General features: G+C 43.3%; 1 protein-coding gene and 1 long non-coding RNA gene across 2 annotated transcripts; both read left to right on the plus strand.

Annotated features, from left to right (window-relative positions):
- Positions 1 to 11,910: 11,910 nt before the first annotated feature.
- On the plus strand, positions 11,911 to 95,156 carry LOC119372668 (gastrula zinc finger protein XlCGF8.2DB-like). The gene is made up of 3 exons (XM_049420095.1): positions 11,911 to 12,082; positions 14,583 to 14,768; positions 94,057 to 95,156. The coding sequence occupies exons 1-3, from the start codon at positions 11,911 to 11,913 to the stop codon at positions 94,608 to 94,610; spliced, it is 912 nt and encodes a 303-aa protein (XP_049276052.1). The 3' UTR covers positions 94,611 to 95,156.
- LOC119371971 (uncharacterized) lies at positions 25,740 to 30,716 on the plus strand. The gene is made up of 2 exons (XR_005179375.2): positions 25,740 to 25,954; positions 30,215 to 30,716. It is a non-coding gene; the product is annotated as an uncharacterized LOC119371971 (long non-coding RNA).
- Positions 95,157 to 144,179: the final 49,023 nt, after the last annotated feature.

Below are 144,179 nucleotides of genomic sequence, written 5' to 3' on the forward strand. Positions count from 1 at the left end.
ATTCTTTCTTACATGCTAGGCTATTTCCACTAACAATGACTTAGCTGTCTGGACACACCCTTCAGCTGGCTGATGGAAAATAATCATATCAAGTGAGCAGATATCAACCTTCGCAGATGTATTCTTTCTTACATGCTAGGCTATTTCCACTTATGCAGCTCATTTTAATCCTGAAGCAGTTTTGACAATTCTTTACAAATGCATTGCGGCATTCGTGCAAGTCGTTCAGATCAATAACAGATGAGTGCCCTGCCGTAACATGTGCAAATTCTTATAAGGCTTCAAACATGGGCATTGCCAACAGATTGCACTGTGCTGCTGAAGTGAGTTTTCAGCCGCCCAGGTTTGGAAAATTTTTTTTTCCCCTCCATGGATGTGGCATTCGAGACATTGCATCTGCGACTGATCTGGTTTTCTTCATTTAGTGGCCTGGTATGGGGATGTAATAATATCTGGGGTTTAACGTCCCAAAACCACGATATGATTATGAGAGACGCCGTAGTGGAAGGCTCCGGAAATTTCGACCACCTGGGGTTCTTTAACGTGCACCTAAATCTAAGTACACGGGCCTCAGACATTTTCGCCTCCATCGAAAATGCAGCTGCCGCGGCCGGGATTTGAGGCACGCCGAGATCGAGAAAATGGCGGAGCATGCCTTCCACAGTCTGTGGAGTGTTGGATCACGGGAGATGCAGGGAAGCCACAACCACTCGGTCAGGAACACAAAATACGCATTGCTTTGGAAGAAGGTATCCTTTAATTGCAAATAGTTGCCTTCATGCAATGGTGCTTTCTTTAATGCGAATAATTTGCACTAGTTTTAGTCAAACCACTTACATATACAACTTAAAAGGGAATTGTGCCAGGGACTCCTTGATGCATTTTTCTTTGTTTCTCGCATGTCAACAAGGACTGAAGTTAGGGGCCATGAAGACAGCTGGCCTATGTACAGAGATATTCCTTCACTGTCTTCAATGTTTACTTCTTGTCTTTCCTGCAAGAACAGTATGCAAAGGACATGTGCGGCAAAGGTTAAGCACCAACCGACACTGTCCAATGTGCATTTTGCAATGCCAGTCATGGTGAAGAAGTTGCATAGCATTTCATGTTGTTGATACTCTGTGTATAATTAACTCTTCATTCATCCAGAAAACGGATGGACCACACCAACTTTGCTATCCTCAGGAAAACACGCTTTGTCAGGATGTACAATTCTGTGAAGATCTGCTTCAGTATGACAGCACACAGATGCACTCAGTTGATCAGTTGTAGCAGTGTCCAGAGAGAGAAAGGTTGAGTGAAGCAGGGAGGTTGACCAGAAAAAATGTCTGTCTTTACGAAGCATTGGTTCAGACTAGGTAGTTGGTAATGCATACTCTTGTCTTTGCAAGTCAATTCAATAGTGCACCTGTTCATGCAACTTTAGCTTGCAAAAAAAATAATTGGTAGGTGATTTACCACAACTTTGTAGTGTTTCCATTTGGTCTGTCATCCTTTGTCTTTCAGTTTTTGTGTCATGCTCTCAGATCAGCAGCATGTCAGAAGTATCATTGACCAACTGACTCCAATTTATTTTCTTTATATTCTGACACTAGTTATCGAACAATTGTTTCGTACTGCTCCGAAATGTGCCACATTCTCTTTCATCATTAAAGACGGCACCATAATAACTTGTATCAAGTTCTTTGGTTATACCGTTTATATAACACCTATGTCACTAAGGACAGGAGAAACATAAAAAGACACCTTCGCATTCACACAGGCGATGGCCCATTCCAGTGCCACCTGTGTTCAGCTGCATTCACTTACAGCAACAATCTCACAGAGCACATTCGCACCCACACTGAAGAGTGGCCCTTTTCCTGTGTTCACTGCAACGCATCTTTTTCGCAGAAAGACTGCCTGAAGATCCACATAAACCCTAGTCTTGCAAAGAAGAACCCCTAGGTAAGATGTGTACAATGTTCAGAGGGAACAAAAGACTTAACTGATTAATCAATTTTTATTGGGGCAGGTAACATCTAAAGTGCATTAAATGGTTATTATGTGCCTCAGCAATTGAGGTTAGAGCGAAATCTGTCTGTGTTAATAAAAATTTCCTAGGTGCCTTTGAGTGATTTGCAGCTATGCCATGATGATGGTTTGGCTTCCCTTTATTGCGGATTGGCTGAAAATAAGTTCATGACTGCAACCTTCCTGAAGTTAATCAGTGAAGTCATGCTATTCTATCATTTGTCGAATTTTGTCTTCTGTGCAAGTTTATCAACACAGGAGTGGTTTGCTTTACATTTTATGTTAGTTCACACTTATACCTGTAAATCAAGCTTAAGTGTAATTACGTTCTGAGCATAACAAAGTGATTATCCTGTTGCAACCATGTCCACTGAAGGCCATGTATTCTTAACCTCAATTTAAGAAACCATGTTTATTTGCTTCTTTGATATAGCAGTTTCATTGCTTCCACAAAACAAGGCTGACACTATGCCATGAAAATTTCGCTGGTGCCAATGGTTGAATGGTTAAAAGTTTTTTCTGAGCACATTTTTAAATGTGTCCTGCAGACAGAGGAGTCATTCAGCAAAATGATTTATGGGCAGCAGCTGGAGCATGGGGGTGAAGAAGTGTTGAAGCACCTTCTTTCGATGTCTTCCTTATTGAGCTACGGTGGCAGCTGTTAGTTTTTTTCCAGCTTAATTTGTTTGATTGCACGTAATAATTACTACAGTTCAATTAAAAGCTACAATTAGTGCTTCCTATCCATGTGTATATCTACTGTTATCCGGTACAAAGGGTAAATGGCCACACATCATCATCATCATCAAAGGTCGTTGCCCTGCAAGTGTTTCGCAGGAGTTTGAATGTGTACGTCCAGCCTTTCGGGTAACGTTGCGCACGTTCGGTTTTTACTTTTGCCCTGCAGGGCTGGGTCGCCTTTGGTCGCGCGCTTGTCTCGTGAGAGGGGTAGGTTTGTATGTCTTGTGCTTTCACCGCAAAGTTTGCGTTGAAGCTACAGGTGACACGAAGGTCACGTTTGGTGCAGTGGCCATGTTTGCGAAAGGAGTGAACTGCTAGCTAAAACAGCCAAAGTACATGCTAGTTGGTTGTGCGTAGTTCACATTTGCAACGTGCTCCCGAAACACAAAGAACTAACATCTGTGACAGTTGTTAGTGTGCACTTGTCCCGTGTGTATCTGTGCATTCTTTTTGTGCACCCTTCTTTGGTGTTTGAGTACTGCAAGTGTCGAGCTGTGACAGCTTTAATTTCGCAGTCATCCTATATGTGTTCTTTCTTTTCGTGCGTCTTTTGTGCTTGACCAGTGTGCTGTAAGTTTCGAGCTGCTTGTCATTCTTCGTGTGACATTCCAATTTGTTGCTATCGCATTGATTCCTTCGCCTTTGCGGTGAAACTGACTTTTATTGTTATACACAAGAATGTGCCAGTATTTATCACCATCCAAAACTGTGAGGACATATTCACCCTTGAAAATGTCTTTCTTTTTTTAATATTTTCGCCTTTTTTTCATACAAACTTCTTTCACTGACATTGTATTTGATATGCTTCATGTGTCCAGTTATCAAGTGATGCTTTTGCCGTGATGCTTTGTATAGATAATTCTATGAAAACAAATGTAGAAAAACATTAAGACAGCTTTGCACATGTGGCACCAAGTGTGGAGGAAGTGCGGAGCTGGGCGATATTCTGATTCTCTTCATTTTTTTCTATCTTTCTACCTTTCTTTCTTTCTCACTCTTATCTCAGTTTTGTCTGTCTTTTTTGTTGTTTATTTCTATTTCTTTCTCTCTATTTCTTGCTTTTTCTTTCATTTTCTTCCCTTTCTTTCTCTTTCTCTGTATATCTTGTTTACTTCCTTATTCTTTCTATTTCTCTTTCTACTCATTTCGCTCTATTGCTCTTTCTCATTCTTTCTATGCTATGTTTTACTCTCACCTCTCCCCCTTTCTCTCCTCGTCGCCCTCACTTCCCTTTCCAACCCATTTGCTTTGCTGTACTATGCAAAGCTACGTTATGCTCTGCTAGTGTGCCTCGATAGACGAGTGCTTACGATGCTCGCCTTCTGATCGTGGGTACACGGGTTCGAATCCCTTTTCGCCAAGAATTCCTCTGTTTCTCTTTCTTTCTCTCTCTTTCTCTATACTCGCTTTCTCGCCGATCAGAGTTTTGGTGTCCCGCATTGGTCAGATTGGCGCACGTGTTCTGTGAGCAAACCAGAAGAGGACGAAGACAATGCGTGCCGGTTCATGGTGATGATCATTTCTGTTCATGCGTCACGGAGCAATTCGGCTTTACCAGCTCCACTGTTAGGAACTTACATTTCATTTAGCTAATGCTCATTATGGCACATGCGAAACCCTATGCTTTGTGCAGGCACTTAGTATATTTTTGCGGACATCCTTACTTGATTGCATTGTTACTTGATCTCTTTCATTGCCTAAATATAACTGTTGTGTCGCCACCGGATACACCGTCCGGTAGAACAAAGGGGGGCGCTTTCGCGCCGGAGCGCACGCTATGTACGTCAGACCAGGCCGAGAACGGGGTGGGGTCTGCCCTTTCTCGACAGAGAGAATATAAACATTGTTTACAGGAAATGATACAAGAGATACCCGTCGTGTGGCGCTCTGTACCATACCTTGAGAAGCCGAAACTGGGCAAAAGCATGAAATGCGCGACACTACATCATCTCCTCCTAGAAATGAAAGGAGACGTAAACTCTTGCTTATCTGTACAAGAGAATGCGATCAAATTATACAGAACTAGCACCACAGTAGCCAATTGCAGTTGTACTCTGTATAGAACATTATACAGTGGCAAGGCACTGAAAACTTGGCATGAGTAACATGTGTAAGACCCGACTAGTAACAATGCAGTAAAATGCTTTGGCGCACAACCGTTGAAAATATCATGTAGGAAAATTTGCAAATATAAGTAACATCCTTACACAATAGTTATCACATGTAGGAATGTATTCTTTATTAGGACAGTTTTATGTGACCAGAGTTGAAGTAGTTTGACTAAACTTGATGTAATGGATTTTCATTGCAGGATCCCATTTATGAACCGGTATAAGTAGTAATTAGGAACTTAGTGTCAGTCACCATTATTTGTTCCCCAAACTCGGGATTATGCAGTAGTTTGTTGTGTCGCCACCGGATACACCGTCTGGTCGAACAAGAGGAGGGCGCTTTCGCGCCGAAGCACACGCTGCGTACGTCAGACCAGGCCGAAAATGGGGAGGGGACTGCCTTTCATTGACAGAGAGCGTTTAAACATTGTTTACAGGAAATGATAAAAGAGATACCCGTCATGTGGCGCTCTGTACCATACCTTGTGAAACCGAAACTGGGCAAAAGCATGAAATGTGCGAAACCACAATAACCATTGGTTCTAAATGCTGGAACTTCATTGCCAAGATGTTGACATTTGATTCACTTTCAATTGACATTTGAATTACTTAAGTACGTTGATCATTTAGGCAAATGTGACTTCCATGTGGAGACATTGTATTCATTCATGATGAAAAGTTATACATTACACATAGTGTTAAAGTCGGAATGTTGCTCATATTTGGTCATGTAAGTAACTCAAAACATCATCTAGTGAATAAGTCGCTTTTAGTATTCCATTGTAATGCTTTCATTGACGCAATATACAAACATTAGTGGAAAGACATATAGAGAAAGAATTCTTTGCATTATGCATGCTGTATTTTTCACCACCAGGAGCTGTGATGCTATCCTTACCGTTGTAAATGCTTTTCACTTTTTAATATTTTCCACTGTGTTTCGTATTCTTTCACTCACTTTTTATGTCATATGGTTTATGCATTCAAATATCGAATTCTGTTTTTGCTGCACTGCATTTTATACTAGATGGTTCTGTGCAAAAAAAGGGAGGTACAATAAATACCGCAATGAGCTGGTGCTAAAAGTGTTATATGCTCTGTTACAACCTGAGAAGAAGATCTCAGCTCTGCGCACAGCCATCGCTGTCCCTCCCTCAGAGAGTTTCCATAAGTGCTCCGTCCAATAGCGCTTACTCAATTTTTTGATGTGAAGCACTTCTCGAGTGTTTCAGGCCACTGACTTTCCTATACAGACCAATGTTAGTGAGCTGGTTGTAGGGCAGAAACTTGAACGTCCTGGTAAATTTTGTCAGGGATTCTAGTACTTTCTTTTACAGGTTAAGGGCAGGCGCATCACGGTTCTCTGGGCGGAGTTGCCATTTCTTCTAAGGTCGTAACAGAATATAGCATATTGCAAAGAAATTTAGCTGTTTTGGTATAGTATCAGAATTAAATCTAAATCAGACCTCCATGTATACACAGCAGATGTTTGCACACAGTATTAAGTATAGTATTTATGTACAGACACGTGCACTCAAACAGGAGAGCGTTCTTTTTTCTGTAAACACTGCGATGCATTATTTTCGGAGAAAAAAAGCCTCAAAAGCCACTTGGCCATTTTTTCTGTATATACGCAATTAATGAAACATATAATACAGAAAAACAAGTCGCTTAGGCAATTCCCCTTCTTTCGTACTTAGTCCGTTGTCTTGCAAAGGAGCCTTAAAGAACAGCAGCATGAAGACATTTTTTTTATGGGGGGGATGAATGACTGAAATCAGGACGTTAATACTAAAACAGTTATTCTTCCACAGTTATAATTTAACACATGGTGACCGCTTTGGGTGACTTACCAAAGAAATGCTCGAGGTGAGTCGCGTCTATGAAGTTCATGAACATACTTAATAAGAAAAAAAAAATATGGGACAGTGATGTACAGGCTGCTAGAGAAAGGTTTGCGGGGCGTGTCTTTATGACCCCTGAGCTAGAGCACATGAATATCATCCAACTCGAACTTCTGTTTATTGGCAGCAGGCGATTGCATGCAGTAAGCATAGTTTTTATGTGTAGAATGATGGCAACTTGGTTTAGACGTCTTTTGAATCATTGCACTGTTTCTGGTTCAGCGACATGTAGCTTGAGTAGGAAGTCTTATGAACTTCACTGAGAAACGTTGCGACCCTTCTTGATTACCTGTTGTTCCAGCCTGCTTTCATGTATATTGTGACACATGGTTTGAACTGCCTTTCTGTTCTGCCTGTCGCTTTGCAGGTTCCTTGTGTTCGGTGTCTCTGGGTCAGTACCGTTCACTTGTGTCTGTAGAACACGGACTGCATTCCTTGCATCAGTGCACCTATTTGAGCAAGCAAAAGGGACACATGCAAATATACCTTAGCAGACATATGGGCGAGCGCCCCTTCCAAGTGCCATCTGTGACCAACTGCATTTTCTCAGAATTCGAATCTCACAAGGCTGCTAAGAAGGGAAGAAAGGGACGTCTCTGCTGCTAAGAAGGGTGGGAAGGCCGAGTGAAAAACCGAAACCAGCCGAAGCAGGTTGTTCTTTAACCTGTAACTTCCATATTATAGCACTTATTCCTAAAGTTCTTGCGGCAGCATGTTCTAATCCTACAAGTGCGCAGTTATTTCTCAATCAAAAGTGTTGGACTGCCAGATTGTTTACTGGCCCTAGGGCCAGTAAACAACCTCAGTCCAAAATTGTACGAATTGTAATATACGAATTAGCAAGCTTGTTTGGGGGCCATAGTCATTACAAATGGCCATAGTCGTTGATCACACCAATGCATATACATTTTACTTTGCCTTGGGGCTCTATGACCATCGTAACCTTTGCACCATTAAACCCTACTACTAATGAAAACCAGTAAAATGTAATTCATGCCTTTGCTTTATTTGTCGTCCTACCTTTACGTTCCAGTATGCAGAACGATCTGACCTGTCTTGCAGACTTGGGATAGGCCACACACACATTACACACTCATACCTTTTGTATGGCGGTGATCCACCCTTGTGTGATAAATGTGGCGAGCCTCTTACTGTGCTTCATATCCTCCTGCAATGTATTGAACTAGATGCTAACAGAAGAAAAACTTTTCCGTTATCATAGAACCTCTCTAAATGTGAATCGTATCTTGGATTTTTAAATGATGTTCATAATAATAATGTTATAGCTGGGAATCCGTAGCAGGACCTCTCAGCAGAGGTTGCCGCTACGATTGTTGTATCAACGAAGCGCCTGTCTCGCGTCCTTGGGGCAGGCAGGCCTTGAGGAGGTAGTTGTGCTAAGTACATTTTCTCACCTGCTGAAAACATGAACACCTATTTTTTACGCTTCGATATCGTGCGTGATATCAGGACCTCTTTACAGCCATATTACATCCCATCTTGCAAGCATTGCTGAGCACTAACACCACAATAAAAGACGTGCCGCTCTTTGGCCAACGCTGGCCCTTGTGGCACAAAAACTCACTAATCATCATCATGGCCAATTGCTCAGTGATCTCCTCTACAGCCCTGCATGTACTGCTTATCATCACTGTTAATTTTTTTTTTCAGAATTTATGCTGATCACTTCTTTCAGTCTGAAAAGCCCAGTAACAGCACTAGAAACTCGTTCCATGTGTCCATGACAAAGCGGGATGGCGTTGTTTTTGAAGATGTAGTGCACAAGATTCTATTTACTCACTTGCTGAAGTCTCGCATGTGCGTTCTCTTCGAAATGCAGCACTTCATTAGTGTTCCTAATACTTGAGGAAGACACCTCCTAAATGTGCTGCAAAACGTATAAGAAACTGTCTGCACATACGATTTCCTGACGTCTGTGGTTAATGCATCCTTTTATATATAGCCACAGCAGCTCCGTTTATTATAGTCTACCCATATAAGTATGCTAAAATGAGGACACAGATACTTGATGCATTGATTTGGCTCACTGGCCATTCGTATCATATATTCATGTCTCTTCTTTTTGTGCTCGCGTTGTAGTGTGCTTGAACCCTTCACTTCGGTATTCCATATGCTGCTGCATTGCACCGCTGCAAAAGTTCAATTTCGTATTTCCCTCCAAATTCAATTCCTCACATTTGTATTCCCCTATGTATAGACTTAAAAAAAATAGTTAATATCAGAGTAGTTCCTGACAAAGAGGTCACTTTTTAATGGTACTAAAGAATGTAATTGATTAAGGAACTTGAAAGCCCAGTTGATGCCAAGGGTAAAAGTATCGGTGCAATGTGTTCTTTGGGCTGGCTTTAACAGCGGTGTGTCTTCCGTTACAGATGTGTCCATGCCTTCTATGGAGGAACGAAGATGGGTGCTTTGGATATTGCCAGAAATGCATTACACCAGCCTCTTAGACATTGTTCACCATTTTATACTTATGTTGCAGCTTAATGTGCTGTGAACATGACAATGTGATGGTGATGTTACCATGTCTATGGAATGCTGCTAAGGATTGAATTATATTGAAACGAATGAAGTTGACTATTCAGTTTCAGCACTGTTAATCAATTGAAATTAGCAAGACTGTACTGTATTTCATTGCAATGTATATGTGTCAATGATCACTGTGATGAAATGGTACCTGTCATACAAAGCACTTGTTCAGGATAGGGATTCATTAACACACATCTTTACACATCTGTATGCGAGGGATTACGCTGTTTTCAGTATAAGTTACTGCAACACTTGGTAGTGGCAATTTAATTTTACACTGCAATATGTTATAAGGATCGTAATGAGCATGTCAAGATGGCCTTATAAGTGTGGATATTTGTATTGTGATAGTCTTCATTCAGTATAATTAGTTATACATTGTGATAAAGTGGAATATCTACTCGTGTGTGTGGTGGTGTAATTGTCTGAAACATTATCTTGTGAATTGATTACTTTGTATTCTATGGTATCATTATGCTTTCATTCATGCAGGATAGAGACTATAATGGGAAATGTGTAAACTGCTAGTACGCATAGAGAAATAATTTTTTGTGCAGTCCACATAACTGTGCCTGTGTTTCTGACCACCAAAAACTGAGATGCCATTCTATCCCTTGTAAATGTTTTATGTTCCTTTTTTTATATTTTTTAGCTTGTTTCATATTAAGTTCATTTGCTTATATATTATTTCATATGCTTCATTTGTTGAATTATGGGGTGGTTCAGTTGCTGTATGGAATTTTCTTGATACTTCTATGGGAAAAATGAAATAACAACAAATACTTCACTGGGCTGGTGCCTAATCTATTATAATATTAGGAAGAAATTTGGCCATTTAGGTATAGTACCAGAATTACATCTAAGGCATGTCCCTGTGCATTCACTAGAGGTTTTTGTATGTATTAGGTGAAGTATTTATGTACAGAGAGATGGGAACTTTTGTAAAACGTGTTGTGTCATTGTGTGGTCACTACCACAGTAACATGTGGTTTGCATAGGGAAAGGTAATCGTGTACTTCATTTACCAGTGCAGTAACCTTTCTTCATTGCCTGGTGCTTTAGTCCAGTTGCAGACAATGTGTGTTACTTGGTTTTCATTGCCTTTCAGTTCTCCCTGTGGCTTTGCAGGCTCCTTGTCTTTGGCATCCCATGAGCAGTACCATTCACTCGTGTCTACACAAGGTGGACTGCATTCCTGTCGTCAGTGCACCTATGTGACCAAGGACAAGTCACACATGCAAGCACACCTTTGGTAACACACGGGCGAGTGTCCCTTCCAGTGCCACCTACGTCCAGCTGCATTTTCTCAGAACTCTGATCTTACAGGGCACATTCGAACCCACACAGGAGAGCGTCCCTTTTCCTGTGACCACTGCAATGCATCCTTTTCACAGAAACACCACCTCTTGTACGATGTGTTCTGTCGTCATGCAAAAAAGAAGCCATAAAAAGTGAGTTGTCTACAGGCTTTCATTAAAGAGGAGGAGGTGTGCCAGTGAAGGGACAGCTTGTTGATTAGAGGTGACAGTGGAAGAGTAGATTGAGGTTAGGAAAGTAACTTAGTTTGGCAACTCATAAGTGGTAATGGCATGAATTCGTTGGAGGAAAGGAGAGTGGTGGAAGAGAGTGCAAAGGAGAGGCCACCTTCTTGCGATATGAATATCTACACAACCGTGTGCCACTTGGGGGTAGCAGTCACTCCGTCACAAAAGCTGGTGAACGGCCATAGGCACTGGAAATCAAATGCTGTGCCTCCGAATGTGGGTGGAAAAAAAGAACTTCCTGCCAGTAGCATTCGATACCAGGATTTTTTAATTATGTGCCCGATAATCTACATATTGAGCTATGGCAGCAATACTTTTGTTGTTTGGCCACCTTTGTTTGAGGCCCGTGTACTTGGAATTAGGTGCACCCAGGTGGTCAAAATTTCTGGAGCCTTCCACTGTGGCTTCCCTCACAATCATATCGTGGTTTTGGGACGTTAAACCCCAGATATTATTATTATGGAATCGTCTATAACTAATTATGTGGAGTTTGGGAGAGCTACTGCGAATCCCTATTTAACTTGCTAACACAGAAGTGTAGTTTTCATTGGCTAACAATTTTGTAATTTCTTCGAAAAAATATTGAGGCATCATAGTATAAGAAAACAGGCTCCAAAATCAGATATACAATATCATATTTCCTATCTATATTTAATTTATCTATGCAGCGACCAGCCCAGCAATGGAATGTATTTAATAGCACAGTGTATGCAATGTCTCTCCGAATTTTCGAATAGCTGTACACTATTATTTGAAGGATATGATTTTGCTTCATTTCCATTAGCAAATGTTAGCAGAGCTGAAGTGTTGGGCAGCTGTTGGAATAGTTCACCTGTGCATTTTCAGACACTTTCATTTAATACCAGTGCAACAGTTTTTGGCACGCATAAATCCTAACTGGACTTTTTCACTCAGGTGCAGCAGGTGCCTTTCCAGCTCCTTGAACCCCATTCAGACAGTATGGCAGCTTCAACCTTCGCCTGTGCATTCCCACAGACCGTCCACACTCTGCCTGCTCAGTTTCAGTAAAAGCTGCAGTCAAGATTAATGTGCAAGCCATATCCAGACTTTCTACAGCCTGCATGGCACATCCTGCTGGGAAAGTATGCTGCCATGTACATTCCTACCACAGTGTACCAACAAGCAGTGGCCACTGTTGAGGCCATGTTCATTTTCACGATCCCTTCTTTCAGTGTTGGCAACATTGCAGCACTTAATTGTGTGTTGTCATAGAGAGCATATCAATGGGTAGTTCGAGGGAGCATACAATATTTTCTCTTTGAACTGCATTATGAAACCTCTCTCGTGCAAGCACCATGGGACATCTTTCAATCAGTGTATCTCTGCCAAGATTCGGGTTGTTGTGTATAAAGCTATGTGGAACTTACCTGGCATATCAGAAACTTTCTGTATTCCATACTGTATTTATTTCCCTGCTTGCTTGTTTATTGATTCCCACATATATTCTTTACGTTTGCTTCATCGCTCATTAGTTTTACTGGACTATGCTCTGATCTATCAGTATGCCTTGTTTGTGCCTGCAATGCATATCAGTTGTTTCCAAGACTAGAGCATTACCTAAAACTCTAATTGTGCCTTCATTCCTGATGCAACCAGACATCACAAACACAGTGCCCTGCAGAGTCTTCTAGCTCATCATTTGACATAATGAGCTTCTTTTAAACTACCCTTTCCTTTTTCCTAATTCATGCCATCTCTCATCATTGTTGCTGTTATCAGTGCTGTGTGGAACAACTGGGTATCTGGCCAAATTGTTACCACCACACTGACACCCTGTTTGTTCAGAAAATCAATGTGCAAGAAGTATTTTTATATGCGCACCTTTTCCACTTTGAATACTAGTCATAGGATACAGTGTTGTTTCTTTATTAGCTTTCCTTGAGTTGGGCTTAGAACGTGATATTTAAGGTTGCTTTGAAAATGAGAACTTGTGTTGTTTTAACATGCTGGATGTTTTCAAGTGTACTTCTGTTTCTCAATGTCATTCAACATTCCATCTATGCATGCCAATTCCACTGGCGTGTGAGCAAAGTGTGAAATCGCGTTTTTTTTATGTTATGCTGTGCAAAGGTGTTGCAATTACTCCATGGGGCTGTAGGTACTTTGCACAGATTGAATTTTTCTGCATCCAAAAAGAAACATTTCTTTTATTAATCTTTCAATACAGTGTTTCTCTGTATTCGATATTACTTCACATTTGTTAGCTTCATTCCTTGAACTGGACATTTTACATATTTCACTTTTCTAGAATTCTTTCCATTTAGCATCTATTTATTTATGTATTTATTCACTTCACTTGTTGCTTGTTTGACAATTGCCACATATTCACACTTATGTTCTGCTCATTAGCTTCATCACTGAACAGTTTTATTGGGCTGTGTGTGTTAAAGTATCTGTGTACCTTGTTTGTGCCTTCACTCCTAATGCAACCACACGTGGCACACACTGTGCTCTGCATAATCTTCTAGCTTGTGGTTTGGCATAATGAGCTTCTATTCAAATACACTTTCACTTTCCTTAGTTCAGAGTTTTTATGATTGTTCTCTCTCATTAAGCATAACTTCACAGTTGCCTCAATGGAACAGAATTATTCCCGAGTCATCGATGCACTAGCATTCATTTTGTTCTCATGAGTGCTGAGCAGAATGTGCAAAAAATATTGAAGTACTATATACACTTTCCACTTATAATAGTCTTTAAGATGGACACTGTTTCCATTGTTGATTAGCCTCCCTTGAGTTGCTTTAAGTAGTGGGTATTTAGGGTTGCTATCAAAAAGGATATCCCGTGGTATTTTATCGTTTTAGATATAGTGTAATGTGCTGCTGCTTCACAATGCAGTTTAACATTGCAATTATGCTCACCAGTTCCACTGGCATGTCAGCAAACAATGATATTGCATTCTTTTATGTTGTGATATTGAGGTATGATGCAGTCATTTTATTCAGCAAACATGTTTTATGTGATGCGAAGCAAACTAGCGCTAAGAAATGGTCACATGAAATGGGAGGCACACAGGACAGGCCCTCAACTTTCAACTGAGGTTTATTGGAAAACAAAAATTTATTACGGCAATCAGCAAGGGCTATAACACTTGTGATGCATCCACACAATAACATGTTTCAAGACATCACCATAAACACCACATCATGGCCACGCATTAATGAGACTCAGCTGCCTGGCACCCAAAGCGATAGAAATCTTCGGGGATTATCGCACCACCTGACTCTTGAATTAAACATGCTTGGAGTGACACAGACCCAAATTCACTGTAGTCGAAACATCGATAACCCCAAAAAGAAGCACGCAGCACCAAGGCCAAACAAGCCATCAAAGCAAGCAGCCTACTGACGTAGAAAACAAACAAACCCACCAGCCAAGAAAATTGGGCTACAACATCTGTAAACGCACTGAACGAAGCACAAATGACACACTAACCAAGAAGCCGTGTAAGTAAAAAACAATTATAGAAGGACAACGCAAAAAAAACCAAAAACAAAGCTTGACCACCAAAGCACCACGTCAGTAAACAGAAATAACCAACAACAAGCCATTAACAATGCTTAAACACGAGATGGTTGTGTACTTCATTTACAAGTGCAGCAACTTTTCTTCATTGCCTGGTGCTGTAGTTCAGTTGCAGATAATGTATGTCACCTGGTTTTCATTGCCTTTCTGTTCTCCCTGTTGCATTGCAGGTTCCGTGTCTTCGGCGTCCCATGAGCAGTACCATTCATTCGTGTCTACACAAGGTGGACTGCATTCCTGTCGTCAATGCAGCTATGTGACCAAGTACAAGAAAGACATGAAAAGACACCTTTGCAAACATACGGGCGAGTATCCCTTCCAGTGCCACCTGTGTCCAGCTGCATTCTCTCAGAAAGGTCATCTTACAGTTCACATTCGCACTCACACAGGAGAGCGTCCTTTCTCCTGTGACCAATGCAGTGCATCTTTTACACAGAAGCAGCACCTCGTGGAACACAAGCGCACCCACACTGGGGAGCGTCCCTTTTCCTGTGACCGCTGCTGTGCATCATTCTCATGGAAAAAGACCCTCCTGGAACACATGCGCACCCACACAGGAGAGCGACCCTTTTCTTGTGACCACTGCCATGCGTCCTTTTCACGGAAATGCCACCTCATGAAACACATGTATTGTCGTCATTCAAAGAAGCATCGCTAAAGGGCAGGAGCATTCATCGTTACAGAGGCAAAGGAACATTGATTTATGAATTAAATATTTGTGTTTGAATGTAACATCCAAAGTGTATGAAACAGATTTTTAGTGCCTCAGCAATTTAGTTTGTTACTGCATATTGCTTAGAGAGAAATATGTCATTGTGAGTCATACTCTCTTAAGTGCCTTTGGGTGATCTAATAGCCTTGATGACAAAAGCTTGATTTGTCTTTAATGCGCATTGACTGAAATGTGTTCATGGTTTTAACCTTCTTGAAGTTACACATTACATATGTAATTAATAAGGAAAACGGAGACAGTTGTGTAATTGATCATAGGTAAAAAACAGCATAAACAAAACGAAGCACAAGGAATGGCAATATTGCATGCAATTAGGGTGTATACAATAATCAAGCAGCACGAGTCCGCAATGCTCACTCCAAAATGTCTGTTGCGAAATTAAAAAAGAATCCTAGAATGAAATTTATTGCAAATGTCTGATTGTTTTGGTCGTGGACATGTGGCAGCACAACAAAAGTGTGGGTGCGGAGTGGGGCTCACAATTATAGTGTTAAAAGTTTGGATGCGGTTTTAAGCGAATTTTAATCTCTGCATGATCCTTTCTTCGCTAAAGCAGTGCTAAAGGATATTCTTTTAATAATGAACTGATGGCCATATTGATAACATGCGCTGACACCACCGTTACAGTCGCGTTGGTGTCAGCGACATGTAGCGGTCTACCCTTGCTTTTAAGGTAGTTAGAGCTGGGAACGGGCACGGCCAGTGGTGTCGCCATGGGGGGTGTACTTGGTGTTAACCCCCCCCCCCCCCTGTAACACACTTGAATGATTACATTTTGCATGTGTATGTATACATGCATGCATGCAAACACACACAAGCTACATATAAGCAGGAGACAACCCCCCCTGAAAAAACTTACCCAACTGTGGGCATGGCATTACTTGCCCCACAGTGACACTGGCCAACCCATGACACTGTTGAGATATTGACAGGACCGACACTTTTAACTGATGTTACGTGCGATGTTTTTGCCCTGGTCACGGCCTTCAGCTGTTAAGGTGCCGTTAGACTCGCGTTAGGGTAGATTCCCTCATTGCACAAAAACTTCCTTGGGTTTTTATAGAAGTGTCCACTGCTCTTGTGGCAGTGCATTTGACCACCCTTTGTCTTGCATTGCTGTTTTAACAGCAGCGCTGTCTAAGCTTTTTGTTCGGCCATTTCGCGAGACCAGCCGCAGAATGCGAGTATGTGACAAGCAGCTCCTAGCATAGCATAGAATAGCAGGGGGGTGGGAAAGGGAAATGAGTGCGAGAAAGAGGGATGTGAGGGTGAGTAGAAGGGATAGAAGGAGAGAGGGCAATGCAGGAAGAGATAAGGAAAGAAAGAAGACTGATGTTAGGGTGAGGTGGAGAGAAAGGGGGAGGTGAGAGGGTAAACCATAGCATAATCATGTACAGTATAGCATAGCAAGGGGTGGGAAAGAGAAGTGAGGGTTGGGAGGAGGGAACAGAGGACAGAGGGTAATGTAGAAAGAGGTGAGGAGAGAAAGTGTAGAGAAAAGGTAAACAAGCATAAAAGAAAGAAGTGATGAATAAAGACAGAAGAAAGCTTTCTGCGTTCACCAGGTGGTGGTGCTTGCTTGCAAACTCCTTTGTTTACTCAGATTGTACAGATGTAGAACTGGCTTTAATTTCTTTTTTTTTTTTCATCTTTGTGTCTCTTTTGTATGCTTGCCAACTTTCACATTTTTCACATTCGATGCCATGTTTGTGCATCAGTCTTTTGAATGATTAGAACAAACTAAACAAAAATAGAATAATTAAACAACACCTCTATACGTCAGCTGGGAGACCTTTACAGAGTCCATTGCAGTTCTTTCTTTTCTTAGCTGTAGTTTTTCCCTGCACATCTTCAGCTTGGAAATGAATCGCAAATTCCTACAAGCACTTTGTTGTTCGTGCATCATTGTGACAAGCCCACCGAGGCATTGGAAGGCTAATAAAGGCAAAGCAACTCTTTAGGAAGCAGTATTTTGGCATATTTTGTAGCTAGATATGTGATACGCATGCCACAGCATGCGTTTCGTGCACAAATATAGATCACTTGTTTTGGATAGGCACCTCTGGCTTAATATTGACGGAACTGCACGGAATGTTGACTTGCTGCACGACGTAATGATCTGTCCTCACATTTTTCATCATCCATGATCAAAACGCTATTGGTTGCGCATCTTCCGTAGTCGCTGTTGGCAGATGAGTGTGGGAGAAATTTAAACTAGGGATGGGTGAATAGTAAATCAGAGGTTCAAAGCGAATAGTGCATTGGTAGAATATTTTCGTATCGAATAATTTGAATAGTAAATATCACATATTGTTAAGAACACTGAGCATTTTTGTCATGACCAAACTAACTTGCGCGATATTTTTAAGAATGAACTGGGCATGTTTGAATGTCGCTTTTTTGGATTAAAGTGGAAGCAACTTTGAATAGTAGCAAGATTTGAAGAGCAGTAGGGTGCAAGTTCTAAGCAGTGAAATATATTTCGTTTTAAAATTTACTATAATTAGCACATATACGCCCGTATGACTAGCTTTTAAACTTAAAAAAAAAAAACTTATATAATCGAGGTGATGGTAATACGTACATTTAACCGTAAAGTGCGGCTTTGGGGCAGTGCGGATTTTCCTTGGATAGGTGGTTTCACGAAATAGCATCGGCACGTTAAGGTGAAACCACCTTTACAGGGGGTTGCGATAAAATATGTCTATTCATTTCGAATAAATTAAATTCATGTTGAAGAGAGTTCAATTCAAGAGAGTTCAAATATTGTGATATTCGTTGAAATATTCGAAGTGCTCGAATATTCGCCCATGCCTAATTTTCACGCGAATAACATACAGTTGAAGCTGAATCTAACGAAACCTGGTTTTACGAAGTTCCTGATCTAACAAAGTAATTTTTATTACCCGGCAAATACCCACAAGGTTTGTTGTTGTAGTAGTAAACCAACGAGAATTATGGCATAACTTGATCACCAAATCGGATATGACAAAGGTTTTTATTGAAGCGGCGATTTCCCTATAATTTTGACAGAGACGTTTTTAGTCGAATGTGCGTGCAGACTGTATCTCGTAGACCAGACTTGTACACATTACAGAAAATAAGTAACCGATTACCATTACAATTACTTCCTTTAAAATGTAATTGGTCAATTATAGCCCCAGAAAAGTAACTTAGCAATTACAGAAATATAATCGATTACTTTTGCGTTACTTTCCTTCAAAATTTTATTGCCGTAACACAATAGCACAAGTTTGCTCAAACTACAACCAACTACTGTGGCTTGCATGATAGGAGGCTTGTCTAAAGGCGTAAAAGCTGGGAGGCTTACTGTGTCTTCTTTGATATGGTGCTACACGTTCACTTTCAGCATGAGTTGTTTTTCAAAGTTGTCATCGCTGATTCTTCCATGTTTCCTCATTAAGAGGTCAGCTGCTACACTGAACACTCTCTCAATGCATGCGCTGGAGGGAAGGGAGCTATTGATAATGTGGGAACACCTATTCAGTATACGTGTAAATCCACAATGCAGAAAAACTACAGCTTTTCTGGTGTGGATTTATACTTATAGAGAAAAATCTAAGAGCTATCAGAGAAAAGCTGATGTAGCTTTTCTGCATTGTGGATTTATACATATAGTGAATTTAACAAAGGAGTGCTACATTCTGTTTTGCAAAAGCGCCATCCACCTCATGCGTGACTGAAGTTGTCAGATAAGGTCTATGTATCCGTCACTAGGCTCCCGCTTTTCGGGCACTGGCCAATGAATGTGTGTACATGCACCTTGATCACCTCCACACATATCTATTGTGGCGACAGCAGTCAGGCCAGCCCCATGCCTTCGATGCTTTCTATAAAGTCTTGCACAGCGAAAATGAGCAAGATTGCAGTGTGACCGCAGGTCTGTATCTAACACACCAACTACATGCAGCAAGTCTGTGAAGTGGATGGAAAAAAGTTCTCATTAAAAAAATTTTGGTAATGCTTGGAAAAGGAGCCATAAACAGCCTGGCATTATCATCAAGCACAAGCTGCTGTCCAACCCGCATGCTTATGTAGAGTCATTAAGACCTGCAAGATTTATTGCAGCAGACACAGCACACTGTATTCAAACATATTTTAAAATTAAATGGTCCTTTAACCAACAAGTGGAAAATTGTTTCAGCTTCGACAGTCTTCGAATGCTAATTATAGTAAAGTTTTATATATAAAGAAAAATACTGAACAGAAGTTTGTCTTCCACAAAGTTGCCCTTGAGAACTTCGGCCTTCAGCACGGCTGTTCAATCACTGCCACTTGCTCCTAAGCATACAACAAACAAGAGAGTCAGTATAAGCTATCCAGATATAGCCAATGGAAATACTAGAAGACTCCATGCCTGAATGTACTAGGAGTACTGTTACTCAAAATTACTACGAAAAAATGCTTGGCTTAGCTTATAATGCTGAACTCCTCAACATAGCACAAGAAACGGAGAACGATTATGTAACACATATACTTCAGAAACAGCCAATGCAGATGATTAATGCATACTTCAGCAATAAAAATACTACTAATTTCAGCATACCTTGGTACGTGTCTATTCCCAGAAGCTAAAACACTGTCGAAAGAGAATCGTACGATAAAATACAAAAGCAGCATATGTTTGCTCCTATGTCTAAAAGAAGAAAAAGCGTTTATATATTTTCTGTGTGTTTTTGACCCGTGGCATATCCATGGAGGACACGCCGGGCCCGTGCACCCCCCCCCCTCCCCCCCGGAATATATTTCTGCCATAGTATACAGAGTACAAAATGACACTCGACCTCACTTACCTACCCGGACCCCTCGTCGGATCAAGCCGGGCGTGCCCCCCCAGCCCCCGGAAAAAAAGTTTCTGCCTACGCCACTGACTAGGACAGAGGCCTCTAAAAATGTACGTAAATCAGGCTTCTCCTCGGTATGATAGCACGTGAGGAGAAGCCTACGTAAGCGTAAGCCACCTTCGTGTGTGTGTGTGTGTTTGTGCATATAATTAGTCTGCGTGCAAAGTAAAGGCAAGGCCTTGTACAATTCCAGTGGTAGCCATGCATGCATCCATCTTATGGCAATTCTGAAGACAAAAAGTCGAAGTAAAACAATGACCAGCTTTAGAGATTTAATAAATCCAATGCAGTTCCTTTTTTTTTTTTTCTTCTAAGCACTACTTCGTCGGTAACTCGATGCACACCTTCAGCATTGCAATAATAAACAATTGTGAATCATTCTGACGAACCTACAGAAGCCTAGGGAGGCTAGCAAGGAGGAAACAAAACATTTCGAAGCAGTGTTTTCACATCTTTTGCCATTAAACAACGCGGTGCACACGTCAGAACGCGCGTTCAGATAAGGCGGATCTACGGAAACGCAGATGAACACAACTAGCTTACGGACAGTTCAATAATCAAAACGAATGCCGGAAATTTTCAAACATCGTAGAATTCATTGCACACGAAACACTTACCGTACACGTCCGATAAATATACATGCTCACTCTTTTAAAAAAAGGAACGCATAAAAAAAAAATTGCATGTGAGGCATATTCGAAACTGAAACTAAAGTACGTAACAGCTTGCCACAAGGCTGCGTTGTACGAAAGCGCCACTTTCATTTTTGCGTACTCGTTCGTGAAGTCGCATTTGGCGTCATTCAAACGACAACGTGTCTTTGAAGTTCCGGAGATTCGCATACGTCGCTGAACAAACTCGCGAAGGTGTCATTTGATGCGTCAGTGACGAGTGCGGTCGTGACAGTCGCGGGGAACGTCAAACGCACACAATGGACGGCATATACGAACGACGGCATGTGTGCATGGACCGTCCAGTCGCTAACCTTCGTAGGTGACGTACGGCCCTTTGTTTTCCCTTGTCACAATTCCAAACATAGTGAGGCATGTTACTTATTTCTGTCAGAAACGGTGTGCGCATCGTTAGATTAAGGTGCACTATTGTGCCTTATTTCGAGCGCGATATATCGTGTGCGTGTAATCTTGAAAATGCGGTATGTTATTGAAATGTAGGAGTATGTAATGAATGCACTGTTGCAGCACTTACGTATGAAGCTAACTTAGAGATGGTGGAATGTTATTTTGCATAGTGGCCGTAGCGTTAAAATGCTCGCGGACAAATTGACTCCCTCATAGTGCGTGTGGGCCGTGTGCCTTTGCGCTACAACCAGCACCCAGCATTGCTTACACTTGTTGGCTTTATTTATGCAGTAACGATTACGTTTCTGTGTGTGCGTGATCCCGGTCGAAACGCAGCGCTTTGTCGCTCTCCGGTTCTTTTTTTTGACCGTGTGCCGTCCAAGCGTTGGAAGCAGTATCCAAGACACGTAATGCCAGCAAGGCTCTTTTCCTGTCTTGCGAAGGATAATTATAACTCGAGAAGCATAATTATGTTACATGCCGGAGATGCCTGTTAAAAACCGTGACAACTTACAGAGCACCCAACATTGGTGTATACTTGTCAGCCTTACAACAGCTCAGTCAATGCCTTATTTCATAATTAAACGATTTTTTGTGAACGCTAAACTTTCAGCAGGGCTTCTTTATATGCCTTTCAATTTCTCAGTATTGGTACTTCCAACAATGACTTGGTTGTCTGGACACACCGTTCTGCTGGCTGATGGAAAATAATCATTAAGTGAGCAGTTATACAAAAAAGTCACAGTTTCGCTGCAAGGGCGAAGCAATGAATGCGATAGCAAGAAATTAATGCTATACGAAGTGAGGCTCGCCAATGGATACTCTCAGTTTGAACAGCGCTCCTGTTGCAAAGGCGGCCGAAGCAGCGAAGGAAACGTGTGCTTCAAGTGTCGAGCTGTGACACTTGATAGTTCGCGCTCATCTTCAGTTTGTTCGTTTAGCGGCGTCCCTTCAGCTCGGGTGACTTTGGTACGCTCCGTAACATGAGCGTGGACATCACGGTGAAAGCTTGAAACATTCCTCTTCCCCTCACCACGAGACAATGCCTCCTTGACTAGATGCCCGCCGCGTCGCTTGCTTTCCCATTGCGGCGGCGGTTCCCTCAGTTCCCCACAAAATCCGCGAGGCAGCGCTCATAGCCTGACCGACACAGTGGTGCGCCCGTGTGCAAACCAAGGAGGTTAAAAAAAATTGCTGGAGTGGCGATTATTGCGCAATAGTGAAGCCGTGCCCACCAAAAGATGGCGGCTGCGCGCGCCATCTTACTAGGGGCACGATAAACCATCGGCGCTTACCGATAGAAAGCGAGCGTTTTCTACGCACGCCAGAGAAGTTTAATACGGCAACTTTTATGGGTCAGATACTGCTGCAAGTGTCTCTTTGTGCTACTAGTTTTCGAAAATAAGCCTCAAAGTCATGGTAAATTTTCTTGGACATCAATCGACAATACTCCTCTCGACGGGTTACTTTTGTCTGCAACAACGATCTTTTATTTTATAATTAACGTAGCATTTACATTAACAGATCAAAGCCATTTGATCTCTAAGTAGGCACCACCAAAAAAGAGCATGTTTCCGAGCTCTTTGGTGGGCAAAAGCTGGCTTCACTTTCGCTGGCAAGGCATTTCGAGAGCTTCCACTCCAGAATTTTTTTTAAACCTCCTTGGTGCAAACCCTGCGCCGAAAATACGGCTTCCTGGCACGCACTGAGGATGAGGCCGCCGAGCGCAAGACTGCCATACGGACCTTGGTACGCCAAGCGGAAAACGCCCAGTGGAGTGCGAATGCACAGAAAAAGACCACGATGGCACTGTACTGCGAGCACAAGGGCGAAATCTCCGCGGAGCCACTATACGATAATAGTGTCGGCAGTACGCTGCTCTGGGCGGGAGCGCTTCGCACACTGTCCTACCGGCGACACTTTGACGCCGATCCATGTACAGATGGCACTTTGCAGCAACGTTACTAGAACAAACTCAGTTTAAAAGCTCCGCCGGAGAGGCGGTCCGCGTGGCGGTCGTGAGAACTAGTGGCGCTGCAGTCACGTCTAGCTCCCGCGGCTGGCGCTTGTGATCGGCGCCGCCGGTGTACGAGCGCACGTCGGTTACAGCGACGTCTGCGTTTTGTTCGCTCGTCATTTTTGCGACTGTTCTTGACCAGGCTTAGCGTCTTGTACGAAGACACGTGCATGATGTACGAAGCGTAACGAGGGCGAACAGATTCACGGTGCGGTATGCCGACTTGCTTTGCGCCGGGCTGCAAGAGCGGCTACCGTAACGACGACTCCGCTTCACGATACTTCTTCGGACCTCCAAAAGACCCTACGCCATTCAAGCTTTGCATCGCAAAGATAGGAAGGTGACTGCGAAATGCAAGGTCTGTGGCGTTCATTTTGAGAGTAACGACATTGTAAAGCACTATCGTCGTGTCATTGCGGGACAAGAAGTTTTGATCCCACGTGGAAAGTGGGAACTCGCGCCCGGTGCCGTGCCGCGCTTGTTCCCAGCATTTCCACCCCACATTTCAAAGCCAAAATGTTCGGGTTTAGGCGCAAATCCCCCCCTCCCCCCCAAAACGCACTGCGTCCCACGAAAGCCCAGTGCCTAATTTGGAGGAGCCGACAGAAATAGAACAGCAAAACGAAAGGCAGGCGATTACCTATATACGCTACCGAGACTGAGAGTTGCATCACACTGACATTCGATCAGTTGTCAGCTGTCGCTATGCCTTCAAAGCATAGATTTTCGAGAGATATTACGACGAAGAATCCAACAAGATGTGCGGAATATTTTACACTCGCGGGCTCGGGAACGGGCTGCTCAGCGCAAAAAATTTGACACGGTACACATAGAAAAGACGAGGACCAGCGCTGGTCCTCGTCTTTTGTGTACCGTGTCAAATTTTTTGCGCTGAGCAGTATAATAATGGAATACCAACTAGCCCAATCCCACACTTTGCTTCGGGAACGGAGACTTACTTGTGCAAAAGATAATTGTAGTTGACGAGCAGTTTAACTGAGTAGTGAACGGCTACAGCACGAAACGCAAGCGGCTGTCGTACAGTGTAAGAAGTGCTGCGGGCATGGAACATCTGCTCGGTGAAGTTGAAAAACTGAAGTTGAATACTGACGACTCTTCTGACTGACTGACTGACTGCTCGGTGCTCACATCACGGCCGATCTGTTCGAATTGTTTAAGGCACCGTATAAGGATGCGACCGTAGAAAGATGAGACACCGAAAATACAACTATCCGCTGAAAAAATTGCTCAGAGACGACATATATTCGATGTAATCGCACACTGAGATTTCATTTACAATTCTCGTATAATTTTCCGATTTTGGGTCAGTACCCCTTTAACCGTCGCGAAAACGTGTCTTGTAAACATTGCAAAGCATTGGTGATGTTTTTCGAGAAAGTTTTTTTTCAATAATTGTAGACAACATGAGTACAGTTTTTCTAGAACGTTTTTGTATCTCGAGTAAGTACGCTTCTTCGTGCACTATAAAGGCTTTTACAAACGTGTTGGGTGTTCTTGGTCTAGATAAGACGGCAGCGGCTAAAGTTGTAGTGGTAGTTATAAAAATTACGCTGAAAACCCTCATTCGCTTAGAAACTCCTATGCTTGGAAGTTAGGCGCAATGTAGACAGCTCAAATAGTGTCACGGGGTCGTGACGTCGACGAAGGCAGCAGTCAGCAGGTCCGAGATGAAACTCTTCATTTGGCCGAACTAGTGGCCGGGAAACTGAAAGTCAAACTACAGCAATACACTGATAGCGGCGAACAGAGCGCCGACCGTCGATCAACTGACCAGCGGTCTTGCGCGTCGGATTTATACAGGCGCTATCGAACTTTCCAGCGATATCCCTGGAGGCGGCGTTATCTCGACAAAGCTGGAAACATACGCATGCGGCGCGCAATCTTACCAAAACGATCTACTACAATCGCGAAGCTTCTCGAACACTGCTTCGCGGACAGCGTCGAGCGTTGATAACCGTCCCTGCTGGTCAGGGGCGTAGGCAGAAATTTTTTCGGGGGGGGGGGGGGGGGGGGGGCACCTCCTTGATCTGTAGTGGGGACGAGCAGGCAGATGTGGTCGAGTGTCATTTTCTGCTCTGTAGGCTATGGCAAAAAAAAATTTCGGGGGGGGGCACGGGCCCGGTGTGCCCTAACGTGGCTACGCCCCTGCTGCTGGTCAAACCCGAATACATCAAAATAAACAAGAAGTGGGCGTGGCAATATAGACCGAACATCGATTCTTAGCCAATCAATGAAGAACGTACGCGGGCCAATGCATACAGACGACCTTATGCATATCCACCTAAGTATCCACCTAACTAGTACAATAAGAAAGTTGCCGCACAATTGCCGCGAGCAACTGCGCGACGGACCGCAGCGTTATGCCGTGGCAGCAGACGACGCGCCCATAGTGGCGCAAGACGGAACTGCAGCGCCGCTAGTTCTCGCGACCGCCGTTCGGACCACCCTCCTCCGCTGGCGGAGATACGGAGCTTTGAAACTGAGTTTGTTCTAGTAACGTTGCTTTGCAGGGTCTGCGGGAGCGAGGAGGAGACGACAGAACACATACTTCTCAAGTGTACGCAACTGACGCCACGACCAACAGAGGGCACCACGCTCCCACTGGGGCGACATTTGTTTTCGTGGCCGCTACAGGGAGCGACCGCAGCGCCGCCATTCGGTAGAGCCTGAAACGCCCTTTTTAGGCACTTTTTCTCCCTGAAGACGGCCGCTGGCCTAGGTACTGAGGAAGAGAACGCCCCTAGCTCCACTTGTCCCTAGCCGGATCGGCAGCCAAGCCATGGCTCATGAGCCAGCAGAGAACGCGCCGGTGTGACCTTATGCCAAGGTAAGTTTTTGCATTCGCTATCCTGTGTTTCTACCGCGCGACAGAGCAAATGAGTTAAGCGGGCCAGGCCTTCTGCCTCAGTCCCGAAACTTGATTTGGTGCAATTATGTTACTGCAGCTTCTGATCGGTGCAGCTATTTTGCTGTAGGGAGGCTCCAAGGTATAGAACTGTTTTGTACATGTCCGTGTTGTTCTCTGCCATTTGATATGTCATGATACGCTTCACGTGTCCAATACATTACACGGGGCTCAGTGCAACTGTCTAGCGCCAATTGTGCCATTTTTATTACGTACCTCTCTTCGCTGCAAGTGTGCCTTCTTCACAGCCCTGTGATTCTTCGCAGCACGGGGCACAGGCATAATTGCAGCACGTTTGGTGTAATGCAGTCCTACCATCAATTTGTATAGGCAAGACAACACACAGGACAGTGCACATTGGAACTTTGTGCAAAGTTTAGTTATTCCCCGTGACCTTGGGCGCTGCTGACAAGTGTCCCATTTGTCTGGTTTGTGTAGAATGCTAATATCATTTGCTGCATCAGCCAAGGCAAAGCAGAACATTAAGCTGGAAGTGACCACTTCTCTGCGTTACAGGCTCTGAGGAGTGGTACTGTAAATTCTGCATTGCCAGATATTCTTGCGTTAGAATCTGACTACCTGCAAAATTTTGACTGGCGCAAGCACCCAGTTGCTGTACTTCTGGTAGACCAGCTGCACTATTATTACAGCTGTCGTTTCCCTTGGTTTTGTCCTAGCAAAGACACCACCTGGTTCAAACAGCCCACGTACAACTGTGATTAAAACTGTGCTCACTGGTAATAGCATGCACACATACACACTTTAATCACAATGGTTTACCTATAGATGCAACAGATTTCAAAGAACACTGACTGTAATGGTGGATATCACTTCCTTAGAAACTTGCTCAAAGCACATATCATTCTAGTGTAAAGCAGCTTGCACAGTTGCAAGAAAGCGGGCAGTTACCATTACAATTTGCAGTGTTCCACTACTTCATTCTTTAAGGGGCTCCTGAACCACTTTTCCAAGTAATCATCGAATCACCTCAGTATCGGGCCTCACGAGTCGATTGCCGCAAACATTTTTTGGAATTTGTCAAGAACGAATAGAGTGACAGGGATTTGTCACACGCTTTCAGTGCTTCCCCTCTTCTCTCAGCTTGCTCGAATGTACACATGGAGGGATGGCATAGAGGAAAGAATTCACGTCATGAGCTTGAGCATGCGTGATGAAACACGATTGCTCTCTGCTGTCATTATTCCTGTGCATGAGTGTGGCTACTATAGAGCACAGAGCCAGCGTGTGGCAGCACCCGGTGGCAAGAAACGCATCTTATCCAAATGCCGCTCTTTATTTATGTGGGATATTGACCTGCTATGTGTTGTTCAACGTCAAACAGCAGGTGCCGACAGCTGCGAAGAGAGTGAGCACAGCCCCCTGTATGAAAAGAGGGTGCCTGTGAAAATGGCAACTTCACGCTTCACTTTTAATCTCTTTGTTGCGCATGACCGCAAGGCTTGGCTGAGCTTTTCATAGCGGTGTCTGCTTTCCGCAGGATGTGTTTTCTGAACGAAGTAACAGCGCGAACTCAACATAAGGACAAAAGAAGACGCAGCGCTTGTTCATGCCTTCTTTTGTTTTTGTGTCAAGTTCACGCTGCAACCAGTTGTTTCTAACGATCTACCAACTTTCCAACTCTCGTTGACTATGTTTTCTCACCAAGACTACATTTTTTTACTAAGCCTGACGGGTGGTTCATGACCTCTTATAACAACTTTTTCACGAGCAGAGTATCCTTAAAGCTTCATGCAACATTTAAAAAAAGAAACGTAGAATCAGCCCACATTAGTAAGCACAAAAAAGTGAAAAATTACATTTATTTAAATTCTACACATCTTTCCACTACTTTCTTTTCCCATGTGCGATTTTCAACTTTAGAAGGCATCTGATTATGGTTGTATACACGCTCTACATTTCAGAATAGACCCTTTTCATAATCCGCAAGTGCGCTTTCCTACGCTGCATATTTGCCCAACTAATGGCGGCACCTGTCTTGCTTAGAGTGGAGACGAGGTCCTAGTTGCACGTGCTGGGGTTTGTCTATTATGCGTGTTTATGTCAAGAGAGCCGAGTCTACATTTTCCATGTCATAGCGTAAGCAAAATGCGCTTGAACACGCTGTTTGCAGTTATTGACTAGCCGCCATTAGTTGGGCAAACTGCATAGCAGGAAAGCTAGCTTTACAATTGTGAAAAGGATGGCTGCACTATAACATGCATAAAATATACAGCTGTAACCTTACCGGGAAATGGCTATATTTTCACATTAAGCTGAGGCATCTGCATATTTAATTAAGTGTTGCAATACTTATTGGATGGCTGTGCATTTCGGCACATGTGGCTGGCGGTTATCACAATCTTTGTATACAGGGAAAACTTGAGTGGTCATGCTTTATATCCTATAGATCTTCGACTAAGACTTTCTTGCTTGTCAATTTTATCAGTGTCGAAACTTTGCAGTATTCATGCACCTTACAGTAGCTTTTTTTTGGCGAAACCGACCCGTTACTACAAAATGTACTAATATGATAAAGGTCTTCAAACTTAGGTTACCTCCTGGTGATTTGTTGCCAGAAGAAATAATTTACTCCAGTAATCAGAGTGGAGTATCTGGCAATCCTACGCAATCTTTACTGCTCGGGTGGTACTTTGTAAGTGTACACAATAATCTGCAGTGATGTTTTCAGGCTTACTAACATGAAAGCAGTAAAACAAGCTGGCCACTTTTACAGCAGTATACAACTCATCCCGAAACAAGCAAATCACAGTGGTACCACTACCTGCAGCACTGACACTTAGGTTGTATCACAGCCTGTGCCCTATACTGGTACATCATTGAAATACTCATCTAGCCTGCACAGACGTCACTACTGTCATTGTACCTCGAGGTGGCTAACTTCTTTTTAGTACCGTGTAATCTGTAACTCCGCTCATTCTCATTCTTTATTGGTTTGAAAAAATTTTGCGGCAATAGATTCATGAGGCAATAAACTGATAAGCCATTATATGATTACATGGAAAAGTGTTTCAGGAACACTTTAACACCACTGTGTGTTCTAGCATGCTGCTGTTACCAAGGCTGATGCACAACATGGTTTTCACTCTAAAAGACAGGGCATGCAAACACGGACGCAAGAAAGAAGTCAAGACACCACAAACGCCAACTAACAACTGCAAAGGCACACAATGGCGGAAAAAAAAGAAGGCATGAAAACTTATCTGCGCATGCTGATGCAATAGACAAACTTGTCAATCCGGCACATGTGGGGGTATACGTGAAAGATAACTGTTAAGGCACTTGATTTATTCTTTATGCAAGTTTATAGACGGTTAGACGGCATGCGCTACCACTATTATCGATATGCCATGCCTCGATCATTAGATGAGTTTCTTCATTCATATGCCTGTACAAAACTGCGTATTTATCGAATTCTGGCATGAACTTACACTCTCGACACTGTAAAGATAGATTAGAAGGTGAGCCTCCACTTAACAATATTTTATGTTCTATTAATCTCTGGTTAATACAGCGGCCCTTCTGTCCTACATAGAAGCAGCTGTAGCTAAAGGGAACCTTATAAACCACACCTGTACAGCAATCGGTGAATTTGTTGGTGTGTTTTGCGAAACAAATGTTATTCCGCATCTTGTCTATTACTCGCTCATTCTTTCTCTGCACAGTGCACAAATCTTACCTAGCTTATTGGCAGTCGTAAAAACAACATTAACGCTGTATCTGCTTCCCACTTTCTTTAGCCTGTAAGAAACGCAATGAATGTAAGGAATGCCTACGACAGGTTTTTTTTCCTCATTGCTTTCTGCAACCATGCTCGGACTTAACATAACGGACTTCTTTAAACATTCAGCGACAGTGGCCGTCCAGCCTTTGCACGCCCTGTCTTTTAGAATGCTTACCAACTAGCTCAGCTCTCTTGTTATTCTAAACATGGTTTTATTTCACAGCCCTGGGGAATGTCTTGGAATGCTTGTTCTGATTACAGACTGAAATTTTGCTAATCTTGTGGGTCCTTATTTCTTCTTGGGCACCTTGTGCACTTGTTTCAGCACATGTGCTATGTCAATACAAATTTAAGTGAGTCAGGATATTCACTTTGAATGATGTCTTCAAATAAACAACAAAAGCGTGTTTTCCACATTGTAACTTTTACTGGCATTTCAGAAGCAACACAGCAAGATGACCAGAGGATGTACCACTTCAAGATGGAAATGGCTATGTTCAAAGATATTTTAGAGATGTACAAGGAAGATTTTGGGATTCTCGTTGCATCAATATATGCGATCTGCAGTAGCAATGTCCAAAACTTAACGGGCACTTTCATGTAGAGAGAGCCTTCCTTATTACAGCACTTATTCGCAAGATTTCAGCGTACTGAAATCTTTGATGAACATGAACATTGCCCTAATTAATTATGTATGACATTACTATACAGTATTATGTACTTATAAGCTTTGTTTATCAATGTCTTGTATTAATGTAATTTTTTTTTGTTTTCGGTACAATTAACTTATGTACCTATTTGTGATTTGTACCCAATAATCATGTGCAAGGGGTCATGGTATGGTCTCGTAACCGAGGGACCCTCTTCTGTGTATCCCTTTTTGTTGTAATCATGCTTTGCAATATAAATGTTTGAATAAAAAGGGGCATCAAGAAATTGAAAGATTACAAGCTGATCAGCTTACTCATGACTGCCAACAAGGCATTTACAAAAGTAATAGCTAATAGAATTAGGACCACCTTAGAATCCAATCAACCAAATGAGTCAGCAGGATTTCATACAGGCTACTCAACAATATACCATATTAGCACTGTCGAAGATGTTATGGATAAATGCATGGAACATAGCCAACCCCTATATATAACCTTCACAAATAATGAGAAAGCATTTGAGTCACTTGAAACCTCACCAGTTGTGCAGGCATTGCAGAATTGGTGTGTACACAAACTGTATACAAAAATACTGGCTAAACTATAGCTTGCTGAGCCATAGGAGTACATATGTGAAGTTTATTACATTGTTACAAAGCGGACAGTCAACACTACCACGTCAACTGTTGTTAGACAACCGTTGATGTAAAACATTCATTCACGATCTATACGGCGTGGCTGCAGCATGGTGGTCATTGCAGCACATTTGCTACAATAAAATCAACTATAAACGGTATGTCTTTCTCTTGTCTAACCCACACAAGATGTCTTGTAAAACTTCCAGTGTCTATTTTCCATGTTCCTGGGATGATATAGACCAGGGGTCTCCAAACACGCGGGCTGGACCTTTCGCTAGCGGCATACCCACGAATGACTGTCTTTGTCCCAAACTTTTTTTTTTCTTAATAGTCTTTTAAAGCTACGGTAAGGCAGTATGGTAGCGCTCCTCCTTTCCTGCTTTTAAGCCGCTCCCAGTTCAGGTGACAGTGCGTCCTCCAAACGACAGGTTCCTCGTTAACAATGCGTAGCCTGACAGGCAACAATGAGGCGTGACAACCGCACAGTAATTTTTGAAAAAGCTTTTGTGGTGTTGGGGTGCCTTCACCGGCAAAAGCACAACGAGCGGGAAAGGAGGAGCGCTTCTATACAGCCTTACCGTATTTTCGTAACTTGCTAAAAGACTCTACTAAGTATGTATGTTTAAAGGCCAACTCCGGCGATTTTTTGGCCATGTCAAAGTAATGGTGCTTTTATGTTGCTGAGACGCTCCTGTTACGGGCCCGATAGCAGAAATACTCGGCAAATTGGAGAATAATTTTAAATAAGCAAAAAAGCGCAACACCGAAACCGAAACCCAACCGAGTGTACTGTCAACGTGTGACGTAGACGTTGTTACGAACGAACCGGAAGTCGTGCAAGGCATGCCGGTCACACCGGCGCGGAGTGTGAGAACTGTGACAGCCGGCACGACCAGCGAAGCGCCGGCCAAACCAACGCTGTCTGTCACCTTGTGCACAGCAGACGCTCGCTGTAGCGGCCTAAGCGCCGAAGTTAGCGGTGCCCTCGGCTACGTCACTTCCGCCGCCTTGGCAATACTGACGTCACAGACGCAATGTTGCCAATAATTGTGGGAAGCCAGGAAGGCGTTTGCAGACAATCTTTAAAATTCATTTGCAAACAATCTGCGCATGTCTCAAGCCTGTAATTTGGCATAAATGACGGAAACGTGCAAAAGAACGTACCCAGCGAATTTCACTGAGATCCATCGACCTCGAATAATCGCCGGAGTTGGCCCTTAAGAGCTACAGAGACGCGACTGGTTTTAAGCATTTTTTTCATGAGGCACCCCCATATGAGGTTGCAGTGCGCTAAAACATAACCATGGAACAAAAACTGTATATTTCAGTCATTATGGAGACCTCTCGAATCCTGCCGTCAAATCCCTCAAGAAATGACCCACATAATGACATTTTGTTCAAGCTAATGTTCAAACTAACTAAATGGCACATACAAGAATGAAGCATCAAGTTGGTGACTGCACGTACGCAGCATACACAATAAACTGTCAGTGCGTGGATGTTATCAAAGCTTTTAAAAAATAACTTAAACTTTAGGCAAATTGACATCCATGGTGACTTGTGTGTGCTGTCGGGAAGAGCCTTTTTTTTTTCTTATAATTATTATCAATCAAGTGGTGTATCTACAGTTATCAATCTCGTCGGTGAGCAATTTCCAGCTGCTTCTTTTTAATAATTCAAAACATTCATTAGATCGGACTAAAACAAACAAGAGCCTTTTTTAAAATGATTCCTATTGCTCCCTTTCCATTACAGTATCTATAGGAGGCCTGCACTGAGCTCACTGCACTGAGCACACTGAGCCTGCACCGAGCACACTGAGCTCGGCCTGCCAGGCGGCGCTAGCAAGTGCCTACATCTGGCCATTATAGCCGTAGGTGTTCAGCGATCAGGCAGACAAGTCTGATGTCACGAGAAAAAATATCGAAACAATATGCACGGCCAACAACCTTGGTTGTAGTCCTAGAATGAGGACCACGTGGACGACCACGGCTATGGTGGCTGCCGCACTAGTGCTCCTTGCTCATGACATCTTGTGATTACCTCCTATAGCATCAGAGCTTTCATACGCCAAAGCTTAAGACGGCAGACTACGTAACTGCTGTTAGAAGCAGAAGCAGTCTACGAGGCAAAACGTGTGGTATTGTGCAACGTGGAGGTGAACAAGTATCACATAGCAACGTTCGCTGGACTAGTTCTCCAAACAACGCCGGCAGACAAAGACATGCATGGGCTAGGAATTGCAGAAACTGAGAAGTTACTGCAGCAACGAGATTGCAGCTACAAAGCAGGGCAAAAACAAGGTGTAGAGAGTGCAATAGAAATTTTTAATGTGCAAAAGTCTATGGCAAATTCTCCAGCAATTTCGGTGCCAATATTGTGTCTATAATGCAAAAGGTGTGGCACTTTTCCAACAATAGTACATATGGCTTTGTAGAAAACAAATGGATTTGGGACAGGTCAACTTAATTGAAATTAGCTTGAGTGCATCAACCTAATTTTGGGGGCGATATGGAGGTAAGGAACGTATGGGCCACCTTGAGGAAGAAAAGCATCATTAGCTGGGCAGCGTTCACAGGCGAGTCTCGGTGAGTGCTTCCTGCTACTCACCGAACATCGCAGCCCCACGTCAAAGCAGAAATCTTCCTTGAGGAAGTGCTAGCCAATAGCTGTTTACAATTTCTAAGTTCTGCATTCGCAGATTCACGCACCTTCTTACCCTGCGGACACATGTGGAAGCTGGCAGCAGGCTCCATAGCGTACGCCCTGCATTGAGCACTGGCCTACCACACAAAACTCCTCCAAAGACAGTGGCTACATAATGTAGTGATTTCTTCCAAGTGTTGTCGAGCGCACAGCAACAGCAGGAAAACCTCCCCAGTCACTCAGAATTACAGCGCAGATGGCATTCTAAAGTTTTGTTTTCAGCTCGCTCTGGTGCTCCCAAAGCAGACTAAGCAGCCACTATGACCACATGAGCCTGCCTAGCACGTTGCACCAAAGGTGGCGTCTGCTCTTCCAGTGGTATGCCTTACGCCCAATACCAGTTACGGAAGTGGCCATGAGAGCACCCGGATAAGGGCAGCTAGAAGATAGATGGAGTAGATAATAAGATGAGGAAATAATTTTAAATGCCTCAAGTTAAAAGCATAGACAGCTCTGTACAAATGCACAATGTTGGTAGGTCCTTATGGTAACAGGTTGTCTAAACCATGTCACTTAGTAGGCTTTAAATAGTGTAATATATGAAGACTGCACTTACACCTATGTCTTCGGTCACCTTCGCTTGGCGGGGAATGCCATTCATGCAAACAGTGCGATTGGTTCCCAATGTGGTGATGTTGTAAACAGATGAGCCATGCCGCCCTACTTAACGCCTTGTTTGTTTGCATGCACGAATCGTATTTTATGCACGTGTAAAAATAAAACAATTTCAATGTACGCAGCTTGCAGCATTCAATGTAAGCATCGTAGACAGTCTGCCACAGCTGTATCGGCGCACTCGCGCTGGGAGTGGAACGGATTTAAAGGCTGGGATAGTAGCCGCAGCAGCCCGTGGAGGGTCCCCTGTAGCGCCAAACACGTGACTGGCTTCTTGCGATGCAGAAAATAACCTAGCCCTTTCAGACTTCAGGAAGCATGTCAATTTCTTTTTGACGAATTTTATGCATTCACAGGCCCCTTCGATGGCGTGGTATTGACTATCTTCTTTTGCGAACAAGGCAAAGGCAACATTCTGCACGTTGCGTCAGTTGACGAACAAATGCGACCTCGTTTCAAAGTCCGGTGAAAAGGGCAGAATATAAACACAAAGAACGAGAGAAAGTTTCTAGAGGTAGGAATCAGTCTTTAATGGGACGAAAAGCGTCAAAAGCCGACACATGAGAAGACACGATGTCTGGTTCTCTAGTGTCCGTATTGGCGCGGCTCACTTTCTTCTACGATAAACATGGGAGGAGTCGATCCCGCCTACGTCGTGCCGAGATGCAAGGACAGCGGTCGCCGTAAAGACGATACATATTTGCTTCACTGCGCAGACAGCAGGAACGTCGTGCAGCATGCAGTGGTGTTTTGCTTACCTTCTAGTGGCAAAGCGCAAGTGTCGCACATCAGATTTCGATGCTTGATATCCCGGATGGTGCCTAATATAACCATAACGTACACAGGCGCATATATATTTCACAATATCAAGTACAACAGTGCAAGGAAAGGTTGCAATCGCTTGGAGTTTCAAAAAGTTAAACAGGAAGTCTCCATGACACCAGTTGCAGGAAGCAGGTGGCGCTTCGCGCAGTCAAAAACCGAAACCGAAAGCTATCCTTGAGCGCCTCCCGTCATTTACGGCCGCCGACCCACTCACTTCGATGAAAAGAAATCGAGAGAACTTTGCTCCACGGGAGATATAGGGATTTTTGCTGTATTTTAAAACACTTATGCGCCAATAAAAAAAAGGTTAAAATAAAAAGGTTAAAAAGGTTAAAAAAAGGCTAAAATAAAGGTGTCGAATAGTGGTTTCTGCATCGAATTCTTTCTTTCAGCAGCAATTTTTACCCTTGAAGAAGACAAGACTGCTTGTCGAAACGCTGACTCCAGCAACACTTTGTTAGGGTATAGCCACAGGGATGTCTGCTCTGCTGTGTTCGATTACATCACTGAAACAAAAAGATTACCGTGTTAGTCTATTTATCTCTGTACATAATCTTGATTCGAAATCTGTTATTATTTATCTTAGAAACTACCGAAACGATAGTCTGTCCGCTTGCTCCTTCAACAATTACATTTTTTAACCTAAAAAAAAAAAAAAAGATTTGTTTAGTATAATTGGTGATTACCTTAAGCATCCTGCCGCCCGGTTCTTGGCCCATCCCCCTTTGTGGGTGAGCGCCATCAAGTCGAGGACATCATCATCATCATCATCACTCCGTGTCCAAGAATTTTTCACCTTTTCAAGCCTCCATCTTCCCCTGAACTTCTGCCGTTTTTGGATTATCATACTGGCAGTGTTTTGCAGCGCGTGAACATAGGAAAAAAGGACAGAGTAGACAGAAAGAGTTCTCAATTTGCTGGCTAGAGAAGCTCCAGAAATTAATCCGATGCCATATTATGCAGACTTCCCTTTAGTTATCACTTTTGATAGAAGTTATGTTGAGGCATAAAGAAAGACAAAATAAATGCCTCAGCTTGCACCACCAGGGTGTAACAGGCTAACAGTGAACAGCTAAAACTTTTGATTGTGAAATGCTGGCATGGTACAACGCTTTGACTAGGGTGTCACTGGAGCCAACATTTCGACAAGACTTGTCTCCAAGTTGCAGCCACGAAGACGACAAGTACGCTTGTCAAAACAGCTCCAGCATCACCCCGTGAACAAGAATTTTTCATATCAGCAAAATCGGTGTTCTTTTGTCCAAAGAATTAGTTAATGCTGTTTATTCCTACATGGCACTCGCTTAATCCATTGCGCTCCAGACAACATAAGCATTTTAAGTCGACCCATTTTCATTAGTAATGTTGCATGGAATGCGTTATACTGCTCTTCCAAAAGTAAATGCAAAATTTCAACAAATGTTGTTGATCATAACCTTTATTGTAGCAATTTCAACCATTATCCTGGCCACTTGGCATAGGAAGAGCAATGGAATTGATGACTTTGTCCAAAAACCTGCACGCAAAAGGCACAATAAATACAAGGTGTCTCCATCGAGCAGGCATGTATCACCACAACAAAAATCGGAAGGCTGACTTGGCAAACGCACAAGCACAGCAGCAATACTTTGTCGAATTGTCGAACATTTGTATATGCCAAAAGCATGGGCGGTTCAACAGCTGATTTTGTCTCACTTAATGAAGTAAATCTAGATATGCTAAAGAATCTAGGGTAGGCAAAATTAGCGAGCTCCTCCACAGCACTGTGTGTGACAATCATATTGTGGTTTTGGGAATATCTGGAATTCTAATTTCATCTTGCACACAAAAGGCATATTAAATTAAAAAAATGTTTCAGTCAAGCATGCACATACACCTGCATACCAAAAAAAAAACAAGAGGCTATAGTTTGGTCAAAAGACAACAGACGATGCAGCACAGGGTGACAGAGGTTTAGGGAAAAATTCAGCCTAGTTGGCAACATACTAAGAATTTTTTGCACATAAGCAACACAAGGAGAAAAATGGAGAGACACAACGCATGCGCTAACTTTAAACAAAATCGTTTATTGCACACGAGGCAAACATTTATATAGTGTTGGTGCCCTCACACTGCACCAAGAAGCCATGCACAGAGATTTGTATTTTTCTGCTTCATTTTTACAAGACGTACGTAACACTAATCAACTAACGAACTATTGCACAATCAAGAAAGCAGATTCTTTATCCGACAAGGACAGGGACAGAGTGCTAACACGATTGGTACCCAATTTGTGCAATTCCTGCAGCTAATAGTATTATAAATCTCGTTAGTTCAGCTCTGTTGGTTGACAAACCTTTGTGTTCTGCCAGAAAGGTTCACACATTACAATGCTATCTTAACCTATCATTCATGCAGCTGCTTGTTTGCCCAGCATACTGCTTACTGCAGAAAAGAGGTATCTGATAAGCAACAGCTTGTCTACATTCCGCAAACCACATCCTATATCGTTTTCTTACAACCAGTTTTCTTTCGTGCTTGACTGCAAATTCTGCAAATTGATTTCAGCTTTCATAGAGCTGGAAAACTATTTGCACATTTGTATGTAATACCAACCTTATTATGTAATGCTAAATTTTGTGCAAGTATGGCACATCAGCTATTCTTTTTTGAGCGACATCACTGTTGGAACAGCCAACTAGAGCAATGGAGCGGTACTTCCTAATTTAAGCCTTTTACGACTTACACTTCTGTTTGTGCGACGCGTTGTGTGTGAACCTTTCCCATGTGTTGTGTGTCCTGTTGAGTTGTTACGCTATCCAACTACAGTTATGGAAAGGATGGCATCACGTGCTAATGTACAAGTAGTTTTTCAGCTCCATGCAAGCTGAAATCGATTTGCAGAATTAGTAGTCAAGCACCAAAGAAGACAATTGCTTGCACAAAACGACATAGGACATATGCTGAGAAGCTGCCGTTTATCAGATACCTCTTTCATGTGGTAAGCGGTATGTCAGGAAATGGGCCACTGCATGAATGATAGGTTAAGAGAGCACTGTAATCTTGTGAACAAATGCAACGATGGATGGCTGGCGTCACAGTGTAGGGCATGAGAGTATGAACCTTTCTTTCAGGACACAAAGGTTTCATCAGCTAATAGAGTTGAACTAACGAGACTGATAATAGAAGCTGCAAAAATTGTAAAAGTGGGTACCAATTGTGTTAGCACTCCGCAACTATCCTTCTCGAATAAAGAATTGACTGTATTGAATGTGTAGTAGTTCACGAAGTGATTATAGTGTGCCATATATTTTGTCAAAATAAAACAGAAAAAGACATATCTCTCTGCATGGCATCTTGGTGAAGTGCTAGGGCACCACCACTGTGTCTATTAGTGCCTTGTGTGCAATAAACCATTTCGTTGAAAGTTAGTGCAGACGTTGTCCCTCCCTTTTCGTCCTTGTGTCGCTTATGTGCTAAAGATTCTTACCAAGTGAGTTGAGGTTACTTATGAGTACAGACAGGAAAAAAGATATGTTAAAAGAGTACTGACACGATTAAAAATTTTCGGATTGATGCTCTAAATAAAAATACTGGTGTTGAGAAACCTAAAACGAGTACTGTGGTGCCTGGGAATGCATCGTATATATTTTATATATCGCTACCTTAAAAAGACACTTTTGGTTTCGATATTGAGGGGGCGGCTTTTCGGTGACGTTTCATAGCAGTGTGATGTCACGGGGATACAGAAACTCGCGACGTACTAGCGGCAAATCCATCATCTGTCCGTGGTTCACATAAACAACGATAAGTTAATTGTGGTCCAGTGACCCTGACAGTGATTTCTACGATATAGGCTGCATGCAGGATGCAGAATTTGCAAACTCGGGGGAACTGTCTTGACTCATCAGGATAATGTCCATTCAACTGTGGCTGGCTTGCAGATGCTCAGCGACAAAAACTTCAAAGTCAAATTAAAATATTTGATATGTGCTCTCCGACTACGGTGTGTGGACATAGTTGACACTGCATACCAAGGAAACCAAAAATGTCCCTTTTGCGATGTCTCAAAATCGTGTCAGCACTCCTTTAAAATTAAAGCAATTTCAACCACAAAATACACATAAGCGCAGCAGCGAAACATTGGTAAACAGCACTAAACTTGTAACAGCCAAAAGCAGGTGCAACTGAACAGTTGATATTGTCCCACACAGTGCAATTAAATTTAGGTGTTTTATGGAATCCCGGGTAGGCAAAATCAACTAGTTCCTCCACAACAGTATGTCTCACAATTGTGACCTGGTTATGGAATTACCAGAATGCTAATTTCGTCCTGCATGCAAAACGCACAATGAGGTCAGTCAAACATATGCATGCAGCAGCTTACCCTATGTTTCAGAAATTACGACAAATCGGAACATTTTCCAAGCATGTTTTTGACACTTTCTGCGATGCCACAATGGTTATTTATACCACCTGCACAAATCCTTATAAGTGAAACGCACGGTGCCTTTAGAAATGTTCACGCATCCGAGGGCAAGCTTGTGAAGCATTTGCGCGTTTTCAAAACCTTTAGTACCGATGAAAGTGCCATCTGCATTATACGTTTCGTAGCAAGTCCACTTTTGTAGCTGCCGAGCCATTTGTTCTAGAAAGTCTACATCGTTATCAGTGCCATGGTGCAATTAATAGGTCCCCAACTGCTGCAAGTTCATAGGTAGAAGGGTATGGCACACCAGCAGGCGTTTCTTGTGTGAGGCGGTACCGGACATAATACACCTATGCTATTTAAAACTCGGCATGCCTTAGTTGGTTACTTGTTTTGTACTGAGCGCACTATGACAGTATGTACTTACAAATGCACATTATCATTTTCATAACCACTGCTATGTTTGTTAGAGCAAGCTTACTCTCTCTTTGCACTTTGAAAGCTCGACACCTTGGCAGACATCGCTTGGTGTTTAGTCAATGAACTTTTTTCCAGACATGCAGCACTGCACATTCCCCTGATGTTGGACTTTGGCAAGAGGATGCGCCAGCCAGCAAATGTCCACTGGAATGTGAATGCACTGTGCAGAATTTGCACATTTTCTCCAAACTTGTTGACTATCTTCTGTCCTGATCGGTTGGGACATGCTAGTGTGCACACCGTTGAACCTCCGGCAAACATTTCACAAGGATTTAATTGGCTTCAGCCCGTGGCAGGAGCACCAGAAAGATGGTAGACAAGTCTGCTATCTGAAAGGCTATGCCTTACCACCCTGCAACTGCCAAATTAAGCATAGCACACAAACTCAGTGCACCGATTCCAGACAAGGTAATTGAGCAGCCTTTCCCTATACAAATAAACTAGTTGACAACATGAAAAGTAATACCGAAGGATTCCAACAAAAATATGCAGATCTTATGCGAATTTGTAATTTTTTTTTTTTTTCGAACGTCGATGAATTTGCATGGAGGTAAAGCATCACCTTTGAGATTGGAGTCCAGGAACTCATTTTCCAGTTTTTTTCTTCCTTCAGAAATTAGGCAACTAACAACGCCAAATGCTACTTTGAAAGATGGTGACGATAATACTGAAACTTTCTGCAGTATTTGAGCACATATGGTTCTGCGGTATGTGCAAAATCTATCTCATACGGAAACTTACCCATCCCTACAACATGCTTTCAATAACAAACAACGGAAGAAACTGTTGATGTACTTGATGTCTTGAGCCTCTAATTCATGATAAGAACATAGCATGCAATGGAAGAATTTAGGAAGCTTGTACATTAACTGCTGACCTAAAACAGCCAGAAAATATTCCGGGATGTCAGTGTTTGTCAAAAGAGCCATGCTAATACATGGCAATAGCAGATGGTAATGAAACTGGCATGCTTTCATCCGGGCTCTTTGGCTCGCTCTTGCTAGTAATCTTAGCACTGTAACGATTACAAGAATCTAAAAAGGAAATTTCCTTTTCCTGGAGGGCTATTGAAGACTTAATGACACAGTTATGCCCTGCCTTCTGTATTTTGCGGGCCTTGAAGATTTCGCGTGTCAACTGGTCGTGGTGGCGGAAAAGAATCCTCATCATAGAAAATTCTGTGGTGTACCTGCAATCTTGGCAGTGCATTGCCATGTGCTTCGAGCAAACATTACCTCTCGGGGAATTTTGATGCTCCCTCAGTTGCGAGTTTACGCGTCGCCCCGATTGCCCAATGTAAACACTTCCACACGTGAAGGGTATGCTGTACACAATGTCAATGGCACAAAAACATTCGTGTGCTTAATGGAATATGAATCCTTCACCACTGGGCCTTTTTCCGCACTGCTGTGCAGATATCACCAACTTTATTCTTGGCTGCGAACACCACTACAATGCCATGATGTCGTCAAGAGTTTCTTGCCTTGTAAGAGCATGCACAGTAAGAGTATATTATGATGTTGCTTCAATAAACTTTTCAGTTGAAAGTCAGCACTCGTGTCGTGTCTACTCGTCCTTGGTCTCTGTTATTTCGCAATGTTTTGCCTCTACCAGCTATGAGTTGTTACCAACTCGCCCAATTTTCAATCATACTAACCTGTAAACCTTCGGCCTAGATTTCTTTTGAGCGGTAGTCCTGCCCACGGTTTTTGAACCACGAGAGCCCTATTGTATGTGTTAGCCTCCTGTAAAGCTTCGAACAACGGCTTGAAAATAAAATTTTGAATCACAGCGCAAGTTGCCCTCATTAAAGCCAGACCGATGCAAAAGCTGTGTCCCCTTGAACTTCATGTCTGGCTTCTTGGCAGAGCATGCAGTGGCTGTGCCCATTAAGCTAATGGAAGAAAGCCCATGAGCAGTGAAGTGGGGACACTACGGCTCATTAGTTTTATTAAATGCTTTTTGTTTAACGTTGGCAGATCAATTTTTGTGCACTGATTAGTACACCACTTCTGAAATATTTCGCAATGGTCAAACGAAGAATATGCACGCACAAAGTTTACTTACATACAGCTCTACAGCTCCAACTTTCTCCATGGGCTCGGATCCAACGCCAAAGCGTTATGACTGCACTGGCAGCATGGGCACCTGCGCAAATAAAAGCTTTTTTGCACACTAATGTACTACAAGCGAAGACCTAGCTAATTGCATTCGTTCTCATAAGTGTGTGTCGCGAACATTTTACTAGTTCAACTCTAGGGCAAGAAAGTAACAAGCGATATTCAATTGTTTGCGCGAGACGGAAGCTGCATAAGTTTCTGTCGCACAAATTGAACGGTGTTCCCAGGCTACAAGAAAATACAAAAACTGTCACGCTGAAAATAGTTCTAAATAGAGACGCGTACTGCGTGGAGAAATTTCATCGTCGCGCGTAGAAAACATCGCAGAACAAGGAATGCAAGAACTTGCCTCGACGTGAGTTGACACCGGCGCGAAGCGCGTTTAGGGACAAGTTGAGCTGGGGCGTTCTCCTCCTCAGTACCTAGGCCAGCAGCCGTCTTCAGGGAGAAAAAGTGCCCAGAAGCGCGTTTCAGGCGCTATCGGATGGCGGCGCGGCGGTCGCTCCCTGTAGTGGCCACGAAAACAAATGTCGCCCCACTGGGACTGGGATTTGAGTCATCTGAGGACCGACGCTACAATGCAGTATTGGTTGCGAAGGCCCGTCTACGAATGTGGTGGACATTAGTGAGACGATGACTGCAATCTCCGCCCCGTTCTGTCTTAGCTTTCCTGCCTTTCCTTCTTTTTTCCTTTTTTTTTCTCTTTCTTCTCCGGCTAGGACGCGATCATGCGTCCACCCGATCTAAAGGGTACGGCCACAACTCATCATCATCATCATCAACTTTCGGCGGCAGCGGAAATACGCTTACACCTTCGAGACTGTATCAGGCCTGATGGCAATCTCGGAGGCAGCAACACGTGACCTTTGTTAGTAAATAAGTAAAAGTAAGTAAGTAAGGTGTTCCTATTCCCTGTTAACACAGGAAAGGCGTTTTAAGTGCCACAAAAGCAAAACCCGTTGCATCCGTTGCAGGCGTGCGCTATAGTGGGCGCTCATGGCCTGACCGCGGAGAAAAAAAGAGGGAGAGGGTACGGAACCGGGTTACCGGACCACGCGGCGGGCATCTAGTCAAGGAGGCATTGCACGAGAAAACCGCGCGAGCAGACAGCGGAAGGGCAAGGTTCTCGCTGCGCAAATATAAGAAGAAGCGAGCGAGCTCGCCGACGACTTTTAAATGCGCCCGTCGCGTTCCTAGCGCCATCTCGCTGGTAATGAAGAAACGCTTATTATCGCCTGCCGTCTCTGAGTCCGTCCAGCGGTAAAGGGTGTGTATATACAATGCCTCCTCTAGAAAGATGCCTGCGACGTGAGCCGAAGAGCTGGTTCCCGGCCCTCTCCTGTTCTCTCCTCCTCCGCTCCCCCAAACAGTGTCGGCTGCGAGCGCTCGCTGCGGTGGCCGCTTTAAACCTTGCAGCCTCTGAGATTAAAGCACTGCCTATGGTTATCCCGGAGGCAATGCTTGCCGAAGCGGCTGTGTTGCCGGCTGCGATGGCGTCACTTCCGAATCCAGCGGAAATAGTAGTGTCAGCTGTGAGCGCTCCTTGCGGAGAAAGCACTGAACTACGAGGAACCTCTCATCCCCATGGGAAAGCGTGCGACGTCGCAGGCATCTTTCTAGAGGAGGCGCTGGTATATAACGCTCGCCGTTAGCTACGTGGAAGATCTGCGTTTCGTGGCGTAGTGGATAGCACCACTCGCTGCGGAGCAAGAGGTCCCTGGTTCGACTCCGCGCTTCGGAAGCATTTTTCTGAATTATTTTTCTTTGGGGCTTTTATATATATATACATACTTATACATATACGGTGCATGACGGCGGCGACGACAAAATCCAGCCGAGACTGTCCATATAATTGCTGTCGCAATAAAATGTTTGCACCTTCGCAGATGTATTGTTTCTTACCTGCTAGGCTATTTCCACTTATGCAGCTCATTTTAACCCTGAAACGGTGAAACGTATTGCGGCATTCGTGGAAGTCGTTCAGATCAATAACAGATTAAGTGCCCTGCATAACATGTGTAAATTGTTATAAGGCTTCAAACATGTGCATTGCAACAGATTGCACTGTGCCGCTGAAGCGAGTTTTCAGCTGCCCAGGTCTTGGAAAATTTTTTTTCCCCTCCATGGATGTGACATTCGAGACATCGCATCTGCGACTGATCTGGTTTTCTTCATTTAGTGGCCGGGTATGTGGAGGCACGCCGAGATCGAGAAAATGGCGGAGCATGCCTTCCACAGTCTGTGGAGTGTTGGCTGAGGATCACAGAAGATGCGGGTTAGCCATGACCACTCATTCAGGAAGTTAAAAACAAAAAACGCATTGCTTTGGAAGAAGGTATCCTTCAGTTGCGAATAGTTGCCTTCATACAATGGTGCTTTCTTTAATTGTTCGAATAATTTGCACTAGTTTTAGTCAAACCACTTACGTATATAACTTAAAAAGGAATTGTACCCGGGACTCCTTGATGCATTTTTCTTTTTTTCTCGCATGTCAACAAAAACTGAAGTTAGGGGCCATGAAGACAGCTGGTCGATGTACAGAGATATTCCTTCGCTGTCTTCAATGTTTACTTCTTGTCTTTCCTGCAAGAACAGTATGCAAAGGGCATGTGCGGCAAAGGTTAAGGACAAACCGACACTGTCCAATGTGCATTTTGCAATGCCAGTCATGGTGAAGAAGTTGCATAGCATTTCATGTTGTTGATACTCTGTGTATAATTAATTCTTCATTCATCAAGAAAACGGATGACCATACCAACTTTGCCATCCTGAGGAAAACATGCTTTGTCAGGATGTACAATTATTCTGTGAAGATCTGCTTCAGTGTGACAGCACACGTACAGATGCACTCAGGTGGTGAGTTGTAGCAATGTCGAGAGAAAGAAAGGTTGAGTGAAAGACAGGGTGGTTGTCCAGAAATATATTATCTGGTTTGCTACCCTGCACTGAGGAAGGGCAAAGGGGTGACGAAAAGGTTAGGGAAAAAAAAGAGAAAGGGCTAAAAATTGGTTGTATGAAGCAAGTAAAATCAGGTATAAAGTTTTGGGCATGTTCACTGAAAATGTAAAGAGAAGAATGGACTTTTTGGCAGTGTATAAGTTATCAACCTAAAGGAATTATGCCCGTCTTTACAAAGCATTGGTTCAGGCTAGGCAGTTGGTAATGCATACTCTTGACTTTGCAAGTCTGTGCAATAATGCACCTGTTCACGCAAGTTTAGCTCAGCAAAAGAAAGATTGGTAGGTGATTGACCATAACTTTGCAGTGTTTCCATTTGGCCTTGTCATCCTTTGTCTTTCAGTTTTTGTGTCAGGCTCTCACATCAGCAGGATGTAAGGAGTATCATTGACCAACTGACTCCATTTATTTTCTTTATATTCTGACACTAACCATGGAACAATTGTTTCGTAAGTGCTCCGAAATGTGCCACATTCTCTTTCATCATTAAAAGGCCCCTGACAGCCGATTTTTTGTTTGTGACATTTATGTTGTAATAAGTTGGTCTATGTCTTGTAATCACGGAATGACACCGTAAGTGCTCCAACGTGATGTCTAATTAATCCTAGCAGCATTAATTATGGTCATTTTTAGTGTGGGTTCAAAACACGCGCTGAAAGAGGTTAAGAAACTAGCGCCGCGCCGCGGTGGTCGCGCCTCGAGGCACGCTTGATGACGTGCGCTCAGTATTGGGTGACGTCAGCCACGCGCTTCTTGAACTGCCAGTTGGGGAACACACACACGGAGAGCGCACGCTGCCTGCCGACACATACCGAAGAAGGAGAAGGTGGGAGGAGCAAAGAGCAAACATGCTTCGCAATATACCACTGTGCACCGCGCATATTAGATGTGAAGCACGTTATAGCGGAGTTCAATCCGGTGGTGGTGGTGTGCGGCGGGACCACCCTTACTGCGCATGCGCAAGCCCTCTCCACACACCTCACCCTCTCCACTTACCCTATCAACGTTCCCCTCTTCTTCTCCACTTCCCCTCTCCACTCCCCCTCTGAAATGCGGGCTCTACATGCCGAAACACTGCTTCGCATCGCCTCAGGTTCCCTTTAGCGGGAGATGGTGTGATTTTTTTCTCTCTGTGATGTCGACAACACTTTCCCTCTGCAACGTCACAAGAAGCGTGCGTCTACATCATACTAGTGGTTATGTTGATAGGAGTTCGAAATTCAGATGAGCACTCAGGCTTACTTTAAAAGCAAATAAAAATATCTTAAAGGCAACGCTCGTCACTCATAATCGGTCAGAAGTGCCCCCGCATATAGGACTATCAAACAACACAAGCATCTCGAGTTTCCAAATTCGGTGTCAGGGGTCCTTTAAACATGGTACCATATTAACGGATGTATCAAGTTCTTTGGTTATACCGTTCATAATTTGTGGGGTTCATTGCGTTCATGGTTTAAAAGCGAAGCTGTTCTAGTTCGGAGTAAAATGTCACGACCCAAAACTATCATCATTATAAACCAATACACACTCTCTTTGTCCTCTTCATCTTCTGCGTTGCTCCCAGAACTTGTGCGCCGATTTATCCAACATACATATGGCAATGGGCGTCGGCAGGGTGGCTGCAAAAAGGGCACTTGCCCCTACCCAAGCTGCATCAGCACTATAATACCCCTTCCCCAGCTGTGACACAACACGGGTTTGCAACCCCCAAGACAAAATCTTTGGAATCCCATGTGCCTGTTCACTCATGTCCGTACAAGGCGGACTGCATTCCTGCCGGCAGTGCACCTATGTGACTAAGGACAGGAGAAACATAAAAAGACACCTTCGCATTCACACAGGCGAGCGCCCGTTCCAGTGCCACCTGTGTTCAGCTGTATTCACTTACAGCAACAATCTCACAGAGCACATTCGCACCCACACAGAAGAGTGGCCCTTTTCCTGTGTTCACTGCAACGCATCTTTTTTGCAGAAAGACAAACTCATGCAGCACACGTTCACCCACACAGGCAAGCGCCCCTTTTCCTCTGTTAACTGCAATGCATCATTTCCTCGGAAAGACGGCCTGGAGATCCACGTAAACCCTTGTCTTGCAAAGAAGGACCCCTAGGTAGGATGTGTACAAGACTTAACTGATTAATCAAATTTTTGTTGGGGGCCAGTGACATCTTAAGTGCATTAAATGGTTATTATGTGCCTCAGCAATTTAGGTTGGAGAGAAATCCGTCTATGTTAATAAAAATTTCCTAGGTGCCTTTGAGTGATTTGGAGCTATTTCATGATGATGGTTTGGCTTCCCTTTATTGTGTATTGGCTGAAAATAATTTCATGACTGAAATCTTCCTGAAGTTAATCAGTGAAGTCATGCTATTCTATCATTTGTCAAATTTTTGTCTTCTGTGCAAGTTTATCAACACAGGAGAGGTTTGCTTTACATTTTATGTTAGTTCACACTTATACCTGTAAATCAAGCTTAAGTGTAATTACGTTCTGAGCATAACAAAGTGATTATCCTGTTGCAACCATGTCCATTTAAGGCCATGTATTTTTAACCTCAAATTAAGAAACCGTGTTTATTTGCTTCTTTGATATAGCAGTTTTACTGCTTCCACAAAACGAGGCCGAGACTATACCAGGAAAATTTCGCTGGTGCCAGTGGTTGAATGGTTACAAGTTTTTTCTGAGCACGTTTTTTAATGTGTCCTGCAGACAGAGAAGTCATTCAGCAAAATGTGTTTCTTGGCAGCGGCTGGGGCATCGGGGCGATGAAGTGTAGAAGCTCCCGCTTTTGATGTCTTCCTTGTCGAGCTATGGTGGCAGCTGTTACTTTTTGTCCAGCTTAATTTGTTAGATTGCATGTCATAAGTACCACACTTCAGTTAAAAGCTACCTGTCCATCTGTATATCCACCGTCATCCATGTGTATATTTATTTTTTAGGCTAGGACACCAATAGCGAGTCCACCCGGTACAAAGTATAATTGGCCACACATGTCATCATCATCATCATCAATGGTTGTTGCCTCGCTAGTGTTTCGCTGGAGCTCGAATGTGCACGTCCAGCGTTTCTAGTAACATTGCACGCTTTCGACCTTTACCTTGCCCTACATGGCGTGGTCGCCCGTACTCACGCTCTTGTCTCGTGAGAGGGTGAGGTTTGCATTTCTTGTGCTTTCACCGCAATGTTTGTGTTGAAGCTATAGGTCACACGAAGGTCACGTTCGCTGCAGTGGCCGCGCTTGCAGAAGGAGTGAACTGCTAGCTGGAAGAGCCAAAGTAGGAGCTAGTTGACTGTGCATAGTTGACATTACCAGCGCTCTCCTAAAACACAAAGTAACAACTGTGACAGTTATTAGTACGCGCTTATCCCGTGTGTACCTGTGTGTTCTTTATATAGAGAAAGAACTCTTTGCGTTATACATGCTGCATTTTTCACCACCAGGAGCTGTAATGCTATCCTTACCATTGTAAATGCTTTTCACTTTTTAGTATTTTCCACTGTGCTTCATATTATTTCACTCACATTCTATGTCATATGGTTCATGCGTTCAAATATCGAATTCTGTTCTTGCTGGACTGCATTTTATGGATGCTTTTGTGCAAAAAAAAGGAGGTACAATAAATACTGCAATGAGCTGGTGCTTAAAGTGTTATATACTCTGTTACAACCTGAGAAAAAGATCTCAGCTCTGCGCACAGCCATCGCTGTCGCTCCCACAGAGAATTTCCATAAGTGCTCCGTCCAATAGCGCTTACTCATTTTTGTGATGTCAAGCACCTCTCGAGTGTTTCAGGTTGCTGACTTTCCTATACAGACCAACGTTTGTGAGCTGGTTGTAGGGCAGAAGCTTGAACGTCCTGGTAAATTTTGTCAGGGATTCTGATATTGGGTCTCCGCCAAACATAAATTTTTAGGTAGGAACGATGAACCTTTAACACTTAATATGCATATTATTTACATTAGCGAAGGAAAAGTTCTTACAGCTCAAGCAGAAACCAGCTAGCAGGACTGTCTCTTACAATTTAAGGGCAGGCGCATCGCAGTTCTGTGGGCAGAGCTGCCATTTCTTCTGAGGTCGTAACCGAATATAGCATATTGCAAAGAAATTTAGCTGCTTTGGTATAGCATCAAAATTGAATCTAAATCAGACCTCTTTGTATACGCAGTAGATGTTTGCATGCAGTATTAAGTGTGGTGTTTATGTACAGACATGTGCACTCGCACAGGGGAGCGTGCATTTTCCTCTGTCCACTGCACTGCGTCGTTTTCGGAAAAGGAACTCCTCATTCGGCACATGTGCAGTCACACAGGAGAGCGTAATTCTTTTTCTGTAAACACTGCGATGCATTATTTTCGCAGAAAAGAAGCCTGAAAAGCCACTTGGCCGGTTTTTCTGTATTATACGCAATTAATGAAACATATAATACAGAAAAAACGAGCCGCTCAGACACTTCCCCTTCTTTCGTACTTGGTCCATTGTCTTGCAAAGGAGCCTTAAAGAACAGCAGCATGAAGACATTTTTTTTATGAGGGCATGAATGACTGAAATCAGGACGTTAATACTAAAATAGAGCTTTTCTTCCACGGTTATATTTTAACACATGGTGACCGCTTTGGGTGCCTTACGAAAGAAATGATTGAGATGAGTCTCGTCTATCTATCTCATGAATATACTTATTAATTCATATATGCCCACTGTCCTACATATAGGACGCTTCTTTGATGCACTCAACATCGCTATTTCTTTAGGTGATGACTAGCGCCACCTACAGCACATCAAGCGGGCCTCAATCTCAACGTGTGCAAGCCTAGACATTGCTTCCTTTTCATGCTGCCACATGCCGTCCGCTTTCTCCGGGCAAACGCGTGCTTTGTGTGAAAGACGTCATGGAGAGGAAGAGAGTGCAATGTGGGTGTGCACGTGAAATGTTTCAAGGCTTACCACACCCGCACAGAGCACCCCTAATGCCCAGAGTATGTGTAGGATGGCTTAAACAACAGTGTTGCGTTTACCTGGCAGTAAATAAAAAACTTGTGCTCTCTTTTGAGGGTAGAGGTACACTTTTTGTGAAAAAAAATATTTTTGTCATTTTTTTTCAGAGTTTGGGCCTGTATGGGTTAAGAAAAAATATATGGGACAGTGATGTACGGGCCGCCAGAGAAAGGTTTGGGGGCTGTGTCTTTATGACCCCTGAGCTAGAGTACTTGACTATCATCGAAATCGAACTTCTTTGTATTGGAAGCAGGCGTTTGCATGCAGTAAGCATAGTATTTATGTGCAGAATTATGGGAACATGGGTTAGACTTCTTTTGGATCACAGCATGTTTCTGGTTCAGTGACATGTAGCTTGGGAAGGAAATGTCATGAACTTCACTTAGAAACGTTGCGACCCTTCTTGATTACCTGGTGTTCCAGCCTGATTTCATGTATATTGTGACACATGGTTTGCACTGCCTTTCTGTTCTTCCTGTTGCTTTGCAGGTTGCTTGTGTTCGGCGTCTCTGGGTCAAATACAGTTAACTTCTGTCTATAGAACACCGACTGCATTGCTGCCATCAGTGCCCCTATGGGAGCAAGCAAAAGGGACACATGTGAATCTACCTTAGCAGACACATGGGTGAGCGCCCCTTCCAAGTGCCATCTGTGTCCAACTGCATTCTCTCAGAACTTGGATCTCACAAGGTGGCTCAGAAGGGAAGAAAGGGACCTCTCCAATGCTAAGAAGGGTGGGAAGGCCGAGCAAAAAAGCGAAACATCTCCTAAAAGACATCTAATTGTGCTGCAAAATGTATAAGAAACTGTCTACACATACGATTTCCTGGCATCTGTGGTTAATGAATCCATTTTTATATAGCCACAGCAGCTCCATTTATTATAGTCTGCCCATATAGGTATGCTAAAATGAGGACACCGATACTTGATGCATTGATTTGACTCACTGGCCATTCGTATCATATATTCTTTCATCTCTCGTGCTCGTATTCTAGCATGCTGGAACCCTTCACTTCGGTATCTCATATGCTGCTGCATTGCACTGCCGCAAAAGTTCAGTTCCATATTTCCCTCGAAATTCAATTCCTCAAATTTGTATTTCCCTATGTATAGACTTAAAAAAATATAGTTAATATCGAAGTAGTTACTGAAAAAGTGGTCACTTCATAACGGTACTGAAAAATGTAATTGATTATGGAACTTGAAAGCCCAGTTGATGACAAGGGTAAAAGTATCAGTGTACTGTGTTCTTTGTGCTGGCTTTAACAGCGGTGTGTCTTCTGTTGCAGATGTGTCCGTGCCTTCTATGGAGGACGAAAATGGATGCTTTGGATATTACCAGAAATGCATTACACCAGCCTCTTAGAAATTGTTCACGATTTTATGCTTATGTTGCAGCTTAATGTGCTGTGAACATGACAATGTGATTGGGATGTGACCATGTCTATGGAATGCTGCTAAGGATTGAATTATACTGAAACGAATGAAGTTGACTATTCAGTTTCTGAACTGTTAGTCAATTGAAGTTAGCAAGAATGTACTGGATTTCATTGCAATGTATATGTTTCAATGATCACTGTGAAGATATAGTACCTGACGTACAGGCACTGGTTCAGGATAGGTATTTATTAACACACGTCTTTACGCATCTGTATGCGATGAGGGAAACTGTTTTCAGTATAAGTTACCGCAACACTTGGTAGTGGCACTTTAATTTTACACATTTTACACTGTAATATGTTTATAAGATCCTAATATAATGGTACAACAGCATCTAGTGTTACTTCGTTACGCATTTTGCCCTCTAAAACAGGTCTTTATGTGTCTGTGTAGTGCTCAACAAAATCTTTAAATAATACGGACAAACAACTTAATTAATGTTTTCGCAGTGCTATTTACTGAGTTCGCTTAAATCTTTCTCTTCTATCATCAAATGTCGCACCACTCTTAGTTTGAACATTTGTTTTTTCCTTTACCTTTCCTCTTGGGTGATGCTTAAAATGCAATTACTGCATTGAGTTGAGTCCATTGTTTTATAAATATCCAATGTACTTTGACCATTCTGGCATGTCAAGACTGCTTTATAGTGTGGATCATTGTATTGTGTAGTCTTCATTCGGTATAATTAGTTATACATCGTGATAAAGTGGAATATCTACTCGTGTGTGTGTTCCTATAAGTGTCTGAAACATTATATGTAATCAAGTTAATTTGTGTTCTATGGTATCATTATGCTTTCATTCATGCAGGATAGAGACATTAATGGGAAATGTGTAAACTGTGCTAGTATGCATAGAGAAATAATTTTTTTGTGCAGTCCACATAAATGTTGCCTGCGTTCTGACCACCAAAAACTCAGATGCCATTCTATTCCTTGTAAATGATGTTCCTTTATTTATAATTTTCAGGCTTGTTTCATATTAACTTCATTTGCTTATATATTTATTTCATATGCTTCATTTGTTGAATTATGAGGTGGTTCAGTTGCTGTGGGGCGTTTTATTGATACTTCTATGGGAAAATTGAAAAGAACAACAAATAATTCACTGGCTGGTGCCTAATCTATTATAATAATAATAAGAAATTTGGCCGTTTAGGTGTAGTGCCAGAATTACTCTAAGTCACATTCCTATGCATTTAACTAGAGGCTTTTGCATGTATTAGGTAGAGTATTTACGTACATAGAAGAACTGAGCGTTGGCGAGATGTTTTATATTCCGATTGCTATGCGCAAAAAAACACGAAGACGAAGAGAAGAACCACGAGACGAGCGCAGACTAACAACTGAAGGTTTATTGTCAGAAACCACACATATAAGAAAATGAAAAAGGAAAGACACATGGTTATGATTACAGGTTGGCAGTTAGATAGTCAATCTCGAGTTTATGCAAGTTCACTGAAGGCTTTGCCACACATACGTGGGTGATTTGTGAATGTAGAAATGCCTTCACAATCTTTCGTGCGGTACTATTTTTGAGCCTTGACTGCACTTTTGTTTCCTTAATCGATGACATTCACATTCCTTACTGGACCACAAGTACTCGTTCAAAGGGCAGCCTTCGTCTAATCTTTGCCTGCATTGTAAGGAATGTGAATGTCATCCATTACTAAAGGAAATAAAAGTGCTTTCGAGGCACAAAGATAGGACCGCACGAGAGATTGGGGAGGCATTCTACATTCACAAATCACCTGACGTATGTGTGGCAAGGCCTTCGGTGAACTTGCATAAACTCAAGATTGACTGTCTAACCGCCAACCTATAATCAAAACCACGTGTCTTTCCTTTTTCTTTTTCTTTATTATGTGTGGTTTCTGAAAAGAAAACTTCAGTTGTTAGTCTGCGCTCATCTCGTGGTTCTTCCCTTTGTATTCGTGTTTTTCGCGCAAAAAGCAATCCGGAGCATTTATGTACAGAGAGATGGGAACTTTTGTAAAACATGTTGTGTCATTGCATGGTTACTACTACAGTAACACGGTGGTTTGCTTAGGGAAAGGTAATCGTGTACTCCACTTACAAGTGCAGTAACCTTTCTTCATTGCCTGATGCTTTAGTCCAGTTGCAGACAATGTGTGTTACTTGGTTTTCATTGCCTTTCTGTTCTCCCCTGTGGCTTTGCAGGTTCCTTGTCTTTGGCATCCCATGAGCAGTACCATTCACTCGCGTCTACACAAGGTTGGACTGCATTCCTCTCGTCAGTGCACCTATGTGACCAAGGACAAGAGTAACATGCAAAGGCACCTCTGGAAACATACGGGCATGCGTCCCTTCCAATGCCACCTGTGTCCAGCTGCATTCTCTCGGAAAACAAATCTTACACGGCACATGCGCACCCACACAGGAGAGCGTCCCTTTTCCTGTGACTCCTGCAGTGCATCTTTTTCGGCAAAAAAGTAACCTCGTGGACCATATGCGCACCCACACTGGGGAGCGTCCTTTCTCCTGTGACCAATGCAGTGCATCGTCTCTCGCAGAAAAGTAACCTCATGGCCACATGCGCACCCACACTGGGGAGTGTCCCTTTTCCTGTGACCAATGCAATGCATCCTTTTCACAGAAACGCCACCTCTTGTACCATGTGTCCTGTCGTCATGCAAAAAAGAAGCCATAAAAAGTGAGTTGTCTACAGGCTTTCCTTAAAGGGACACTAAGGCAAATAACAATTTATGTTGGAGTGAAAGCCCAATGTATGACAACTTCTAAAACGGCAATATTATCAACAGCAGTGCCCTACTTACCGAGAAATTAAGCTAAATGTATCACATGACGAGCGCCACGAGTGGGACATTTTCGAAGTGATCCGATGACGTAGGGAAGTCGGCCTACAATAAATCACTAGTAATCAAACTAGCAGCAGTAAAAAAGAACATTCCGAGCATCAAAAGACGTAATAAAATGCTGTTTGTTCGTTTCCGCTTGATTCATGGAAACAAAACCTCCGTGGCGTTGCCATGGGGAACGGCGCGCGTCGTTCAAAGGTTCCGTTTTCGCCGAGCTGTGCCTCGCCCGTCTCAGTGGTAGTTTCGGGATCGCGTACTGCCGTGCGTGTTTTGCGCGCTCGTGAAGGTCGCTCTGACAGAAAGTTCGACAAAATGCCGCATGCGTGTGATATTGCCGGATGCCCGAATGGTGCACAACGCCAGTGCTGCAGCAAGGAAACCGGTGTGTCTTTTCACTGGGTGCCGCGGAATGAACCCTTACGCTCGAAGTGGCTTAGTGTCATGCCATTGCGCCAGTGTGCTAAACAGTCAAAACCTCTGCGTGTGTGCTCGCTGCACTTTCGTACTGAGGATTACGAGACCAACCGCAACTTGGTGACGGCTTTGAATGTGCCCATCCGAGCAAGTCTTTGCCGCAGCGCCCGTTGTTGCTACTGTGGGTCCCGCTACTTCCGCTCGGCTGCTACTAGTGTCGGCGGCCGCGCAGTAAAAGCGGGCAACGTTGGGCATGGCAGCAGTGACGTATGAGAGTCGTATTTTCAGGCGGGATGATTTGAAGCGCGCTAACGCGATGCGGACCACTAAAAACGTGATTTTTATTTCAAAATAAGCACTTCCTTGGCACAAAAGCAGCGCTACGAGGTTTCTGGACCGCTATTTCAACAATCAACGTCGACTTAATATTTGCCTTTAGTGTCCCTTTAAAGAGGAGGAGGGTGTGCCACTGAAGGGACAGCTTAATGATTAGAGGTGACAGTGGAAGTGTAGATTGTGGTTACGAAAGTAACTCAGTTTGGCAACTCATAAGTGGTAATGGCATGAATTCATTGAGGAAAGGAGAATGGTGGAAGAGAGTGCAAGGGAGAGGCCACCTTCTTGCGATTGAATATCTACACAACCGTGTGCACTTTGGGGGTAACAGTACTCCATCAGAAAAAGCTGGTGAGCTGCCATATTCACTGGAAATCAAATGCTGGGCCTCCCAAAGTGGTTAGAAAAAGAGAACTTCTGCCCGTAGCGTTCGAAACTAGGATTTTTATTTATGTGCCTGATAATCTACATATTGAGCTATGGCAGCAATACTTTTGTAGTTTGGCCACATAAATTTGATTGTCTTTATGTCATGATGATGCACATCAATTAAAAACTAAACTTGAATACTGAGGCATTTTATTCATGTGCCCACTCGCACTTCCTCTTGCGAACCATTCAAATTTCACATTGCTTGAATGAACCCGTAGACAAGTATATTTATGTATTCTTATATATTTACGACATACTGCCAATACTCATTTTGGATTCTTGCAGCAAGGGACAACGATAAATGTCAAAATTGTAAAAACGATAAATGTGAAAAGTTTACACGTCCTAATAAAAGTATTTTGTAAAACCTAGGTAGATTTATTTTTTGTCCTGAGCATGGCACAAAACTGGAATCGCCTTCTCACCCCGCCACAGTGGTCTAGTGGTGATGGCACTCGACTGCTGACCCGAAGATCGCGGGACCAAATCCCAGCCGTGGTCGCTGCATTTTCAATGGAGGCGAAAATGTTTGAGGCCCGTGTACTTTGATTTAGGTGCACCCAGGGGATCGAAATTTCTGGAGCCCTCCACTACAGCTTCCCTCATGATCATGTCGTCGTTTTGGGACGTTAAACCCCAGATGATATTATTATTATGGAATCGTCTATAACTAATTATGCGGAGTTTGGGAGAGCTACTGCGAATCCCTATTTAACTTGCTAACACAGAAGTGTAGTTTTCATTGGCTAACAATTTTGTAATTTCTTCGAAAAAATATTGAGGCATCATAGTATAAGAAAACAGGCTCCAAAATCGGATATACAATATCATATTTCCTACACATATTTAATTTATTCATGCACCGAGTAGCCCAGCAATGGAATGTATTTAATGGCGCAATGTATGCAATGTCTCTCCGAATTTTCGAATAGCTGTACACTATTATTTGAAGGGAATGATTTTGCTTCACTTCCATTAGCAATGTTAGCAGAGATGAAATGTTGTTCAGCTGTTGAAATAGTTCACTTGTGCATTTCAGAGACTTTCATTTAATACCAGTGCAACAGTTTTTGGCACGCATGAATCCTAACTGGAACTTTTTCACGCAGGTGCAGCGGGTGCCTTATCCATCTACTTGAATCCCGTTCAGACAGTTTTGGCAGCTTCAAACCGCCTATGCATTCCCACAGACAGTTCCACACTCCTGCCTGCTCAGTTTCAGTAAAAGATGCAGTCAAGATTAAGTGCAAGCCAATATCCAGACTTTCTACAGCCTGCATGGCACATCCTGCTGGGAAAGTATGCTGCCATGTACATTCTACCACAGTGTACCAACAAGCAGTGGCCACTGTTGAGGCCATGTTCATTTTCACGATCCCTTCTTCCAGTGTTGGCAACATTGCAAGCACCTAATTTGTGTTGTCATAGAGAGCATATCGACGGGTAGTTCGATGGAGTGTACAATATTTATCTTTGAACTGCATTACGAAAACTCTCTCATGCAAGTGCCGTATAGGGGACATCTTTAAATCGGTGTATCTCTGCCAAGATTCGTGTAAAATCTAGTCAGCTGGGGAAGTCGGGCAAGTTTGTTGTTTGTTGTGTATGAAGCCATGTGGAACTTAACAGGCATATAAAAAACTTTCTGTATTCCATACCGTATTTATTCCCTGCTTGGTTGTTTATTGATTCCCACATATATTTTGTATGTTGCTTCATCGCTCATTAGTTTTATTGGACTATGCGCCGATCAGTCAGTATGCCTTGTTTGTGCCTGCAATGCATATCGTTGTTTCCAAGACTAGGGCAATTACCTAAAACTAATGTGCCTTCATTCCTGATGCAACAGACATCACAAACACAGTGCCCTGCAGTCTTCTAGCTCATCATTGACATATGAGCTTCTTGAACCTACACTTTCTTTTTATTGCGATAGCAATTATATGGACAATCTCGGCTGAATTTTGCCGTCGCGCCGTCATGCACCGTGTATGTATAAGTATGTATATATAGATCAAAGTCCCAAAGAAAAATAATTCAGAAAAATGGTTCCGAAGCGCGGGATCGATCCAGCGGCCTCTCGTTCTGCAGCGCGTGGCGCTAACCACTACCGCCAGATAGCGCAGATTCTTCAGGTAGCTAACGGCGAGCGTTATATACACACCCTTTACGCTGGCAGGACTCGGAGACTGCGGGGGCTTATAAGCGTTTCTTCATTACCAGCGGAGGTGGTGCGAGGAGCGCGACGGGTGCATTTAAAAAATCGCGGCGAGCTCGCTCGCTTCTTCTTAATTTGCACGGGGAGAAACCTTGCCCTTCCGCTGTCTGCTCGCGGCGGCTTTCTCGTGATGAGGGGAAGTGGGATGTTTTCAAGCTTAACCGTGATGTCCGCGCTCATGTTACGGAGCCGTACGAAGGTCACTCGAGGCTCAAGGGACACCGCTAAACGAACAACAGAAGGATGAAGCGCGAACTATCAAGTGTCACAGCTCGACACTTGAAGCACACTAGTTTCCTTCGCTGCTTCGGGCCGCCTTTGCAACAGGAGCGCTGTTCAAAACTGAGAGTATCCATTGGCGAGGCTCACTTCGATAGCATTAGTTTCGTGCTATCGCATTCATTGCTTCGCCCTTAGCGGCGAAACTGAATTTTTTCCTGGTTCATGCCATCTCTCATCATTTTTGCTGTTATCAGTGCTGTGTGGAACAACTGGGTATCTGGCCAAATTGTTGTTACCCCACTGATGCCTTATTTGTTAAAAAAAATCAATGTGCAAGAAGTATTTTTATATGCACACACCCGTTTCCACTTTAAATACTAGTCATAGGATACGGTGTTGTTTTTTATTAGCTTGCCTTGAGTTGCTTTCAATGTGATATTTAAGGTTGCTGTGAAAAAAGAGAACTTGTGTTGTTTTAATATGCTGGATATGATCAGTGTAGTTCGCTTCTCAGTGTCTTTAGCATTCCATATATCATTGCCAATATCCACTGGCATGTGAGCAAAGTGTAAAATTGCTTTTTTTTAATGTTATGCCCGTGCAAAGGTGTTGCAAATTATTCTATGCGGCTGTAGGTATTGTACAAAGATTGAATTACCTGCATCCAAAAAGAAACATTTGTTTTAACAACCTTTAAATACAGTGTCTCTCTGTATTGCATATTACTTCACATTTGTTAGCTTCATTCCTTGAACTGGACATTTTACATATTTCAGTTTCTAGCATTCGTTCCATTTAGCGTCTATTTATTTAGTATTTATTCACATCACTTGTTGCTTTTTATTATTTGCCGCACATTCACACACATTTTGTGCTCATTGCTTCATCACTCAACAATTTTATTAGGCTGTGTGTGTTAAGCATCTGTGTACCTTGTTTGTGCCTTCCTCCTAATGCAACCACACGTGGCACACACTGTGCTCTGCATATCTTCTGGCTTGTGGTTTGGCATAATGAGCCTCTATTCAAATACGCTTTCACTTTCCTTAGTTCAGAGTTTTTATGATTGTTCTTTCTCATTAAGCATAACTTCACAGTTGCCTCAATGGAACAGAGTTATTCTTAGTCATTGACGCACTAGCATTCTTTTTGTTCTCATGAGTGCTGAGCAGAATGTGCAAAAAGTATTGAAATATATACACTGTTTCCACTTATAATTGTCTTAAGATGGAGACTGTTTTCATTGTTGATTAGCCTCCTTGAGTTGCTTTAAGTAGTAGTATTTAGGGTTGCTATGAAAAAGGATATCCCGTGGTATTTTATCGTTTTAGATATAATCTAGTGTGCTGCTGCTTCACAATGCAATTTACATTGCAATTATGCTTACCAGTTCCACTGGCGTGTCAGCAAAGGATGACATTGCATTCTTTTATGTTGCGATATTCAGGTATGATACAATCATTTAATTCCAGCAAACATGTTTTATGGTGATGCGAAACAACGAGCGCTAAGGAATGGGGACATGAAACGGAGGCCACAGGACAGGCGCTCATCTTTCAACAGAAGTTTACTGAAAAACATATAAATTTATCACGGCAGTCAGCAAGGGCTATAACATTTGTGATGCATCCCACACAAAGAAGTGTCAAAACCTCACTATTAAAACACCACATCATGGCCACACATTAATGCAGACTCAGCTGCCTGGCACCCAAAGCGTAGAAATCTAGGATTATCGCACCACCTGACTCTGAAATAAACACGCTTGGAGTGACACAGACCCAAATTCACTGTAGTCGAAACATCGATAACCCCAAAAAGAAGCACGCGGCACCAAGGCAAACAAGCCATCAAAGAAAACAGCCTACTGACGTAGAAAACAAACAAACCCACCAGCCAAGAAAATTGGGCTACAACATCTGTAAAGGCACTGAACGAAACACAAATGACATACTAACCAAGAAGCCATGTAAGTTAAAAAATAATTGCAGAAGGACAGCACAAAAAAAAAACAACAAAGCTTGACCACCAAGCGCCACGTCCGTAAACATAAATTAGCAACAACAAGCCTTCACTGCTTAAACAACAGATAGTTGTGTAGTTCATTCACAACCTTTCTTCATTGCCTGGTGCTGTAGTTCAGTTGCAGATCATGTGTGTCACTAGTTTTCATTGCCTTCCTGTTCTCCCTGTGGCTTTGCAGGTTCCTTGTCTTTGGCATCCCATGAGCAGTACCATTCATTCGTGTCTGTACAAGACGGACTGCATTCCTGTCGTCAGTGCACCTATTGACCAAGGACAGGGGAAACATGAAAAGGCACCTTTGCAAACACACGGGCGTGCGTCCCTTCCAGTGCCGCCTGTGTCCAGCTGCATTCTCTCGAACTCTGATCTTACAGCGCACATTCGAACCCACACAGGAGAGCGTCCCTTTTCCTGTGAATGCTGCAGTGCATCTTTTCGCAGAAGGCGCACCTCATTAGCCACATGCGTACCCACACAGGAGAGCGACCCTTTTCTTGTGACCACTGCAATAAGTCCTTTTCACAGAACAGCACCTCTTGTACCACGTGTACTGTCGTCATGGAAAAAAGAAGCCATAAAGGTGAGTGGTCTACAGGCTTTCTTTAAAGAGAAGGAGGTGTGGCCAGGGTGGGGAGAGCTTGTTGATTAGAGGTGACAGTGAAAGAGTAGATATATATTTGGAAAGTAGCTTAGTTTGGCTACTCACAAGGGGAGAATGGCATAAATTCGTTTAAGGAAAGGAGATTTTTAAAGCAAAGTGCATGGAGAGGCCACCTTCTTGAGATATGAGTATCCACGAAACCGTGCACCACTATGCAGTAACACTCGCTCCACCAGAAAAAAAAAAGGTCACAGTTTCATCGCAACGGTGAAGCAATGAATGCGACAGCAAGATATTGGAATGTCACACGAAGAACAGCAAGAAGCTTGAAATTTGCAGCACACTGTTCAAGCACAAAGGAGGACGCACAAAAAGAACACGCACAAGATGAGCGTGAACTAATAACTGTCACAGTTGTTACTTAGTGTTTGAGCAGTGTGCTAGAATATCAACTATTCATAACCAACTAGCCCCTTCCTTGGTTTTTCTGGCCAGCAGCTCACGTCCTTTCGCAAACACGACTGCTGCCGCAACTAAGTGTCCTTCATATGGCCTTTAGCTTCAACGCAATTTTGCGGTGAAAGCACAGGACGTACAACCTTCCCCCTCACGAGATAAGTGCGCGAGCACGGGTCACCAGACCCTGCGGGGCAAAGTACGAGTCGGACGCGCGCATCCCAGCTCCTCCGAAAGACGAGCGGAACAACGACACTTAAAACCGCGCCCATTACACCATCTTACAGGTGATCGTAAACACGGTGAAGCACCTCTGAGCGCTGCCTACCGCCGGCGGCATAGTTTCATAGAATTCCCTAGAGGGGAATCTGGCGTTGCGATCGTTCAACCACTAAGGGAAGGATGGGAAGCGCAGGCTTCGGATTGCATTGCGTTGGCTAGCGGACTGTCAAAAGGTGTTTCAGTTTCATTTCGCATGCAGCAGCTGTATCCTGCCGCACAGCGTGGGTAGTGGGGTGCAGCGCAAAACACTCAAGCAGTGCATTTCTTGTTGAAAGTGGCCTGAAGACTTCTAGGTCCCTAGCTTTTGGCTACTTTGCAGCTTTACAGGTTGTATTTGACATTCGTAACTAAACGTCGTTCATGCGCCACTCCACACAGATGTAGCATCCTATGCCAATGCAAGAAACTGTATCAAATTCGTGCTTTGTTATTAGCGCACCTTGCCAAGACACGGTCAACTTGGCTGCAAAATGTCTGCGAAGCATAGTAGATGCGCCATCACGCTCCTTAAGCTCGGATTTACAGCGAACGAGAAATGCATTGGGGCAAACACGCCTGGCATCCCAGCAGATATGTTAAGTGTTTGTCACTCTATGCAGTATTTTTATTTTCATAGATAGATTATATGTGTAATTTCAAGGGATAGCATGCGTGTTCGTTTTCAAAGTGTTGTTAAAATAATTCGTTATTTGGTAGTGCCTAATCTGGAATACAATTGCAGAGCAATGCATGCCCTGGTGGTTGAACGTGTTCCAGGCATCACTTCAATCTCACGGTCACGCAAACTTCCTGCAGTAGGTTTTGCATTCGGAAGAGTGAAGTAAGGTTTGATTTAAGATATAACTTCATATGATTTTGTTCAAAGCTCGATAAACAAGCATCGTGAATCTCAAGAACGTAATCCATCCAAAGAAAATCCGAAGCCTGTACTTCCTATCATTCTCATGGTGGTTGAAGCACCGCTTAAGGAGCCCCGCATAGACACTAGCGCCAGATTCTCCTCTAGGTTTTTTTTGCAATGAAACTCTATGGCCAGCAGTAAAGGGTGTATATAAATAGCTCGCATTTAGTATGCTGGAGGACGCGAGGAGTGTGCCGAGATGTCTGTGGCGGCATGCCGCGGCGCAAGGGGGTGCAGGTTTGAATCCCAGGTCGCGTGCTTGAAATTGTTTTCTTTGCGTCTTTTATAGATATATATGTATACGCAATCTGACGGTCAGGGCAAAATCCCGCTGAGAGTGCTGTCGCAATAAAACTGGTAAGCGGCCATAGGCACTGGGAATGGAATTCTGTGCCTCCCGAAGTGGATGGAAAAAGAACTCTCCACAGGCTGGGATCGAAACCGCGATTTTCGAATTAAGTGTCCGGTGTTCTACGTATTGAGCTATGCTGGCATTGCTTTTTGTCCACCTTAATTTGTTTGCCTTTATGTCATAATATTGCACATCAATTAAAAACTACAATTGATTATAATGATTTTATTGTTAAGCCCACTCCCACATTCGTCTTGCAAACCATTCAAATGTCTCATAGCTTGAATGAACCCAAAGACGTATATTTATTTATTTTGGTTTTTTTATTTGTTAGGACATACCGCCAATCTCATTTTCGATTTTTGCAGGAAAGACAAGCAATAAATATCTTGAAGCCAAAATGAAAGAAAGAACTCTTGTACAGATTTCTTGAGTAGCAATGTAAAATTCTAGTATAGACTTATTGAGTAGCAATGTAACGGTAAAGATGTACAGGTCGGTCCACTGTTAAAGGGAACACTCGAATGAGCCCCCTTCATTTTGCTGGCCCCCTCATTCCAAGTGGATGTGGAAACGTTGTTCGTTCAAGGTACTGGTCTGTCAAAGGGAGTCGGAACTGTCAACCACCAGTAGTCTTATGTAAATCTAAGCCACTGTACTGTTGCAAGAGAGCGATATCCTGACATGCCCTGAACGCAATTGTTCCCTTTAACAGTGGACCGACCTGTACATCCATACATGTGAAACATATATCCATACATGTGAACACATAAGTATACATCACTCATACAGTCAGTAATGCCAAGTAAAGTCCCAATACCGTACATACTCGTGCAATGGCCGCACCCATGTAAAATCCGCACCCATAACTTTGTTTAAAAAGTCCTCCAAAATGCAATTAAAAATTACCCGTGTACACGGCCCGTGTATAGGCCGCACCCCTGATTTTTGAGTAGATTGGCTGCGTTATCCTTTGTGTGCTGTGTTATCCTTTGTGTTGTGTGGCTGTGTTGTCCTTTGTCCTGGAAAAAGAAAACTCACTTCTGCAGCACGCAACATTTCGACGGAGGTGCTGCACGCGAAAGCGCTCGGCATCGGACGACGTAAAGGCGTTCCAGTTGCAGCGTCTAAAGTAATCAAGGAATGGATCCGGCGCTTCATAAAGTGAAAGAACCTTTCTATCCGCTGTCGGATAGAAAGGTTCCGCTGAAAGGTAACCTTCAGCGGAAAGGTATAGGATAGAAAGGTAACCTTTCTATCCGCTGTCGGATAGAAAGGATATATCCGTACATGTGAACACATAAGTATACATCACTCATACAGTCAGTAATGCCAAGGAAAGTCCCAATAATGCTTGAATGCCCCTTACTTTCCTTGGCATTATTGTGTGTTAGTTCTCATTAATGTTGTATCTAACAAAGAAAAACGAGCCTTTAAAGTTATCTTTTCTTCTGAAAAAAAAAAAAAAGGTTACACATTCTAAAAGTATTTTGTTTTCTTTTTTCTTTTTCTGAAGTGGCAGAAAACTGCAATGGCCTTCTCGACCAAATTGCTATGGTAACAAATTGTGGCCTATGTAGGACGGCTACTGTGAATCCCCATTTAAATTGCGAGTTGAGAAGCGTAGTTTTCATTGCCTAACACTTATATAGTTTCCTCAAAGAAACCTTGTGGTGTCAGTGTATGGGAAAACAAGCTCCAAAATCAGATATATATTTCATTCATCGATGCACCAACTAGCCCAGCAATGCATTGTATTTATTAGCACAATGCATGCAATTTTTCTTCGAAGTTTCAAATAGTTGTACAAGCGACGGTTTTGCTTCTTTTCCAGGAGCAAGTGTGTTTTAGTGACAGCTATTTTGACACAGCAGAGATGAAATGTTGGCATCTGTTGGATTAGTTTGCTTGTGTGTTTTCAGGCACTTTCATTTTATAGCAGTGCATCCGTTTTTTGCCATGCATAAAAACTAGAGCTGTGCGAATAGCAAAATTTTGGGTGCGAAGCGAATTCGAATAATAAAGATTGAGTGCGAATCGAATCGAATAATTTCGAATAATTTTCGAATATTTCTCAAACATTTTTCGAATAATTCGAAGTGAAATTACAGAAAAAGTTGCAGAGAATCCCTAAGTATGTTCTTGGGAGATAGCAACATGAAAGTGTTTCTTTTCGCTAGGTTGATGAAGCGCTGGTGGGGTCATATTTTGTCTTTCTTATCAAGAATGAGGCAATGTAGAGGCCGAATTGTATTTATGTACATAATTTGGTGCAACCAAAGTGTTGCCGACAACACTTTACACGTGATAGGCAAAGATGCCATTTCCTCAGCGTCTCCTCCTCTTTCAACTTGTGTGGAAGCCCAACTGATGTGGCGGACAAGGGTGTGCTCCCTTCAAGTCCGGAGTTCCAAATCTGCCTCGTAGACGTCGATATATAAGAACATCTGAAATTTTGGATGCTAAAAAGCTTTGGCGTCCGATTTTTCGGACTTCCTGCCCAAATTTCAAGTCCAAAACAGCAGTAATTGAGCCCCCAATTCTGCCAAATCTTTCATCTCCATATTGGAACCAGCGTTTTCTTGAGTTAATACATTTGCGACCGTAGCGGAGTTTGAAAGGCAGCTTTGCCGCAATACGGGGGTGTGATGAGGTGAAGCATATTGAAAATCTAGGGATCACTTCCAAACGGACGTTGACTGTCTCTTGGCCAAGTTCGACCGTAACGGACCTTGAAAGGCAGCTTTGCCGCAATACGGGGGTGTGATGAGGTGAAGCATATTATAAATCTAGGGACCACTTCCAATCAGACGTTGAATGTCTCTTGCCTAAGTTCAACCGTAACGGAGCTTGAAAGGCAGTTTTGCCGCAATACGGGGGTGTAATGAGGTGAAGCATATTGAAAATCTAGGGACCACTTCCAACCGGACTTTGTCTCTTGGCTAAGTTCGACCGTAACGGAGCTTGAACGGCAGCTTTGCCGCAATACGAGAGTGTAATGAGGTGAAGCATATTGAAAATCTGAAGGGGTCACTTTCAATCGGACATTGACTGCATTTGTCTTTGGGAAGTTCGAATAGTTCGAATAGTAAAATTTCAGTGCGAATCGAATCGAATAGCAAACACTATTCGAAAAATATTCGAAATTTCGAATATTCGCACACCCCTAATAAAAACTCCTTACTGGACTATTGCACGCAGGTGCAGCTGGTGCCTTTGCAGCTCCTTAAACTCCATCCCGACTGTTCAGCAGCCTCAAACATCGCCAGTGCCTTCCCTCTGATCCTCACTCCCTGCCTGCGCAAGTTCAGTGAGAGCTGCAGTCAAGATTAGAGCCAAGGCCATATCCAGAGTCCACAGCCTACATGGCACATGCTGCTTGAAAGCATACTGCAACGAACATTTGTGCCACAGCATACCAATCAGCAGTTGCCACAGTTGCGGCCATGTTCACTCTTACAGTTGCCTCCTTCAGTGTTTAAACATGGTTCCACTTAAATTTTAGGTTGTCATAGAGAGTATATTGATGGGTAGTCTAAGGGAGCATGGAATATTTTCTCTTTGAAGTGCATTATGAAATCTCTCACGCAAGCATTGTACAGGGACTACTTTAATCACTTTATCATTGCCAGTTCCAGACTAATTATTGTAATATTGGGAACTTGTCTGTTTTATCTTGTAGGAGAAAGGGCAATGAACTTTTAAATCTTCTGCATTCAATTTAAATCTCTTTCTGCATCCTATTTGACGTCATTAATTAATAAATTCGTTTTTATTAATGTCCTTATTTGCTCATCTAATTATTCTCGCACATACAATCACATGTTCTGTATATTTGTGTCATCACCCAACAGTTTTGTTGGGCTCTCTGCTTAAGGCATCTTTGTACCTTGTTTGTGCCTGCAATGCCTATATTAGTTTTTGCCGTGACTGGAATGCTGCCTTGGACTCTGACTGTGGCTTCACTCCCAATGCAACTCTACGTGACACACGCAGTACCCTGCATAGTCTTCTAGCTCATCATTTTGTATAATGAGCTTCTGTTTACCTACACTTTCTTTACTTAGCTCAGAGTGTCACTATAGTTTCTTTATTAATGGGAACTAACACACAGTGATGCCAAGGAAAGTATAGGGGGTGTTATTAGTAGTAATTGTAATGTAAATTTGAAGAAAGAAAAGTGGATGAAAAGATAATATTGTGTCTGGTAAAGAAAAACAAGCCTTTAAATTTCCACTTCTTCCCTTCATTATAGTTTCTTGAAAAGTATAACTTGGGAATTCTTTCAGTAAAAGCAGAATGATTTTTATTCATAGTACACATGCAGCAAATGGCACTTGATAAATGCTGGCATGCTTTTTTCTTCTTAAGTACTTAGCAGAACAACTGGGTATCTTGCCAAAATTGTGGTGACAACATTGTCGTCTAGTTTTTTTTTTTTTTCGAGACAGTGAATGCGCAAAAAATATTGGAATATCTGTGCCACTTCCACTTAGAACATTCATAGCGTAGAGGGCATTTTCTCTGTTTATTAACTTAGACGAAGTTCGTTAAAACAGCTGATATTTAGGGATACAATTAAAAAGAGGTCATAGTACTTTGCACTGCACCTTCTCAGTTTTGTTTAACGTCGCATTTATTCTTATAATTCCACTGGCATGTGAGCATTGTGGGATATTGCATCTTTTTACATTATGCTCTTCAGAGAAGATGCAGTCATTCTAAAAGGGGCCGAGTGCTTCAAAAAGATTGAATTTTTCTGCATCCAAAGAAAGATTTTTCTTATGTGGCTATGAGTATCTTGAATCTTTTGCTTTGTATGTTACTTAACGTTTGTTGACTTCATTCTTTGAACTAGACATGTTTTCACATTGCACACTTTTCTCGTATTCGTTAATCATTATCGAAGCAGTCGGCAGAGTGCCTGAAAGCATTTTTTTTTAGGCCCGGATTCAGAAACCAACCTTGCAGGGATGCAACAGCTGCACCAATTGTGCCAATTTGAAACAATTCCTTATTTTTGTGCCAAGCTGAGCCAAAACCGTGAAATTTGTTAAAATTGCGCCACGCTGCGCCAAAATGTCCGACCAGCTTAAAATTTTCTCAGTTGCGCAAATTTGAGCGAGAAATGGAGGCCGCGTTGGTCATCTGCAGTGTGGGCATCGCCATCCAATACAGACGTGCAGACCCTGACCCAAACCCCCTGCGAAAGAAACAAAAAAAGTAAGCGACCGGAAGGACGAAGCAATGAATGCGATAGCAACAAATTGTAATGCCATACAAAGTGAAGCTGGCAGCAAGCTCTTTCATATCTGATCTCGTGTAACTCTACAAAACGTTGGTGTAAGAGAATACGGCGTTTCCAGGTAAAGATGCCCTTTGTGCGCAGTGTTTTCGCATTGAGGGCGCAGCACATAGCATGATATACGAGCCGCCCGCTAATGGCTGCCGAGATAGCGCGCACGCCAGCGATCGCGACCGCGCCCTTAGAATCAAAGTTCAAAACTTGCTGCTCGAGCGACAGCCCCCCCCCCCGCCCCCTCGAGTCTTTTCATGCTCGTTCAAGACGGGCAAGGCGTTTCCTCTATGCTTCGATGGCAGGCTTCCCGAGTGGAGTGGTGTTATCGCATGCGCCCTCTGAGCGACGGAGATGGGCTGGCTCGTTTGATAGCTGCTTCAGCTGGGTTTGTTGCACGCACTCGTGCGCTTTCACCCACGGTAGAACATACTATGCCCAAGGATATGTTATCAATTTGGACTTTATACGGGAGATGACGGCAATAACTCGTCGAGCGTGTCCATATAGTTGCTATCGCAGTGGAAAAGGACAGTAGTTCTCAAATTTCCTGATGCTTGTATTATTGCGTGCAGAACACTTTTTAAGCCACTTTTGCCGTATTACACTGGTGTCCTGTGGCAAACCATACTGAGATATAGAAGGGGCTATTAGTACCAGCTGTCAGGGACACAGCACATTTCGTTCCTTAATAACCCCTTTGTGCACATGCCGTGTAATCACGAGTACTAGTATGATCGCTGACGCCTAAAAAATTATTGGCAATCATTTAGAGCTGCTGTGTACGGCGTTTCTGCGGTCTTGAGAAACAATAGACAAAGGCATATGCCAGTTTTCTTGCTACCCCCACTTGCTCCTGCTTTACGAATCTCCCAAATTTCCAGGTTTCCAGGTTCGCAGGTTCACATTAGCACTTGCAGTGCCTGTCGAATTATTTGACAGGTCCTGCAAATGCTAATGTGGACTTGCTCATTGTTAGCACTGTGGGGTGGCTCAACACACTGCTTTAATTGAAATAGCAGTGAAAGAATTAGCTCATGTTGAATGGTTTATACGCATTTTTGTTTTTCTTTACTAAAAGTAAGCCTTCTTTGTTATACTGCTCCGAATTTGGGATTTTGGGCTAAAAAATTCAGTTTTTTTTCACCAACTTGCTCCAAATTTGGATTTTTGTGCTCCAAAAGCAACATTTTGCTGCTCCAAAAATTGCTCCAAATCCTATTTCGGCTGTTGCACCCCTCACCTTGTCCTTTTCCGTATCAATCTTGTGTCCTGAGAGGGCTTCATAAACAAATATGAAGCCAGTACTCACAAACCAACCTCAGTTATCTTTTGCCCAGCTTACTGGTTTAATGCACTTACCGATACACGAGGGCACATAATTGATAAGGAAAAGAAGAGATAAGAATAAGGTTGCTTTGTAAATACGGGCCTTAATTTTTGAAAAGCCAGCGTCTTTTTTTAGCAAGCATGTTTTATAGACTTATGTTCTAGAAGGATGTCCTGAATTTGTTTTTTGGTTTTTGTGCTGTTTTTCAAGGAACCATCATTTGCCTCGTTCCTACATCTGTATCAGAATATTGAAACGATTTTATAATTGAGCTCTTCTCGTTGCTTTCCTTCACCATACTCGGAATGTGCTGTCTTTTAATCTTTTATTGAGCTTACAGCATTCATTACCAGCGGATGAACTGTAACATCAAATGAGTAATAAACCCCCTGGCTTTGCAATTGTACGTGTATTACATATATTGAACTGTATGTACACTCACGGAATGGCCACACTAAGGCCTCAGTACGGCGAAGCTTAAGATTCAAATAAAAGTTCCTGCACTTACAGTTCTATGGTACATCTGCTTCGGACAGCAATTTATTTTTTGTGCAACAATCACCTCGTTAGTTAGAAGACAAAGAAAGTAAACTATAAGGCAACTCCTTGGCTAACGTTAGCTGAGGCAAATTAACCTGTTCTTTTTTTTCCTTCTTAGAGATACTTGCTGCACTGCTTCAGCTTGCAACTGAATAACAAATTTCTATGCAGTTTGTTCACGAGTCATTAAGAATTTTACAGCATCTATCGAATTATTGTAGTCTGTGCGAACGTACGAAGGTTAATAATGTCTCTATGCAGGAATATGAAAAGGAAGCTTTTCATTCTTTATCGAATAACTTGTCTGAGTGATTCTAGGTAATTGTATAAATCTTCTCCAGACAAATAAGATTCCAGTGCATAAAACTTGAAATCAGACAATATGCTTCGACTGTACTTCTGTACTCCTGCAATAGCACTACATACTTGCTGATTTCTGAAAAAAGAATGCCCCTCTAGCATGCATGTGTATCCAAATATCATATGAAACTGAATCTTCATTAGCGACATTGTCAACAGCTTGCCATCACTAGTCACCAAACAACATACAAGGCACATGGTTATGTTTGTTCACACAGATGTTCCGCATTCAGTTTTCTGACCCACTCCAAAAAATCATTTAGACTGAAATCTAGTGAGGTCGTTCTGATGTTTCAGAGGTTTGCATGTACGTATCACTGGAAAAACTGCGAAGGGGTTCTGTAAGGAGTGAAGAACTATTGTGGCCCTGATAGTTGCGAAAATTCAAGTGTGTGTGTGTACATTCGATGACGTATAAGGTTTAGTAACAGCATAGTCCCGGGACTATGGTAACAGTGTATCTGGTGGACATTATTATAGTAAATTTCTGTTCTTAGAAGGTGAAGCCCGTTTCAATCTTCTTTGTCATGAATGCAAAACATAAAAACAGGCATGTTGTAAAAGATGGTGTGGATGTGATTACATGCTTGTGCACATTATTTTCTTTGTTCTTTTGCAGCCGTGGAAATGTCACGATATCTTGCGCAAGCACATGACGAGAACTTCATCTCGTGTCGTGACGTCAGTGTATAGTAGGAACTGAACCTGCCTTTGAAAGACACACTCTAAATAATATTTTAGCATGCACTCTCACTTGCCTGTGCATTTTCTAGGCGTGGCCTTTCATTTGACACAAAAGAACTGAAAATTTTTGTTTCGGTACTCCTTTACGATAAGAAAGGAAATACTGAGCACCCCAATTTGCTTGTGTGAAGATTGAAATCACACGTACTGTTGTATCGCACGAGTGCAGATGTTCTGTGTAGTTTCCGCCAATTAAAAGTGCTCAAATTTTTATTGGCCATTAGAGCACCTCATTTCAAATAATATAAGTAGGTACATGTAATTAGTTGCTGAATATGTAATACCTAAAATACAAAACTACTCAGATAAGTTGCCTGCTTCCGACATTGCCATATATGGATCCCACCAGCCTTTCCATAGAAATCATTTGGACGTTAGGCCTAATATGTTGCAGTGTGATTTATGAATTTGTGACTGTGACAGCACTGCACACGTTTACTGGCTGCTGCCTCTACTTAGTTGTATTGAAACTAGTGAAATCAGGTATACAGTTTTTGGCATGTTAGCCCACTGAAAATGTAAAGAAAAGAATCGACTTGTTGGCAATGTACAAGTTTCAATTATCAGCTACGTGGGACTAGCCGGGTGGTGTGGGGTCTCCCCTAGCTGCGTCTTCTCTGGACCCAAATAAAGTTTGCATCATCATCATCAGCATAAAGGAATTATGCCCGTCTTTACAAGTGTCCATTAGAAGTGTCCATTGCTGGTTTGGCAGTGTATTTCACCACCCTTTGTCTTCCGCTGCTGTTTTAACACCAGTGCCGTTTAAGCTTGCCATTTTGCGAGACCAGCCGCAGAAAGCGAGTATGTGCCAAGCAGCTCCTAGCATAGCGTAGAATAGCAAGGGGGTGGGAAAGGGAACTGAGGGCGAGGAAGAGGGATGTGAGGGTGAGTAGAAGGGATAGAAGGAGAGAGGGCAATACAGGAAGAGATAAGGAAAGAAAAATGAAAGAAAGAAAGACTGATGTTAGGGTGAGGTGGAGAGAAGGGGTGAGGTGAGAGGGTAAACCATAGCACAATCATGTACTGTATAGCATAGCAAGGGGTGGGAAAGAGAAGTGAGGGTTGGGAGGAGGGAACAGAGGACAGAGGGTAATGTAGAAAGAGGTAAGGAGAGAAAGTGTAGAGAAAAGGTAAACAAGCATAAAAGAAAGAAGTGATGAATAAACACAGAAGAAAGCTATCTGCGTTCACCAGGTGCTGGTGCTTGCTTGCCAACTCCTTTGTTTACTCAGATTGTACAGATGTAAAACTCGCTTTAATTTCTTTTTTTTTTTCTTTTCATTTTTGTGTCTCTTTTGCATGCTTGCCAACTTTCACATTTTTCACATTCGATGCCATGTTTGTGCATCAGTCTTTTGGATGATTAGAACAAATTAAACAAAAATGGAATAATTAAACACCTCCATATGTCAGCCGGGCCAGAGACCTTTACAGAGTCCATTGCACTTCCTTCTTAGCAGTACTTTTTCTCTGCACATCTTCAGCTTGAAAATGAATAACAAGTTCCTACAAGCACTGAGTTGTTCGTGCATCATTGCGCCCCGCCACGGTGGTCTAGTGGTTATGGCGCTTTACTGCTGACCCGAAGGTCGCGGGATCGAATCCCGGCCGCGGCGGCTGCATTTTCGATGGAGGCGAAAATGTTTGAGGCCCGTGTACTTAGATTTAGGTGCACGTTAAAGAACCCCAGGTGGTCGAAATTTCCGGAGTCCTCCGCTACGGCGTCTCTCGTAATCATATCGTGGTTTTGGGACGTTAAACCCCAGATATTATTATTATTGTTATTATCGTGCATCATTGCGACAAGCCCACCGAGGCATTGGAAGGCTAATAAAGGCCAAGCAACGCGTTGGGAAGCAGTATTTTGGCATATTTTGTAGCTTGATATGTGATACGCATGGCACATCATGCGTTTAGTGCACAAATATAGATCACTTGTTTTGGATCGACACCTCTGGCTTAATATTCACGGAACTGCATGGAATGTTCACTTGCTGCACTACGTAATGATCTGACCTCACATTTTTCATCATCCATGATCAAAACGCCATTGGTTGCGCAACTTCCATTGTCGCTGTTGGCAGATGAGTGTGAGAGAAATTTAAACTAGGGATGGGTGAATAGTAAATCAGAGGTTGAAAGCGAATAGTGCGATGAAAGCGAATAGAAGCGGTGATTTCCCTCTAATTTCGACAGAGATGGTTTTTCGTCAGTGTGCATGCAGACTGTATCTCGTAGGCCAGACTTGTACACATTACAGAAAATAAGTAACCGATTACCATTACAATTACTTCATTTAAAATGTAATTGGTCAATTACAGCCCCATAAAAGTAACTGAGCAATTACAGAAATGTAATCGATTACTTTTGCGTTACTTTCCTTCAAAATTTTATTGCCGTAACACAATAGCACAAGTTTGCTCAAACTACAACCAAATACTGTGGCTTGCATGATAGAAGGCTGGAGGCTTGTCTAAAGGTGCAAAGGCTGGGAGGCTTACTGTGGCTTCTTTGATATGGTGCTACATGTTCACCTTCAGCACGAGTTGTTTTTCAAAGTTGTCATCGCTGATTCTTCCGTGTTTCCTTGTTAAGAGGTCAGCTGCTACACTGAACACTCTCTCAATGCATGCGCTGGAGGGAAGGGAGGTATGATGATGTGGGAACACCTATTCAGTATACGTGTAAATCCACAATGCAGAAAAACTACATCAGCTTTTCTGGTGTGGATTTATACTTGTAGAGGGAAATCTGAGAGCCATCAGAGAAAAGCTGATGTAGCTTTTCTGCATTGTGGATTTATACATATACTGAATTTAACAAAGGAATGCTACATTCTGTTTTGCAAATGTGCCATCCACCTCATGCGTGACTGAATTGTCAGATAAGGCCTATGTATCCCTCACTGGGCTCGGCTTGTTGGGCACTGGTCAATGGAGGTGTGTACATGCGCCTTGATCACCTCCACACATATCTATTATGACGACAGCAATCAGGCCAGCCTCATGCCTTGGATGCTTTGTATAAAGTCTTGCACAGTGAAAATGAGCATGACAGTGTGACCGCAGGTCTGTATCTAACACACCAGCTACATGCAGCAAGTCTGTGATGTGGATGGGAAAATGTTCTCATTAAAAAATTTTAGTAATGCTTGGAAAAGGAGCCATATACAGCCTGGCATTATCATCAAGCACAAGCTGCTGTCCAACCTGCATGCTTATGCAGAGTCATTAAGACCTGCAAGATTTATTGCAGCAGACACAGCACACTGTATTCAAACATATTTTAAAATTTAATTTGAACTTAAACTTAAAATTGAACTTAAAAATATGTTTAACATATTTTTAAGTTCAATGGTCCTTTAACAAACAAGTGGAAAATTGTTTCAGCTTCGACAGTCTTCGAATATGCTAATTATACTAAAGTTTTATGTATAAAAAAATGCTGAACAGAAGTTGGTCTTCCACAAAGTTGCCCTTGAAAACTTCGGTCTTCAGCACGGCTATTCATTGCAGCCACTTGCTCCTAAGCATACAACAAACAAGAGAGTCAGTATAAGCTATCCAGAAACGGGCAATGGAAATACTAAAAGACTTTCCGAGCCTGACTCAAGTTTACTATAAAAATATGCTTGGCTTTAGTTAAAATACTGCACTCCTCGACATAGCAAACAACTTGAGAAAGATGATGTAACACACATACTTTAGAAAAAGCAAATGCAAATCACTAATACATACATCAGCAATAAAAATACTACTAATTTCACCATACCTATAAGTGTGTCTATTCCCAGAAACTAAAGCGCTGTAGGAAGAGAATCATACGATAAAATACAAAAGCAGCAATGTTTACACTTGTGTCTAAAAGAAGAAAATGCGCTTATAGATTTCTCTATGTGTTTTGACTGGGACAGAAGTCACTGAAAATGTACGTAAATCAGGCTTCTCCACGGTATGATAGCACATGAGGAGAAGCCTACGTAAGCGTAAGCCACCTTCGTGTGTTTGTGTGTGTGTGTGTGTGTGTGTGTGTGTGTGTGTGTGTGTGTGTGTGTGTGTGTGTGTGTGTGTGTGTGTGCACATAATTAGGTCTGCGTAAAAGCAAGACCTTGTACAATTCCAGTGGTAGCCATGCATGCATAAATCTTATGACTATTTTGAAGACAAATTTAAAGGTCGAAGTAAGACAATGGCCGGCTTGGCTCAGAGATTTATTAAATCCAATGCAGTTCCTTTTTTTTTTCTGAGCTCTACTTCGTCGATGACTCGGTGCACACCTTCAGCATTGCAATAAAAAACAATTGTGAATCATTCTGACGAACCTACATTAGCCTTGGAAGGCTAGCAAGGACGAAACAAAACATTTAGAAGCAGTGTTTTGACATCGTTTGCCAATAAACAACGCGGTGCACATGTCAGAACGCGGGTTTAGATAAGGCGGATCTACGGAAAAACAGATGAACACAACTAGCTTCACGGACAGTTCAATGATCGAAGCGAATGCCGGGAATTTTCAAACAAATAACGTAGAATTAATTGCAAAGGAAACACTAACCGTATACGTCGGATAATTATACATGCTGACTCGGCAGTTTTTACAGATTGCATTACCAACTCGCCCAACAGTCTGTTCTTCTCGTTTTGAAGAAGGAACGCGTAGAAAAATTTGCATGCGCGGCAAATTCAAAACCGAAACTAAACGCCGTTGTCAACAGATTGCCACAAGACGGCGCAGAAAGCGTGCAGTCACACAAACAGGTCGGAGCGATGGTTGAGCAGAAGCTTCCAGGTCTATTTTATGCTGATGATATTGTCTTATTTGCGGACAGTCAAGATGATATACAGCGACTGGCAGATATATGCGGAAGGGAGTGTGAGGCTCTAGGACTAGGATTTAGTGCAACAAAATGTGGATTGATGGTATTCAATGATCACGGAGACCATACGGTATTAATACAGGGCCAAAAAATACCGAGGGTAAGCGAGTACAAGTACCTCGGAGTATGGGTAAATGAGGGGGATAGATATATGGAGGTACAAGAGAAAGCATCGGTAGCAAAGGGAAAGAGGAATGCTGCAATTATGAAGCACAGAGCTTTATGGGGATACAATAGGTACGAGGTGCTTCGAGGGCTGTGGAAGGGTGTGATGGTTCCGGGGCTTACATTTGGGAACTCAGTGGTGTGCATGAAGTCAGAGGTGCAATCAGGAATGGATGTAAATCGAAGGACGGTGGGCCGCCTCGCGTTGGGCGCTCACGGGAAGACGACAAATGAGGCGGTAAAGGGTGATATGGGATGGACAGGCTTTGAAGTGAGGGAAGCGCAGAGCAAAATGAGATTCGAAGAGAGGCTGAGGAAAATGAAGGAGAGTAGATGGGCAGAGAAGGTTTTCAGGTATTTGTATAGAAAAAGCGTTGACACGCAGTGGAGAAAAAGAACTAGGAGGCTCACCAGTAAATATACGGCTGGCAGTGCGGGCGATATGGCAACAAGGAGCATTAAGCGGAAGGTCAGAGAGGCGGAGAGGACTTATTGGATGACAGCGATGGAAAAGAAGCCGGCTCTGAGTAACTACCGAATAGGAAAAAACGAAATAAGGAGGGAAAGGTTTTATGATAATTCAAGGGGAAGCGCTTTACTGTTTGAAGCAAGGTCGGGCTGCCTTAGAACGCGTAGTTATAAAGCGAGATTTAGTAACGAAGAAGAACAATGTACATGCTGCGGGGGAACTAAGGAAACGATGGAACATGTACTGATTGAATGTGGCGATATTCACCCAGGTATACGTGTGGGCACGAGTCTACATGAAGCCTTGGGTTTTAGGGACAACAATGGAAAGCTGAACACGTCCGCGATAGAAATAAGTAAGAGACGGTTAGAGTATTGGTGGCAGAAAAGTAGAGATAAAGAACAAAAATAAATAATAGGGGAAAAATAAGGTCATTCTGCCTTAAGAGGCAGAGAGATGGACCGTGAATTTATATTTTTTGGTATAATAACATAGATTTAATCAATGTAGATAAGGTATTAGGCCAACATGAAACAAGGAAGTCTTTTTTTTTTTTTTTTTTTCTTCTTCGAGCCTGGTGGCAGACATGTCACCGCCCCGTTTTAAAGGGGACGCTCATAGCATCCATCCATCCATCCGTGCCGTTGTGTTTATTTTTTGTTCTTGCGGAGCGGTGGTGGACGAACGCGCCATTTTCATTTTACGTATTCGTTCGTGAAGTCGCATTTGGCGTCATTCAAACGACAACGTGTCTTTGAAGTTCCGGAGGTTCGTATACGTCGCTGAACAAACTCGCGAAGGTGTCATTTGAGCCCTCAGTGACGAGTGCGGTCGTGACAGCCGCGGGGAACGTCGAACGCACTCAATGGACACGAAGGGGGACATGTGTGCATGGACCGTCGAGTAGCTAACCTTCCCAGGTGACGTACGGCCTTTGTTTTCTTTGTCACGATTCCAAACAAACAGACATGTTACTTATTTCTTGTTGTCAGAAACGGTGTGCCCGTCGTTAGATTAAGGTGCACTATTGTTCCTTATTTCGAGCGCCGATATATCGTGTGCGTGTAATCTTGAAAATGCGGTATGTCGTTGAAATATAGGAAAGTATGTAATGAATGCATTGTTGCAGCACTTACGTATGAAGCTAACTTAGAGATTGTGGAATGTTATTTGCACAGTGACCGTAGCGCTAAAAATGCTCGCCGACAAATTGACACCCTCACAGTGAGTGTGTGGCGTGTGCCTTTGCGCTACAACCAGCACCCAGCATTGCTTACACTTGTTGGCTTTATTTCTAGAGTAACGATTACGTTTCTGTGTGTGCAAGATCCCGGTCGAACCGCAGCGCTTTGTCGCTCCCCGGTTCTTCTTTTGACCGTGTGCCGTCCTAGCGTTGGAACCAGTATCCAAGACACGCAATGTCAGCGAGCCTCTTTTCCAGTCTTGCGAAGGATAATTCTAACTCCAGAAGCATAATTATGTTACGTGCTGGTGATGCCTGTTAAAAACCGTGATAACTTAATTACAAAGCACCCAACATATGGGTATACTAGTCAGCCTTACAACAGCTCAATCAGTGCCATTAGGCGATTTTTCGTGAAAGCTAAACTTTCAGCAGGGCTTCTTTATATGCCTTTTGATTTCTCAGTATTATTACTTCCAACAATGACTTAGCTGTCTGGACACACCCTTCAGCTGGCTGAGGGAAAATAATTGTATCAAGTGAGCAGTTAATACAAAAAGATGTTTGCACGTTCGCACATGTATTCTTTCTTACCTGCTAGTCTATTTCCACTTATGCAGGTCATTCTAACCCTGAAGCAGTTTTGAAAATTCTTTACAAATGCATTGCGGAATTTGTGCGAGTCGTTCAGATCAATAACAGATTGGGTGCCCTGCATAACATGTGTAAATACTTATAAGGCTTCAAACATGTGCATTGCAACAGATTGCACTGTACCGCTGAAGCGAGTTTTCAGCCGCCCAGGTTTTGGAAATTTTTTTTTTCCCCTCCATGGATGTGGCATTCGAGACGTCACATCTGCGACTGATCTGGTTTTCTTCATTTAGTCGCCGGGTATGGGGAGGCATGCAGAGATCGAGAAAATGGCGGAGCATGCCCTCCAAAGTCTGTGGAGTGTTGGCCAAGGATCACGGAAGATGCAGGTTAGCCATGACCACTCAGTCAGGAAGTTGAAAACAAAAAACTCATTGCTTTGGAAGAATGTGCCCTTTAATTGTGAATAGTTGCCTTCATACAATGGTGCTTTCCTTAATTGTTCGAATAATTTGCACTAGTTTTGTGAAACCACTTACCTATATAACTTAAAAAGGAATTGTACCAGGGACTCCTTGATGCATTTTTCTTTGTTTCTGGCATGTCAAGAAGGACTGAAGTTAAGGGCCATGAAGACAGCTGGCCCATGTACAGAGATATTCCTTCACTGTCTTCAATGTTTACTTGTCTTTCCTGCAAGAACAGTATACAAAGGGCATGTGCGGCAAAGGGTAAGCACAAACTGACACTGTCCAATGTGCATTTTTAATGCCGGTCATGGTGAAGAAGTTGCATAGCGTTTCATGTTGTTGACACTGTGTGTATAATTCTTCAAACATCAAGAAAACTGATGCCCACACCAACTTTGCCATCCTGAGGAAAACACTCTTTGCCAGGATGTACAATTCTGTGAATATCTGCTTCAGTATGACAGCACACCTACAGATGCACTCAGGTGATGAGTTGTAGCAATGTCGAGAGAAAGAAAGGTTGAGTGAAAGACAGGGTGGTTGACCAGAAAAATATTATCTGGTTTGCTACCTTGCACTGAGGAAGGGCAAAGGGAGGACGGAAAGGGAAGGGAAAAAAGAGAAAGGGCTAAAGATTGGTTGTATGAAGCAAGTAAAATCAGGTATTGAGTTTTGGGCATGTTAGTCCACTGAAAATGTAAAGAAAAGAATGGACTTTTTGGCAGTGTATAAGTTTATCATCAGCCTAAAGGAATTATGCCTGTCTTTACAAAGCACTGGTTCAGGCTAGGTAGTTGGTAATGTATACTCTTGACTTTGCAGGTGTATTAAATAGTGCACCTGTTCATGCAAGTTTAGCTTAGCAAAAAAATAATTGGTAGGTGATTTACCATAACTTTGTAGTGTTTCCATTTGGCCTTGTCATCCTTTGTCTTTCAGTTTTTGTGTCATGCTCTCAGATCAGCAGGATGTCAGAAGTATCACTGACCAACTGACTCCATTTATTACTGGTCATCGAACAATTGTTTCGTAAGTGCTCCGAAATATGCCACATTCTCTTTCGTCATAAGACATGGTACCATATTAACTTGATGTATCAAGTTCTTTGGTTATACCATTCCTAGTGTCATGGTCTCATAGGTGGAAAACACGACACAGGAACGTTGCGGACCACGAAAAATCTTTATAACTGAAAAGCGTAAAAATGAAGAACCCCAGTATCTAACAAGACATGCAAAACAGCTATAAAACTACCTTAAGCAACCATGTACAAAAAAAACTAATAGTCATATTTACAGTTCGTCACAAGCGCGTTGCCTTGACGTAGCTGCTGCTGCGGGGTCACGTCGTATGGCTCGTCGCGTCAGCGACGTTCGCAACGTCGCTGGTCTGCGTCCGTCAGCTGTACCGCCAATGTAGCTCAGGAACGACGTCGAAGTCAGCTCTCTGCAGCGGCTGTACCGCTCGTCCACTCTGGTGCGAGGCCTACGGGGCGTAGCCGTAGGAAGCCTGGCATGTCCTCACGGGGATGACATCGATGTGCCCGAGCTCTGCTCCTGGCCGTGCTCCCACAGCTCACAGGACGCTGCTGCGAAGGCTGGGGTACGTCCTTGCCAGGTGCACTGCTAGCCGTCTCGGGTCGCACGTCATGCCACCGCTGCCGCTCGCCCATGCCACTTCTCGTTCCAAGCGCGCTCTGTCCTGTCCCGGCCACGTCGCCTCTCGTGCCCCTCGCTTGCTTCTTCTTCCTCCGGTTCTTTTCTTAATTCCATCTTCAATATGTATTCTTCTTTTTCTTTCTTTCTCTTATATTTCTTCATCTGGCACACGTCCTTTTATCTTACTTCTTCCTCTTTTTCTCTTTGTTTTCTACCCATGTCAATATAATCATGACAATGCGCCTCCTTTCAAGAGTTTTTCATCCTGAAAAACTGCTCATGACGTCCCTTGGTGATTTCATTTCCTTTCGTCGTCAATATGTATCATAAACACGTACGCGTCCTACCGATGCACTTCACTTCACTCCACGCACATACTCACACCACATCACTAATCACTTGTCACATCACGTGCGTCGTTGAACACTTCAAAGTTCGCATAAAGATACCAAGTCACTGTGTTTACTATCACATTTTCAGCAAATGTTCCTAATAACAGTGATGTGAGGTCATAAACACACTTAGAGTAAAGAAGTCATTACCCTGAATACTCAACATTTTCGCCAGTTCATTGTCTCGAGAACTTTCGTATTACAAAACTGCATGAACAAATTACTCAAACATACAAAAGAGGATACATTCTTCTCACCCTCTGCATGTTTCCGCAGTCTTTCTTTTTAGCTTGCCTGTCTACTTGCAGCATCCCTCCATAAACCTTTTCACATCTCTACGCAACCCAGGCCAGAACACTACTTTAGTTAATGCCATTACCATTCGCTTCACTCCCTTATGTCCCTTGGCATGGCACTTTTCCAATACAGATAGTCTATACCTTGCCGGCACCATCAATTGCATACACTCTCTACCTTTGTGCACGAACTTTCTGTACACTACGCCATTTTCCGTACGTACGTTACATCTGTTCTTGTTCCTTCACTCATTGGCCTATCTCCAATCCTACGTACGGCATACTTGAGTGTCTGATCATTTCTCTGCTCCTTATTCAGTACAGATGCGGGTATGCCTAACTCATCCAGTACTGCAGTCGTTTTAACTTCCCGTCCGTCCTCTCTTTTACCTAAAATCTGCTTCCTTGTCGCTGCGTCCCTTTCTGTATCTGTCGTCTTTCCTACGCGACTCCGTATGCGTGGACTAGGCATTTTCCATTGTGCCACTGGGTCGTCAACTGCTCTTACGCCTTTCACATTGCCTAACACCACGTCATACAAGGGCTCTTCTACACACAGTGCAGTTACACGCCCTGTGAAATATGGGGTGTCTAACTTAATTATTCTGGCCTCCGGCAAATATCTCGTTGATCCATCTACCAGCACTACTCGTGACGTTTTTCCTGTCAGCTCCCTGTCGTTGACAAAACTTGTCTAACCAGCACCGTACTAGCACCGTACTAGCACCGGAGTCTCGCGACACATGTTGGTCGTTCACTGTCCCTTTGACAACTGGCATATTATGTTTAAGGCCAGCTGCGGCCACCGCTGCACTCACTATATTCGTTATCTCAGTTTCTTTTCTGTCATCTTTCTGTCCTTCTCTATGAGCTATCCCCGCTGATACTTCATCTCGCGGTTTCCTCCGACATTCCTCAGTCTTATGGCCTCTCATATTGCACACCTGGCAATAGCTTCTTTCCCGTTGAACACCGCATTCCACTAGACCGTTACGGGCTTGATGACCAAGGCGATTACAGAGGAAGCACCGTTGCTGCATCTGCTGCTTTCTATGCTCATTATTTTGGGGCTCAAAATTCGTCTCTTCTTCTCCTCTGATCCTCTCTTTATTCATATGTCCTAAATTTCCTATCGCCTGAGCTTCCATGTATTGGTCGGAATAATCAGCGATCTCATCAAGCGATCCTAGCTTCCTTTCCTTTAGAAACACACATAGCTTCGGGTGACAACAAGCAAGAAACTGCTCCCTAACCATGCTGTCACGCACACCCTCATACGTTTTGGGAGTACAGTAGAACCCCGCTGTTACGTTCCTCACTGCTGCGTTTTCCCGGCTGTTACGTCGTTTTCCGCCGGTCCCGGCATAGCTCCCATAGGATACAATGTATTGGGAACCCCGCTGTTACGTCGTAACTGTCGGACCGTTCCCGTATGATACGTCGCGAAGTGCGCTCGGAGCCGACCGAGTGACTACCAAAGAGAGCGGCCATGGTGCATTTTCACGCAGTTTGGCCTCGTTTGACCGTAATATTAGCCGCATGAGAGGCGCAAGCAACAGAATCTTTCAATTGATGCAAACAAAAGCATGGCCTTCGAGATTCAAATTGCAAAGATGGCGTCTATGACGTAACTGCTCGCGAAAGCAAGGCCTTCGAGATTGGCATTTACTATTGACAAAAGCATAGCCTTTGAGATTTGTATTGCACAAACATGGCGTGTATGACGTAATTGCTTGCGAAAGCAAGGCCTTCGAGATTGGCATTCACTTCTGCCATCGCGTTGGCGTAGACTCATCATCATCGTTATGTGTCGGAGAACGGGAGGAGTTCGAGCTGGTTGGAGCTCGCGTGGTCGTGCGTGCGGTTCGCGGTCGGACTCGCCGCGCCGGTCGTGATTGCGTGTGCTTAGTTCTTTCATGTCTACAGCTGTTGGTGTTAAAAAAAAATCACATACGTTGATTACATTTCTGTGGATGAGGCCGTCCTAAGCTCCGCGTTTCTATCCATCGACTAGATCGCGGCTGAGCGCGCCAATTTTCGTGCTGCTCGTAAGAATTGAAATAAAATTCTGTACCACTAAATATTTTGCCGTTTTTCCTGTTTTTCGGCTCTTACGTTTCCCGTCTCTTACGTTTATTTCCTACGGTCCCTTCAAAAACGTATCAGCGGGGTTCTACTGTATCAGCCATCTCCATCCATCTGTCAAAGTAGTTAGACAAGCGTCCCACAAACTGCTTTCCCGTTTCACCGTCTTCGGGCTTACAATTACGAAATCTTTCACGGAAGCCTTCAGCAGTCAGCCTGAACCGCTGAAGCAGTGCTTTCTTCACTTTCTCATAGTCCATTGACTCGGAGGCGGACATTCTCCCAAATACACTCAAGGCTTCGCCTACTAAACACAGACTAAGTGCCGTCGCCCACTCGCTTCTATCCCAGCCTTGTCCCATAGCAATTCTTTCGAACCGGTGTAAATAGGCATCTAGATCATCTCTATTCTCATCAAATGGAGCCATTAACTTCCGCGGACAAATGCTCTTAGCTCTCAGCAACTCCCTTTCGCTATAAACCGACGATCTACTGTCATCATCTCTGGGAATAGAGGCATCTGCCAACCGCAACTTTAAAATCAGAATCTCCTTCTCAGCTTCACGCGCCTCGCGAGCTTCCTCTTCCGCGCGTTCAAACAAGGTAAGTGACTCCTCTCGGCTGAGTCCCAGCGCAGTCGCGATGCCCAACAATTTCTCGTAATCCATGTTCCTGTGAAGTGAGAGACCAATTGGGTAGGTTAATCAATCCTGGCAGGCTCGCCAATATTTTGTCATGGTCTCATAGGTGGAAAACACGACACAGGAACGTTGCGGACCACGAAAAATCTTTATAACTGAAAAGCGTAAAAATGAAGAACCCCAGTATCTAACAAGACATGCAAAACAGCTATAAAACTACCTTAAGCAACCATGTACAAAAAAAACTAATAGTCATATTTACAGTTCGTCACAAGCGCGTTGCCTTGACGTAGCTGCTGCTGCGGGGTCACGTCGTATGGCTCGTCGCGTCAGCGACGTTCGCAACGTCGCTGGTCTGCGTCCGTCAGCTGTACCGCCGATGTAGCTCAGGAACGACGTCGAAGTCAGCTCTCCGCAGTGGCTGTACCGCTCGTCCACTCTGGTGCGAGGCCTACGGGGCGTAGCCGTAGGAAGCCTGGCGTGTCCTCACGGGGATGACATCGTTGTGCCCGAGCTCTGCTCCTGGCCATGCTCCCGCAGCTCACAGGACGCTGCTGCGACGGCTGGGGTACGTCCTCGCCAGGTGCACTGCTAGCCGTCTCGGGTCGCACGTCATGCCGCCGCTGCCGCTCGCCCACGCCACTTCTCGTTCCAAGCGTGCTCTGTCCTGTCCCGGCCACGTCGCCTCTTGTGCCCCTCGCTTGCTTCTTCTTCCTCCGGTTCTTTTCTTAATTCCGTCTTCAATATGTATTCTTCTTTTTCTTTCTTTCTCTTATATTTATTTCTTCATCTGGCACACGTCCTTTTATCTTACTTCTTCCTCTTTTTCTCTTTGTTTTCTACCCATGTCAATATAATCATGACACCTAGTTTGTGGGGTTCATTGCGTTCATGTTTTAAGAGTGAAGTTGTTCTAGCTCGGAGTAAAATGTCACGACCCAAAACTATCATCATCATGAACCGACACACACACTCTCTTTGACCTCTTCATCTTCTGCTTCACTGCAAGAACGTGTGCGCCGATTTATCCAGTGTATGTGGCAATGGGCGTCGGCAGGGTGGGTGCAAAAAGGGCACTTGCCCCTACCCAAGCTGCACCAGCACTACAGTATTCGCAACTTTCACGGCCTATAGGTGGCGCGACTGTACATCCAACATTAGGGTGCCTTGATGCGCGTTTTGTTGCGCACACATCGAGGCACACTATCCAACATGGCGGTCGTTGAGATTATCGGCCCGCTGCAGACGATTTAGGAACGTACATGTTTGGCGAAGAGTTCAGTTCTTTGCGCTTCGGCTGCACTCCGATTTATGTTTTTGTGAAAGCAGGGTTGCGGTGACATATTATAATAAGTAAACGAATGTCGGGTACGTGATTGGAACCTCATTAGGAAGATAAATATGCACACAATTGTAAATAAAGCAAACACACTGGTCGCGTTGCTTGCGGCGCTTAATCGCGCGTTGCAAACCCCGCTGTGTTGTTAGCACGGTATGGTAGTAGGAGACTCAGTAAAGATGTCTCAGTAATATCAGAGACATTCTCGGAGACATGCTTTATCTCATTTTTGCTTGCATTGCATTCTGCCGCGTAGCTAGCTCAGCTCCCTTCAAAGCACGAAGTAATGTAAGTAAACGAAAAAAAAAAATGTGTTGCCCTTCGAGACCGAAGCACAAGAACCACTTGAGGCATGTGCGATTATCGGAAATACGATTTTATTGCGCTTTCTTGGTAAAAAAGAGAAAAAAAAAAACCAGCGGAATGCCACAATGGGTCGACAAGCAGCGAATGAAACCAGCGCAAGACTCAATTTTCACGTTTAAGAAGGGACGTTTCTGTTATCATCCTACGCTTTCGGTGTTTATGAGAAGTGCAATAAGTAACATCGTACGGGACAGGAACGAAAAAACAGCGCCATCACCAAGTAATACAGAACAAAAAGAGCTGGAGATGTGAAGGTCACGGAGGCACTTCACAGCAACTTCAGACGTGGAATGGTGCAATGGACGCTTTGAAAGCGGACTTTTCATTAAATTCTAGAGGCGGAACGCATTCCTTATCAGTTCTGGTACTGTCTGCACAGCGACTGTGTCGAGCAGAGGAACGAAGCGCGAGAAAGGTGATATGAGGTAGTAGACATATACTCAAACACAAGATGGGATTCTGCATACATTCGTGGGTCTTGGTTATTTGCTTGCGAAGTTTAACCCGCTTAACCACTCACGGCTTTTCGAGGCGCTAACCTGAAGGGGAGGCTTTTGATTTGCCTCCCGCTGTACGCTGTGAGCACCGAGGCCCGCAGTAAAATCAGTTGCCTTTTTCTTTTATTTTCCGTTCACAATGAGGAACCGAAAGTGTCACGTATCGAGACCGAGCACACCGTCGCAAAATGACCCCAAACGAGACAAAACAAGTGACAACATTCGCTGACTCAAGCGGGTCCAACATTTCAATAATCTCAACAGAGCTTCCGGCGGCCACCGCTCCGCAACGCCACGGTACCTGGAAGTTGCGAATAACCTCATTACAACAGACTTTCATAGTGAAGAGGATTTTGGTCTGTTGTAAAGGGAGTATGTAAAATCCAAGTACTGTTACAACATACTTTTATGTAAACGCTGAATGGATCTGTCATAACCAGAGAGAATTACGAGTCACAAACATGGTCTTATTTTTAACGGGGGACCAAAAAAAAAGCGATTTTTGGAAAATCGCATTTTCAGCTTTTATAGCCCATTTTCTATCTGATTTCAAAATATCTTCACTGAAGACTACGTAGAAGTGCTATAAAAAATTTTTTTGCGTCTGCCGACTTGGATAAAATTGCGGAAATAGCAAAAAAAGAAAGTGTTTTTTCAAAATCATAGCTTGGCAACGGCGCAACCAGTCGCCACCATTCTGGGCTCGTCATGAAGAGCCTTTCTCCTTGTTCAAGTTCTCAGTTTCAGCTAGCTCCTCCATTCAGTAACAAGCGTACAAAAAGCACATGTTTGACGTTCAATTCAAGGCCCCGATTGGCTGCTTCTGCTGTGATGCTCGCTGCGGGATCGTCGTCTGCTGCTTGTGCGTCGCGAGGTCGCGGCTGTCGAAAATTGCGCAACTTAGTGATGCGATCGCACTCTTTCTGTGTTCCGTTATTCATTGTTTCATGTTCATGTTCATGTATGCATAGACTTTAAAAAAAATAGTTAATATCAGAGTAGTTCTTGACAAAGTGGTCATTTTTTAACGGTACTAAAAAATGTAACTGATTAAGGAACTTGAGAGCCCAGTTATGCCAAGGGTAAAAGTATCGGTGCAATGTGTTCTTTGGGCTGGCTTTAACAGCGGTGTGTCTTCCGTTTCAGATGTGACCATGCCTTCTATGGAGGAACGAAGATGGATGCTTTGGATATTGCCAGAAATGCATTACACCAGCCTCTTGACATTGTTCACCATTTTATACTTACCGTATTTACTCGAATCTAACGCGCACCTTTTTTCCGGAAAAACGAGTCCAAAAATCGCATGCGCTTTAGAATCGAGTACCGAAAAAAAAAAGAAACTCGGTTATCGTATTGCCATCGACATTTCAAAATGGCCGCCTCCTACGATTTCTGTCATGTTTTCAGTTCGTACGTATGCTGAGGAGAATTGTCATCCCGTTCTGCGTTCGCATCGACGGCATGGAAGTACCGACTCTAAATACTCGACGAGTGTACCACGATGCCGCATTTAAAAGAATGGTTATTACATGTGCAGAGAGACGGACGGAAATCGGGCCGCATCGCGGTCGTTCGGATATAGTTCGGATATAGTTCGGAGTTCCCGAAACGTGCGTGCGAGACTGGCGCAAACAGAAGCAGAAGATTTTTTACAGCAAAGCTTCACGAAAAGGTTTCAGTGGACCAAAGCAGGGCCGGTTTCCCGAAATCGAAGAGCGTTGACAGCGACGAGGACTGATCCATTACGCGACTCGTATCGCCGCCGTAGTGGTGACAGTTTTAGCGGCAAGGCCCGCTTTTTGACCTTGTGTTTTACTTTTTTGAAACTTTAGTTTTCTAAAACCCTAATACATGTTCTTCTGAATGTGCGAAGTTTGACTCCTACGGACTTTTTTGTTCTTTTCTCTCACGCAAAATGGGTGCGCGTTACAATCGATGTATTACTTTTTTTTTTTTTTTTTGGTCGCGGAAAACGGGTGCGCGTTACAATCGAGGGCGCGGTAGAATCGAGTAAATACGGTATGTGCTGGGAACATGACAATGTGGTGGTGGTGTGACGATGTCTATGGAATGCTGCTAAGGATTGAATTATACTGAAACGAATGAAGTTGACTATACAGTTTCAGTAGTGTTAGTCAATTGAAATTAGCAAGAATGTACTGTATTTCACTGCAATGTATATGTGTCAATGATCACTGTGAAGAAGTTGTACCTGTCATACAAAGCACTTGTTCAGGATAGGTATTTATTAACACACATCTTTACGCATCTGTATGCGATGAGGGAAACTGTTTTCAGTATAAGTTACCCCAGCACTTGGTAGTGGCAATTTAATTTTACACTGCAATATGTTATAAGGATCGTAATGAGCATGTCAATACGGCCTTATAAGTGTGGATATTTGTATTGTGATAGTCTTCATTCAATATAACTAGTTATACATTCATTGTGTTTAAGTGGAATATCTACTTGTGTGTGTGGTCGTGTAAGTGTCTGAAACATTATATTGTGAATAGATTACTTTGTAATTTATGGTATCATTATGCTTTCATTCATGCAGGATAGAGACATTAATGGGAAATGTGTAAACTGTGCTAGTACGCATAGAGAAATAATTTTTTGTGCAGTCCCCATAAATTTGCCTGTGTCTCTGAGCACCAAAAACTGAGATGCCACTCTATCCCTTGTAAATGTTTTATGTTCCTTTCTTTATATCTTTTAGCTTGTTTCATAATAACTTCATTTGCTTATATATTATTTCATATGCTTCATTTGAGGAATTATGGGGTGGTTCTATTGCTGTGTGGCATTTTATTGATACTTCTATGGGAAAAATGAAATAACAACAAATACTGCACTGGGTTGCTGCCTAATCTATTATAATATTAGGAAGAAATTTGCCCATTTAGGTATAGTACCAGAATTACATCTAAGTCACATCCCTATGCATTCACTTGAGGTTTTTGCATGTATTAGGCGGAGTATTTACGTACAGAGAGATGGGAACTTATGTAAAATGTGTTGTGTCATTGCGTGGTTACCACTACAGTAACGTGGTTTGCATAGGGAAAGGTAATCGTCTACTTCATTTACAAGTGCAGTAACCTTTCTTCATTGCCTGGTGCTTTAGTCCACTTGCAGACAATGTGTGTTACTTGGTTTTCATTGCCTTTCTGTTATCCCTGTGGCTTTGCAGGTTCCTTGTCTTTGGTATCCCATGAGCAGTACTATTCACTGATGTCTACACAAGGTGGACTGCATTCCTGTCGTCAGTGCACCTATGTGACCAAGGACAGGAGAAACATGAAAAGACACCTTCGCAAGCACACGGGCGAGCGTCCCCTCCAGTGCCACCTTTGTCCAGCTGCATTCTCTCAGAACTCTGATCTCACAGGGCACATTCGAACCCACACAGGAGAGCGTCCCTTTTCCTGTGACTGCTGCAGTGCATCTTTTTCGCATAAATGTAACCTCGTGCAACACATACGCAACCACACAGGAGAGCGTCCCTTCTCCTGTGACCACTGCAATGCATCCTTTTCACAGAAACACCACCTCTTTTGCCATGTGTTCTGTAGTCATGCAAAAACGAAGCCATAAAAAGTGAGTTGTCTACAGGCTTTCTTCAAAGAGGAGGAGGTGTGCCACTGAAGGGACAGCTTCTTCATTAGAGGTGACAGTGGAAGAGTAGATTGAGGTTAGGAAAGTAACGTAGTTTGGCAGCTCATAAGTGGTAATGGCATGAATTCATTGGAGGAAAAGAGAGTGGTGGAAGAGAGTGCAAAAGAGAGGCCACATTCTTGTCATATGAGTATCTACACAACCATGCGCCACTTTGGGGTAGCAGTCACTCCGTCGCAAAAGCTGGTGAGCGCCCATAGGCACTAGAAATCGAACCCTGTGCCTCCCAAAGTGGCTAGAAAAAAGAACTCCCAGCCAGTAGAGTTCGAAACCATGATTTTCTAATTATGTGCCCGATGATCTGCATATTGAGCTATGGCAGCAATATTTTTGTTGTTTGGCCACCTTAATTTGATTGCCTTTACGTCATGATGATGCACATCAATTAAAAACTAAACTTAATGAATACTAGTCATTTTATTCATGCGCCCACTCCCACATTCCTCTTGCGAACCATTCAAATATCACATAGCTTCAATGAACCCGTAGACAAGTATATTTATGTATTCTTTATATATTTACGACATACTGCCAATACTCATTTTGGATTTTTGCAGGAAGGACAAACGATAAATGTCAGAATTGCAAAAACAATAAATGTCAAAAGTTTGCACATTCTAATAAAAGTATTTTGCAAAACCTAAATAGACTTATTATTCGTTCTGAACATGGCAGCAAACTGGAATGACCTTCTCGCCCCGCTACGGTGGTCTAGTGGTTATGGCGCTCGACTGCTGATCCAAAGGTCGCGGGATCGAATCCCGGCCGTTGTCGCTGCATTTTCGATGGAGGCAAAAATGTTTGAGGCCCGTGTACTTTGACGTAGGTGCACCGAGGTGGTCAAAATTTCTGGAGCCTTCCACTGTGGCTTTCCTCACAATCATATCGTGGTTTTCGGACGTTAAACCCCAGATATTATTATTATGGAATGGCGTTCTAATTAATTATGCTCAGTTTAGGAGAGCTACTGCGAATCTCTATTTAACTTGCTAACAAAGAAGTGTAGTTTTCATTGGCTAACAATTATGTAATTTCTTCGAGGAAATATTGAGGCATCATAGTATAAGAAAACAGGCTCCAAAATCTGATATACAATATCATATTTCCTACACATATTTAATTTATTCATGCACCGACTAGCCCAGCAATGGAATGTATTTAATGGCGCAATGTATGCAATGTCTCTCCGAATTTTCGAATAGCTGTACACTATTATTTGAAGGGAATGATTTTGCTTCATTTCCATTAGCAAATGTTAGCAGAGATAAAATGTTGGGCAGCTGTTGAAATAGTTCACTTGTGCATTTTCAGACACTTTCATTTAATACCAGTGCAACAGTTTTTGGCACGCATGAATCCTAACTGGACTTTTTCACGCAGGTGCAGCGAGTGCCTTTCCAGCTCCTTGAACCCCATTCAGACAGTTTAACAGCTTCAACCTCCGCCTGTGCATTCCCACAGACCGTCCACACTCTGCCTGCTCACTTTCAGTAAAAGCTGCAGTCAAGATTAAAGTGCAAGCCATATCCAGACTTTCTACAGCCTGCATGGCACATCCTGCTGGGAAAGTATGCTTCCATGTACATTCCTACCACAGTGTACCAACAAGCAGTGGCCACTGTTGAGGCCATGTTCATTTTTACGATCCCTTCTTTCAGTGTTGGCAACATTGCAGCACCTAATTTTGTGTTGTCATAGAGAGTATATCGACGGGTAGTTCGAGGGAGTGTACAATATTTTCTCTTTGAACTGCATTACGAAAACTCTCTCATGCAAGCGCCGTATATTGACATCTTTAAATCGGTCTATCTCTGCCAAGATTCGGGTAAATCTAGTCAGCTTGGGAAGTCGGGCAAGTTTGTTGTTTGTTGTGTATGAAGCCTTGTGGAACTTAACAGGCATATAAAAAGCTTTCTGTATTCCATACCGTATTTATTTCCCTGCTTGCTTGTTTATTGATTCCCACATATATTCTTTACGTTTGCTTCATCGCTCATCAGTTTTACTGGACTATGCTCTGATCTGTCGGTATGCCTTGTTTGTGCCTGCAATGCATATCAGTTGTTTCCAAGACTAGAGCATTACCTAAAACTCTAATTGTGCCTTCATTCCTGATGGAACCAGACATCACAAACACAGTGCCCTGCAGAGTCTTCTAGCTCATCATTTGACATAATGAGCTTCTTTTAAACTACACTTTCTTTTTTCCTGGTTCATGCCATCTCTCATCATTGTTGCTGTTATCAGTGATGTGTGGAACAACTGGGTATCTGGCCAAATTGTTCAGAAAATCAATGTGCAAGAAGTATTTTTATGTGCGCACCTTTTCCACTTTGAATACTAGTCGTAGGATACAGTGTTGTTTCTTAATTAGCTTTCCTTGAATTGGGCTTAGAATGTGATATTTAAGGTTGCTTTGAAAAAAGAGAACTTGTGTTGTTTTAACATGCTGGATGTGATCAAGTGTACTTCTGTTTCTCAATGTCATTCAACATTCCATCTATGCATGCCAATTCCACTGGCATGTGAGCAAAGTGTGAAATCGCGTTTTTTTTATGTTACGCTGTGCAAAGGTGTTGCAATTACTCCATGGGGCTGTAGGTACTTTGCAAAGATAAAATTTTTCTGCATCCACAAAGAAACATTTCTTTTATTAATCTTCAAATACAGTGTTTCTCTGTATTGGATATTATTCACATTTGTTAGCTTCATTCCTTGAACTGGACATTTTACATATTTCACTTTTCTAGAATTCTTTCCATTTAGCATCTATTTATTTATGTATTTATTCACGTCACTTGTTGCTTGTTTTTTAATTGCCACACATTCACACTCATGTTCTGCTCATTAGCTTCATCACTGAACAGTTTTATTGGGCTGTGTGTGTTAAAGTATCTGTGTACCTTGTTTGTGCTTTCACTCCTAATGCAACCACACGTGGCACACACTGTGCTCTGCAGAATCTTCTAGCTTGTGGTTTGTCATAATGAGCTTCTATTGAAATACACTTTCACTTTCCTTAGTTCAGAGTTTTTATGATTGTTCTCTCTCGTTAAGGCATAACTTCACAGTTGCCTCAATGGAACAGAATTATTCCCGAGTCATTGACGCACTAGCATTCATTTTGTTCTCATGAGTGCTGAGCAGAATGTGCAAAAAATATTGAAATATATACACTTTCCACTTATAATAGTCTTAAGATGGAGACTGTTTCCATTGTTGATTAGCTTACTTTGAGTTGTTTTAAGTAGTAGTGGGTATTTAGGGTTGCTATCAAAAAGGATATTCCGTGGTATTTTATCGTTTTAGATATAGTCTAATGTGCTGCTGCTTCACATTGCAATTTAACATTGCAATTGTGCTCACCAGTTCCACTGGCATGCCAGCAAAGGATGATATTGCATTCTTTTATGTTATGATATTGAGGTATGATGCAATCATTTCATTTCAGCAAACATGTTTTATGTGATGCGAAACGAACTAGCGCTAAGAAACCGTCACATGAAACGGGAGGCACACAGGACAGGCGCTCAACTTTCAACTGAGGGTTATTGGAAAACAATAATATGTTACGGCAATCAGCAAGGGCTATCACACTTGTGATGCATCCACACAATAACAAGTGTCAAGACATCACCATAAACACCACATCATGGCCATGCATTAATGCAGACTCAGCTGCCTTGCATCCAAAGCAATAGAAATCTTCCAGGATTATCGCACCACCTGACTCTTGAATTAAACACGCTTAGAGTGACACAGGCCCAAATTCAGTATAGACGAAACATTGATAACACCAAAAAGAAACACGTGCCACGAAGGCCATACAAGCCAAGAAAACAGCCAACTGACGTAGAAAACAAACAAACCCATCAGCCAAGAAAATTCGGTACAACATCTGTAAAGGCACTGAACGAAACACAAATGACACACTAACCAAGAAGCTCTGTAAGTAAAAAACAATTATAGAAGGACAGCGCAAAAAAAAACGAAAAACAAAGCTTGACCACCAAAGCACCACGTCAGTAAATAGAAATAACCAACAACAAGCCATTAGCAATGCTTAAACAACAGATGGTTGTGTACTTCATTTACAAATGCAGCAACTTTTCTTCATTGCGTGGTGCTGTAGTTCACTTGCAGATAATGTGTGTCACGTGCTTTTCATTACCTTTCTGTTCTCCCTGTGGCTTTGCAGGTTCCGTGTCTTCGGCATCCCATGAGCAGTACCATTTACTGGTGTCTACAAAAGGTGGACTGCATTCCTGTCGTCAGTGCAGCTATGTGACCAAGAACAAGAAAGACATGAAAAGACACCTTTGCAAACATACAGGCGAGCGTCCATTCCAGTGCCACCTGTGTCCAGCTGCGTTCCCTCAGAAAGCTCATCTTACACAGCACATTCGCACGCACACAGGAGAGCGTCCTTTCTCCTGTGACCAATGCAGTGCATCTTTTTCACAGAAGCAGCACCTCATGGAACACAAGCGCACCCACACTGGAGAGCGTCCCTTTTCCTGTGACCACTGCAGTGCATCATTCTCATGGAAAAAGACGCTCATGGAACACATGCGCACCCACACAGGCGAGCGTCCCTTCCAGTGCCACCTGTGTCCAGCTGCGTTCCCTCAGAAAGCTCACCTTACACAGCACATTCGCACGCACACAGGAGAGCGTCCTTTCTCCTGTGACCAATGCAGTGCATCTTTTTCACAGAAGCAGCACCTCGTGGAACACAAGTGCACCCACACTGGAGAGCGTCCCTTTTCCTGTGACCACTGCAGTGCATCATTCTCATGGAAAAAGACGCTCATGGTACACATGCGCACCCACACAGGAGAGCGACCCTTTTCTTGTGACCACTGCAATGCATCCTTTTCACGGAAAGGCAACCTCATGAAGCACATGTATTGTCGTCATTCAAAGAAACATCGCTAAAGGGCAGGAGCATTCATCGTTACAGAGGCAAAGGAACATTGATTGATGAATTAAATATTTGTGTTTGAATGTAACATCCAAAGTGTATGAAACAGATTTTTTGTGCCTCAGGAATTGAGTTTGTTACAGCGTATTGCTTAGAGAGAAATATGTCATTGTTAATCATACTCTTAATCCTTGATGACATAAGTTTGATTTGTCTTAAATGCACATTGACTGAAATGTGTTCATGGTTTTAACCTTCTTGAAGTTGCACATTACATATGTAATTAATAAGTACAACAGAGACAGTTGTGTAATTGATCATAGGTAAAAAACAGCATAAACAAAACGAAACACAAGGAATGGCAATATTGCGTGCAATTAGGGTGTATACAATAATCAAGCAGCGCGAGTCCGCAATGCTCACTCCAAAATGTCTGTTGCGAAATTAAAAAATGAATCCTAGAATGAAATTTATTGCAAATGTCTGATTGTTTTGGTCGTGGACATGTCACAGCACAACAAAAGTGTGGGTGCGGAGTGGGGCTCACAATTATAGTGTTAAAAGTTTGGATGCGGTTTGAAGTGAATTTTAATCTCTGCGTGATCCTATCTTCGCTAAAGCAGTGCTAAAGGATATTCTTTTAATAATGAACTGATGGCCATATTGATAACATGCGCTGACACCAACGTTACAGTCGCGTTGGTGTCAGCAACACGTAGCGGTCTACCCTTGCTTTTAAGGTAGTTAGAACTGGGAACGGGCATGGCCAGTGGTGTCGCCATGGGGGTGTACTTGGTGTTAACCTCCCCTCCCCTCAAACCTACTTGAACGATTACATTTTGCATGTGTATGTATACATGCATGCATGCATACAAACACACGAGCTACATAAGCAGGAGGCAACCCCCTCTTAAAAAATTTACCCAACTCTGGGCATGGCATTACTTCCCCCACAGTGACACTGTTCAGATATTGACAGGACCGACACTTTTAACTGACGTTATGTGCGATGTTCTTGCTCTGGTCACGGCCTTCAGCTGTTAAGGTGCAATTAGACTCTCGTTAGGGTAGATTCCCTCATTGCACAAAAACTTACTTGGGTTTTTATAGAAGTTTCCATTGCTGGTGTGGCAGTGCATTTGACCACCCTTTGTCTTGCACTGCTGTTTTAACAGCAGCGCTGTCTAAGCTTTTCGTTCGGCCATTTTGCGAGACCAGCCGCAGAAAGCGAGTACGGTATGTGCCAAGCAGCTCCTAGCATAGCGTAGAATAGCAGGGGGGTGGGAAAGGGAACTGAGGGCGAGAAAGAGGGATGTGAGGGTGAGTAGAAGGGATAGAAGGAGAGAGGGCAATACAGGAAGAGATAAGGAAAGAAGGATGAAAGAAAGAAGACTGATGTTAGGGTGAGGTGGAGAGAAAGGGGGAGGTGAGAGGGTAAACCATAGCATAATCATGTACAGTATAGCATAGCAAGGGGTGGGAAAGAGAAGTGAGGGTTGGGAGGAGGGAACAGAGGATAATGTAGAAAGAGGTGAGGAGAGAAAGATGCAGAGAAAAGATAAAGAAGCATAAAAGAAAGAAGTGATGAATAAAGACGGAAGAAAGCTATCTGCATTCACCAGGCGGTGGTGCTTGCTTGCCAACTCCGCTTTTACTTGGATTGCGCAGATGTGGAACTGGCTTTTATATTTTTCATTTTTGTTTCTTATTTTTTTTGTATGCTTGCCAACTTCTACACTTTTCACATTCGATGCCATGTTTGTGCATCAGTCTTTTGGATGATTAGAGCAAACTAAACAAAAATAGAATAATTAAACAACACCTCTATACGTCAGCTGGGAGACCTTTACGGAGTCCATTGCAGTTCTTTCTTAGCTGTAGTTTTTCCCTGCACGTCTTCAGCTTGGAAATGAATAACAAATTCCTACAAGCACTGGGTTGTTCGTGCATCATTGCGACAAGCCCACCGAGGCATTGGAAGGCTAATAAAGGCAAAGCAACTCATTAGGAAGCAGTATTTTGGATATTTTGTAGCTTTATATGTGATACGCATGCCACAGCATGCGTTTTGTGCACAAATATAGATCACTTGTTTTGGATCGGCACCTCTGGCTTAATATTCACGGAACTGCATGTAATGTTCACTTGCTGCACGACGTCATGATCTGACCTCACATTTTTCATCATCCATTCTCAAAACGCCCTTGGTTGCGCAACTTCCGTCGTCGCTGTTGGCACATGAGTGTGGGAGAAATTTAAACTAGGGATGGGTGAATAGTAAATCAGAGGTTCAAAGCAAATGGTGCATTGGTAGAATATTTTTGTGTCGAATAATTTGAACAGTAAATATCGCATATTGTAAAGAAAACTCAGCATTTTTGTCATGACCAAACTAACTTGCGCGATATTTTTAAGAATGAACTGGGCATGTTTGAATGTCCCTTTTTTGGATTAAAGTGGAAGCGACTTTGAATAGTAGCAAGATTTGAAGAGCAGTAGGGCGCAAGTTCTAAGCAGTGAAATATGTTTTGTTTTCAAATTTACTATAATTAGCACATATAGGCCCATATAGCAAGCTTTTAAAGTTAAAAAAAATTAACATATTTGATCGAGGTGACATTAATATGTACATTTAACCGTAAAGTGCGGCTTTGGGGCAGTGCGGATTTTCCTTGGAAAGGTGGTTTCACGAAATAGCATCAACACGTTAAGGTGAAACCACCTTTACAGGGGGTTGCGATAAAATATGTCTATTCATTTCGAATAAATTAAATTCATGTTCAAGAGAGTTCAAATACTGTAATATTCGTAGAAATATTCGAAGTGCTCGAATATTCGCCCATGCCTAATTTTCACGCGAATAACATACAGTTGAAGCTGAATCTAACGAAACCTGGTTTTATGAAGTTCCTGATCTAACAAAGTAATTTTTATAACCCGGCAAATACCCACAAGGTTCGTTGTTGTAGTAGTAAACCAACGAGAATTATGGCTTAATTTGATCACCAAATCGGATATGACAAAGGTTTTTATAGAAGCGGTGATTTCCTTCTAATTTCGACAGACGGTTTTTCGTCAGTGTGCATGCAGACTGTATCTCGTAGGCCAGACTTGTACACATTACAGAAAATAAGTAACCGATTACCATTACAATTACTTCCTTTAAAATGTAATTGGTGAATTATAGCCCCAGAAAAGTAACTTAGCAATTACAGAAATATAATCGATTACTTTTGCATTACTTTGCTTCAAAATTTTATTGCCGTAATGCAATAGCACAAGTTTACTCAAACTACAACCAACTACTGTGGCTTGCATGATAGAAGGCTGGAGGCTTGTCTAAAGGCGTAAAAGCTGGGAGGCTTACTGTGGCTTCTTTGATATGGTGCTACACATTCACTTTCAGCACGAGTTGTTTTTCAAAATTGTCATCGGTGATTCTTCCATGTTTCCTCGTGAAGAGGTCAGCTGCTACACTGAACACTCTCTCAATGCATGTGCTGGAGGGAAGGGAGTTATTGATAATGTGGGTACACCGAATCAGTATACGTGTGAATCTACAATGCAGAAAAACTACATCAGCTTTTCTGGTGTGGATTTATACTTGTAGAGGGAAATCTGAAAGCCATCAGAGAAAAGCTGATGTAGCTTTTCTGCATTGTGGATTTATACATATAGTGAATTTAACAAAGGAATGCTACATTCTGTTTTGCAAATGTGCCATCCACCTCATGCATGACTGAAGCTGTCAAATAAGGTCTATGTATCCGTCGTTAGGCTCGGCTTGTCGGGCACTGGCCAATGAATGTGTGTACATGCACCTTGATCACCTCCACGCATATCTATTATGACGACAGCAATCAGGGCAGCCTCATGCCTTGGATGCTTTGTATAAAGTCTTGCACAGTGAAAATGAGCAAGGACGAAGTAAAACATTTCAAAGGAGTGTTTTGACATCTTTTGCCATTAAACAACACGGTGCACACGTCAGAACGCGCGTTTAGATAAGGCGGATCTACGGAAAAACAGATGAACACAACTAGCTTCACGGACAGTTCAATGATCAAAACGAATGTCGGAAATTTTCAAACATCCTAGAATTCATTGCACACGAAACACTTACCGTATACGTCCGATAAATATGCATGCATGCTGACTCTTTTTGAAAAAGGAACGCGTAAAAAAAAAATTGCATGTGAGGCAAATTCAAAACCGAAACTAAACGGCGTAACCGCTTGCCACAAGACGGCGCAGAAAACGCGCTGTTGTGTTTATTTTGTGTCCATGCGGTGGACGAACGCGCCACTTTTATTTTGCGTACTCGTTCGAGAAATCGCATTTGCCGTCATTCAAATGACAACGTGTCTTTGAAGTTCCGGAGGTTCGTATACGTCGCTGAAGAAACTTGCGAAGGTGTCATTTGAGCCCTCAGTGACGAGTGCGGTCGTGACAGCCGCGCGGAACGTCAAACGCACACAATGGACACGAACGACGACCTGTGTGCATGGACCGTTGAGTAGCCAACCTTCGTAGGTGACGTACGGCCGTTTGTTTTCCTTGTCGCGACTCCAAACGTACTGAGGCATGTTACTTATTTCTTGTTGTCAAAAACGGTGTGCGCATCGTTAGATTAAGGTGCACTATTATTGTTCCTTATTTCGAGCGCCGATATATCGTGTGCGGGTAATCTTGAAAATGCGGTATGTCATTGAAATATAGGAAAGTATGTAATGAATGCATTGTTGCAGCACTTACGTATGAAGCTAACTTAGAGATGGTGAAATGTTATCTGCATAGTGGCCGTAGCGCTAAAAATGCTCTTGGACAAATCGACACCCTCATAGTGCCGGTGGGGCGTGTGCTTTTGCGCTGCAACCAGCACACAGCATTGCTTACACTTGTTGGCTTTAATTCTAGAGTAACGATGACGTTTCTGTGTGTGCGTGATCCCGGTTGAACCTCAGCGCTCTGTCGCTCCCCGGTTCTTCTTTTGACCGTGTGCCGTCCTAGCGTTGGAACCAGTATCCAAGACACGCAATGCCAGCCAGCCTCTTTTCCAGTGTTGCGAAGGATAATTATAACTCCAGAAGCATAATTATGTTACGTGCCGGAGATGCCTGTTAAAAACCGTGATAACTTACAAAGCACCCAACATTGGGGTATACTTGTCAGCCTTACAATAGCGCAGTCAGTGCCTTATTTAATAATTAGGCGATTTTTCGTGAAAACTAAACTTTCAGCAGGGCTTCTTTATGCCTTTTAATTTCTCAGTATTGGTACTTCCAACAATGACTTAGCTGTCGGACACACCCTTCAGCTGGCTGATGGAAAATAATCATATGAGCAGTCAATACAAAAACAAGTTTGTACACTGTCGTCCTTTATGAAAGGGAACACGCGAGCGCGTGGCCTGCGCGCTGCGACAGCTGCGTACAGCACCATCAACCGAGAGCTGAAGAAAGCACGTCCGCTTTTGGCGGCATCGCCCACTGCGCTATCGAAGCGGGAGCGTAATCTAACAGCGCTTGTCCACCGGCCCACGGCCGGGCTAGACCGCACGCGCGCGGTCTAGCCCGGCCGTGACCGGCCATGGCTCGTTATTTTGTTTGCCAATAGATGACGCCAAAAGCGGGTGGGCTTTCTTTCGCTGTCGGTTGATGGCACTGTAGGCAGCCGCAGCAGAGCTCAGGCCGCGCGCTCGCGTGTTCCCTTCCCAGGTGAAAATGTGTAACTGGGAATCCAACTGGTTTCAACTGGTTCCACTTCAACTGGTTTAAGGAACACATTTCCAGTTGGGAATGCATTCCCAGTTGGCGACTGGGACCAGTTGGGAATACATTCCCAGTTGGCGACTGGTACCAATTGGGAATGCATTCCCAGTTGGAAATGCTTTCCCAGTTGTGAACAGGTCCCATTCCCCGTTGGTGCCCAAATGGGCATGCTTGTACTCCAGCTAGCTCAAACAATCTTCAACGTGCTAATAATGTTCATTCTGAGCACATCAAACACTCCAATGGAACACTTGACACTCCATGTTAAGTGTAGAAGATGATCATGATTTATTGCTATTACACAAAAAAATTACACAGCTCTAGGCATTCCCTGCTGTGGCTGGTTTGGACCAGCACTGTGGTTGCACATTCAGTGCAAATATTTCCTCCGCTCGGCTTTCATGCAGTGCTGTATTTTCTCAACCAATATACTGGTGAAGTTTCGGGCTGCGCAGCATGATGAATCTGTGCCATTCACCCGAGACCAATGAAACAGCGTTGCTGCAAAATAAGAGGTAACATGTTTCATGCATGTCTCAGAACAGTCATATCAATTTATAGATATACACAGCAGACCTACCTTCTAACAATTCACACGACAGTGTCTACGAGATCATGCGCTGCATCTATTCCGAATTTTTAGAAGTCGAGTTCATATATCATCAGCAAAAAATAATAAAAAAAACACCATTATTTTCACTCGAATTCATATGCCTAAACATGCAACAGGTTCAGGAATATTCATTTAGAGTGCAAATACGGGCCCTTAACGCTTTCTTTGAAAGTCGCGGACAGAGTTACGAGTACACTTCATAGTTATTTAGCACGCCGTTCAAAGCACAAGTATTGCACGGCACTCTTTCTGTGATGCTCCCAAACAAATAGCAGCAAGTTTGCGAGCACTCCGCACAAACCCATAAACAAACTTAGCTAGAGCAGTATAGAAAGCATTTGTTTACAAAGCAACGTTCCATCGTCTCAACACTCAAAGCACTCTGCCTGCATTATATCTACATCTTCTCTAGGATACTGAACAACTAGCACACGAAGCATAAATGGTATAATTACCTTCAAACGGCTGCATCGCTGACAATTGGCAGGCAGCATTCCGCACACAATGGGTCCATATATCCGTCTTGTCACAGGCGTAAACACTTGTCCGGCGTTCGCCTGAAGTCAAAGTCTTCCACAGATGAAGCTGCCGAACACTAATTCGACAAAGTCTAATTTACGCACGCCATGACTGCACGTTTTGAAAAACAGCACAACTAAGCAGCGCGACCACGGACCACCGAGCGCTCGGTAGCTAGCCCTCGTCCCATGTGGTGTACGAAACTAGCATCGCTGTTTTTCTAAATTTTATGTCTTTGTTATCCAGTTTCTTTCTTCCATTAAATATTGCCGAATTGGCACGAAATAATTCATTTCAGTTTATTTTATATGTAATCTTTATGCTTGATTACTGTACTGCTTCGTTCAATGTTTGAGCCTATGAGATACGGAACTAATGTGACGGCAGTCGATGTAGAGAGGCTGCGTTTGTGCAACGGTTTGTGGGTTTGTGTCGGCAGCATGTCGGCATGTCTCAGCTGTGGTAGCTCTCGGCACTGGCACTACTCCATTTTTCGTTCTCGTACGGAAGTAACCGCTGTGCTGCACACAAGACTTAAGCATGGCATGCTCCCAGCGAGACGACGGCAATATTAACACCCCAACGTCAATTGGGCCCCCCTCGGTTGCGCGTATTGTCACCGTGATGGACGTAAAAAGATTGACAACAGCTTTTTAATGTTAGTTGAATGTACTGATGCTAAAACAAGCGTACGCTTGTGTGCACTGTGTTGCGCATTTGCGCAACGGAATAATCCACGATAATATGATTTTAAAAAATACATATATATCAGGTGAGGTAAGGCTGTATATATTAATGTAATGGGGTTTAAACAACACGAAGAGGATGACATCTAAACAAGAAAAGATAATTCATTCGCAAACTATGAGATGCTATTTTCTTATTCTCTCATTGTCCTAGGAATATTACTAGGCCACTGATGGTACCCTTCTGCGAATAGGACACAAAAAGCTCTTAGATAAAACCCATTCGCTCAAGTGCAGCAATGCTGCGTATGCGTTCGAGTTCAATTATCTTTCTTCTTTCACTTTGAAGAACCGTACAACCAGGACAACTGGTCGCACTTCCAGTTAGGGCGCAACTGGGACCACTTGCTTCCAATTTAACTGGTTATGGTTTCCAACTGGGATCAGCTTCTTCCAGTTCAACTGGTCATGGTTCCCGCTGGTGGCCAGTTGAGCTATAACTGGAACCAGCTGATTAACTGTAACTATAACTGGAACCAGCTGAAATTGCTCACGATGGTTAGCGCAAACGCAACACGGACGAAAAGAATAAAAAATGACGACACAATCGCTATCTAACAACTGAATGTTTATTGGAAAAATCACAAATATATATGTATAAGAAAGAGAAAAAACAACAAACCCGCACATGCGCCAAAGATAATTGACAGATAAAAACGTGTATGCTAACAAAACTACGCCCTTTCCAGGAAAGACACTTCCTCATCAATCAAAGCGATAGAAGGGCAGCTCACGCAGTTGTCTTTCTTAGACATATATATTTGTGATTTTTCCGATAAACATTCAGTTGTTATAGATAGCGCTCAATTGTGTCGTCGTTTTTTCTTCTTTTCGTCCGTGTTGCGTTTGCGCTAACCATCATGAGGCATAATGCAGGAGGCATGAAGCACTGGCAACGATCAGAGAAAGAGATAAACAACGCTGCACCTGTTCTGCAAGCAGAGAGCACTAAATACCTTTGGCCCTTGGTCTTGTTGGACAATGAGGCCGCAATTAAGAGAGCTCGCCTTCCCTTTGCTAGCTATTTTCTATTTCTTTATTTTTCCAAATACATTTGGAGTGGTTTTCAGGGCAAAATGCTGCGATCTGCAGCATGACAGCTCTTTGAAACATGTGCGTGAGTTGTATATCTAATGGTTGAAAATAACTGCGTATAGGGAGGAAGAAAGCAAAAAAAAACAAGAGAGGACTCTTGCTGCTGAATAACCCCTTCGGACGGCACGCCCCGAGAGTGGTACCTGGTGTTAACACCACCTGGAAACATTAATTCCAGGGACTCCGAGCTCTTTTGCGTTCCTTTTGTTAGCGTCAGGATGGCTGGGCCGTAAAATAAGACACAATAGAAAACGCAACGCACGACACACAGTTAAAAGGGAAAAAGAAGTTTACATTTAATTATCAACAACTTGGTTACAACGCAAAACTCGTAACACAAAGTCGCGTACGCATATTCGCTCAAATCGCACTGCTAACAACGCACAACCGCTCTAATCACACCGCTAAAACGCACAACCGCTCAAATCGCTTGCACTTTTCAGACTCTCCTCGTCGCTTATTATTATTACCTCGGATTTGACTCTTGCACTGCGCTACTGACGACCAACAACAGGCTGCGTCAGCTGTACAAGCTACTGCGAGCACAAGACAGGAACGAACTACACAACCCGAGGCCTGAGTTTCTAGCTCTTTTGGACAAGATAGTGGTCTTTTTCAATAAGGCCTCTGAACAGCTGCCACGCAGGAATGTGCTAGGAGTTTTGGAAACAGCTGTCCAGCCCTACTTGCAACGCGCTCCCATCTTAAGTTGCCCTGAAGGCGTTGACGACAGCCAATCCCGACGATCCGCAGATCTCAGAGCCGAAAAATTCCTAAGAATTCTCCTCGTCAATCACACAAACCAACTGACTGACGCGAACGACAAGCCTTCCACCTACGCACACAAGCGGACTAGGAAGCATTTTAGGTTGTGAACGAGACATTTGTGAAGTCCGACAAAGTTTTCACTTGAAAGCGTTCAACTATTTGCGAGTGCTTACGAGCAATAAATATTTATTTCCAGACCTCAGAATGTCTATATACACGTTTGATGGCGGAGCGCTGTACTCCCGGCTCTTGCATTTATACGTTTTTCGATAAGCTTAAGCTCGATGCACATTGCGCATATAAGAAGTCAGAATAAACCATTTGTGCGTCTTCAACGATTAGGCAACTTGTTTTTCAACGCGCGGTGAGTGAAGAAGCGCGCCCGAACTCATGTGCCGACGTTGCGCGCGCTGCATGGAGCGGCGGAGGAGGGTCAGGGTCGCAGCGCCCCCCTCAAAGCAGCGGCGAGAGGTATGTACTACACCTGATGCGAAGGCCGTAAGAAGCGAGCGCGCGCGTGCGGTCTAGCCCGGCCGTGACCGGCCATGGCTCGTTATTTTGTTTGCCAATAGATGACGCCAAAAGCGGGTGGGCTTTCTTTCGCTGTCGGTTGATGGCACTGTAGGCAGCCGCAGCAGAGCTCAGGCCGCGCGCTCGCGTGTTCCCTTTCATAAAGGACGACGGTGTACCTTCGCAGATGTATTCTTTCATACCTGCTAGGCTATTTCCACTTATGCGGCTCATTTTAACCCTGAAACAGTTTCGAGTTTCGACAGTTCTTTACAAATCCATTGCAGCATTCGTGCGAGTCATTCAGATCAATGACAGATTAAGTGCCCTGCATAACGTGTGTAAATTGATAAGGCTTCAAACATGTGCATTGCAACAGATCGCACTGTGCCGCTGAAGCGAGTTTTCAGCCGCCCAGGTTTGGAAAAATTTTTTTCCCCTCCATGGATGTGGCATTCGAGACATTGCATCTGCGACTGATCTGGTTTTCTTCATTTAGTGGCCTGGTATGGGGATATTATAATATCTGGGGTTTAACGTCCCAAAACCACGATATGATTATGAGAGACGCCGTAGTGGAAGGCTCCGGAAATTTCGACCACCTGGGGTTCTTTAACGACCACCTGGGGTTCTTTAACGGGATTGTGCCAGGGACTCCTTGATGCATTTTTCTTTGTTTCTCGCATGTCAACAAGGACTGAAGTTAGGGGCCATGAAGACAGCTGGCCTATGTACAGAGATATTCCTTCACTGTCTTCAATGTTTACTTCTTGTCTTTCCTGCAAGAACAATATGCAAAGGGCATGCGCGGCAAAAGTTAAGCACGAACCGACACTGTCCAATGTGCATTTTGCAATGCCGGTCATGGTGAAGAAGGTGCATGGCATTTTATGTTGTTGATACTCTGTGTGTAATTAATTCTTCATTCGACAAGAAAACGGATGACCACACCAACTTTGCCATCCTGAGGAAAACACGCTTTCTCAGGATGTACAATTCTTCTTTGAAAATCTGCTTCAGTATGACAGCACACCTACAGATGCACTCAGTTGATGAGTTGTAGCAGTGTCCAGAGAGAGTAAGGTTGAGTGAAAGACAGGGAGGTTGACCAGAAAAATATTATCTGGTTTGCTACACTGCACTGAGAAAGGGTAAAGGGGGACGGAATGGTAAGGGGAAAAAAAGAGAGAAAGGGCTAAATATTGGTTGTATGAAGCAAGTAAAATCAGGTATTGAGTTTTGGGCATGTTAGTCCCCTGAAAATGGAAAGAAAAGAATGGACTTTTTGGCAGTGTATAAGTTTGTTATCAGCCTTAAGGAATTATGTCTGTCTTTACAAAGCATTGGTTCAGGCTAGGTAGTTGGTAATGCATGCTCTTGACTTTGCAGGTGTATTAAATAGTGCACCTGTTCATGCAAGTTTAGCTTAGCAAAAAAATAATTGGTAGTTTATTTACGATAACTTTGTAGTGTTTCCATTTGTCCTTGTCATCCTTTGTCTTTCAGTTTTTGTGTCATGCTCTCAGATCAGCAGGATGTCAGAAGTATCACTGACCAACTGACTCCATTTATTTTCTTTATATTCTGACACTAACCATGGAACAATTGTTTCGTAAGCGCTCCGAAATGTGCCACATTCTCTTTCATCATTAAAGACGGCACCATAATAACTTGTATCAAGTTCTTTGGTTATACCGTTCATAATTTGTGGGGTTCATTGCGTTCATGTTTTAAGAGTGAAGCTGTTCTAGCTCGGAGTAAAATGTCACGACCCAAAACTATCATCATCATGAACAGACACATTCTCTTTGTCCTCTTCTTTATCTTCTGCTTCGCTCCCAGAACTCGTGCGCCGATTTATCCAGCGTACGTGGCACTGGGTGTCGGCAGGGTGGGTGCAAAAAGGGCACTTACCCCCACCCAAGCTGCACCAGCACTATACCCCTTCCCCAGCTGGGAAACAACACTTGTTTGCAACCCCCAAGACAAAAATCTTTGGAATTCCATGTGCCTGTTCACTCGTGTTCGTACAAGGCGGACTGCGTTCCTGCCGGCAGTGCACCTATGTGACTAAGGACAGGAGAAACATAAAAAGACAGCTTCGCATTCACACAGGCGAGCGCCCATTCCAGTGCCACCTGTGTTCAGTTGCATTCACTTACAGCAACAATCTCACAGAGCAGATTCACACCCATACAGAAGAGTGGCCCTTTTCCTGCGTTCACTGCAACACATCTTTTTCGCGGAAAGACAAACTCATGCAGCACGCGTTCACCCACACCGGCGAGCGCCCCTTTTCCTGTGTTGTTAACTGCAATGCGTCATTTCCTCGGAAAGATGGCCTGAAGATCCACATAAACCCTAGTCTTGCAAAGAAGAACCCCTACGTAAGATGTGTGCTGCGTTCAGGGGGAACAAAAGACTTAACTGATTAATCAAATTTTTATTGGGGGCAGGTAAGATCTAAAGTGCATTAAATGGTTATTATGTGCCTCAGCAATAGAGGTTAGAGAGAAATCTGTCTGTGTTAATAAAAAGTTCCTAGGTGCCTTTGAGTGATTTGCAGCTATGCCATGATGATGGTTTGGCTTCCCTTTATTGCGGATTGGCTGAAAATAAGTTCATGACTGCAACCTTCCTGAAGTTAATCAGTCAAGTCATGCTATTCTATCATTTGTCAAATTTTTGTCTTCTGGGCAAGTTTATCAACACAGGAGTGGTTTGCTTTACATTTTATGTTAGTTCACGCTTATACCTGTAAAGCAAGCTTTAGTATAATTACATTCTGAGTGTAACAAAGTGATTATTCTGTTGCAACCATGTCCACGGAAGGCCATGTATTCTTAACCTCAATTTAAGAAACAATGTTCATTTGCTTCTTTGATATAGCAGTATCATTGCTTCCACAAAACGAGGTCGAGACTATACCATGAAAATTTCGCTGGTGCTAATGGTAGAATGGTTACAAGTTTTTCTGAGCACATTTTTAATGTGTCTTGCAGACAGAGGAGTCATTCAGCAAAATGATTTTATGGGCACCATCTGGGGCATGGAGGCGATGAAGTGTTGAAGCACCTTCTTTCGATGTCTTCCTTATTGAGCTACGGTGGCAGCTCTTATTTTTGGTCCGGCTTAATTTGTTTGATTGCATGTCATAATTACTACACTTCAATTAAAAGCTACAATTTGTGCTTCCTATCCATGTGTATATCCACTGTTATCCATGTGTATATTTATTTTTTCAGGCTTGGACACCAGTAGCGAGTCCACCCGGTACAAAGTGTAATTTTCCACACATGCCATCATCATCGTCAAAGGTCGTTGCCTCACTAGTGTTTCGCTGGAGCTCGGATGCGCACGTCCAGCATTTCTAGTAACATTGCACGCTTTCGACCTTTACTTTGCCCGACAGGGCGTGGTCGCCCGTACTCACACTCTTCTCTCGTGAGAGGGTGAGCTTTGTATGTCTTGTGCTTTCACCGCAATGAGCGATAGGTCACACGAAGGTCGCCGCGCTTGCAGAAGGAGTGAACTGCTAGCTAGAAGAGCCAAAGTAGGGGCTAGTTGATTGTGCGTAGTTGACATTAGCAGTGTGCTCCTAAAACACAAAGTAACCACTGTGACAGTTATTTGTACATGCTTGTCTCGTGTGTATCTGTGTGTTCTTTTTGTGAATCCTTCTTTGCGTTTGAGTACTGCAAGTGTCGAGTTGTGACAGTTTTAATTTCGCACTCACCCTATTAGTGTTCTTTTCGGGCATCCTTTGTTCCTGAACAGCGCGCTGCAAGTTTCGAGCTTCTGGCCGTTCTTCGTGTGACATTCGAATTCGTTGCTATTGCATTGATTGCTTAGCCCTTGCGGTGAAACTGTGACTTTTTTTGTTATACACAAAAATGTGCGAGTATTTATCACCAGCCAAAACTGTGATGACCTATTTACCCTTGAAAATGTCTTTTTTTTTTCATATTTTCCACTACTTTTTCATACAAGCTTCTTTCACTGGCATTTTATTTGATATGCTTCATGTGTCCAGTTATCAAGTGATGGTTTTGCCGTGATGCTTTGTATAGATAATTGTGAAGGAAGTGTGGAGCTGGGCGATCTTCTCTGATTCTCTTCATTTATTTCTATCTTTCTTCCTCACTTTCTTTCTCTTTCACTCTTTTCTCTGTTTTGTCTGTCTTTATTGTGTGTTCATTTCTAGTTCTTTCTCTTTCTTGCTCTTTCTATCTCACTATTTCTTCCCTTTTTCTTTCTTTGTATATCTCGCTTACTTCCTCATTCTTTCTATTTCGCTCTCTCTTTTTTGATTCGCTCATTCAGTCTCTTTCTACCTTTTTTCTTTCTATTTCTCTTTCTCATTCTTTCTATGCCATGTTTTACTCTCACCCCTCCCCCTTTCTCTATTCGTCACCCTCACTTCCCTTTCGAACCCGTTTGCTTTACTATACTATGCAAGGCTATGCTATGCTCTGCTAGTGTGCCTCGATAGACGAGTGCTTACGATGCTCGCCTAATTGTGGGTACACGGGTTCGAATCCCTCCTCACCAAGAGGCTTTATCGCCAAGAATTCCTGTTTCTCTTTCTTTCTCTCTCTCTTTACTCGCTTTCTCGCCGATCAGAGCTTGCGGCATCCCGCATTGCTCAGATCGGCGCATGTGTTCTGTGAGCGAAGCAGAAGAGAATGCGTGCCGGTTCATGATGATGATCATTTCTGTTCACGCATCACGGAGCAATGCTCGACTTTACGAGATCCGCTGTTAAGAACTTACATTTCATTTAGCTAATGCTCAGTATGGCACATGCGAAAGGCTATGCTTTGAGAAGGCACTTATTATATTTTTGCGGACATCCTCACTTGATTGCATTGTTACTTGTTCTCTTTCATTGCCTGGATATAACCATTGGTTCTAAATGCTGATTGCCAAGGTGTTGACATTTCATTCACATTGAATTCACATTTGATTTACTTAAGTGTGTTAATCATTTAGGCATTTACGCAAAATGTGACTTCCATGTGCAGACATTATATTCATTCATGATAAAAAGTTATATATTACACATAGTGTTAAAGTGGAACGCTGCTCGTATGTGGTCACGTAAGTAACTCAAAACATCATCTAGTGAAAAAGCCGCCAGATCCCACGCATTGTGGGAATCGATGTAATGCGAAGCAGCCAGCAAAGAGCTGCATACATCGTCTTGTCTGTCATTGAAGAAAATGCGTGCCACTCATGTTATTTATGTCCGTTTCACAGTAACGTCGCGCAATACCAATTTCGCGGTAGACCAAGCCAGCAAAATGCGCACCATGAGCGTGGCACATAAGTCATGCTGTACATGACATGCGTGTCATGGTTTTCATGTTAACTCGTGCTATTTATGTTCGTCATACAGTCATGTCGCAAGATACCAATTTGGTATATATCAAGCTAGCGAAACGGCCGCCAGCTCACCATGAGCGTGGTACTACTTAAGTCATGTTGTACATGACATGCGTGTCATGATTTTCATGTTAACTCGTATTATTTATGTTCGTCACACAGCAACGTCGCGCAGTACCAATGTTGGTATATATCAAGCTAGCGAAACGGTCGCGAGCGCACCATGAGCGTGGCACATATATCATGCTGTGCATGACATGCGTGTCATGATTTGCACGTTAGGACCTGTCAGTTATGTTCGTCATACACTCGTGTCACGCCGTATCAATTTTGGTATATATCAAGTTAACGAAACGGCCGTAAGAGCACCAAGACTGTGGCATGTATATCATGTCTTTCATGACATGCATGTCATGATTTTCATGTTATGACTCGTCATTCATGTTTGTCATACAGTCATGTGATGCCATACCAATTTTGGTGTACATTCGATTAACGAAACGAGCAGGAGAGCACAAAGTCGTAGGCGGCTAGATAGATAGATACGCTCAAAGTCACAGAAGTTCGCTAAGAAATGCTTGGCATTTAATAAGTCGCTTTTAGTATTTCATTGTAATAGTATGCTTTCATTGACGCAATATACAAACATTAGTGGCAAGTGTGTAAACTGTGCTACTAAATATAGAGAAAGAATTCTTTGTGTTATGCATGCTGTATTTTTCACCACCAGGAACTGTGATGCTATCCTTACCATCGTAAATGCTTTTCAGTTTTTAGTATATTTCACTGTGTTTCGTATTCTTTCACTCACATTTTACGTCATATGGTTCATGCATTCAAATATCGAATTCTGTACTTGCTGGACTGCATTTTATAGATGCTTTTGTGCAAAAAAAAGGAGGTACAATAAACACTGCAATGAGCTGGCGCTTTAAGTGTTATATACTCTGTTACAACCTGAGAAAAAGATCTCAGCTCTGCGCACAGCCATCACTGTCCCTCCCACAGAGAATTTCCATAAGTGCTCCGTCCAGTAGCGCTTACTCATTTTTGTGATGTCAAGCGCTTCTCGAATGTTTCATGCCGCTGACTTTCCTATACAGACCAACATTTGTGAGCTGGTTGTAGGGCAGAAACTTGAACGTCCTGGTAAATTTTGTCAGGGATTCTGGTATTGGTTCTCCGCCAAACATAAATTTTTAGGTAGGATTGATGAACCTTTAATGTTTAATATGCATATTATTTACATTAGCCAAGGAAAAGTTCTTACAGCTCAAGGATAAACCAGCTAGCAGGACTGTCTCTTACAATTTAAGGGCAGGCGCACCGCGGTTCTGTGAGCAGAGCTGACATTTATTCTGATGTCGTAACCGAATATAGCATATTGCAAAGAAATTTAGCTGTTTCGGTATAGTACCAGAATTGAATCTAAATCAGACCTCTATGTATAAGCAGCAGATGTTTGCATGCAGTATTCCCGCAGGGGCGTCTGCGGAAGCAGGCGTTTGGTGTGTAGCGACACCACGGACCCGAGCTAACGGGGGGGTTTCGACCCCCTCCCACGCCTAGCCGTGCGTGGCTTTGCCGTGTCCGGGGAAAAGGGGATCCTGGGGGTTGAGCCGACGCCGGGTGATTGGACCTCTAAGGCCCCCCGGCAGAGGCAACACACCCCTTTGGCCCCGGCTTCACGTAGACTGCACCCCTGGGCTGACCCACCCAGGGGAAATCGGCAGTCGCCTTTTCCTGTCTCTCTCTCCCCTCATCTTCGTCTTTCTCTCTCACTTTAATCTTTCCTGTCCTCTCCTCTCTTCTATTTACTTCCACTTTTCCTGGCGGCAAGGGTTAACCTTGTGTGTGTGCCCTCTCTTGGGCACATTATATTTGGTTATAGTGGCTGTGTACAGCTGGCGTTGGCATGCCTTATATAAACATAAGTGCTGTCGCGTCCCCATGTTGGGCTCCATGGTGGGCGGCTGGCATGGCTGCCGAAAGTACACTTATCTTACGGCCTCCACTCCCTTTCCCAGACTTAATAATCGTCCTCGCACAAAGAGGGGACGCACCGAAGATACAGCTAACCTATTCTTAAAGCCAAATGAAATTTTCCCGCGATTCCATGTCATCCATTGTGAAACACTCGATAAGAATGCCAGAACAATCTCTCCCTTCGTTGTGTCAAAATGCCTTACTGAAACTTTGGGCCATGGTTACCAGGCAACTAGAATGGCTAGCGGAGACCTTCTCCTTGAAGTTCAAAGCAAAACCCAATACGAAAAACTGTCTAAACTTGTTTCATTGGGAAACACACCTGTCTCAATCACCCAGCATCGTTTTCTCAACAGCTCGCGAGGTGTGGTATCAGATCAAGACCTTCTCGACCTGACAGAAGCGGAGCTCCTCGAGGGCTGGAGTAAACAACATGTGATAAATGTCCAGCGGATCAAAATCAGGCGCGATGACAAAGAAATCTTGACAAAGCACCTAATCCTCACATTTGGCACAAGCACACTACCAGAACATGTCGCAACAGGATACTTGAAACTTAAGGTCAGACCCTACATCCCCAACCCGCGCCGTTGCTTTAAGTGCCAGCGTTTCGGTCACGGCTCTCAGAGTTGCCGTGGCCGCCAAACCTGTGCCAAGTGCAGTTCACACGAACACCCTGCTGACAACTGTATCGAAACCCCACACTGCGCAAACTGCGACGGTGGGCACCCCGCCTACTCTCGCACATGTCCTTCGTGGAAAAAGGAAAAGGAAATAATCACACTCAAGGTCACAGAAAACATATCTTTTAGGGAGGCGCGCAAACGCCTTTCTTTTGCACAGGGTCATTCGTACGCGGATGTGGCACGCACGGGGGCAGTGCCACAAAAGTTCGCGGCGGCCGCGCGTACCACGCACAGTGGACAGGCGGTAGCGCCATCCGCCCCCTCAGCGGAAGCAGCCCATGCTGCTCCGCAACCAAAGGGCACGCAGGCCTCTGGATCTGCAGGCCCAGGGCCTTCTGCTCAGGCAGAAAACCTCAAATCTCTGACACCCGTGCGCGTAAGCCGCGAGCGGGCATCCAGCGCCTCTGCCGAGGCGATGGAAACAATGGCAAGCCCAACAGCGTCTCAAGCGTCGAAGGAACGGCGTAGCTCCTTGGAGCGCGCCAAAAAAGAAAAAGCCCGCATCACAGGGCCTGGAAAGGGCTCTGTGACTTAAGGCAATAGTTCTTCCAGTACACACAGCACTAACTTACACCCAAAATGGACACACAAATTCTACAATGGAACGTTAGAGGTCTTCTAAGAAACCTTGATGATATCCAAGAGTTGCTACACGAACACTCGCCAAAAGTGCTCTGTGTACAAGAAACACACCTAAAAGCTAAGAACACCAATTTTCTACGCCACTATCTTATATTTCGAAGGGACCGGGATGATGCTGTAGCGTCATCTGGTGGCGTAGCCGTTATAGTAAATGAAGGAGTAGCATGCACACGTTTACCACTACAAACGTCCCTCGAGGCAGTGGCTGTTCGAGCGGTTCTTTTGAACAAACTCGTCACCTTATGCTCTATCTACATACCTCCACACTACCACCTTCAGAAACATGAATTCCAATCACTAATAGATGAACTTCCAGAACCGTATCTGGTACTTGGGGACTTTAATGCACATAGCTGTCTATGGGGTGACTCTCGCTGCGATGTGCGAGGTTGTCTTATTGAACATTTCCTTTTCTCTTCCGACGCATGTCTTCTGAATCAAAAAGAGCCAACATATTATGGCCTCGCCAACAATACCTACTTGGCCATAGACCTCAGCATCACATCTCCATCACTTCTATCCCTCCTCAAATGGAAAGTCATTAATAATCCTTACGGAAGTGATCACTTTCCTGTAGTTCTCAGCACACCAATAGTAAATGAATGTCCTCCACAGGTTCCCAAATGGCAAATTGACAAAGCAGAATGGGAACATTTTCGTAAAGTGGCTCTCCTAAGTTGGAACGACATGTGTGCTTTAAGCATGGATGAAGCTGTAGAATATTTTACTGCTTTTTTGATTGATGCTGCAACTAAGTGTATACCACAAACAAGTGGACTGCCCGGCAAAAGACGTGTTCAGTGGTGGAACACTGAGTGCCGAAACGCGCGCAAAAAACAAAACAAGGCATGGAGGCTGCTTCGGGACTCCCCGACAGCTGAGAATCTGGACAGTTTTAAGAACATAAAGTCCCAAGGCAGGAGAACGCGCCGACAGGCAAGAAGGGAAAGTTGGCAGAAGTTTTTATCGGGTATCAATTCATATACACAGGAGGCTAAAGTCTGGAACAGGTGTCGAGCTCGTCGCACTATACTGAAGCCTTCCAACGATACAAAACAAGAATCGAAAGACAGAAACTAGAGCGCAAATCCACAAATAACGAAGCATACAATGAACCTTTCTGCATAGCTGAGCTACAAGCATCGCTTAATTGCTGCAATAATTCCGCCCCAGGCTCCGACCGTGTTGTGTATGAAATGTTGAAACACCTGCTGTCTGAAACCCAAAAGACCCTCCTTTCCTTGTATAATGCTGTTTGGCTTTCCGGCGAGATCCCCTCTGCCTGGAAAGAAGCTATTATTATTCCTATTTTAAAACAGGGCAAGGACCCATCCTCAGTTTCCAATTACGGGCCTATCGCCCTAACAAGCTGTCTGTGCAAGGTTTTCGAAAAGATGATAAACAGGCGACTCCTACACTTCCTTGAAACGAACTGTCTACTTGACCCATACCAATGCGGTCAAGAAGGTAGATCCACAACTGACCACCTGCTATGTATCGAGGCACAAATCCGTGATGCTTTCGTCCACAAACAATTCTTTCTATCTGTGTTCCTCGATATGGAAAAGGCCTATGATACCACATGGCGCTTTGGCATACTTCGAGACATCTCACATTTAGGTATACGAGGTAGGATGTTCACCATAATCGATAGTTACTTGTCCAATCGGACATTCCGTGTTCGAGTGGGCAATGTTTTGTCCCGAGTATTTGTCCAAGAGACAGGAGTTCCGCAAGGTGGTGTATTGAGCTGTACACTTTTTATTATCACAATGAACTCGCTGCGACTGTACATCCCGCGTAACATGTTCTATTCTACGTACGTGGATGATGTGCAGATTGGCTCTAAGTCTTGCAATCTTGCTATGTGTGAGCGGCAGGTTCAGCTTGGTTTGAACAAGGTTTCTAAATGGGCAGAGGAAAACGGGTTCCGACTAAATCCACAGAAAAGCACGTGCATCTTATTCTCCAGAATCTAGGCACTCACCCCAATCCAGACATCAACCTGTATGGTCAACGTCTGTCGGTAAATACAGAACATAAATTCCTAGGGCTAATCTTAGGCACGAAGCTTACCTTTATACCACATATCAAGTACATCAAAAACAAATGCATAAAAACCATGAATGTTCTGAAAGTGTTGTCACGCACTACCTTGGGAAGTGACAGAAAGTGCCTGATGAATCTCTATAGAAGCCTCATACGCGCGCGCCTAGATTACGGGGCGATAACCTATCACTCTGCGACACCAAGCACCTTGAAGATGCTTGACCCTGTCCATCATCTAGGCATTCGCCTTTCTGCGGGTGCTTTTCGTACTAGCCCCGTAGAAAGCCTTTACGTTGAATCAAACGAGTGGTCGTTACACCTCCAGAGGTCCTACCTATCTTTTGTATATTTCCTCAAGGTGAACGCGAACAACGAACACCCGTTACACTCTACTATAAATGATTTGTCCAGTTCTGTCCTGTTTGAAAACCGTCCTGCCATGAGAAAGCCCTACGCACTTCGTGTGAGGGGCCTATCTGAAGAAATGGGTGTGCCGCTTCTTGAACACAGTCTGGTGGCTCCCCCTGCATATCCCCCGCCGTGGCAGTGGACACTCGTAGACTGCGATATATCATTCATGGAAGTTACTAAGCACGCGCCTGCTGCACATATCCGTACACACTTCCTTGAACTCCAGCACAAGTACACTTTCCCAGAATTTTTTACCGATGCCTCGAAGTCTCACACTTCTGTGTCCTACGCAGCGGTTGGCCCATCCTTTTCAGATGTAGGCGTTCTGCACCCCAATACAAGTATTTTTACAGCTGAAGCATACGCGATATTTGCGGCCATCAAACATATTAAAGAAAATAAACTACAAAGTGCAGTGATATACACTGATTCGCTAAGCGTAGTGAAAGCTCTGAAAAATCTTAAAAAGCACAAGAACCCTGTCCTAGTCTCGGTTTACACAACTCTATGCACGGTCTACGCACTCAAACAGCATGTCGTAGTGTGCTGGGTGCCAGGGCACCGCGAAATTAGAGGAAACGTCTTGGCGGACCAGCTAGCTGCTTCTGCCCACGAAAATGCTACCGCCGATACATCCATAGCTGTCCCTGCACTCAACCTAAAACCTTTCATTAAAAGAAAGCTCCGAGATCACTGGCAGCGGTCGTGGGACACGCAAACACAAAATAAACTTCATCTTATCAAGCCACATATCGCGTATTGGCCGTCAGTAACACAGTCACACCGCACAGAAGTAACACTTACCAGGATAAGAATAGGACACACACACAGTACACACTCACACCTTCTATCTGGTGGTGATCCACCCATGTGTGAGAGATGTGGTGAAACACTAACCGTAATTCACATTTTAATACAGTGTAAGGAACTAGAAACGCTTAGGAAACGACACTTCCTACTACCCTACCGGCAACAATTACCACTACACCCATCAATGTTCGTCGGTAGGGAAGCCGTTTTTAAACATTAGTCACTGTTCGCGTTTTTTAAAGACGTCGATAGTTTTCACGTCATATACCCAGGGAATCCGTAGCACGACCTCTGAAAAGAGGTTGTTGCTACGGTAGCTATACTGGAGAAAGCACCTGCCTCCCTGCCTTTGATCTCAAAGGCCTTGAGGAGGCATTCGTGCTCCCACCATATCACTATTGTTTTACCATCATGACCACTTGCCATTCATTCTCCATGCCCATGCTTCACGTCGCTCTCATGATTTTATTACATATATGTTTTACCCGCCTTTAGCGCGAGGAATTTTAGGCCCCTATACAGCCAGGTAACATGACCATTGTTCAGTTTCGTTATCATGTCTTGGCGCTCTTTGGCCATCAAATGGCCCTTGCGCCAATAAGCACCATATATCATCATCATCATTTGCATGCAGTATTAAGTATCGTATTTATGTACAGACGTGCACTCACACAAGGGAGCGCACATTTTCCTGTGTCCGCTGCACTGCATCGTTTTCGGAAAAGGAACTCCTCATTCGGCACATGTGCACTCACACAGGAAAGCGTTCCTTTTTCGGTAAACACTGTGATGCATTATTTTCGCAGGAAAGAAGCCTGAAAAGCCACTTGGCCAGTTTTTCTGTATTATACGCAATTAATGAAACATATATTACAGAAAAACGAGTCGCTCAGACAATTCCCCTTCTTTCGTATTTGGTCCGTTGTCTTGTAAAGGAGCCTTAAAGAATAGTGGCATGAAGACATTTTTTTATGGGGTGGGCATACCTGCCAAGTCTCCCGGATTACCCGGGAGACTCCCGGATTTTGAACGTTTCTCCCGGTTGTACGGGTCATAGGAAAATCTCCCGGAAATCCAGTTTTGCCCCGCGCGTCCAGTGTTTTGTCTGGCCACGTGAGCAAAGTTGTCTGGCCACGTAGTAGAAAGGACGAAAGGATTCTTCTTCTTCTTTGTTTTTTTTTAACGATGGTAGAAAGGTTCAGCTCAGTTGCATTGTTCATGAAGTAGCTGTGCACTTTGTGCCACAGTGCTGCCAACGTAAACGTGTCCTAGCGCTGCAACCGCGTCTTGCCTGTGATGCGTACATATAAGTGCATAAAAAAGGTGCGTTCCGTTTTCGCTAGGAGAGAGCGCTCGCAAGAATTATGGCGCCAACACAAGCTCGTGGTTTGATGTCGTGACGCGAGGTGAGACTTCCGCGTGCAGATGCGCAACACGCAATTTAAAAATTGATCCTATGTGTGTTATAGGTTATATCAGCCGTTAATATTTCTTAGATGATGCGTTTTTGTATACACAAATCTATCCCACAAGTTATCTCGCCTTCAAAATTTTATCACTACTGCTTTAAGTGGAGAGCCCAACACTTAAAAGGGTAGCCGTTACCGATGTCTGTCGAGATAGCGCGTTCGCCAGCGCTCGCGACCGTCCCCGTCTCAGCGGCGCCCCTTATGGTCCCTTGCCCGAAGAAATAACTGGTAAGCAAGCGACGACAGGCCTCGCACATGGAGCGATGTTATCGCATGTGCCCTTCACGCGACGGTGGCGGTCGGGTCGTTTCATCTTTGCTTCAGCCGCGTTCGTCCCTAGCGCTAGCGCGCTTTTACTCGCACGTAAAACAGACGATGCGTAAGCGATGTTATCGGTTTGGACTCTGTACAGATGAGCGGCGACCGCAAAATCCCGCTGACAGTAGGCAGTTTTAGAATAGCGTACGCTAAGTTAGCGTTAGCGTTTGCGGCCCACTATTTCCGTCACTTAACGGGAGCCCGCAGGCGGTTAGCCTACGACGCATGCGCAGTTGCGTGAAAAGCCAACGCAAAGCTTTGCGTACGCTATGCTAAAACTGCCTAGTAGGCAGTTTTAGATTAGCGTACGCTAAGTTAGCGTTAGCGTTTGCGGCCCGCTATTTCAGTCACTTAATGGGAGCCCGGAAGCGGTTAGCACACGACGCATGCGCAGTTGCACGAGAAGCCAACGCACAGCTTTGCGCACGCTATTCTAAAACTGCCTAATGTCCGTATAATTGCTATCGCTGTACCCCCCCCCCCCCCCCACCCTGCGGTCGGCATACTTTATACCCCCCTCCCCCGTTGAGTTATTCTCCCAGATTCCGTTTCTCCAAACTTGGCAGGTATGGGTGGGGGGTGAAGGACTAAAATCAGGATGTTAATTACTAAAATAGTTATTCTTCCACAGTTATAATTTAACACATGGTGACCACTTCGTGTGCCTTACGAAAGAAGTGCTTGAGATGAGTCGTGTCTATGTAGCTCACGAATATACTACTTAAGAAAAAAAAATATGGGACAATGATGTATGGGCCGCTAGAGAAAGGTTTGCGGGCCGTGTCTTTATGACCCTGAGCTTGACCAATCTCACCAATATCATCCAAATCGAACTTCTGTGTATTGGCAGCAGGCGATTGCATGCAGTAAACATAGTATTTATGTGCGGAATGATGAGAACTCTGTTTAGACATCTTTTGAACTGTTTTTGATTCAGTGACATGTAGCTTGGATAGGAAATGTTATGAACTTCACTTAGAAACATTGCTACCCTTCTTGATTACCTGGTGTTCCAGCCTGATTTCATGTATATTGTGACACATGATTTGCACTGCCTTTCTGTTCTGTCGCTCTGCAGGTTGCTTGTGTTCGGCGTCTCTGAGTCATTACCGTTAACACGGACTGCATTCCTGCCATCAGTGCACCTGTGGGAGCAAGCAAAAGGGATACTTGCAAATATACTTTAGCAGACATATGGGCGAGTGCCCCTTCCAAGTGCCATCTGTGACCAACTGCATTGTCTCAGAATTCGGACCCCGCAAAACTGCTAAGAGAGAAAGAAAGGGTCCTCTCTGCTGCTAAGAAGGGTGGGAAAGCCATGCAAAATACCGAAACCAGCCAAAGCAGGTTGTTCTTTAACCTGTAACTTCCTTATTACAGCACTTATTCCCAAAGTTCTCGTGGCAGCATGTTCCCGTCCTGCAAGTGTGCAGTTATTTCTCCATAAAACGTTTTGGCCCGCAAGATTGTTTACTGGTGCTTTAAAGTCCAGTAAACAACCTCACGGTCCAGAATTGTGTGAATTGTAGTGTACAAGGGGAGAGATTCGGCCTTGTTGGTAAGACATTAGGAAAAACTTGCAGCGCAAAATAACACAAGGACGAGAAGGGAGGACACAACACGTGCACTAACTTTCAACAGAAAGGTTTATTTAAACTGAAGCACGAATATATACAGTGGTGATGCTCAAACGCTACAGCCAGATGTCATGCGCAGAGAAGTACTTTTTTTGTCATTCTGATTTTAACAGGAGACGTGCAGAGAAGTGAAATTTCTTATTATAGCCTTTTATGTGTACAAATTAGGGAGCTTGTTTGGAGGGTGTAAAAAAGTGGTTGGAGCCTGTTTACTGGCCCATTAAAAAGGCACATCCCGCTTCATCCATAACTTTTTTTATCGGACAGCATCATGTTTTCCTTTAATGAGCTATATTACACTTTTTAAGCGACGTCCACTTTCTTCAACTTCTATTCTCAATACATTAGTCGCAGCCCCAACCTCAAAGCTGAGGGTAAAGTTGGGTTGTAATTTTGTGGTATTGGTGGATAGTCAGTCCCTACCATGCCACTTGATGTGAAGCCACTAAACGTGTTTATAGGCATTGATTTACTGTGATCCTAGATGCCAAAGCTTTTTTTACTTCTTTTGTACTGTATCATCACTGCTGATGACACCCCACCGCTATCACGCAAGAACTGAACTAATTTTACACACTAACACAGCAAATTATTTCTGTCAGTGTTAAAATGATCGCTGTTTTTACGCACATGCCCTTTGGATCCATGGTCATAGTATACACTTCTCAAAAGTACTTGTTTGATGTTCATTGCACATATTTTATGTCATCATAACTATTTTTATTCATTTTACGCATGTTTATTGTACAGGATTTTAGGCCCTTTTGCAGGCACATTACAATTGGCCATAGCCGTTGATCACACAAATACATATGCATTTTACTTGGCCTTGCTGCTCTATGACCATTGTAGCCTTTGCACCATTAAACCCTCCTACTAATGAAGACCAGTGAAATGTAATACATGCCTTTGCATTATTTCTCGTCCTATCTTTGCGTTCCAGGACGCAGAACGATCTGACCTGCCTTGTAGACTTGGGATAGGCCACACACACATTACAAACTCATACGTTTTGTATGGCGGTGATCCACCCTTGTGTGATAAATGTGGCGACCCTCTTACTGTGCTTCATATCCTGCTGCAATGTACTGAACTAGATGCTAACAGAAGAAACACTTTTCTGTTATTATACCGACATCAAGTCCCACTCTATCCTGCTATTTTTATAGGCAGAGAACCTCTCTTTAAATGTGAATCGCATTTTGTATTTTTAAAAGATGTACATAATTTTAATGTTATATTTTCTGGGAATCCAGAGCACGACCTCTCAGCAGAGGTTGCCGCTACGATGGTTGTATCAAGGAAGCGCCTGTCTCGCGGCTTTGGGACAGGAAGGCCTTGAGGAGGCAGTTGTGCTAAGTACATTTTCTCACCTGCTGAAAACATGAACACCTATTTTTTACGCTTCGATATCGTGCGTGATATTAGGGCCTCTTTACAGCCATATTACATCCCATCTTGCAAGCATTGCTGAATGCTAACACCACAATAAAAGACATGCCGCTCTTTGGCCAGCCCTGGCCCTTGTGCCACAAGAACTCGCTAATCATCATCATGGCCGCTCTCTCGGTGAGCTCCTCTACAGCCCTGCATGTACTGCTTATCATCGTTAATTTTTACAGCGAAAGCTGTTACGAGATCATTTCACCGGCCGTTTTTGGCGCCATAGTTGTCCGCCGCCGCCGGTGTCCGTAACCAGTATCGCTCGAAATAAGAAAAAAAAAAATGAAATAAGAAAAAAATTCCAGGATGGAACGAGGTTCGAACCTGGGCCCTCTGCGTGGGAGCCCAGTATTCAACCTCTGAGCCATGCCGGTGCTTGAAACTGCTTTGGAAAAAGGTCCTATACAGGCTTCATGTCGGGAAGGAACCACATTAGCATATGCAATATAGCGTGGTAGAAGAGTGAAATAAGCGCCAAGCGTCGCACAACGCGAATACTGTAACCAGGCGTCACACAATGCGAATTGCGCAATGAGTAGGTTGTTGAATGCTTCCAACCCATTACAAAGGGCTTTACAATGATTTATAGCGTAGTGGGTTCCTCGCAAGTGCACTTGTATTGGTTGCCAAGGAAGCCCATAAGCGCATGATCCACTTCCTCGAGGTCTGAGTAAAGTTCTTCGCCCCCCCCCCCCCCCCGCCGCTCGTTTCTCTCCCATGTCAACGTATGTTATACAGTATGACGGGAGAGGGGAATATCGAATGGGCGTCACCCAATGTAAATTACATAACTGGTGGGCCGTTTAAAGATTCCAACCCATTACAAAGGGCTGAGCCATAATTCTTCATTGTCATCAGTCGTCGCGTCGACAAAGTGCACATAATGCCTTACAGACGTGTAGCTGGTGCCTCGCTTCTCCGCAGAATGACGAATAATGGCATAGTAGGTGCTTCCCAACTTCACAAAAATTGTGATTTATGGCGTAGTGGGTACCTTTCTAGTGTACTTGTATTGTAGCCCCAAGAGCGCTTAACGGGCTCTAGAAATGCCGCTCTTCCAGCTTTCGATGTGACTGTGCTGCGGTTTCAGCGCAGGCCTGGCATTTTTTTTTCAGAATTTATGCTGATCACTTCTTCTCTCAGTGTGAAAAGCCCAGTAACAGCCTTGAAAACTCGTTCCATATGTCCATGCATGGGAAAGCGGGATGGCGTTGTTTTTGAAAATGTTGTGCACAAGATTGTATTTACTCATTTGCTGAAGTCTCGCATGTGCGTTCTCTTCGAAATGGAGCACTTCATTAGTGTTCCTAATACTTGAGGAAGACACCTCCTAAATGTGCTGCAAAACGTATAAGAAACTGTCTACACATACGATTTCCTGGCATCTGTGGTTAATGCATCCATTTTTATATAGCCACAGCAGCTCCGTTTATTATAGTCTACCCATATAGGTGTGCTAAAATGAGCACACAGATACTTGATGCATTGATTTGGCTCACTGGCTATTCGTATCATATATTCACATTCTTCATCTTGTGCTCGCGTTGTAGTGTGCTGGAGCTCTTCACTTTGGTATCCCATATGCTGCTGCATAGCACCGCTGCAAAAGTTCAATTCCATATTTCCCTCTAAATTCAATTCCTCACATTCGTATTTCCCCGTGTATAGACTTTAAAAAAAATAATTAATATCAAAGTAGTTACTGAAAAAGCTGTCACTTTATAACGGTACTAAAAAATTAATTGTTTAAGGAACTTGAAAGCCCAGTTGACGCCAGGTATAAAAGTATCAGTCTAATGTGTTCTTTGTGCGCGCTTTAACAGCGGCGTGTCTTCCGTTACAGATGTGTCCATGCCTTCTATGGAGGAATGAAGATGGATGCTTTGGATATTGCCAGAAATGCATTACACCAGCCTCTTAGAAATTGTTCACCATTTTATGCTTATGTTGCAGCTTAATGTGCTTTGAACATGACAGTATGGTGGTGATGTGACCATGTCTATGGAATGCTGCTAAGGATTGAATTATATTAAAACGAATCAAGTTGACTATTCAGTTTCAGCACTGTTAGTCAATTGAAATTAGTAAGACTGTACTGTATTTCATTGCAATGTATACGTTTCAATGATCACTGTAAAGAAATTTTGCCTGTCGTGCAAAGCACTGGTTCAGATTAGGTATTCATTAACACACATCTTTACACATCTGTATGCAATGAGGGAGACTTTTCAATATAAGTTACCGCAACACTAGGTAGTGGCACTTTAATTTTACACTGCAATATGTTTATAAGGATCCTAATATAAGGGTACAACGGCCCTCTGGTGTTACTTCATTACGCATTTTGCCCTCTAAAACATCTCTATGTGTCTGTGTAGTGCTCAACAAAATCTTTAAATAATATGGATGAACAAACTTCATTTGATTTTTTCGCAGTGCCATTTACTGAGTTCGCTTCAATGTTTCTGTATTCTCTTCTGTCATCAAATGTTGCACCACTCTTAGTTTGAACATTCGTTTCTTCCTTTACCTTTCCACTTAGGTGATGCTTAAAATGCATTTCGTGCATTTAGTTGAGTCCATTGTTTTATAATATATCCAATGTACTTTGACCATTATGGCATGTCAAGACGGCTTTATAAGTGTGGATCATTGTATTGTGGTAGTCTTCATTCAGTATAATTAGTTATACATTGTGATATTGTGATAAAGTGGAATAGTATCTACTCTTGTGTGTTGTCATGTAAGTGCCTGAAACATTATGTGGTGAATAGATTATTTTGTATTCTATGGTATCATTATGCTTTCATTCGTGCAGGATAGAGACATTTATGGGAAATGTGTAAACTATGCTAGTACGCATAGAGAAATAATTTTTTGTGCAGTCCAGATAAATGTGCCTGTGTTTCTGACCACCAAAAACTCCGATGCCGTTCTATCCCTTGTAAATGTTTTATGTTCCTTATTTGATATTTTCCAGCTTGTTTCATAGTAACTTCATTTGCTTATATATTATTTCATATGCTTCATTTGTTGAATTATGAGGTGGTTCAGTTGCTGTGTGGCATTTTATTGATACTTCTATGGGAAATACGAAAGAACAACAAATACTTCACTGGGCTGGTGCCTAATCTATTATAATATTAGGAAGAAATTTGGCCATTTAGTTATAGTACCAGAATTACATCTAAGGCATGTCCCTGTGCATTCACTAGAGGTTTTTGCATGTATTAGGCGGAGTATTTACGTACAGAGAGATGGGAACTTTTGTAAAACGTGTTGTGTCATTGCCTAGTTACTACTACAGTAACAGGTGGTTTGCTTAGGGAAAGGTAATCGTGTACTTCATTTACAAGTGCAGTAACCTTTCTTCATTGCCTGGTGCTTTAGTCCAGTTGCAGACAATGTGTGTTACTTGGTTTTCATTGCTTTTCTGTTCTCCCTGTGGCTTTGCAGGTCCCTTGTCTTTGGCATCCCATGAGCAGTACCATTCACTCGTGTCTACACAAGGTGGACTGCATTCCTGTCGTCAGTGCACCTATGCGACCAAGGACAAGAAAGACATGAAAAGACACCTTTGCAAACATACAGGCGAGCGTCCCTTCCAGTGCCACCTGTGTCCAGCTGCATTCTCTCGGAAAGCTAAAGTTACACAGCACATTCGCACCCACACAGGAGAGCGTCCCTTTTCCTGTGACTGCTGCAGTGCATCTTTTTCGGATAAAAGTAACCTCGTGCAACACATGCGCACCCACACAGGAGAGCGTCCCTTTTCCTGTGACTGCTGCAGTGCATCTTTTTCACATAAATGGAACCTCGTGCAACACATGCGCGCCCACACAGGAGAGCGACCCTTTTCTTGTGACTACTGCAATGGGTCATTTTCGCAGAAGACGAACCTCATTAGCCACATGCGCACCCACACAGGAGAGCGTCCCTTTTCTTGTGACCACTGCAATGAGTCCTTTTCACGGAAAAACGAGCTCTTGTACCATGTGTACTCTCGTCATACAAAAAAGAAGCCTTAAAAAGTGAGTTGTCTACAGGCTTTCCTTAAAGAGAAGGAGGTGTGCCAGGGTAGGGAGAACACGTGGTAATTGGTGAAGGTTTAAATAGTGTATGTTCTTTCTAATAAAGTTAGTTGTGAGAAGGCGCTCTGTGGTGTGTAGTCTTTCCTTTGTCCCTTGGTTTTGCGCTGCCCGTTTCGAACATGCATGTACTTCATATGGCCTATAGCTTCAACGCAAACTTTGTGGTGAAAGCACAGGACTTGCAAACCTTCCCTCTCACGAGATAAGTGCGCGAGCACGGGTGACCACACTCTGCAGGGCAAAGTACAAGACGGACGCACGTATCCCAACTCCCCCGAAACACGAGCGGGACGACGACACTTAAAACGTGCCCTTTGCACCATCTTGCAGGGGATCGTGAACACAATGAAGCACCTCCGAGCATTGCCTACTGCCGGTGGCATACAGTTTCATAAATTCCCTAGAGGGGATCTGGCGCTGCGATCGTTCAACCACCATGGAAACATGCATTGGTATGATGGGAAGTACAGGCTTCGGATTGGATTACGTTGGCTAGCGGACTGTCAAAAGGTGTTTATTTTTTTAAGCTTCAGTTTCATTTCGCTGCTAGGTCTCTTGCTTTTGGCGACGTTGCGGCTTTACAGGTTGTATTTGACATTCATAACTAAACGTTGTTTATGCACCGCTCCACACTGATGTAGCATCTTATGCCAATGCAAGAAACTGTATCAAATTCATGCTTTGTTATTAGCGCACCTTGCTAAGACGTGGTCAACTCGGCTGCAAAATGACTTCGAAGCATAGTAGATGCACCGTCACACTCCTCTAACTCGGATTTACGGCTGAACGAGAAATGCATTGGGGCAGACACGCCTGGCGTCCCATCAGATTATATGTTAAGCATTTCTCACTCTCTGCAGTATTTTTATTTTCATAGATAGATTATGTGTAATTTCAAGGGATAAGCATGTGTGTTTGTTTTCTAGTGTTAAAATAATTCGTTATTTGGTAGTGCCTAATGTGGAATACAATTGAAGAGCAATGCATGCCCTGGTGGTTGAACGTGTCCAGGCTTCTCTTCAATCTCAGGCTCACGCAAACTTCCTGCACTAAGTTTGCATACAGAAGAATGAAGTAAGGTTTAATTTAAGATAACTTCATATGCTTTTGTTTAAAGCTCGATAAACAAGCATTGCGAATCTCAAGAACGTAATCCATCCAAAGAAAATCCTAAGCCTGTACTTCCTATCATTCCCATGGTGGTTGAAGCACCGCATAAGGAGCCCCGCATAGACACTAGCGCCAGATTCTCCTCTAGGTTTTTTTGCATGAAACTCTATGGCCAGCGGTAAAGGGTGTATATAAATAGCTCGCATTTAGTATGCTGGAGGATGTGAGGAGTGTGGCTGAGATGTCTGTCGCGGCACGCCGCGGCGCAAGGGGCGGCAGGTTTGAATCCCAGGTCGCGCTCCAAAATTTTTTTCTTTGCGGCTTTTGTATATATAGATGTGTATACGGAATCTGACTGTGATTGCAAAATCCCGCTGAGAGTGCTGTCGCAGTAAAACTGGTAAGCGGGCAGAGGCACTGGGAATCGAATTATGTGTCTCCCGAAGTGGATGGAAAAAGAACTCTCTACTGGTGGGGATCGAAACCAAGATTTTCTAATGAAGTGTCCGGTGTTCTACGTATTGAGCTACGGTGGCATTGCTTTTTTTGTCCACCTTAATTTGTTTGCCTTTATGTCATAATATTGCACATCATTTAAAAATTACAATTGATTATTAATGATTTTATTGTTAAGCCCACTCCCACATTCGTCTTGCAAACCATTAAAATGTCTCATAGCTTAAATGAACCGAAAGACAAGTTAATTTATTTTGGTTTTTTTATTTATTAGGACATTTTGCCAATCTCATTTGGAATTTTTGCAGGAAAGACAAGCAATAAATATCTTGAAGTCAAAATGAAAGAAAGAACTCTGGTACAGATTTCTTGAGTAGCAATGTAAAATTCTAGTACAGATTTCTTGAGTAGCAATGTAACGGTAATCGATTTACATCCATACATGTGAAACATATATCCATGCATGTGAACACATAAGTACACGTCACTCATACAGTCAAAAATGCCAAGGAAAGTCCCAATAATGCTTGAAGGCCCCTTACTTTCCTTGGCATTATTGTGTGTTCTCATTAATGTTGCGTCTAACAAGGAAAAACGAGCCCTTAAAAGTTATCTTCTTTCCTTCTGAAAAAAAAAAGGTTACACATTCTAACAGTATTTTGTGAAGCCTATAGGTAGATTTTCTTTTTTCTTTTTCTGAACATGGCAGAAAACTAGAATGGCCTTCTCGGCCAAATTGCTATGTTAACAAATGGTGCCCTTTTTAGGACAGCTACTGCGAATCCCCATTTAATTTGCTAGTCGAGAAGTGTAGTTTCCATTGCCTAACACTTTTATAATCTCCTCAAAGAAACTTTGAGGTAATAATGTATGGGAAAACAAGCTCCAAAATCAGATATCTATTTAATTCATCCATGCAGCAGTTAGCTCAGCAATGCATTGTATTTACAGACGATATTTTCTTGCGCAAAAGTTGAAAAGAAAGGAATTAAGAAGAGAAGAAAAGAACTCAATGCACAGGGCGAGTGCTAAACATCAACTGATTTTACTTCGGAAAAATTACCATAGAAAGTAGACCCCCCGCGCATGCGTGCTGCTGCTGTGTCTCTAATCAAGCATCGAATCAAACAATTTAAACTCTCTATTGAACAAACATATCGATGTGTCGCTAATACATTTCTTGCCTTTACTCTTGATATGATAGGCCTCCAGTAACTCTCTCCGTAAGGTATTAGCGGCTCTACCCAGGATCTTAATCTCGTGTAGCCGCGGTGCACATGTTCGGGTCTCGCAATGCATCGGCAAATGCGCATTACTTTTATTTTTCAAGGACAACTCATGCTCCCGCACATGGTTGTCAACACATCTCCCCGTTTGACCTATGTAGGTCTTTCCACACGATAGTGGTATGGCATACACAACGCCGACTGCGCGCCTAACGTAAGGCGTGGCATGTTTCTTCTGTCATCCATGCTTTTCTTTTCCTTTGCACTCAAACCCCGTCCAGACTGTTAGCAGCTGCAAACATCACCAGTGCCTTCCCTCTGATCCTCACTCTCTGCCTGCTCAAGTTCACTGAAAGCTGTAGTCAAAATAAGAGCCAAGGCCATATCCAGAGTCCACAGCCTACATGGCATATCCTGCTTGAAAGCATACCAATCAGCAGTTGCCACAGTTGCGGCCATGTTCACTCTTACAGTTGCCTCATGCAGTGTTGGCAACATTGTAGCTCTTAAATTTTGTGTTGTCATAGAGAGTATATTGATGGGTAGTCTAAGGGAGCATGGAATATTTTCTCTTTGAAGTGCATTATGAAATCTCTCACGCAAGCATTGTACAGGGACTACTTTAATCACTTTATCTTTGCCGATGCCGGACTAATTATTGTAATATTGGGAACTTGTCTGTTTTTTGTTGTAGGAGAAAGGGCAATGAAATTTAAATCTCCTCCTGCATTCAATTTTAAATCTCTTTCTGCATCCTATTTGACGTCATTAATTAATAAATTCGTTTTTATTAATGTCCTTATTTGCTCATCTAATTATTCTCGCACATACAATCACATGTTCTGTATATTTGTGTCATCACTCAACAGTTTTGTTGGGCTCTCTGCTTAAGGCATTTTTGTACATTGTTTGTGCTTGCAATGCCTATATTAGTTTTTGCCGTGACTGGAATGCTGCCTTGGACTCTGACTGTGGCTTCACTCCCAATGCAACTATCCGTGACACACGCAGTACCCTGCATAGTCTTCTAGCTCATCATTTTGCATAATGAGAGCTTCTGTTAACCTACGTTTTCTTTAGAGTGTCATAGTTCCTTTATTAATGAGAACTAACAGACAGTGATTCCAAGGAGAGTATAGGTTATGTTATTAGTAGTAATTGTAATGTGAATTTGAAGAAAGAAAAGTGGATGAAAAGATAAGATTGTGTCTAACAAAAAAAACAAGCCCTTAAATTTCCACTTCTTCCCTTCATTATAGCTTTTGAAAAGTATAACTTGGGAATTCTTTCAGTAAAAGCAGAATGGTTTTTATTCATAATACACATGCAGCAAATGGCACTTGATAAATGCTGGCATGCTTTTTTATTCTTAAGTACTTAGCAGAACAACTGGGTATCTTGCCAAAATTGTGGTGACAACATTGTCGTCTAGTTTTTTTTTTTTTTGAGACAGTGAATGCGCAAAAAATATTAAAATATCTGTGCCACTTCCACTTAGAACATTCATAGCGTAGAGGGCATTTTCTCTGTTTATTAACTTAGACGAAGTTCGTTAAAACAGCTGATATTTATGGATACAATTAAAAAGAGGTCATAGTACTTTGCACTGCACCTTCTCAGTTTTGTTTAACGTCGCATTTATTCTTATAATTCCACTGGCATGTGAGCATTGTGTGATATTGCATCTTTTTACATTATGCTCTTCAGAGAAGATGCAGGCATTCTAAAAGGGGCCGAGTGCTTCAATAAGATTGAATTTTTCTGCATCCAAAGAAAGATTTTTCTTATCTGGCTATAAGTATCTTGAATCTTTTGCTTTGTATATTACGTCACATTTGTTGACTTCATTCTTTGAACTAGACATGTTTTCACGTTGCACACTTTTCTCTTATTCGTTAATCATCATTACCGTAGCAGTCGGCTTAGTGCCTGAAAGTAATTTGTTTTTTAGGCTCGGATTCGTAAACCAACCTGGTCCTTATCTCTTGTTTTCTGTATCAATTTTGTGTCCTGAAAGGGCTTCATAAACAAATATGAAGCCTGTATTCACAAACTAACCTTAGTTATCTTTTGCCCTCCTTACTGGTTTTATGCACTTAACGATACAGGAAGACACATAAATAATAAGGAAAACAAGAGGTAAGAATAAGGTTGCTTTTTAAATACGGGTGTTAATCTTTGAAAAGCCAGTGTATTTTTTTTATCAAACATGTTCTATGGACTTATTTCCTGGAAGGATGTCTTGAATTTGTCTTTTGTTTTTTTGTTCTGTTTTTTAAGGAACCATCATTTGCCTCATTCCTACATCTGTGTCAGAATATTGAAGCGATTTTATAATTGAGCTCTTCTCGTTGCTTTCCTTCACCATACTCGGAATGTACTGTCTTTTAATCTATTTTATGGAGCTTATAGCATTCATTACCAGCAGATGAACTGTAACATCGAATGAGTATTAAACCCCCTGGCTTTGCAATTGTACGTATATTACATATATTGAACTGTATGTCCGTTTACAGAATGGCCTCACTAAGGCCACACAAGGCCAACCTTAAGATTCAAATAAAAGTTGATGCACTTACAGTTCTATGGTACATCTGCTTTGGACAACAATTTAATTTTTTTTGCAACAATCACTTCGTTAGTTAGAAGACAAAGACAGTAAGTATAAAACTATAAGGCAACTCCTTGGCTAACGTTAGCTGAGACAAAAAAACCCGTTCTTTTTTTCTTTCTTAGAGATACTTGCTGCACTGCTTCAGCTTGCAACTGAATAACAAATTCCGATGCAGTTTGTTCACGAGTCGTTAAGAATTTTACAGCATCCGTTCAATAAATGCAGTCTGTGCGAACGTACGAAGGTTAATAATGTCTCTATGCAGGAATATGAATAGGAGGCTTTTCAATCTTTATCGAATAACTTGTCTGAGTGATACTAGATAATCGTATAAATTGTCTCCAGACAAATAAGATTCCAGTGCATAAAATTTGAAATCGGACAATATGTTTCGACTGTACTTCTGTACTCCTGCAATAGCACTACATACATGCTGATTTCTGAAAAAGAATGCTGCTCTAGATTGCATGTGTATCCAAATATCATATGAAACTGAATCTTCAGTAGCGACATTGTCAACAGCCTGCCGTCACTAGTCACCAGACAACATACAAGGCACATAGTTATGTTTGTTCACACAGATGTTCCGCATTCAGTTTTTTGAATTCACTCAAAAAAATCATTTAGACTGAAATCTAGTGAGGTCATTCTGATGTTTCAGAGATTTGCATGTACGTATCACTGGAAAAACTGCGAAGGGGTTCTGTAAGGAGTGAAGAACTATTGTGGCCCTGATAGTTGCGAGAAAATCAAGTGCGTACATTGGACGACGTATAAGGTTTAGTAACAGAGAGTATCTAGTGGACATTATTATAGTAAATTTCTGTTCTTCGAAGGTGAAGCCCGTTTCAATCTTCTTTGTCATGAATGCAAAACATAAAAACAGGCATGTTGTAAAAGATGGTGTGGATGTGATTACATGCTCGTGCACATTATTTTCTTTGTTCTTTTGCAGCCGTGGAAATGTCACGATATCTTGCGCAAGCACATGACGAGAACTTCATCTCGTGTCGTGACGTCAGTGTATAGTAGGAACTGAACCTGCCTTTGAAGGACACACTCTAAATAATATTTTAGCATGCACTCTCACTTGCCTGTGTATTCTAGGTGTGGCCTTTCATTTGACACAAAAGAAATGAAAATTTTTGTGTCGGTACTCCTTTACGATAAGAAAGGAAATACTGAGCACCCCAGTTTGCTTGTGTGAAGATTGAAATCTCACGTACTGTTGTATCGCACGAGTGCAGATGTTCTGCTGTGTAGTTTCCGCCAATTAAATCCGCTTAAATTTTTACTGGCCATTAGAGCACATCATTTCAAATAATATAAGTAGGTACATGTAATTAGTTGCTGAATATGTAATACCTAAAACACAAAACTACTCAGATAAGTTGCCTGCTTCCGACATTGCCATATATGGATCCCACCAGCCTTTCCATAGAAATCATTTGGACGTTAGCCCTAATATGTTGCAGTGTGATTTGTTATGAATTTGGGACTGCGACAGCACTGCACACGTTTACTGGCTGCTGCCTCTACTTGTATTGAAACAAGTGAAATCAGGTGTACAGTTTTTGGCATGTTAGCCCACTGAAAATGTAAAGAAAAGAATGGACTTGTTGGCAATGTAGAAGTTTCAATTATCAGCTACGTGGGACTAGCCGGGTGGTGCGGGGTCTCCCCTGCTTCTTCTCTGGACCCAAATAAAGTTTGCATCATCATCAGCAGCATGAAGGAATTATGCCCGTCTTTACAAGTGTCCATTAGAAGTGTCCATTGCTGGTTTGGCAGTGTATTTCACCACCCTTTGTCTTCCGCTGCTGTTTTAACACCAGTGCCGTTTAAGCTTGCCATTTTGCGAGACCAGCCGCAGAAAGCGAGTATGTGCCAAGCAGCTCCTAGCGTAGCGTAGAATAGCAGGGGGGTGGGAAAGGGAACTGAGGGCAAGAAAGAGGGATGTGAGGGTGAGTAGAAGGGATGGAAGGAGAGAGGGCAATACAGGAAGAGATAAGGAAAGAAAGATGAAAGAAAAAAGACTGATGTTAGGGTGAGGTGGAGAGAAGGGGCGAGGTGAGAGGGTAAACCATAGCACAATGATGTACAGTATTGCATAGCAAGGGGTGGGAAAGAGAAGTGAGGGTTGGGAGGAGGGAACAGAGGACAGAGGGTAATGTAGAAAGAGGTAAGGAGAGAAAGTGTAGAGAAAAGGTAAACAAGCATAAAAGAAAGAAGTGATGAATAAAGACAGAAGAAAGCTATCTGCGTTCACCAGGTGGTGGTGCTTGCTTGCCAACTCCTTTGTTTACTCAGATTGTACAGATGTAAAACTCGCTTTAATTTCTTTTTTTTTTTCTTTTCATTTTTGTGTCTCTTTTGTATGCTTGCCAACTTTCACACTTTTCACATTCGATGCCATGTTTGTGCATCAGTCTTTTGGATGATTAGAACAAATTAAACAAAAATGGAATAATTAAACACCTCCATATGTCAGCCGGGCCAGAGACCTTTACAGAGTCCATTGCACTTCCTTCTTTTCTTAGCAGTACTTTTTCTGTGCACATCTTCAGCTTGAATATGAATAACAAGTTCCTACAAGCACTGAGTTGTTCGTGCATCATTGCGCCCCGCCACGGTGGTCTAGTGGTTATGGCGCTCTACTGCTGACCCGAAGGTCGCGGGATCGAATCCCGGCGGCGGCGGCTGCATTTTCGATGGAGGCGAAAATGTTTGAGGCCCGTGTACTTAGATTTAGCTGCACGTTAAAGAACCCCAGGTGGTCGAAATTTCCGGAGTCCTCCGCTACGGCGTCTCTCATAATCATATCGTGGTTTTGGGACGTTAAACCCCAGATATTATTATTATTATTATTATCGTGCATCATTGTGACAAGCCCACCGAGGCATTGGAAGGCTAATAAAGACAAAGTTACGCATTAGGAAGCAGTATTTTGGCATATTTTGTAGCTTGATATGTGATACGCATGCCACATCATGCGTTTAGTGCACAAATATAGATCACTTGTTTTGGATCGACACCTCTGGCTTAATATTCACGGAATTGCATGGAATGTTCACTTGCTGCACTACGTAATGATCTGACCTCACATTTTTCATCATCCATTCTCAAAACGCCCTTGGTTGCGCAACTTCCATTGTCGCTGTTGGCACATGAGTGTGAGAGAAATTTAAACTAGGGATGGGTGAATAGTAAATCAGAGGTTGAAAGCGAATAGTGCGATGAAAGCGAATAGAAGCGGTGATTTCCTTCTAATTTCGACAGAGACGGTTTTTCGTCAGTGTGCATGCAGACTGTATCTCGTAGGCCAGACTTGTACACATTACAGAAAATAAGTAACCGATTACCATTACAATTACTTCATTTAAAATGTAATTGGTCAATTACAGCCCCATAAAAGTAACTGAGCAATTACAGAAATGTAATCGATTACTTTTGTGTTACTTTCCTTCAAAATTTTATTGCCGTAACACAATAGCACAAGTTTGCTCAAACTACAACCAAATACTGTGGCTTGCATGATAGAAGGCTGGAGGCTTGTCTAAAGGTGCAAAGGCTGGGAGGCTTATTGTGGCTTCTTTGATATGGTGCTACATGTTCACCTTCAGCACGAGTTGTTTTTCAAAGTTGTCATCGCTGATTCTTCCGTGTTTCCTTGTCAAGAGGTCAGCTGCTACACTGAACACTCTCTCAATGCATGCGCTGGAGGGAAGGGAGGTATGATGATGTGGGAACACCTATTCAGTATACGTGTAAATCCACAATGCAGAAAAACTACATCAGCTTTTCTGGTGTGGATTTATACTTGTAGAGGGAAATCTGAGAGCCATCAGAGAAAAGCTGATGTAGCTTTTCTGCATTGTGGATTTATACATATACTGAATTTAACAAAGGAATGCTACATTCTGTTTTGCAAATGTGCCGTCCACCTCATGCGTGACTGAAGTCTTCAGATAAGGCCTATGTATCCCTCACTGGGCTCGGCTTGTTGGGCACTGGTCAATGGAGGTGTGTACATGCGCCTTGATCACCTCCACACATATCTATTATGACGACAGCAATCAGGCCAGCCTCATGCCTTGGATGCTTTGTATAAAGTCTTGCACAGTGAAAATGAGCATGACAGTGTGACCGCAGGTCTGTATCTAACACACCAGCTACATGCAGCAAGTCTGTGATGTGGATGGAAAAATGTTCTCATTAAGACCTGCAAGATTTATTGCAGCAGACAGAGCACACTGTATTCAAACATATTTTTAAGTTCAATGGTCCTTTAACAAACAAGTGGAAAATTGTTTCAGCTTCGACAGTCTTCGAATGCTAATTATACTAAAGTTTTATGTATAAAAAAATGCTAAACAGAAGTTGGTCTTCCACAAAGTTGCCCTTGAAAACTTCGGTCTTCAGCACGGCTATTCATTGCAGCCACTTGCTCCTAAGCATACAACAAACAAGAGAGTCAGTATAAGCTATCCAGAAACGGGCAATGGAAATACTTTCCGAGCCTGATCAATGTACTACTGATACTCAAGTTTACTATAAAAAGATGCTTGGCTTTAGTTAAAATACTGCAATCCTCGACATAGCAAAAGAACTTGAGAAAGATGATGTAACACACATACTTCAGAAAAAGCAATTGCAAATCATTAATACATACATCAGCAATAAAAATACTACTAATTTCACCGTACCTATAAGTGTGTCTATTCCCAGAAACTAAAGCACTGTAGGAAGAGAATCATACGATAAAATACAAAAGCAGCAATGTTTACACTTGTGTCTAAAAGAAGAAAATGCGTTTATAGATTTCTCTATGTGTTTTGACTGGGACAGAGGTCACTGAAAATGTACGTAAATCAGGCTTCTCCACGGTATGATAGCACGTGAGGAGAAGCCTACGTAAGCCTAAGCCACCTTCGTGTGTGTGTGTGTGTGTGTGTGTGTGTGTGTGTGTGTGTGTGTGTGTGTGTGTGTGTGTGTGTGTGTGTTTGTGTGTGTGTGTGTGCACACATAATTAGGTCTGTGTAAAAGCAAGACCTTGCATAACTAGGGACGTTCAGCGCAATAACGTTCAGCGCATCTTTACCAACCCGCCCAACTCGCCGCACTTGTCAGCAAGACCTTGTACAATTCCAGTGGTGGCCATGCATGCATAAATCTTATGACTATTTTGAAGACAAAAGGTCGAAGTAAGACAATGGCCGGCTTGGCTCAGAGGTTTATTAAATCCAATGCAGTTCCTTTTTTTTTTTTTTTCTGAGCTCTACTTCGTCGATGACTCGATGCACACCTTCAGCATTGCAATAAAAAACAATTGTGAATCATTCTGACGAACCTACAGAAGCCTTGGAAGGTTAGCAAGGACGAAACAAAACATTTAGAAGCAGTGTTTTGATATCCTTTGCCAATAAACAACGCGGTGCACACGTCAGAACGCGCGTTTAGATAAGGCGGATCTACGGAAAAATGGATGAACACAACTAGCTTCACGGACAGTTCAATGATCGAAGCGAATGCCGGGAATTTTCAAACAAATAACGTAGAATTAATTGCACACGAAACACTAACCGTATACGTCGGATAATTATAGATGCTGACTCGTTTTGAAGAAGGAACGCGTAGAAAAATTTGCATGCGCGGCAAATTCAAAACCGAAACTAAACGCCGTTGTCAACAGATTGCCACAAGACGGCGCAGAAAGCGTGCAGTCGTGCCGTTGTGTTTATTTTTTGTTCTTGCGGAGCGGTGGTGGACGAACGCGCCATTTTCATTTTACGTATTCGTTCGTGAAGTCGCATTTGGCGTCATTCAAACGACAACGTGTCTTTGAAGTTCCGGAGGTTCGTATACGTCGCTGAACAAACTCGCGAAGGTGTCATTTGAGGCGTCAGTGACGAGTGCGGTCGTGACAGCCGCGGGGAACGTCGAACGCACTCAATGGACACGAAGGGGGACGTGTGCATGGACCGTCGAGTAGCTAACCTTCCCAGGTGACGTACGGCCTTTGTTTTCTTTGTCACGATTCCAAACAAACAGACATGTTACTTATTTCTTGTTGTCAGAAACGGTGTGCCCGTCGTTAGATTAAGGTGCACTATTGTTCCTTATTTCGAGCGCCGATATATCGTGTGCGTGTAATCTTGAAAATGCGATATGTCGTTGAAATATAGGAAAGTATGTAATGAATGCATTGTTGCAGCACTTACGTATGAAGCTAACGTAGAGATTGTGGAATGTTATTTGCATAGTGACCGTAGCGCTAAAAATGCTCGCCGACAAATTGACACCCTCACAGTGAGTGTGTGGCGTGTGCCTTTGCCCTACAACCAGCACCAAGCATTGCTTACACTTGTTGGCTTTATTTCTAGAGTAACGATTACGTTTCTGTGTGTGCAAGATCCCGGTCGAACCGCAGCGCTTTGTCGCTCCCCGGTTCTTCTTTTGACCGTGTGCCGTCCTAGCGTTGGAACCAGTATCCAAGACACGCACTGCCAGCCAGCCTCTTTTCCAGTGTTGCGAAGGATAGTTATAACTCCAGAAGCATAATTATGTTACGTGCCGGAGATGCTTGTTAAAAACCGTGATAACTTACAAGCACCCAACATTGGTGTATACTTGTCAGCCTTGCAACAGCTCAGTCAGTGCCTTATTTAATAATTAAGCGATTTTTTGTGAAAGCTAAACTTTCAGCAGGGCTTCTTTATATGCCTTTTAATTTCTCAGTATTATTACTTCCAACAATGACTTAGCTGTCTGGACACACCCTTCAGCTGGCTGAGGGAAAATAATTGTAACAAGTGAGCAGTTAATACAAAAAGATGTTTGCACGTTCGCACATGTATTCTTTCTTACCTGCTAGGCTATTTCCACTTATGCAGGTCATTCTAACCCTGAAGCAGTTTTGAAAATTCCTTACAAATGCATTGAGGAATTCGTGCGAGTCGTGCAGATCAATAACAGTTTGGGTGCCCTGCATAACATGTGTAAATACTTATAAGGCTTCAAACATGTGCATTGCAACAGATTGCACTGTACCGCTGAAGCGACTTTTCAGCCGCCCAGGTTTTGGGAATTTTTTTTCCCCTCCATGGATGTGGCATTCGAGACGTCACATCTGCGGCTGATCTGGTTTTCTTCATTTAGTCGCCGGGTATGGGGAGGCATGCAGAGATCGAGAAAATGGCGGAGCATGCCCTCCAAAGTCTGTGGAGTGTTGGCCAAGGATCACGGAAGATGCAGGTTAGCCATGACCACTCAGTCAGGAAGTTGAAAACAAAAAACTCATTGCTTTGGAAGAATGTGCCCTTTAATTGTGAATAGTTGCCTTCATACAATGGTGCTTTCTTTAATTGTTTGAATACTAGTTTTGTGAAACCACTTACCTATATAACTTAAAAAGGAATTGTACCAGGGACTCCTTGATGCATTTTTCTTTGTTTCTCGCATGTCAAGAAGGACTGAAGTTAAGGGCCATGAAGACAGCTGGCCCATGTACAGAGATATTCCTTCACTGTCTTCAATGTTTACTTGTCTTTCCTGCAAGAACAGTATGCAAAGGGCATGTGCGGCAAAGGGTAAGCACAAACTGACACTGTCCAATGTGCATTTTTCAATGCCGGTCATGGTGAAGAAGTTGCATAGCGTTTCATGTTGTTGACACTGTGTGTATAATTCTTCAAACATCAAGAAAACGGATGCCCACACCAACTTTGCCATCCTGAGGAAAACACGCTTTGTCAGGATGTACAATTCTGTGAATATCTGCTTCAGTGTGACAGCACACCTACAGATGCACTCAGTTGATGAGTTGTAGCAGTGTCCAGAGAGAGAAAGGTTGAGTGAAAGACAGGGAGGTTGACCAGAAAAATATTATCGGGTTTGCTACCCTGCACTGAGGATGGGCAAAGGGGGGACGGAAAGGTAAGGGGAGAAAAAGAGAGAAAGGGCTAAAGATTGGTTGTATGAAGCAAGTAAAATCAGGTATTGAGTTTTGGGCATGTTAGTCCACTGAAAATGTAAAGAAAAGAATGGACTTTTTGGCAGTGTATAAGTTTATCATCAGCCTAAAGGAATTATGCCTGTCTTTACAAAGCATTGGTTCAGGCTAGGTAGTTGGTAATGCATACTCTTAGGTGTATTAAATAGTGCACCTGTTCATGCAAGTTTAGCTTAGCAAAAAAATAATTGGTAGGTGATTTACCATAACTTTGTAGTGTTTCCATTTGGCCTTGTCATCCTTTGTCTTTCAGTTTTTGTGTCATGCTCTCAGATCAGCAGGATGTCAGAAGTAGCTCTGACCAACTGACTCCATTTATTACTAGTCATCGAACAATTGTTTCGTAAGTGCTCCGAAATATGCCACATTCTCTTTCGTCATAAGACATGTTACCATATTAACTTGATGTATCAAGTTCTTTGGTTATACCATTCCTAGTGTCATGGTCTCATAGGTGGAAAACACAACACAGGAACGTTGCGGACCACGAAAAATCTTTATAACTGAAAAGCGTAAAAATGAAGAACCCCAGTATCTAACAAGACATGCAAAACAGCTATAAAACTACCTTAAGCAACCATGTACAAAAAAAAACTAATAGTCATATTTACAGTTCGTCACAAGCGCGTTGCCTTGACGTAGCTGCTGCTTCGGGGTCACGTCGTACGGCTCGTCGCGTCAGCGATGTTTGCAACGTCGCTGGTCTGCGTCCGTCAGCTGTACCGCCGATGTAGCTCAGGAACGACGTCGAAGTCAGCTCTCCTCAATGGCTGTACCGCTCGTCCACTCTGGTGCGAGGCCTACGGGGCGTTGCCGTAGGAAGCCTGGCGTGTCCTCACGGGGATGACATCGTTGTGCCCGAGCTCTGCTCCTGGCCGTGCTCCCGCAGCTCATAGGACGCTGCTGCGAAGGCTGGGGTACGTCCTTACCAGGTGCACTGCTAGCCGTCTCGGGTCGCACGTCATGCCGCCGCTGCCGCTCGCCCACGCCACTTCTTGTTCCAAGCGCGCTCTGTCCTGTCCCGGCCACGTTGCCTCTCGTGCCCCTCGCTTGCTTCTTCTTCCTCCGGTTCTTTTCTTAATTCCATCTTCAATATGTATTCTTCTTTTTCTTTCTTCTATTTCTTCATCTGGCACACGTCCTTTTATCTTACTTCTTCCTCTTTTTCTCTTTGTTTTCTACCCATGTCAATATAATCATGACAATGCGCCTCCTTTCAAGAGTTTTTCATCCTGAAAAACTGCTCATGACGTCCCTTGGTGATTTCATTTCCTTTCGTCGTCAATATGTATAATAAACACGTACGTGTCCTACCGATGCACTTCACTTCACGCACATACTCACACCACATCACTAATCACTTGTCACATCACGTGCGTGAAGACTTCAAAGTTCGCATAAAGATACCAAGTCACTGTGTTTACTATCACATTTTCACCAAATGTTCCTAATAACAGCAATGTGAGGTCATAAATAACAGTAATGTGAGGTCATAAACACACTTAGAGTAAAGAAGTCACTACCCTGACTACTCAACATTTTCGCCAGTTCATTGTCTCGAGAACTTTCATATTACAAAACTGCATGAACAAATTACTCACATACAAAGAGGATACGTTCTTCTCACCCTCTGCATGTTCCTGCAGTCTTTCTTTTTAGCTTGCCTGTCTACTTGCTGCATCCCTCCACAAACCTTTTCACACCTCTACGCCACCCAGGCCAGAACACTACTTTAGTTAATGCCATTACCATTCGCCTCACTCCCTTATGTCCCTTGGCATGGCACTTTTCCAATACAGATAGTCTATACCTTGCCGGCACCATCAATTGCATACACTCTCTACCTTTGTGCACGAACTTTCTGTACACTACGCCATTTTCCGTACGTACGTTACATCTGTTCTTGTTCCTTCACTCATTGGCCTATCTCCAATCCTACGTACGGCATACTTGAGTGTCTGATCATTTCTCTGCTCCTTATTCAGTACAGATGCGGGTATGCCTAACTCATCCAGTACTGCAGTCGTTTTAACTTCCCGTCCGTCCTCTCTTTTACCTAAAATCTGCTTCCTTGTCGCTGCGTCCCTTTCTGTATCTGTCGTCTTTCCTACGCGACTCCGTATGCGTGGACTAGGCATTTTCCATTGTGCCACTGGGTCGTCAACTGCTCTTACGCCTTTCACATTGCCTAACACCACGTCATACAAGGGCTCTTCTACACACAGTGCAGTTACACGCCCTGTGAAATATGGGGTGTCTAACTTAATTATTCTGGCCTCCGGCAAATATCTCGTTGATCCATCTACCAGCACTACTCGTGACGTTTTTCCTGTCAGCTCCCTGTCGTTGACAAAACTCGTCTAACCAGCACCGTACTAGCACCGGAGTCTCGCGACACATGTTGGTCGTTCACTGTCCCTTTGACAACTGGCATATTATGTTTAAGGCCAGCTGCGGCCACCGCTGCACTCACGATATTCGATATCTCAGTTTCTTTTCTGTCATCTTTCTGTCCTTCTCTATGAGCTATCCCCGCTGATACTTCATCTCGCGGTTTCCTTCGACATTCCTCAGTCTTATGGCCTCTCATATTGCACACCTGGCAATAGCTTCTTTCCCGTTGAACACCGCATTCCACTAGACCGTTACGGGCTTGATGACCAAGGCGATTACAGAGGAAGCACCGTTGCTGCATCTGCTGCTTTCTATGCTCATTATTTTGGGGCTCAAAATTCGTCTCTTCTTCTCCTCTGATCCTCTCTTTATTCATATGTCCTAAATTTCCTATCGCCTGAGCTTCCATGTATTGGTCGGAATAATCAGCGACCTCATCAAGCGATCCTAGCTTCCTTTCCTTCAGAAACACACATAGCTTCGGGTGACAACAAGCAAGAAACTGCTCCCTAACCATGCTGTCACGCACACCCTCATACGTTTTGGGAGTAGTATCAGCCATCTCCATCCATCTGTCAAAGTAGTTAGACAAGCGTCCCACAAACTGCTTTCCCGTTTCACCGTCTTCGGGCTTACAATTACGAAATCTTTCACGGAAGCCTTCAGCAGTCAGCCTGAACCGCTGAAGCAGTGCTTTCTTCACTTTCTCATAGTCCATTGACTCGGAGGCGGACATTCTCCCAAATACACTCAAGGCTTCGCCTACTAAACACAGACTAAGTGCCGTCGCCCACTCGCTTCTATCCCAGCCTTGTCCCATAGCAATTCTTTCGAACCGGTGTAAATAGGCATCTAGATCATCTCTATTCTCATCAAATGGAGCCATTAACTTCCGCGGACAAATGCTCTTAGCTCTCAGCAACTCCCTTTCGCTATAAACCGACGATCTACTGTCATCATCTCTGGGAATAGAGGCATCTGCCAACCGCAACTTTAAAATCAGAATCTCCTTCTCAGCTTCACGCGCCTCGCGAGCTTCCTCTTCCGCGCGTTCAAACAAGGTAAGTGACTCCTCTCGGCTGAGTCCCAGCGCAGTCGCGATGCCCAACAATTTCTCGTAATCCATGTTCCTGTGAAGTGAGAGACCAATTGGGTAGGTTAATCAATCCTGGCAGGCTCGCCAATATTTTGTCATGGTCTCATAGGTGGAAAACACGACACAGGAACGTTGCGGACCACGAAAAATCTTTATAACTGAAAAGCGTAAAAATGAAGAACCCCAGTATCTAACAAGACATGCAAAACAGCTATAAAACTACCTTAAGCAACCATGTACAAAAAAAAACTAATAGTCATATTTACAGTTCGTCACAAGCGCGTTGCCTTGACGTAGCTGCTGCTGCGGAGTCACGTCGTATGGCTCGTCGCTGGTCTGCGTCCGTCAGCTGTACCGCCGATGTAGCTCAGGAACGACGTCGAAGTCAGCTCTCCGCAGTGGCTGTACCGCTCGTCCACTCTGGTGCGAGGCCTACGGGGCGTAGCCGTAGGAAGCCTGGCGTGTCCTCACGGGGATGACATCGTTGTGCCCGAGCTCTGCTCCTGGCCATGCTCCCGCAGCTCACAGGACGCTGCTGCGACGGCTGGGGTACGTCCTCGCCAGGTGCACTGCTAGCCGTCTCGGGTCGCACGTCATGCCGCCGCTGCCGCTCGCCCACGCCACTTCTCGTTCCAAGCGTGCTCTGTCCTGTCCCGGCCACGTTGCCTCTTGTGCCCCTCGCTTGCTTCTTCTTCCTCCGGTTCTTTTCTTAATTCCGTCTTCAATATGTATTCTTCTTTTTCTTTCTTTCTCTTATATTTATTTCTTCATCTGGCACACGTCCTTTTATCTTACTTCTTTCTCTTTTTCTCTTTGTTTTCTACCCATGTCAATATAATCATGACACCTAGTTTGTGGGGTTCATTGCGTTCATGTTTTAAGAGTGAAGCTGTTCTAGCTCGGAGTAAAATGTCACGACCCAAAACTATCATCATCATGAACCGACACACACACTCTCTTTGACCTCTTCATCTTCTGCTTCACTCCAAGAACGTGTGCGCCGATTTATCCAGTGTATGTGGCAATGGGCGTCGGCAGGGTGGGTGCAAAAAGGGCACTTGCCCCTACCCAAGCTGCACCAGCACTACAGTATAACCTCATTACAACAGACTTTCATAGTGAAGAGGATTTTGGTCTGTTGTAAAGGGAGTATGTAAAATCCAAGTACTGTTACAACAGACTTTTATGTAAACGCTGAATGGATCTGTTATAACCAGAGAGAATTACGAGTCACAAACATGGTCTTATTTTTAACGGGGGACCAAAAAAAAAGCGATTTTTGGAAAATCGCATTTTCAGCTTTTATAGCCCATTTTCTATCTGATTTCAAAATATCTTCACTGAAGACTACGTAGAAGTGCTATAAAAAATTTTTTTGCGTCTGCCGACTTGGATAAAATTGCGGAAATAGCAAAAAAAGAAAGTGTTTTTTCAAAATCATAGCTTGGCAACGGCGCAACCAGTCGCCACCATTCTGGGCTCGTCATGAAGAGCCTTTCTCCTTGTTCAAGTTCTCAGTTTCAGCTAGCCCCTCCATTCAGTAACAAGCGTACAAAAAGCACATGTTTGACGTTCAATTCAAGGCCCCGATTGGCTGCTTTTGCTGTGATGTTCGCTGCGGGATCGTCGTCTGCTGCTTGTGCGTCGCGAGGTCGCGGCTGTCGAAAATTGCGCAACTTAGTGATGCGATCGCACTCGTTCTGTGTTCCGTTATTCATTGTTTCATG

This window comes from Rhipicephalus sanguineus, chromosome 10 (assembly GCF_013339695.2).
Source record: "Rhipicephalus sanguineus isolate Rsan-2018 chromosome 10, BIME_Rsan_1.4, whole genome shotgun sequence".
NCBI lineage: Eukaryota > Metazoa > Arthropoda > Arachnida > Ixodida > Ixodidae > Rhipicephalus > Rhipicephalus sanguineus.

Bases quoted from the DNA above. Each gene is read 5' to 3' on its own strand.
- LOC119372668 (XM_049420095.1), top strand. From the start codon at position 11,911: ATGTGCAAGCCATATCCAGACTTTCTACAGCCTGCATGGCACATCCTG. The intron at 12,083-14,582 runs GTGTGTTGTCAT...GTTGCATTGCAG, and splicing joins CAACATTGCAGCACTTAATT to GTTCCGTGTCTTCGGCGTCC. The intron at 14,769-94,056 runs GTCATCTTACAG...TCCCTCAGAAAG, and splicing joins AGCTGCATTCTCTCAGAAAG to CTCATCTTACACAGCACATT.